Below are 142,644 nucleotides of genomic sequence, written 5' to 3'. Positions count from 1 at the left end.
TTACATTGATCAAATATTTTTCTCTTTAGGTATGTGGGCAGCTCACTTTTAAAAGTTTCTCCCAGCTTTCTATATGCTGCCCACCCAAGACCGATTCTTCTCTTCAGTTCATGGGTGTGATTATCCCTGCCAATCATAGTCTTATGTCCTAAGTATTTATATTTATCTACGAGTTCTAGCCCATCAATACTGATGTTTTGGTTGGGTACCAAATTTTCTATTATTTTTGTTTTCGAAATGTTTATATTTAAGAAATTCATTTTCAGTAACAACGGGTGCCTGTACCATGTCTCTTGACATTAAGTCCTCAGCTATTATGAATATATCATTAGCGAAACAAAAATCAGTCCACAGTTTCAAGTTTCTCAGATGGATCACACTTGAATGTGATCATATTTATAAAAAAAAACAGAAACACAGTACTTCTCCTCTAGTAGGGTACTTATTCTGGCGTATTTCTGTCCTCGAAAATACTGGTCATTCATCGATATCAGTATCTTTTGCATAGAAAAGAGCAATAAGGCAGTAGCTATTAGTAAAAAAAGAGCCAGACTGAATTAACTCTGGAAGAAAGCAGTGACAGAATACAAAAAACATATTGGTATGAGAAATATTAGAAAGGGAAAAGAAAATTCATTGGTCAATTATTTACCTTAAAAGAACACTTAGAAAAAAACTAATTACAAGAAAACTTGTTAGCCTCAACCTTAATAAGATTCTTGCTTATTTATACAATGACAAATTTAAGTACCAAATTTAAATACTCTAGCTGCTTTCCTTCTCCCACAAACTAAATCATGCCACCACCCGTTAATTGTGGAAATGACATAATGCTTTAACTGTCGTTACCTAGTCTTACCAAAATCTTAAGTTCACTGTACTGCTCCCCTAGTAGGGTACTTATCCTGGCGTATTTTTATCCGCGAAAATAGTGGAAATTCTTCCGACACCTATAAATTTTGCATAGAAAAGGACAATAAGGGAGTAGATACTACCAGAAAAAGGGCCCAACTGAATTAACCCTCGAAGAAACCAGTGGCAGAACACATTAAAAATATTCATATGAGAAAGATTAGAAAGGGAAAGCAAAATTCATTAATTAGTTATTTACCTTGGAAGAAAATTTATATAAAAATTTTTTTACAATAGGGTTTGTTTATTGAAAAAGCATTATATTGTTCTGAAGCTATTTTCTTGTAAAATTTTGAAAAACTGAAACGTCAATAAACTTACTTTAACCTTCAATTGTGGCTTATTCCAATTAAAATAGTAATTACTTGAAAAATCATAATAAAATCACAAAAGACGAATATAAAATTCCCCAGTTACCATATCTACAGGAACGAGTACAGACCAAATTTAGGAGGACTAACCATACTAGTTAGAAGAGGAATGTAAACCATCCGGCACTGATTAAAATAAAATACCATCCTGCGTTTCTGAGACACACACACTCACACACAACAAAGTAAGTTTTTTTTCTTTTTTGTGATTTTTTTTGTAGGATGTCTGAAATGAAAGTTTTATTAGTACATATAAAAGATCTTATACTCGGTTCGCTATTCCCAGTCCAAACTGTCTAGTGAATTTAGTAATTATTTTTTTGCGAAGTTAGTTACTTTTTGACAGACTAAAAGTGGCTGGAAATTACTATACAACCAAGCACACGTACTCATAGCCAATATTAATACGAGATGTGTTTTTTAAGTAAGTACCGTTTTGGAATTAAAAAAAGACGTGCAAAGATATGGCAATAATTTTATTTTTACATGAAAGCCTGTACCTTAATCTACTTTTCTACATAATTTCCGTGAATATTGAGGCACTTGTCATAACGTGGCACCAGTTTTTGAATACCCTCCTGATAAAATTCTGCCGCCTGACTTGTTAACCACTGCCTCACAAATGTTTTGACTTCGTTATCGTCTTGAAGACGCTGACCGCCCAGGTGTTTCTTCAAGTGCTGGAACAAATGGTAGTCGCTGGGCGCCAGATCAGGGCTGTATGGAGAATGATCTAGAGTTTCCCATTTAAATGATTTGATGAGATCTTTGGTCTGATTAGCCATATGTGGACGGGCATTGTCATGCAGCAAAACGATACCCTTACTCAACTTGCCACGTCTTTTGTTCTGGATTGCACGACGCAGATTTTTCAATGTCTCACAATAAGACGCTGCATTGATTGTCTCATTACGAGCAGAAACTCCACTAGCAATACTCCTTTTCTGTCCCAAAAAACTGTGCACATGATTTTCCGGGCAGAAATTGTTTGCTTAAACTTCACTCTTTTGGGCGATGATGAATGTCGCCATTCCATGGATTGTTGTTTCGATTCTGGTGTGACGTAGGCCACCCACGTTTCGTCACCAGTAACAATTTGGTCTAAAAAATCTTCACCTTCACTGTGGTACCGCTCAAGGAAAGTCAATGCACTGCCTAAACGTTGGGTTTTGTGCAAATCCGTCAACATTTTTGGAACCCAACGTGAACACAATTTCCGGTAATTCAAGTTTTCGGTAATAAGGCGATACAAAACACTACGAGAATACTGAGGAAAGCAGTCGGACAATGATGAAATTGTAAAGCGTCTGTTTTCTCTCACCTTTTCATCCACTTTCTGCACCAAATTTTCATTAACGACCGAAGGACGCCCACTCCGTTCTTCATCATGCACATTTGTGCGGCCATCTTTAAATGCTCTCACCCATTTCCTTACCATTCCATCACTCATAATGATTTGTCCGTAAACTTCAATGCTGTTCACGATGAATATCGATCGGTTTTACGCCTTTAGCACTAAGAAATCGTATAACAGCCTGTACTTCACGATCAGCGTGACTCACGATTGTTGGAGGCATCTTAAACACTGGAGTAAACAAGTATACAATGAAGAATCAGACTGTAATGGCGTCAGTGCGTAGCCAAGAGATGTAGGTAATCAGCGCTCATACGCGGAACGCCGACCGTAGCGCTGCGGCGGCGGAATCGCAAAACGGTACTTACTTAAAAACATGCCTCGTAGTAAACAAACTAAATAGTAAATAAAATAGAACTTTGCGAATTACCGACAATCAATATTTATTTATCTGCACCATATAATAAATAGTTATTATATGTATTATTTATTATAAAAATGTATTTTTTAAATATATACTACCCAAAATCTGATGGGTTTAGTATACACTTCCACTATTTAGAATAATTCTTTCTTTTTTTAAAGAAAGAAGTCTGCAATAGTAGGATACTTGAGCTATTAATACTGAGAAGTAGGAATTGTTGTGTTGTAGGTTTCCGACAATGAATCTGTTAAAATATGCCCGAACTAAGCTGATGGAGTATAATAGCTGGGGCCTACATACTGCTGCGCTTGTCCACGTCGGTGTTTGCTTACATAGCCAACCGACTATCCGGAGGATCTGGCCACCAAGCCCGTAACACCTTACGATGAAGTTCCCTTCAAGTGGCTTTCTTTAGGGCATAAACATCAATTGATGTATATATTAATGTAAAAAAAGATCCACAATGAAGAGTATTTTATTTAATTTTAATTCTTTAAAACAAAAAATGTTAGTGTCACATGCAAAATTTCTACACTGCGTTCTACAAAAACCCAATTCGATTTTTGTGAGTAAAAACGAAATTACTAAGCAAAATACCAAAAAGAGAACATTTTTCTGTGAAGTTGCCTTTCTGGAGTAAAAACCAATACCTTAAATTAAGCAAAAACACGAAGTTTATTCTATAAATATATATTTTCCAGCAAAATCAAATTATGAAATGTTTATCTTAAAATGACTTTCTTTTGGGAGTAAACATCATTTGATGTATACTTTAATATAAAGAAACAATACATATATTTATTAGACTAATTCTCTTCGCTTAGTCGCCTAATCGCTTAGTCGCTTCCAACGCTTGAATCATTCCACGCGCTTCTAGACTGGTGCGCCGCAGGTGATCGAATTCTCGCATCAGGATAGGTATAATGGCATCATTAATGGTAACACTAACCTTATTTACTATATATTATAAAGACAATTTTACTACCTTTGAATAAAAAAAGAAATACACTTGATATGTTAGATATTTTTTTGGGGTTGAATGGACAAAATTATGACGTGCTTTTATTAAAAACACAAAATGCAGATAGAGAGGAAAAATGTCACAGATGAAACAGCAAGAGGCTCAGCGTTCTTTACAAAATGAAAGTTAACTGTAGTTAAAATTAAATAGCACTATCCTGCGTTCTCTGAGGGGACATCCCGCAAGTGAATGGGTTTTTTCATTTTAAACGTTGCTTTATTCAAGTTCTCGTAGTTGATCGACTATTTTCCTCACAGCTTCTTATTGACTAGAGATTTTCTTTCTGAACAAATCTTAGAAGTCCCATAAATCTTAATAAAATCACGCAAACAGATTACTGTGCAAAAATGTGACAAATTATATAAACTGTGAGTTTTTACGCGATCACTTGGTAAATAAAATAAAATTAATTTAACAACATGCACCGGTTGCGCCCCCAATTATAATAGGAGACCTAAATGCAAGATCGTCAAACTGGAAAGACAGAGCTACAAACAGAAATGGAAGACTACTAAACACATACTTAGAAAACAATGAGGACGTTATGGCAATGGGCCCTACAGACCCAACACACTACCCAGGAAACGGACTTCCTACACACATAGACATTGTAGTAGCAAGAAACCTAGGACTACAAACAGAATTACAAACATTAACCAAGGCACGACGGACCACAACCCCATCCTATTAGAACTAGGAACAAGGGAAGAGGAAAGCAATCAAAAGAGTTAAAAAAAAAACAAAGTGGACGAACTTCAAAAGACGCGTGAGCACTGGAATAAATATAGTTCCAGTGATAGAAAACCCACGAGAAATAGAAGACAGAGTCCTAGAGTTGGAAAACATCATCTAACAAGCACTCAGTAGCACTACAGAAGAGAAAATAAAAATGCACACGGGAAGATTTAAGGATATACCGCAAGAAATAAAAGATTTGATAAGGGAAAAGAACAAAGCAAAGCAGACAGCAAGAAGGACAAGGAGACAGGCGAACAAAAATAGATCAAATAGGTTAAACAGAGAGGTCAAAACAGCACTAGAACAACACCGTAGTGAAAGCTGGGAAAACCACATAAGAGATATGGAGGAATAAGGATCAAATATGCAAAATATTTGGAGGCTTCAGAGAATACTGAGAAATGACAGAAAGCAAATCTCTCCATTACATGGAGAAAACGGAATAGTCTACACTAGAGAGGAAAAAGCAGAGGTAATGAGGAGTACTCTCTCTCGAGAGTGCCCATTAAATTACCACCGAGACGAGGACATTGACTTCATAGAAGAAGTCGAAAGAGAAAGACCCGAAAGTCGAACGAAATCATCCCTCCTACATCACCGGAGGAGTTAAACGAGCTAATTAAAAACAGCTCTCCGAAAAAGGCACCTGGTCCAGATCAAATAACGAACAGGGCTCTAAAATACTTACCAGCGAGAGCCATAGTATGTTTAACAAATATAATCAATGCGATGCTAAGATTCAAGAAATTCCCAAACAGATGGAAAGAGGCCCATGTCATAATGTTACCAAAGCCCGGAAAAAACAGACAGCACATTCCCGCAAAAGTACAGGCCAATAAGCTTGCTACCTGCAATCAGCAAGATTGTAGAGAGAGTAATACTCAGCAGACTCCAAGCTGAAACAGACAGACTAGATAGAGCGGTACTGTCACCTCTACTGTACACGATATGCACAGCAGATATACCTAGAACACCAGGTACATTACTAAGCCTCTATGCCGACGACACAGCGCTAGCGGCCAAACAGAAATGTAGACATAGCGGTAAACAACTTACAAACAGCGCTAGATGACATAGAAGAATGGAGTTTAAAATGGAAAACCACTATAAACTCCGAAAAGACACAGGCTGTACTTTTCAAAAAGAGGCACCAACAACCAGAAGAACAGGTGACTGTGCAAGACAATCCCATCGAGTGTAATAAAAATAAAATAAAAATAAAAACGTTTATTGCCAAATATAATTTACATGTCATTCATTTCATTCATTTTAGCCTTCTTTCTTCTTCGACGTCCCGCTCTTGCACCGTCAGCTTCTTGATGTTTTGACCTCTCGGCATCCTGGACTTCTTTGAGTGGATATGTCCTCGTCTTCTTCTGTAGGTACTAATCTATGGCACCGTACCTACTTCCCTGCATGGCTGTTTTCCGGCAACCATCCGGCTAGACCCTGATCAGATGGTCGATCAGTCGATGGGTAGATCTATGCATCCTCTGGATCCTGTTATTCTCGAGGATGCCCCTGGTCTTATGGAGTCTTCTTGTGGCCTGGTGGAAGAAATACCTGGTCCTTTTCTCAGCCACCTCCCTCAGTGGTGTGTACTGGAGCCTTTCTCTGATGGTTGCGTTCGTGATTCTGTTCTCCCATGATGTTTCGTCGATGATCCGGTAGCATGAGGTTTCCGTGGCTTCTAATCTTCTCCAGTGTGTCTCTGCTATGGAACTCCACACTGGTACAGCATATAGCATCACCCATCTAACATAGGCCTGGTATAACTGAATCTTCTTGGCCTTGGACAGTGGACTGGTCCTAAAAATGAAAGGGAGAATTAGTCTTTTAGCTGCATTAGCTTTTACCTTAGTTTTTTGTGCATGCACCCGGAAGTTGAGTTTTCTGTCGAGGTGGACTCCTAGGTACTTGACTGTTTTTTCATCCTGGATCCTGTTGCCTCCTACTCTGATTTGGTTTCGTGGTGGTCTGGAACTCTGGCTGAAGACTATGAATTGCGTCTTTTGGGCGTTGATTTTTATCTTCCATTTTTCGGTGTATCTCGTGATTTTGTCCAAGTGGTTTTCTATGTCCCTGATTATTCTTCCTTCGTCTTTTCCGGATGCATACACTGCTGTGTCGTCTGCATACAGAGCTGTTGAAGTTCTTGGATCTGTAGGTAGGTCTGAAACAAAAATGTTATATAAAATTGGCGATAAAATGCTGCCCTGAGGCATTCCTTCCTGAATGTCCTGGATTGCTGACATCTTTTGGTCCGCTGATACTTGGAATGTTCTGTTGGACAGGTAAGTGTCACAGATGTTGATGAGGTAGTGTGGTAGCCTAGCTTTGTCCATCTTGAAGATTAGTGCCTTTTTCCAAACCGTGTCATATGCTTTTTCTATGTCCAGTATGGCTAGTCCTGTCCTTTGTTTCCTGTTAAATCTTATTTTGGTGTCGCTGATGATTCTTGCTAGCTGCAGTTCGCAGTTTCTTCCTTTTCTGAATCCGAATTGGTCCTCTTGGATAATTCTTCTTCTTTCTGTGTGCTTCATCAGTCTCTTGTAGATGATCTTTTCCAGAATTTTTCCCATGGTTTCCAGGAGAGAAATAGGCCTGTAGCTTTCTGGTCTTCTTCCATCTTTCTTCGGTTTTAGAAGTGGGATGATCTTCGCCTGTTTCCAGTTGCTCGGAAAATGTCCTTTTTCCAAGCAAAATTTGAAGATATAGTGCAGTTGCACTATGATCTTCTTTGGGAGTTCCTTTAGAGTGATGTTTGAGTTTCCTGATGATCCTTGCAACTTCATATGGGCTGGAGTAGTCTTCTTCTTCTACTTGGACCATCGAGTGGAAAAGCGAAGCAAAATACCTCGGAGTAATCATGGACAAAGGCTTAACGTTTAGTAAACACGTACACGCTACAATACAAAAAGCCAACATGGCAAGAGCATTAATAAGAGGCCTAGCAGGAAGAAAAAGCAAACTCAGAATAAAAACAAAAATAAGATTAATAAATAGTATAATTCTTCCTATACTAACATATGCATCTCTCGCATGGGGACACATATGTAACACAACAAAAAAGAAAATGCAAGCGGCACATAACAGCAGCCTAAGAGAAGCAGTGAACGTACCGAGATACGTTGCAGAAAGATTCCTCTTCAGATAATTACAGCAAATTAGAGTGACTGATATAATGAAGGAAAAAGCAAAGACAAAGTTTGCGGAGATAGAGAACCATCCTAGTCACATATTGCGAGAGATAATGAGGTAAGACGCTTTCCACAGATGGAAGCACAAGAGACCCAAACAACAAATAGTAGAATAAAACCAAACGTACTAGAGAGAAAATCAGTAAATACGCCAGAGAGAAAACAAAACACCAGAGAGAAAACACTACAAAAAACAACAAAAACAATGCACCAAGAAGATAGTTCGTAGCTCAAAAAACTCATGGACAATCGCAACGTACAGCGTGGAGCCAGTTAATTTTAAGTAGATAATGATTATATTAATATGTACTAATTCTGATTTTATGTTTCAGGCATCCTACAAAAAAAAATCCAAAAAACGGCTTTGGCCACCAAAAAAATCAAAAAACTACTAACAAAAACCATTAAAAACCCGGGCACGTAGGGTCCAACCCCTTGAGCACCAAGTCGCCGAACTGAGCCTAGCTCAGAGCGGAGACTTAAGGCCCAAGTAAGCAATTTTAGTTCGCAGATAAGCCACAGTAAGATAACAGGATTATAGCGACAATGCGCTGTCCTGAGTTTTGAATTCGGTTAGGAAACCATGTTGGAGTTCTATTACCCAGGTCTCCCACATGAAGAGCATTTGGCTGATAGTTGTGTCCCTATCGCGCATCAGAGTGCAGTAGGGGAGAAAGGGATAGTCTGGAGCATTGGAGCGCGGTGTAGTGACTGCTGTTTTTACTCGAGTTAATACACCTCGTTCCAATGAATTGTTACACTCGAACGTAATTCTTAGGGGTGAACATGTATCGCAGGCTGGGTTTAATTAAATTGCTTGCTTGCACTGGTTGCGGAATTTGATCGCAAGTGTAGAGGTTGTGTCAGTGTCATAAAGGCTACATATATCCAGACTTTTTGGAAGGGAGAGGTATTCAACTGCTCAAACAATAGAAAAACAAGAGAACCGAGTACATAAAAGACACCGTAAACTTAAGCAGTAGGTGCTGTGCAAATCATTAAGAGTTGCTAAATGGCTAATCCTGTTAGATAAATTGGGATTTTTAGAAAGACAAATTGCCGATTTTAAAATAATTTTAAAGTCAAAGAAAATATTAAACAACGAAGTAGGAACTCAGATAAACAAATAATATACAATCTGATATATCATCATCATATAACGGGGGTCCTACGGCGATTGCCGCTTCCCGCATTTCAGCCTCCATCTTTTCCTATCTCTCCAATCTCCCTCTTCTAAGCCTCTAGATTGCATTGTTTTTGTAATTTCTCTTCTCCAGGAATTTGGTGGTCTTCCCCTTTTCCTTCTTTCTGGCGGAACATACATTAAGGCTTTCTTTGGCCACCGCTCCTCCTCCATTCTCATCACGTGACCATACCATTATAATTGCCTTCCTTGTATTCTATCTGAAAGAGTATCCCTAATTCCTGTACGGTTTCGTATTTCCTCATTCCCGGTTCTTTCCATTCTCGATACTCGACATGACCTTCTAAGATAATCCATTTCCACAACGTCTACTTTATCTCGTTCATTCTTTGTCATCGTCCAACATTCGGCACCATATGTGGTAATTGGTTCTACAATTGCTCTGTATACGCGAAGTTTGGTATGCATCTTTATTTTATTAGACCACAGTAATGAATTCAGTATTCGGATGCATTTTTTCCCTTGGGTTATTCGGTTTTGTACATCTATCTTAACTCTGCCATCTGCTGATATGATGCTTCCTATCTGTGCGTCAGATCTGTGGTATTTCCTCCAATTTTTAAATATTCTGTTTTGCTTATGTTTACAGTAAGCCCCCATTTGGCATATTCCTTAAATAATTTTCGATACATATAATTTATATCTTCCTCATCGGTTGCAACCACCACCTGATCATCTGCAAACAAGAATGTATACAGAGTTTCTTGTCCCACTTCGATGCCCATAAATCTACATTTATTTCTCCAATTCCTCAATGCTTCTTGGACGTATATTTTAAAGAGTGTCGGTGACAAACAGCATCCTTGCTTTAGGCCTTGTTTTAGGTTTTGTTGACACTTAAATTGAAAACTATTGACACTGAAAAATTCCTCTATATGCTTCTATATTCTTTGTATCTACTATTCTTACCTTTAAAACGTTTATAATTTCTCATATATTTTTATTTTACTTTTTTTGTTTTTCAATATGTCTTTAACATTTATTCTAACAAATATCAGTAGTATCTAGGTTCAATATATATAATGAAAAGAATATTATTTAGTTAAATATACTATGTAGTAATTAAACACTAAGTTAACATTTGGCTTCATTTTTGAAACCAATAATTTATTCATTCATTTATATATGAAAAAAAAATCTGTTATGAATCAGTATATTTTAGTAAATGTCATAAATTTATAGATAAAATTTATTTTAATTTTAATTAATGTCATCAGTTTATTTTCAATTAGTATCAATCAATTTAAGACTAAAGTTCATTCGTTTACCAAATTCCCATCAGTAAACATGAGCACGTGTTGATATTCGCCGTCTCATTCGTCAAGAGGCTATTAATTATAATTTATTACCTTAAGCGAGACAGATTCTCATGTTACAGATCCCAACTTGCCAGCATTTTAAATTCAAATTGTATCGTGTATTGTGTTATATTTATGTTATAGTTATTGTTAAGTTATTTACTGGTCGTGTTATTTTTTAGAGTTTAGTTTAATTGTGATATAATGATTAAATTTCAAGAAATTCTTACACTAACAGTTTCAAAAGTAAATATTTTTAAAAATCATATGATACATAGGTCGTACATCAGTACCTCCCTGTTTGGCTTACACGTGGTTCTATTGACGATTGGGAATTTGTAAAGTGAATAAGGTTTAGGTATATTGTAATAATTTCACCAATAGTTATTCATTGTGAAAATTATGTTTTACTAGTAGTTGTTATTTTAAAACAAGACATACAGCGTAAAAACTTTCACATAGACTATTCATTGAAAGTTACTGTTAAATATTTCAAAAATAATTCAGGAATGCTTTTTCTTGTAATTAAAAGATTATGGATGAAATGGAAGGTTGGAAGTTTCGGCGAAATGGAAAATTTCAAAATTTAGTAAAAAGTTTCATTAAATACTTTTTTGAACAGGACAATTGTTCAATGAAATAATTTCAAAAATTGTCTAAAGAGTTTGATGAAAAGTCCTAAGAAAATGAAATTTTTGGTTGAAAAATTTAAATTTTTTTTTAAAATGTTTCGTAAATTTTTGGACAGGAAAACAGTACAATAAAAAGTTATGTGACGGTTTTTCGTAGTGTTGGAACAAACCTATTTTTAATTCAAAGTTATAAAATTTTATATACATCTAATAAAAAAAATAAATACTTTGAATATTGTAAATATCATACCTTTTTAAGTTTTAAAATAAAAAATTTACCAATTTAATATATTAAAAATAAAGATTGATTGTGAAAAAACAAAAAAAGACAGTTTGCAAACCAATGGCATCGAAATTTGATTAAGAGTGATGCATAAGTTAAATAAATAGCTCCGTTCGTACTCCTCTACAGGACAGAAAGAGAAAGAGGGCGCCAACTACTTTTTGAAGAAAAAATAGTAAACAAGAAACTGAAGGTAAAGGAATTAATAAAGAAATTAAAATAAAATAATTATTTACATATAAATTAATAAAGATAGGTATGACGTTTATAATGCTACAACGCGTCTATATTCTTTGCTAAAATTGTTAAATTGTTTAAAAAAGAAAAAATATGGAGGAGATATGTCTTCTGATCAAGAATATAAGTTTAAAGATAATACAAATTTACGCCCCTACATCATCACATACGGATGAAAAAGTGGAGATATTCTACGAATCATTGACACAAACAGTGAATAAATACAAAAGCACCTACACAATAATTATAGACGACTTCAATGCCGAATTAGGGAGAAAACTAGAAGAATCGGAAAATAAAATCGGCAACTTTGGATATGGAACACGAAACGAAAGAGGAGAAACATTGATGAACTATATGGAAACAAACGGTCTATATGCGATGAATACCTTTTTCAATAAAAAAAAAAACACAGAGAAAATGGACGTGGATCGCACCCAATGGTTCAACAAAAAATGAGATTGATTACATCCTATCCAAAGAAAAGAACATAGTACAAGATGTTACAGTCATAAACATGATTTCCGTAGGAAGTGATCACAGAATTGTTAGAGCCAAAATCAAAATTAACGCCACAACAGACAGACAAAAATTTAAACCATCTAAAAAAGAGATAGATACAGAACTTCTTAAAGAACGCAAAGAGCAATACATAAATCAGCTAAAAAGAAGTGACATATCACAGCTAAAGGGTTTGCAACTAGACGAATTAAACGATAAAATAACAACAGAACTACTAGAAGCAGGCCTGAAGATTGCTAATAAACAAAAGCGAAAACAACAAAAAATTTGCACTAAATCACAAGATATGCTAAAAAAACGACGACAACTCCTGAATGATAACAAAAGAAATACAGTGGAGTTTACCGAACTGAACAAAACCATCAGAAAACAGATAAAGGAAGATTTAAAGAAATACCAAGAAGATCGCATTAAGAAAATCATAGAGAAGAACAAAAGTTTAAAAACAATGAAGACAAATATAGGAAAAAGAAAACTAATCATGCTTAAAGCTGAGAACAATGAAGAAAGAGATCTAGGAGAAATAGTAAAAATCACAGAAAGATATTACACAGACCTATACAGTTCTAAAAATGACCCACCACTATCATCTAAACAGAAGCTCTCGAGGAAAATACAAAATGTTGGCTCAGAGATATTACCAGAAATAACTGAAGATGAAATCGAAAAATCCATAAACGACATGAAAAGAAATAAAGCGGCCGGTGAGGACAAAATACTGGCGGAACTGCTAAAAGAAGGAAGAGACACGATAAAAAAAATGTTCAAAATACTGTTCAACAAATGTCTGTTTGAAGGTAAAATACCTAAACAATGGAGAAATGCCAACACAATCTTAATACATAAGAAAGGAGACCGAACAGACCTAAACAACTACCGTCCTATTTCCCTTTTGTCACAACTATATAAAACCTTCACAAGAATAATAAACAACCGACTAACCTATAAACTTGATAACTACCAACCAGTGGAACAGGCCGGATTCAGGAAAGGATACAGCACAATCGACCATCTACATGCGCTTAAAATCTTAATTGAGAAAATCAATGAATACAACCTTCCCCTGTACTTAGCATTCGTAGATTATGAAAAGGCTTTCGGCAGCATTGAACACTGGGCGGTGGAAGAAGCTCTGGTCAATAGTAGCATAGATTCAAGATACCGACAATTGATACATTATATTTACCAAAACGCAACCATGGCCGTAATTCTGGACGACAAATTAATAACGGATAATATAAAAATTAAACGAGGAGTCCGACAAGGCGATATAATTTCACCTAAACTATTTACCTTGACCCTCGAAGATATAATAAAATTAACAGATTGAGAAAACAGAGGAATATGTATTAACGGAAAGTACTTAAATCACCTTAGATATGCGGATGATATACTCCTGATCTTATCGGAACGACAAGAACTAGAATTAATGCTGAATGAACTTCATGAAAAATCACTGCAAAAAGGCCTAAAAATTAACAACTTCAACAAAACAAAAGTAATGACAAACACGGAGAACCAAGAGGCAATAAAAATACAAACAGAAAAAATAGAACAGGTAAATGAGTATATCTATCTAGGACAAGCAATCAGAGCTAACAGAGAAAATCAAACAGCCGAAATATCGAGACGAGTAAGAATGGGATGGGCAGCGTTCGGCAATCTTTCTTACGTCTAAAAAATCAAACAATCCCTCTATACTTACGAAGCAAGGTATATAACTCCTGTATAATACCGGTGCTCATCTACGGAGAACAGACATGGACATTTACACAGGCCAATTTGTATAGGATAAGGAAGGCACAAAGAGCGATGGAGAGACAAATGTTGGGTATATCACTTAAAGATAGAAAACGTAACCAGTGGATCAGAACCAGAACAAAGACAGTAGACGCGATAGAATAAGCAGCAAAACAAATGGAAATGGGCTGGACACAATGAACGTCTCCAAGACGGACGATGGAACAATGCCATCGGAAATTGGCGTCCATACAATGCAAAGAGATCAAGAGGCAGACCACAGATGAGGTGGAAAGATGACATCAGGAAACAAGGAGGTCCCACATGGCAGAGAACAGCTCAAGATAGGGAAAGATGGAGAGAACTGGGGGAGACCTACATCCAACAATGGAAGGATAGAGAATAGGTTCAAAAAAAAAAGTCTTCTGATAGTTGACGTAAAAAAATGACAGGCAAACTTTTATTACAGTGTTGCCATACATAAAGGTTAAAATATTAAATTGAACACCAGGTTCTACTATCTGTAAGAGTGATCAATTCTTCTTGTAATGTCGTCTTTCATCGAAGATTAACAAACTAGCAAATCTATTTTGGTCAAGCGCTGTGTTAAAAACTGTTTATACTTAGAAATAATAAAAGATTGATAGAATATAGACATAAAAAAAATCATATTAGCGTGAAGTTCTTAATTTATAACGCTGATTGGTAGTTTATTACCACAAATTCTCGCGGAATGATGTTAAATATATGACCTGGCATTGTTAATGTAAAATTTGGTTTTAAACACATTTTTTAACAACTTTTTTTTTATAAAATTAGTAGAAATGTTATTTTATACTACAAACGCAAAAATTATAGAAATAAAGGTACGTAGCGAGTGGCCGAATTAATTACTAAATGCAACTTTGTAATTAGTTTTTAACTACAGATATAAATAGCCTATATCGTACATATTCGTAGGTATCATGCTTTTGAAGCGTTTAAGTAATTATGTAACGCAATTTTTGAAGATGTTTGATCCTCCCTTTCCCCCATGTTAGGCACCGTAAGGTTTTTCTGTATCCACCTCCCCTACCTAAACGTTACGTAATACCCAAGTGACCATTTTTCACAAAACTAACAATTATGTTGCGAAAAGTAATGGAAAGTAGGTGTTGTGTTTGATTATGCAGTGTATCCGTAAAGTATGGAATAAATTCGATATTTCCTAAATGAGAAGCCTTTTTAAAAAAATCTAAAACACGTCGATTTTTAAATTTAATGTTCTACATTTTACAATAAAATTTCTTTATACAAGGTGATACATATAACACCCTGTATTTTAGAACATTTTTAGATCGATAAAAATGAGCTGATTTCAAAAAAGTATAATAAACGGGTCTAATTTATATAATTTGAAAGATATGCGTTTAGAAAATAAATTATTTATTATAAACTGCAAAAAAGTAGCCTACTTCTAGTTTTTGGTAAACTGAAATTATTTTTAGTAACGTTCAATAACAATTAAGTAGTACAATAATTGTATTAATTCGTTAATGTTCTGTATTATTGCTTAGAATTAATTTTAAGTAGAAATGAATTTGAGTGTAAAACAAAGAATTGAAATACTCATGATGATTGGGTATGGAGACAAATCGCGAATTCAGATGGAAGGGTGTAATTTATTTAATGATAAATATCCAGAAATATTCATCACGTAGTCATCAGTAAGTCAGATTGAGAAGAAATTTCGCGAAACTGGTACGGTTGAAAATGCACGCAAATCAGGTCGTCCCTCTGTAAATTATGTTACAACATTAGATGTTCTCCTTGCTTTTGAAGCAGATGCACACACTTCTGTTCGTAAGATTAGGAGAGATCTCGATGTTTGCAAAACAAGGGTACACAAAGTATGCAAAAGTAAGTAAAGTAAGTAAAATGCACAGGTGTACAGGAATTAAACGAGGATGATCCAGATAAAAGAATACACTTTTGCAAAATAATGATGGATAACAGCCACCGAAACCCTCTCTTGGTTCAAAATATTGTTTTTTCTGATGAGGCTACATTCAAATTAAATGGCGAGGTTAACCGTCAGAATTGTAGATACTGGGCAAAAGAAAACTCCAACTGGATGCGGGAACATCATACACAATACCCGCAAAAGGTAAACGTATGGGCTGCTATTGTAAGAAATAAAATCATTGGACCCTACTATTTCGAAGGTAATTTAAACGGGCCAGCATACCTTCAGTTTTTAAGTGGGCATCTCGTACCTACTTTAGTTAATTTATTCCCCAGTACAATTAATCTTGGAGGTTTTGATAAAAGTTTATAGTTTCAACAGGATGATGCGCCTCCGCATTATGCTTTAGATGTTCGAAGGTACCTAAACGAAATTTTTCCGAGCAGGTGGATTGGAAGACGTGGACATATTGAATGGCCAGCGAGGTCGCCGGACCTCAATCCTTTGGATTTTTTATGTGGGGTCATTTAAAGAATAATCTTTATAAAACGAAACCTGCAAATATTGGAGACTTAAAAACAAGAATTCGTAAAGAAATAAACAATATTTCCCAAGAAAGCATAAACAAGGTTCTACAAGAATTTGTACAACGTTTGGGTTACTGTCAAATACAACAAGGGCTACAATTCGAACATTTAAGATTAAGTCATGTATTAATTACTGGATTACTTTCAAGTTATTTATTATAATCTATTAATATTATAAATCAATAAAAATTAGTTTTCTAAGCGCATATCTTTCAAATTATATCCCAGTATTATACTTTTTTGGAATCAGCTCGTTTTATCGATCTAAAAATGTCCTAAAATACAGGGTGTTACATTTAAAAAAGAGCCGATGACGTCATCACTGTAATGTGTATCACCTTGAAATTTTATTGTAAAATGTAGAACTTTAAATTTAAAAATCGACATGTTTTAGATTTTTTTTAAAAAGGCTTTTCGTTTAGGAAATATCGAATTTATTTCATACTTTACGGACACACTGTATAGTAGATTGTAGTGTATAATCTACTATATATAGATGTATAGTTAGATTGTATGGTAGAAATTATAGTAAATTGTGAGTTTAAATATTTTTATTCGAGCACAGTTAAAGTTAAGAACACGGTTATTACGAGCTTTCGCTTATAACGAGGTACATTAGATGTCCCGTAAAATTTCTATTGAACTATAACCCTCTATAGCGAGGCAAATTTGGTTATAACGAGAGAAAATAAAATTGAAAAACGTGTTTTTTTACGTTTTTGGCCCGGACGTGGCTATAAATAAATACCTTTTTAAACGACCCCGCAATAAATATAACTGCCGCCCGCAATAAACTTCTTTACAGTAAATACAACTGTTTCACATATTTAGAAAATATGATAGATAGAATAATAGTGAACAATTTAAAGCAGTCAAAAATGAGAGAATTCTTCCAATTGCAGAAGCAATAGTTTATGTTATCCTTGAAAATGGGCTTTATACATTATGTAGTTGGGAAAAATGCAAGTACAGATTTTTTGTTTTAACCTATATCATTGACAATAAAAAAAACTCTTTTTTGTTTTAATGTATTTCATTGACAATAAAAGTAAACAACTTTTTTTCGAAAACGCCTCAAACAATATTTATTAGCAACTTATATTGCTCCGAACGGTTTCACTATCGGAAGTTAATGTTTTAGAAAACTACATATTCATATGTATGCACAGTATTATTGTTGTCTGATATAACGAGATCGGCTTATAACGAGGTAATTAGTCTGCCATTTCAGTTCTCGTTCTAGAGGGAGTCTACTGTAGTATAGTGATAGTAAATTATAATAAATTTTGTAAAAATGTTGAACAGACGTTTTCAGTGTTTTATTGTCAGATAAAATGAATTTCCATTAAGTAACGGTCGAATCCATCACATATTTAACAGAAGTCAGTACAGGACTTTTGACCATCTTGTTTTCAAGATAACTAAATTTAGACTGACTACTTTGCCACGGTTAGTATAAGTTTCATACGTAGTGACATGGGCGGACTAAGGCCTAGGTAACCTAGACACGTAGTTACAATTGTGGATGAGTGTGCATGTGCTTATGCATTCATACCCGCGTGTGTCATGTGTAAATATGATCAAGGCTCGTGCTTATACTACCTATACAGCTGTTTAAAAATACGAACCTAGCTATTTAAAATCAGTTTCTTCTGGACGAACGTATTGCGTCTTATGTGAGTTTTGATTGAAAATTATGCAATTAAGACTTAAGTAGCTAAACTTTATTAGATTGTTTTGGATTCATAGGTAATACTTTCTGGAATTCATAAAATAAAAATGTTAGTTTTTATACAAGTATATCATTATTTTATTCAATAATATACTGTCGGAAAAATGAAATATTACCCATGAACGATCACATCAATCACTTATTTTGTATTTGCTGTTTTTTTCCATAACAAATGTTTGTTATTTATATAAAAGACGGCAAATTATACAAAATACCACAAACTGAGATTTTGTTTGTGATTGTGATATCGAGTAAAAATAAATTTACCTAATTGAATAAACATTTAAGTGGAAATGACAAAACAAAAAGAAAAACAGATCGAGATTATGTGGCAAAACAAATGAAAAGCTCGTTGGACAATTTTTTAACTGGGATCGAGCAACAATCGTCGTCATTATCAATTATCACAAATTTCACCTGCTTAAAATCCAGAAACATCATTTGTGCACGAAACTATTTTGCAAAAAGGCCAGTAGGAAAAACCAAACACTTCCGATTGTGAAGATGGAACAAAAGGAGAAAATATAAATTTAAAATCATCTCATGGTAACGATGAAACTAAGAGTTTGGTAAACGATATTGTATTATGACCAGAATACTTAACAGACGCCATGCGGGATTATTATATACAAAATCCACCAAAATCAATAAATGGATCTTTGGACTCATCTTCTATTCGATGCAATTAAGAGTCAAAACTCAAAAGAGATCATAAGAAGATTAACTATTGTCTAAATATACATAGAAAATTGTCAGATCATGAAAACTCCAGTGACTACGTTAACTCCATTTTAATTTTTATAACAAGATCTAAGACACTGAACGGGAAAAATAAATGATAAATGGGAAAAATATTGGAGGGAAGTACTTTAACCTGTGGTAGCGACAATCAAATTTATTTCTTTATGCTCTTTAGGGTTTCGTGGTAAAAATGAAGTGTTTTTTAGTGAAAATAGTCGTAATTATACAGGTGCTTTGGAATATTTATCTGAGTTCGATCCATTTTTTCGGGAACACATGAAAAAATATGCAATCTACGGCACCGGTACTATGAACTATTTTTCGTCTATAATATGTGATGAATTTATTTCTATTATATCAAAAGATTTAAAATTCAAGACTGTTTGAATGAGGCCGAATTACTAAAAGAATGGAAATTATCTATCATGTCCAGTATCCACAAAAAGGGCAGCAAGGATCAGTGTGAAAATTACAGAGGAATTGCGGCAAACAGCACAATAAGTAGGATGTATGGGAAACTTATTAAGAACAAAATAGAAAATGACTATAGAGATTACGAAGCAGAGGAGCAAGCTGGTTTTAGAGCTGAGCGATCCACAGTAGACCACTTGTACTCTATTATGCAAGCTATTGAGAAAAAAAAAATAGCCGTCAATAAAGAAGTTCACCTGGTCTACGTAAACTTAGAAAAAGCAAGTCTCGTCATTGAGAGGGATTCCCATGCCATTACATTTTGTGTATAATGGAACCACTGCAAAAATTAAAACTGGATCAAGGATATCTGAGGGATTTAAGGTCACGAAAGGACTAAAGCAGGGTTGCTGTATTTCGCCTACCCTTTTCAAAATTTATCTGGAACAAGCACTCAAGCTGTGGACAAGAAAATGTAATGGCATGGGAATCCATCTTAATGACGAGGCTACACTGTACACCTTATGTTTCGCTGATGACCAAATACTGATTGCTCAGGATCATGACGACTTGAGTTACGATGACTCGGAAGCTAATAGAAGAATATACCAAATGAGGTCTCGAAGTCAACATTAAGAAAACTGAAACCATGTGTATTGGAGGGACAAAGCAGTCCATTATATTAGACGATGGGGTAGAAATTAGACACTATGATGAATACAAGTACCTGGGTATGAAGATAAATCAAGATGGAACTAGAGTCACAGACTCACAAACATACAGGGTAGAAAAGCCATATCCATGATGAACGACATTCTGTGGGACCAAACAATATCTAAAGCGAACAAACAACTCATATACAACACCATACTTAAAAGTGTAATCACATATGGCAGTGAAGTTTGGCCAATTAAACAAAGAACAGAGAAACTGTTACTGGCAACAGAAATGGACTTCTGGAGAAGAGCAGCAGGCAAATCAAGAAGAGGTCGGATACCAAATGAGAGAATACGAGAAATGATGGGAGTCAAGCATACAATAGTTGATGACATAAAAACAAAACAGTTAATATGGTACGGCCATGTACAGAGAATGCCATTTAACAGGATTTCGAAACAGATTTTGACGTGGACACCACAAAGAAGAAGAAAAAGAGGAAGGCCGAGAAGAAGCTGGAGAGAGGGAATTGAAAAAGAACTAGGGAAAAGAGAAATCCTCCCAGGCCTATGGTTAAATAGAGAAGAATGGCGGTTAGGAGTCGGAAGGCGTCGGAGAACGCTGTAAACCGATAGTAGTAGTAGTAAATAAATAAAAGAATCCAAATTTTATTGCCTCTCTTATAATTGATTTAACATCTGATATATCTCATGTTGATAATTTCCGTCTGATAGATCTAACCGTCATTCAAGTGGCATAAAAGAAAGATTTTTGGTATTTCTACCTATATGTTCTCATACTAGTGAAAACTTGGAGAAAGTTTTTTAATCATTTAGATTTAGACATCACTAACTGCCTGGGTTATGATAGGCGTTTAATATATCAGGCTAAGGGACTCCAATCCAGAATAAAACAATATTTGTTCTGTCCATGTTATACCATGCTCAAATAATTCAATAAAAATTTAATTGGAAACGCTGCTGCCGCCATTTACATGGAAATGACTACTTTTTCAATGCCGTTCAGGAATTGTACGTATTTTTTTTTTCAAGTTATACATAAAGTTGGAATGCATTACAAAAATTGTTTAAGAGCAAACACTTGAATATTAAACCTATTTATGACACCAGGTGGCTGCTCGTCCCGAGGCTGTGAAATCCTCAAAGAAAAGTTATAAAGAAATTAAACATTCCTCAAACAAAGATGAAAAACCATTAACGAGGCCCGAAGATGTCGGTCTGCATAAAAAACTTGATACATTGGGTTTGATTAACTTGATCAACTTTGTGAATATCTTGTATATATTATATTACTGCCATGAGATATATTGAATCGAAAGCCTTCTCGAAATCTATGAAGGTTAATGCTAGAGGTATTTCATATTCTTTAGCTCGACTAATTAGTTATCGAAGCGTATGGATATGATCCATGATACTGAATTCACTTCTGAAACCAGCTTGTTCTATTGGCTGTGCAGCATCTAATGCATCTGTTAATCTGTTGTTGATGATCTTTGTGAATATCTTGTATATATTATATTACTACCATGGGATATATTGAATCGAAAGCTTTCTCGAAATCTATGAAGATTAATGCTAGAGGTATTTCATATTCTTTAGCTCTACTAATTAGTTATCGAAGCGTATGGATATGATCCATGGTACTGAATTCACTTCTGAAACCAGCTTGCTCTGTTGGCTGTGCAGCATCTAATGCATCTGTTAATCTGTTGTTGATGATCTTTGTGAATATCTTGTATATGATTGGTAGTAGATTGAGAGATTACTGAGAAATCGCTAGAGTATAATAGACCAGCATTTCTGTGTCTGATTGACCTAAAGAAACATCTACCAAAACAACAAAATGGAAGTCAGAATAGATACACAACTTACAGAACCTATAGAAATAGGCAGCAGAATAAGACAAGGGGATTCATTGAGCCCCATGCACTTGAATTTGATTATGGATAAAATCATTAAAAGCATTAACAAAGGAAGAGGACACAGAATGGGAAACAAAGAAATAAAAATACTCTGTTACGCAGACGACGCAATATTGATAGCCCAAGATGAAGATATTCTGCAAAGACTGGTCCACAGATTTAACATAAGAGCAAAAGAATTTAATATGCCAATCTCATCTCAGAAAAATAAATAGTAGTCAGCAAAAAACCAACCAGATGTAAAATAGAAATTGATGGCATCAGTATTGAACAAGTAATGGAAATAAAATACCTGGAAATTACACTGTCTAGCTATAGAGACCTGGACCAAGAAGTAAGAGATCAAGTACAAAAACCAAATAGACTAGCAGGATGCCTTAATAACACTATATGGCGAAACAGACACATTAACACCGAGATGAAGTCAAGAATTTATAAAGTCAGTGTAAGACTAATAATGACATATGCCTCAGAAACAAGACCCGACACAGCCACAACGCAAAGGCTACTGGAAATGGCAGAGATGAGAGTACTGAGAAGAATTACAGGAAATACGCTGAGAGATCGAGAGAGAAGTGAAGACTTTAGAACAAATGTACCTTACAGTGTATAAGTGAATAGACAAAAAATAGGAAAAAGAATGGAATAACCACATAAGCAGAATGAAGGAGACCAGTGTCGTCAAAATGGCAAGAGATAAGTCATCAATCGGCAGAAGTATCGGACGACCGCGCAGAAGATGGAGTGACAACCTTCCATAGAGGTACTAATCCGCCAATGAACAAGCAGAATTGCTTATAAAGAGAAAGAAGAAGAAGACGATATATATATTTATATATAAACATATATATATATATTTATATATATATATATATATATATATATATATATATATATATATATATATATATATATATATATATATATATATATATATTGTAAAAACTACGACCGTCAATTTATATTTCTAAAGTATTCAACTAGTGAATTCAGAGGTTTAATCGGTCATTCAGGTTGGCAAATAAAGAAAGAAGTCAACTACTTCATAAGTTTATCGAAGACGTTTCGCTTTATATTTCTAAAGCTTCATCAGTTCTCTAAAATATAACAAATGACATAGAGTTTATAAGAAATACAGATGTTTAAAGTTCATAACTTACAACTCAATATGTAGTATATTATCGATGTTATCATATATCTACTGTACACTTTACTCAATATTTAAAACTAACTTAACCAAAAAAAGAAAAAACAAAAAACAAAAAACAACACACAAACTTTGCCGAAAATAATGTTCATATTCGTAGATATGAATATTTAAAAATTTTTAAACGAACATTTGGCTTCATTTAGATGGTTTTCCGCTGAAGACCAACAAAGTTCTGATTTATTGTAATCTAGCAAACAACTTGACGCGATACCGAAAATTTTTTTATTTAAGGGCCATGTGTCACCAAATTCCAAGGTTTGAGACAATTATGAACTTCTACAGGGGACATTGCATAATTAGTTGGACGGGTGGAATTTGTATGGCGGAAATATTTTGATATATTATTTTTAATTTATGTTTTAATAAAACTTGGAAATAGGGGATGATTTTGTTATTATTTTGAATGGAACATACGCCAACTTTTAACTGAAGAATAATATTGGTATCATTTATTTCGTAAGATGAGAGAGTGGTAAACCTGGCTCAAATTGTCGATGTCGGTTCTTTTGTTTATTGCCGATGAGTTCTTGAGGATCTCACACATTTCAATAAAGGAGCGTTTCTGATGGTTGTTTTGTTTCGCCAGTATTTTGGTATTTGTGAAATCAATGTGATGTTTAGTGGAAATGGCGTGTTGTGCAAGGGCACAAGAGGGTTTGGAAAGTCTGATGTCACTTTTGTGTGAAGTTATACGCCCTAGAAGAGATCGACTAGTCTGGCCAATGTAGCAGGAGTTACATTCTGAACTCTCTTCTCTACTACAGAGCACACTAATGTTGTCTATCAGATACCCTGTTCAGAATGTAACTCCTGCTACGTTATATCAGACAACAATAATACTGTGCATACATATGAATATGTAGTTTTCTAAAACATTAACTTCCGATAGTGAAACCGTTCGGAGCAATATAAGTTGCTAATAAATATTGTTTGAGGCGTTTTCGAAAAAAAGTTGTTTACTTTTATTGTCAATGAAATACATTAAAACAAAAAAGAGTTTTTTTTATTGTCAATGATATAGGTTAAAACAAAAAATCTGTACTTGCATTTTTCCCAACTACATAATGTATAAAGCCCATTTTCAAGGATAACATAAACTATTGCTTCTGCAATTGGAAGAATTCTCTCATTTTTGACTGCTTTAAATTGTTCACTATTATTCTATCTATCATATTTTCTAAATATGTGAAACAGTTGTATTTACTGTAAAGAAGTTTATTGCGGGCGGCAGTTATATTTATTGCGGGGTCGTTTAAAAAGGTATTTATTTATAGCCACGTCCGGGCCAAAAACGTAAAAAAACACGTTTTTCAATTTTATTTTCTCTCGTTATAACCAAATTTGCCTCGCTATAGAGGGTTATAGTTCAATAGAAATTTTACGGGACATCTAATGTACCTCGTTATAAGCGAAAGCTCGTAATAACCGTGTTCTTAACTTTAACTGTGCTCGAATAAAAATATTTAAACTCACAATTTACTATAATTTCTACCATACAAGGGTATCTGATAGACAACATTAGTGTGCTCTGTAGTAGAGAAGAGAGTTCAGAATGTAACTCCTGCTACATTGGCCAGACTAGTCGATCTCTTCTAGGGCGTATAACTTCACACAAAAGTGACATCAGACTTTCCAAACCCTCTTGTGCCCTTGCACAACACGCCATTTCCACTAAACATCACATTGATTTCACAAATACCAAAATACTGGCGAAACAAAACAACCATCAGAAACGCTCCTTTATTGAAATGTGTGAGATCCTCAAGAACTCATCGGCAATAAACAAAAGAACCGACATCGACAATTTGAGCCAGGTTTACCACTCTCTCATCTTACGAAATAAATGATACCACTGCTCTGTAGTGCTCTGTAGTAGAGAAGAGAGTTCAGAATGTAACTCCTGCTACATTGGCCAGACTAGTCGATCTCTTCTAGGGCGTATAACTTCACACAAAAGTGACATCAGACTTTCCAAACCCTCTTGTGCCCTTGCACAACACGCCATTTCCACTAAACATCACATTGATTTCACAAATACCAAAATACTGGCGAAACAAAACAACCATCAGAAACGCTCCTTTATTGAAATGTGTGAGATCCTCAAGAACTCATCGGCAATAAACAAAAGAACCGACATCGACAATTTGAGCCAGGTTTACCACTCTCTCATCTTACGAAATAAATGATACCAATATTATTCTTCAGTTAAAAGTTGGCGTATGTTCCATTCAAAATAATAACAAAATCATCCCCTATTTCCAAGTTTTATTAAAACATAAATTAAAAATAATATATCAAAATATTTCCGCCATACAAATTCCACCCGTCCAACTAATTATGCAATGTCCCCTGTAGAAGTTCATAATTGTCTCAAACCTTGGAATTTGGTGACACATGGCCCTTAAATAAAAAAAATTTCGGTATCGCGTCAAGTTGTTTGCTAGATTGCAATAAATCAGAACTTTGTTGGTCTTCAGCGGAGAACCATCTAAATGAAGCCAAATGTTCGTTTAAAATTTTTTAAATATTCATATCTACGAATATGAACATTATTTTCGGCAAAGTTTGTGTGTTGTTTTTTGTTTTTTCTTTTTTTGGTTAAGTTAGTTTTAAATATTGAGTAAAGTGTACAGTAGATATATGATAACATCGATAATATACTACATATTGAGTTGTAAGTTATGAACTTTAAACATCTGTATTTCTTATAAACTCTATGTCATTTGTTATATTTTAGAGAACTGATGAAGCTTTAGAAATATAAAGCGAAACGTCTTCGATAAACTTATGAAGTAGTTGACTTCTTTCTTTATTTGCCAACCTGAATGACCGATTAAACCTCTGAATTCACTAGTTGAATACTTTAGATATATATATATATATGTATATGTATATACATATATATATATATATATATATATATATATATATATATATATATATATATGTATATATATATATATATATATATATATATATATATATATATATATATATATATATATATGTATAAACACTTTAAAATTTCTTGTTCAATATTTTTTTGTAGGCTTAATTGTTATGGAATACTATGCGTTTATTTCTTCTCCGGACTAATTCTTTGTTTTGGAATTAAACAGAATATATTGACATGTATAAATTTATTATATTAGAGGATGAAAATTACACTCTGCTTGTTATTTCTTAAAACTATGAATATATAAGTTCTGTTATCTACAATTATTTAACGATGTTTCTGGATGGATTTGAGTACAAGAGATTGGACTCAAATATTAATATTAAAATAGCAAATACGGATAGCTTATCGAACAAAGAAATAAGAGAAATAAATTATTATTATTCCATAGATACGAAGTATTAGGTAAATAAACTAGCGAAACTTATTTATTCTAAATAGGAAAATATTTATGAAGAGTATTGATTCTGATTTCTAACAGCAAATAATTATTAGTGATTATACATGAGAACTTTTCATAATTGTAAATAACATATACCAGGTGACTAAAAACTATATAGAAATACATAGATACTTTAATTATCTTACATGTGAGTAGGTAGGTACATTACACCTCCTTTTGTAAGAATGAAAATAATTGTAAAATGAATTTTCATTTAAATGGTATAAAACATTTGTATACATTATTATTTTATTTTAACACATTTAAATAGTTTCTTTTAGTCTCGATAGTCTTTCACTTCGTCTTATCGGTGTAGTCTCTGTGAAACTAGTCTCTTCACACTTTTTGGATTCACTATAATTATTGTCTTTATTATGTTTACAATCTATACTTAAATCTGTCTCATGTACATGTTTTCGTTTACTTTGACATATATTTAGTGTTAAACAATTTGTAATTTGTTGACAACTATGTGACGGATTTCTACGAAATCGTCGGTAAAAATATTTAATTATCCTGTATAAAATATAAAGTAACATACATTTTATCAAAAATAAGATTGCATAAGTGAAATAAGAACTATTTTTTATTGTGTCTGAAAAATTAATATTTGTTTCTGAGGTCATTTTCTCTAAATTATCTAGTTTATGGCTTGCTAAATTTAATGCATCTCGATCGAGATTATTTAATTGTAAGGGAACAAGGTGTAATTTGGATTCATTATTTATCTTAATATCATCACAACAGACTTCTGGAAGGGATAAATCTGGAATGATAGACTGAAAATTACTTTCTTTTGGATTTGAGACAGATATCAAAATAGTTGATCCGGTGTAAGTTTTGCAATTATTCGAAGTAGAAAAAATACCTGTGTTTGAAAGAACAATAGATATTGGCGTACTAGTCTGACAGCTTAAAGTTAAATCTGTTGGTTTGGGTAAAACATATATCCAAGAATTTGGTTTGTTTAATTTATGCCAAATTTCATATTCTGTTTGAATTATACGAGTATCGCAACTAGATGGTATGTTTGTTATTGAAGTTAACAATTCAGTTTCACAAATTGGATTAGTGTGTGTAAATCGGAAAGTATCAGGATTTTTGCAAATAAGTTTTTCTTCATCTAATGAATAACAGTCTTCTAATGTATCAATAGTAACATAAATGTTTCTATTTTCTGAAAGAACAAGATATTTGACAGATGGAAGAATAAAGGTAAGTCTCTTTAATGTTGGATGAATTATAGGAAGAGATATTAGTTTAAAAAGAGAATAAGGAGTATTACTAACCAAAGGTATACTAACCGTAATTAAAATCTTGTTATCAAAATATATATATTTAAGTAAAATGATATCGAAATATTTATGAGCATAATCGATAGTCAATGGAAATGGATAAGTCGATGTACTAGGTAAATGCGTTACCGTTTTAGATAATTCTTGAATTAGTTGCTCAGGTGTTATAACAGAAGGATGAAGGTTATTATTTCTTGCAAATAGAATAACGTTTATTAAAGTAGAATATTCTTGTTGTAATTCTGTTATAAAGAAAGTTAGTAAGGTAAAATGTTCTTCAATTTTTTGTTTTAAATCTAAATTAAAATATTTATTATTCATTTTATCTGTGTAATTGGTAATTGATTCAAAATTTTTATCAAAAATCACTTTGTTTCGGTCTAGATTTGTAATAGAGTTATTAAAATTTGCAATCGTGGCTTTTACTACATGAATTTGTTGTTTTAGTAAATCAAGAAGATGATTTTCGTTACTTTCAGCTTTGTTAATAGCATTATTGAAATTTTCAGCATCATCACTGTCTAAGGTACCGAATAAGGTCCTGAAAACAGATCCAATTGCATTAAATAGAGCGCGTTTTGGTCTAAAATGTTCATGCAGAATTATGTTTTTTAAAGTTTGTTCATCTTGAAAGAGTCTAGGTATGATTTGTCCTAAGAGTTTTAGTGAAGTATCGCATAATCGTAATTCAATAAGAACTGGTTTGTTTTGACACAGTCTTAATGTTTTTTGATAGGTGAGATCTACAAAATTTAATTTGTCTGTAAAAGGTTGTAAAGGAATATGACTTAATATGTTCCAATGAGTTTCAATAAATTGAACATTTTTTATGTGTTCGTAATAGATTCCAGGTGATTTGTTGATAGGAGTATTGGTATATTTCTTGTGAATTTGTTCACTATTTGTCAGCCATATTATTGCATACCTGAAACAAAAGCATGTTTCAATCTATTCATGTGAACTTTTATTGGTTTTTTATTTACTAAAATTGTGCAATTGACAGGAGAATTTATCTCTAGAATTTTATAAGGTCCATTATAATTTTGTGTAAGTTTTTTGGTTTGACCCTTCTTTGTTTGCTCATTTTGGAGATATACTAATTGTCCTTCTAAGAAAACGGTGTCATTAATCTTTTGGTCATAATATTTTTTACTGACTACTTTAGATTCTAATAGATTCGTTTTTGCTAACTCATGAGATTTTCTAAGCTTAAGTGTTAAATTATCTAAATAATCTTCATATGTATATTTGAGTTCTACTGGTCGTATTATACTGCTAGGTAGATTAGGTGTATATCCAAATATTAGTTCATATGGTGTGAATTTGGTTGAAGTATGATTAGTTGTATTATATGAAAACATAGCAAAATCTAGCCATTCGTCCCAATCGGATTGATCAGCTTTAATATAATGTTTAAGGTAGTCTGCTAAAGTAGCGTGACTCCTTTCTAATGCAGCATTTGATTCTGGATGATAAGCAGTACAATTTATATGTCTGATTTTAAAAAGCTTGGCGATTTGAGAAAATAATTTGGAAGTAAAATCTCGGCCTTGATCAGTAACTATTATATCGGGTTTTCCAAACTTGCAAATAAATCCACGAACCAGATTTTCAGCGATAGTCTTGGTTTCATGATTCGGAATTGCATAAGCTTGAGAAAATTTTGTTAAGTCATCTTGTAATGTTAATATGAACTTATTACCTGACTCGGTTAAAGGTAAAGGACCTACTATATCTAAAAATATTTTTTCTAATGGATTTGAGCTTGTTGTTGTTATCTCCATGGGCTTTACGAATTTTTTTCTAACGAGTTTATTTTTCTGACAAGATTCACAGGTTTTTATAAAGTTTTTAATATCATTTTTCATATTATTCCATTTGAAATGTTTTTTTATACGATTGTATGTCCGATGAAAACCAGAGTGTCCAGCCGTAGGACTAGTGTGATTCTCTTGTAATATTGTAGTTATTTCCTCAGGTTCAGGATTTGTTAGTATATCATGATAAATGATAATAGATATATCAGTTTTTCTAAAAATAAATCTAATCATAGATCTAATTTTTCCCCAACTTAATTTATCGTAGCTAAAAGTTATTCTGGGTAGGCAAATTTTTAATATTTTATCGTTTAATAACCAGTCTCTTAATTTTATTAGGGAATTAAATATATCTTCATAAGAGGTATTGTCCCAATAATTATTTTTTATAAATATGTAATAAAAGTTTTTATTTTGATCAGAAATATATATAATGTCATTTAGTCTTGGATTTTTGGCTTTCAATTTTTCTATATGACTGAATTGTTTATTTATTTGTTTCTGAACGATCTCATTAAAATTTAAATCTACGGAAACAAACAATGCTAAATTTTGTGAAAATGATGTAATCTTTTCATTTGTTTCTTTTATATTATCATTTGTTATTAATATAGTTTCGGATTTAGATAAGAACTGTGAATAAGTGTCATTATTTTCTTTACTCATTTTGTTTATTTGTAAGGTGATTGTTGCCGGGTTTTTGTTTTCTTCGCAAATATTTGTTTCAGATATGGTTAAAGGAGGACGACTTAAACAATCAGCATTTTGATTTAATTTACCTGGTTTATAAATAATTTCATAGCTATATTCTTCTAATGCTAATCTCCACCTAACGAGTCTTGATCCGGGATCTTTTACATTAAATAGCCATGTGAGTGGTTTATGATCCGTATAAATGAAAAATTTATTTCCGTACAAATATGGTCTAAAGTGTTTAACACTCCATACAATTGCAAGTAATTCTTTTTCTGTTGTGCTATAGTTTGATTCCGCTTTGTTCAAGGTACGACTAGCATAAGCAATAGGTAAATCATCTGGTACTTTACCTTGAGAAAGTATGGACCCTATTGCATAATTACTAGCATCCGTTGTTAAGACAAAGGGTTTGGTAAAATCTGGATACTGAAGTATTGGTTCTGAACAAAGTATTGATTTCAGGTTCTCAAATGACTGTTGTTGAATGCTTGTCCAATTAAATTCAACATTTTTCCTCAGCAGTTTTGTTAAAGGTTGTGTTAAAGCACTGAAATTTTTTATAAAGCGTCTATAATAACCAGTGAGACCCAAAAAGCTCTTAATATCTTTTTGTGTTCTGGGTATAGGAAAATCTGTAACAGCACATACCTTTTTTTCGTCCGGTTTGACACCAAATTCAGTTATTAAATGTCCTAAATACATTACTTCGCGACGAAAAAATTCGCACTTATCTGGTTGTATTTTTAAGTTGAATGTAGACAATTTTTCGAATACTTCTTTTAATCTTTTATTATGATTTTCTAATGTATCGGCATGAATGACTATATCGTCGAGATAGACAAAACATCTGTAATTTTGTATTCCTGAGAGGACAGTATTCATTAGCCTTTGAAAAATACTGGGAGCATTTTTTAATCCAAATGGCATTCGTGAATATTGATAATGTCCAGACGGAGTTGAGAAAGCAGTCTTTGGAGAATCCTCAGGATCCATTTTGATCTGGTGAAATCCTGATGTTAAATCTATTGTTGAAAAATATTTTGAATGACCCAATTGGTCTAATATATCGACTATATTCGGAAGTGGAAATGAATCTCCTATAGTAATATCATTTAGTCGTCGATAGTCTATAACAATTCGCCATTTCTTCTTTGCTGAAGCATCGGCCTTTTTTGGCACAACCCAAAGGGGCGAATTCCATGGCGAAGTTGATTCTTCGATAATACCTTGATCTAGCATACCTTTTATTTGAGTTTCGACTTCATGTTTGTGTACTTCAGGATACCTGTATGATTTAGTGCTAATAGGTACATTAGAATTTAAAGGAATTTTGCAAGTTATGGCATTTGTACTGGTAAGTTGATCTCCTTCCAGATAAAAGATATGATTGTACTCCTTGCAAATAGAAATTAAAGATGATTTTTCTTCACTATTTAAATGATCTGTTCTCAAGGCATTTTTTAATTTAGCAATTCTGTTAGAATTCGTATTATCTTTATAAGAAGACATTTTTCGTATATTTGCATTGTTTTGTAAATTTGGAATTTTTTCTATTGCTACTTGAATATCGTTTAATTCAACATCCGTTTCAGTAGTGTTTACGATTGAGGTTAAAAAGAAATCATTTTTTACTTTAACAACACTAGGACATAAAAATACACCTTTAAAGATTTCGCGTTCGGGACATAATCCTTCGCTTAATTCATTATTTATTACTTTAATTTGAACAATTGTTTCAGTTCTTGCGGATAGAATAGTTTTATTACTTCTTGAGTTAGAATTAGAGTTTTGATTTAGTATAAGATCGTCTGAACAGGATTTTTCTTCTGAACAGGATTTTGATTTATGATTTCGTGAAGAGTTACAAGTTTTATTTGTGCATATCTCAGTGGATTTTACACATTTTGGACTTGAATTTTCTTTGGATTTAGAGTTAGATTTAGATTGAATTGGATTGGATAGTAGTTCTTCACTACTTAAGGTTATTTGGATATCATTGGTTTCTAAATAAGAATGATCCTCTATGGATTTAGCATCATAAGGAAATATTTCATCGATATTAGAACTTGTCTCGATATTTTGATCTCTCAGAAATTCGTCATTGTCATTGTTTAATGGAGATTTTATATATTCGATTGAAATAGAACAATTTTTAAAGTTTAATTTATTTTCTTTATAATCAATTTGGCATTTATTTATTTCAAAAAAATCGCTACCTAATATACCGTCGAAATGAAGAGGAAAATCGTCTTCTACGACATAGAAAACATGAGTTTGGACAAAATCTTTTATCTTGAAATTTACGTTACAACTACATATAGTTTTATTTGGATTTAAGACATTTTTATCAATGCCTCGTAGAGTAATAGACTTAGAATAAATTTTTGGAATGTTTAGTATTTTTGAATATTTAATTAAAGAAATATCTGCGCCTGTATCGATTAGAAACTTGCAAGAGGATGGATTAGAATTATTTACTAAGGGTAAATCTACATAGGAAGTGACTGAGAAGTTGATGGTTGTGATACGGCCTGAACTGAACGAACTCCTCGAGAATCGACCGTTGGTTGTCGAGGATTCTGGAAGTTTAAAGAATTTGTTGGATTTTTGTTTTTATTGTTAAATTCGCGTTTTCTACATTCTTCTATAACGTGACCTGGTTTTTTGCAGTATCTGCAAAAACGTTGGGAAGTGTTGGTATTTTCTTTTCTTAAGTTTGGAGGAAAATCAGAATTGGAATTTGAATTTGAAGGTTTATAATTTTGATTTTGAGAATTTGACCTTTGAAGATTTGAATTAGGATATTTTGGGTTTTGAAAACTAGAATTTTGAAGATGTCTAACATTTCTATCTGAATTGTTTTTATATCGACAGTTATTTGAGGAATGGTTATTTCGTTTGCAAATATTACAGAATGGTCTGAAAATTTCTTGTCTTGATAACTGTTCTTGTTCTTCGGCAATTGCTATAGCAACAGCTCTTTCTAAGGAATCTGGATTTCGGGCTTTGATTAAAATAGAGAGGTCTTTGTTTAATCCTCTAATAAAGACATTTAGTGCTTGAGTTTTTAAGAGTTTAGTACATGCATTTCTTGCATCTGGAGATAAGTCTGGATCAAGTGTATTTATTAATTTTATATAGCAATTTTCAACTTTATTTGCAAATGACATTACATTTTCACTGGGCATCTGACGTAAGGAATGTAATTCCAATTGCCACTGACCTTCAGTTCGGCGTTCAGAATAAGCATCTAATAAGAAGTCTTTTAAATCTTTCCATTCGTCAAATGTTCTGTTTCTAGTTATGGCCCTAGCTTTATCGGTTAATTTAGTTTCTATAATGGCTAATAAGATGGGTTTGGATTGCGGATTTACTAAATTGTATGCTTTATCACAATTGTCTATGAATTCGTATAATTTTGATTTTGTACCATCAAATCGAATGAGAAGTTTTTCAGCTATTTCAATTGATACTGACATTTTATTTGAATTAGAAGTAGAAGAATTTGAAAGAGAATTTGAGTCGGGAGAAGGTATTTGTTCGTCAAATAAGTTACTTATATCAGGATATAAAGTAGACATACGTTTACAAGATTTTTAAAATATGAGACAGAATTTAAGATAGAATGTACTTACAAGTAGAATATTGTTGTTGGTCGCATAGTCTATTATTCCACGGGTTCACCTCTACTTCCGATGGAACTACAATTGGGTTATGACTGGAACTGGATTTCGAACTGGATGTACTGGACCCCAATGTAATTAGTTGTAGTGGCGATTTTTCCACACTGACAGTTTTTTTTTGAATGATTCCTCGAAGGAAACAAGTCAATTCAAAAATTCCTCAGCTCTCCTTCTATCAGCAATCAGAGGAACTCTGCTACTAATATCCCACGTTCTGACACCAAATTTTGTTATGGAATACTATGCGTTTATTTCTTCTCCGGACTAACTCTTTGTTTTGGAATTAAACAGAATATATTGACATGTATAAATTTATTATATTAGAGGATGAAAATTACACTCTGCTTGTTATTTCTTAAAACTATGAATATATAAGTTCTGTTATCTACAATTATTTAACGATGTTTCTGGATGGATTTGAGTACAAGAGATTGGACTCAAATATTAATATTAAAATAGCAAATACGGATAGCTTATCGAACAAAGAAATAAGAGAAATAAATTATTATTATTCCATAGATACGAAGTATTAGGTAAATAAACTAGCGAAACTTATTTATTCTAAATAGGAAAATATTTATGAAGAGTATTGATTCTGATTTCTAACAGCAAATAATTATTAGTGATTATACATGAGAACTTTTCATAATTGTAAATAACATATACCAGGTGACTAAAAACTATATAGAAATACATAGATACTTTAATTATCTTACATGTGAGTAGGTAGGTACATTACATAATCAAACGAGACATAAATTACGCCACCTTATCTGCCATGCCCATTAATTTTAGGTTTAATTGCACTCTGATACAAAAAACTAACAATTCATTTCGGGAAATATTGATGTTATTTTTATATTTATTTTTGTTGTATATAGTAGTACGTGTATTACTATGACGTATTCAAATTAAGATAGTAACTTTACCTTCAATTATAGGTTTAGTTTTACCTTTATTACTGATATAATGTAGATAGGCTATAGGTATCCATTATAGTTATCAGCTTAAAACACTATTCGAAAGTGGGAAGTGTTTAAGTCAAGTTCTTGACTGAAATTTAAATATTGGCAGCTTACGCTTCTCACACTTTTTACGAAAATGAGAGCTGCCTGGTTACTGCTTCTGGTTGTGTGCTTGGTTGTCTTCGTTGAAGACATCAGCTGCGGCACAACTATTGTTAATCAACCACGAAATGCACAGCTTAATTATGCAAAACATCCAAGTCACTTAATCCAAGGTAAGGAATGTTCAATATATAGGTAATATATTTAATCTTTGTCACATTCCATATGCAACATTTGCTTCCCAAGAATAATTTTTATTTTAGCTAAAGGTATCAAAAGCATGTTTTTCTTCTTTTTTAATTGATCCTTATATTTGCATTACATTTCGAGATGATAAATCTTTTGTTAAATGTCCTCTACGTTATCAAATACCGATCTACAAACCGCAATGTCAAACGAAAAATTTATTTTACAGTATTGGGTTTGTATGTAATAAAAGTGATATATGTAATAAAAGTGAAATTCTACAAGAAAACAATTTCAGAACAGTGTTGTATTGTTGCGCAAGCTATTTTTCGTCAGTCCATTTTGCAAAGCTGATTTTTAAAGCCACGTCACTTACTTCGCATTTGCCAGTTTCAATGCTGGCATCATCAACAACACAAGTCTACCGAGTTTTGTTGTTATTTTCCTTCTCTTTACTTATCTTCTTCTTCTTCTTAGTCGTTGACCTGATGCAGGTATCGTGATATCATGAAGCTATTAGCTAAATTTCCCAATGTTCCTCCACGTTTTTCTATCTTCTGACAATGGAGCGCCAACAATATGGTTCGTGTATCGTGTGGGAGATCTACCTCTATTTCTTTTGCCTTCTACTTTTCCCTGGATGGTAAGTTTTTCAAGACCATTTCTTCGAAGCACATGTCCAAAATAGCTCATTATTTGTTCTGATATTTGTGTTCTTAGTCTTTTCTTTATGTTTAGCTGGTCCAGTATGGATTCATTTGTTCTTCGGGCCACCCATGGTATTCTCAGCATTCGTCTCCAGCAGTACATCTCAAATACATCTATGTTCTTTTTGTCTTTCTCAGTAAGGGTCCAGCATTCCGATGCATAAGTAAAAACTGGAAAAACTAGACTTTTTACTAGTCTTATTTTTGTATCGGTAGTTATTTCATGGCTTTTCCAAATTTTTGTTAATTTTGCAATAGCGCTTTTTGCGATTGCTGACCGCCGCTTTATTTCTTCAGTACAGCCTCCTTTGTTGGTTATTAATGAGCCCAGATACACAAATTTATCTACAACAGCGATATTGTTTATCATGACCAGATGATTTTGATTGTTGTTAGCTCTGTCAATTATCATGATTCCCGTTTTATCTCTGTTTATTTTAAGGCCCATCGTTAAGCTTACGTCTTCTATCCGTTGTAGCAAATGAATCAATTCAGCTTCAGAACTAGCGAGGATAGTAGTATCATCTGCATATCGCAAGTTGCAAATCTTCTTCCCGCCAATGGTGATGCCACCGTTCCAGTCCTCAGTAGCTTTCCGCATTATCCATTCACCATAGATGTTAAATAGAATTGGGCTTAGTATGCAGCCTTGTCTTACGCCCTTTGTGACCCTGAAACTATTGGTTAGTTCCCCATTTATTCTAACTCTGGCATAATTGTTATTGTACAGGCTTTTAATTAGCAGTATCAGATGATTGGGGACTCCCATTTTAGACAAAACTTGCCACATTTTACTCCAGTTGACCAAATCGAAAGCTTTACTATAATCTATGAAGCACAAATATGTTGTGATGTTGAATTCTCTGGATTTTTCTACAATCTGCCGTACGTTTAAAATTTGTTCTCTAGTATCACGTCCGGGGACGAAACCTACTTGTTCCTCCGCAATGTTAGGTAGTAAAAAGGGCTTTATCCTCTCGAGAATTATGTATAAGAGTATCTTACTGCAATGTGCAATTAGAGCAATTGTGCGATAGTTGCTACATAAATCTTTCGCTCCCTTTTTATGTATGGGAATATATAGTGATTGTGTCCAGTCCTCAGGCCATTTACCTGTCTCCCACACTCTTTGACAAATTTGATGTAATATATCCACTCCAACGTCATCTAGGGCCCAAATCATTTCAAAAGGTATGTTATCTGGACCTCTTTACTTATATCTAAGATGAATTCCGTGAGTAAGAGTGTGATCCTAAAAGAAAATTATTTTATAAATGTCATGAATGGTTCTGCAAGCTAGGGGTCTTCAGCAAACCTTTCTGCTCGAACAATTTCTTAAAAACCATTATTTTAACCACGGCACTTCTTTCGCTTCTATAAAGCTATACTCTATTACTGTTATTTTTTGTATATGTCTAAACTATTTTAATATTTTATGTTAATATTCCTTTTCTCGTTATGTTGTCCATCTTTTTTTCTTATTTTTTATTTCGGTCATTCCTGTTACTCGACATCTTCTTCGAGGGCATTCCACGTCTGTTGCAGCTTACTGCTGTTTCTCAGATTTCATTTCATTTAATTCAGATTTTGGAGTACTTGCACAATCACTACCTAATACTGTAAGAGCTTTTGTTATATTGACATTCCTATGATTTAGCTAAAGGTATCAAAGCGTCGTTTCTTCTTCTTTTTTAATTCATCCTCATATTTACGGTAAATTCCGAGATAATAAATCTCTTGTTTATATGTTCTCTAAGTTATCAAATATAATACCGATCTATAAGCTGAAATATTAAATGAAGAATGCATTTTATAGTGTTTGGTTTATAACAACAGTCTTCAATTGATATAGTCCAGGATATGATGGTAAAAATAGTAGAGAACCTTTGAATTTTTGTTATATGCATCGATTTGCTTGAAATTTTGACAGTTGATAAAAAATAGCTCAAGGATCAAAATCTACCTTATGGCAATATATACTTTTCCTCTAGGGATGGTTATCACTCCAACTCGGAGGTTTAAAAAAGTTTATCAAAAGAAAACGTTGTAGTCACTAGAATAGTGAATTTTAGGACAACAATGTTCTTTAGAGTTTTTTCAATATTTTTGGAGTTATTCGTGACTAACAGTTCACAAATTAAAAGTCAAAAAAGCATGTTTTCAACCGGTTTTTCGTGAATAACTTCAAAAATTTAGATTCTATCCGGAAGACTGTTTGGGGGATATAAAACAAAAAAAAAAAATATTTTTTTGTTTTATAAGCTTGGTAAAACAGGATCTAACTTATAAATACAATACATTTTGGAGACGGCTATCTCCGTATTCCCGTTATCCTTCGACAATCCTTCCGGTCCAAGGCATACTCCTCCTCCAAACCTCTCGATTCCATCGCTCTGTTAATTCCTTCATTCCAATGAGCGTCGAGGTCTACCTCTTTTTCTTCTTCCATGGGGCTTCCTTTTGTGAAGTTTTTGGGGCCAACGTTCGTCAGGCATTCTCAATAGGTGTCCAAACCATTTTAAACCTCTTCTTTCTATTCTGCCAATGACCGTTTCTGTAGCATTCATGTTATTTCTTATAGATTCGTTGGTCTTCCTTTCCATCCTTGATGTTCTAGCGCTTCTCAAATAATCCATTTCAACTTCCAACAATTTTCTCTTCAGGTCTGCATTAATTGTCCATACTTCAGAGCCATAACAAAGAATTGATTCAACCATGGTTTGCCCTATTCTTTTTTTGTTTCTTTTGGAAATGTTGCGATCCCACCATAAGGAGTTCAGACATCCTACAATTTTACGTCCCTGATTAATTCGTTGTTTAATTTCGGTGTCTCTCAAGCCGTTCTTATCAATGAGTGCACCTAAATAGTTAAATGTTTCCACTTGTTTTAATTTCCACGAACTCATCTATCAACACTTCAAACTTTGCATCTGAATTGATAACTAAATATTCTTCCACTTTGGTCTTCGCTAATTAGATGTCCTACATCATCTTGTATTTTTCCATTTATTATCTTTCCAAACAATCTCCCGAAAGTAGATAGGACCCTTAATCCTCTGTAGCAGTTAGGATCTTTTCGATTACCCTGTCTAAAGATGGACACTTGGTGAGCGGTTTTCCATTCAGATGGTACTTTAATTTGTTGGCAGCATTGATTCATAAGAAAAGTTATTTATTCTATTAGGAGTGAACCTCCTGCTTTAAGTAACTCCTAAGTAACAGCTATATTGCCAGGTCCTGGAGATCGCCTGTTTTTCATTTTAATTAACACAGTACGGACCTCGTTACTAGTTACTAGTATTAATGTTACTATTTGTTTGTCTCTCCATACTGTATTCCTTTCTTATATATTCCAATCTGGACTCTTGGAGTATATTTTTATAGTGATTTTCCCATTTTTCTATAGACACTAAAGTTGCTTAAGGAATTATGGGTGTTTTTCTTTAGATTAGTGATAGTTCTCCAAGCTTCCGTAGTCTGAGAACCAAAAATTAAATTTTTAATTTGGACACATTTTTGTGTCCAAATTGTTTGTTTGTGTCCAAATTGTGTCCAGAAATTGTTTTTTCTTCTTTTATTTGATTGCGTACATCTCCATTTTCCCTTTGATATGTTACTCTATTGCTAGATGTTTTATTTGTTAGCCATTTCTTATATTTTGTTTTTTTTCTTGTATCATTTCTTATACGTTTTCTGTCATCCATGGTGGTTCGTGGTGTTTTTTGTCGTTGTTCTCTGTTCCTAATACTTCATAAACAATTTTTTTAGTATCGTTTTGAGGTTGTTGTATTCTTGTTCTACATCCAAATTTCTTTCCATCTCATTTAGTTCCTTTTCTAATCTAGATTGAAAAAGATGTTTAATACTTGGTTGGAATAAAAGGTGCAATTTATATCTCTCCGTTTTGTACTGCGTAGTTTTGTTTCTCTTACTTTCGGTGTTCCGTTTGTAGTGTTGTTTATAGGGACACAAAAGATTAGCTTAAAGAAAGTAGTGATCTGTCCCCCAGTTAGATCTTCTTTTTACTCTGCAGTATTGGCACTTAAATTTTGATTTCTGTCTCATTATTATATAGTCTATGATCGAATTTTGTTGAAGTGAAGGTCGTTCCCAAGTATATTTATGTTGGAATTGGGTATTTATTATTTTTAAACCAAAAAGTTGACAGGACTCAATTAAGCTGTCTCCTGAACCATTTTTAACTATTTCTCCGTGCCGAACCACCTCGTCATTGTCTATTTGAGAACCTACTCTGACATTTAGGTTTCTTAACAGTATTATTTCTTGATGACTTTTTTTATCACATATTCCGAGGCTCGGCGTTAGAATTTTTAGTAAAAAGAGTTTCTTCCACATAATCGCCCAGGAACTGGCCCATCGCTCCAACACCCAAGCTTGGAGGACCAGGATTTTCTGTTGGGTTTCTTCCTTTAGTCGACATGTTCCAGTTTTAAGGCGCCAGACACTCACATTTCACCCTCTCACCGCTGCTATATAACGCACATCCATTGTACGCCATGTACCCGTTGGTTATGCGACATATATGTCTTCGAGGACGTGAGAGTAGGATTTACTGGCAGAGCCGAGTTCTGTTAGCAGAACCCCCAACCCTTTCGTTGGGAAACGGGTGGACATTTCTCTGAGTTTTATTGTAACATAAGAGTCGACATCTCATAATATTACCTCCGAGGTCCATAACCAGTCTTTAACCACCAGTCATTACCGTAAACTTAATATTAACAAAGGTATGGCTGTCCGAAAATAGACTTTTATTAATCAAATACAAAAATCCAAACATATGATGTTGAATAAGCGGAAAAAGTTTTTCATGGAAAACTTATCAAAAGTTTTTAAAGATTTTAAATTCTTTTAAAGTGCTTAAAGACTACTGGTAAAAGTCTTTTGCATTTGCATTCAAAGGTAAGTTATAACTAAAATCAAGTCGGGTTATATTTTTTGAAGAAAGCAGAAAGTAACAAACTCACCTCCGTACCCTCGCCAAAACTAACCTGGTTATATATATATATATATATATATATATATATATATATATATATATATATATATATATATATATATATATATATATATATATATATATATATATATATATATATCATCGAGTTAGAATCTATGGAAAGGCTATGAGCATATTAACGTGTGTATTAAAAACGGCGTAGGTAGGCGTGGCTAACGATGATACCAATATGGCGGTGGGGTCATGGCCGGACTCAATAATATTAAAACTACTATATAAATATGACTAGTTATTCAGAAGATTTAATCATAATCTAAAAAAGTGCAATACATTTTTAATAAACTATGATTTATTTATCCCGTGGTAAACACTTAAAACACGATATATTATACATAAAGATAAGTTTATACATTCAAATACTATTAATTTATTCTCTGAAGTACGGGCCATTACTTTGTTTACATATTTGTATACTAACCTGTAGAACGTTATTCCTGAAGTTTTTTTATTAACATTGCTTTTGCTACTGCAACTACATTGAGAACAAGAAACCATTATTATGCACTATCACAATATATTATTACAGTTTCTATAAAAGTATTATAAAACTAAAAATATTCGAAAAACAACAAACGTTAACCAACATATACGATATGTCAAAAGTGTCAAAACAATCTTAACAATATGGCCGAAGTGAGCTCGTTTTTAGTTACGTGATACCCTCTTCATAGATTCTAACTCGATGATTGGCGAAAATTAAAACAACGGAGCCCGATTTGCGACTTAGTGGATTTTGCTAGACTGTGACACACCTGAGCCTTCAGAAACAATTATATATATATATATATATATATATATATATATATATATATATATATATATATATATATATATATATATATATATATATATGTCAGGTGTGTCACAGTCTAGCAAAATCCACTAAGTCGCAAATCGGGCTCCGTTGTTTTAATTTTCGCCAACACTTATTTGTGAAATTGAATTTATGAAAATGTTAATAATCATAACAACTGAGTAAACAGTTATCTGTTGACTTAGTAGGTTTTACTACATGATCTGGCATGTTAGTTAATGCTGTTGGTATAAATAAGTCATTTTTACAAAAAAATGACTTGGCGTGTTTTGCTTGTAAACCGACGAAATAATTAGGAGTAATTATTCCACATAATAATATTGAGAAAAATTATCGATTTGTATTGTTGTTAAAAATGAAACATATTTCAAAAAATTCATATTTAGAAATCAAATTATTAACAAAATAATTTCAAATTTTGTTTGCTTCTGTAGTAGAATATATTTAGAATTATTTTATTTCACTACGTTACACATATCTTCACTTTTTTAACTCTGTCGCAAACTTGTCACATTGATTACAGGTTGTGTTGCTGGAACCATGTAATTTATCTCTTTCACTGCACCGTGCCACACTTCTAGCCACTTTTTTTACATAATTTAGTGGATGAATATTAGTGAAACTTGTCGAAAGTTTGAATGATAAAAATAGATAAATTATTTTGTTCTTTTTGAGCTTATTTAGCTGCACAGTTAAAATCATTACTTCTCCATCTACCATCATCTTATAATATATGAGAGCATTATTGAAATATGAAAATAAAATAAATTGTTTAATCATTCACTTTTTCCTCTATAACGTTATCCTTACAAAATAACGTTACAGTAGTTCAATGCCTGAAATATCTGAGTCGGAACTCGAATCTGGGCCTGCTAGATCATCTTCGCTATTACTATCAGCGTCATTATCGTCGTCGTCATCATCATACAAGTTAATTATTAGTTTATCCGTAAATAAGTCCACTACCGGTGCACTTTTCACAAAAAACTGTTCTGCTTGTTTGGCATTTTCAGACCGTGATTTCCACTCATCCTTTGAAAATTTTTTTTTTTTTTTAAAGGTTAAAATACGTTTATTGACATAAATTTATTACATAATACCTTCACGTCTTTAACGTTAAATGGTACATTCCGTTGTGCAACATAGTTTTTTATGAATGCCCAAACTAACTCAATGGGGTTTAACTCGGGATGGTAAGGTGGTAGCCAATACTGAATGTCCATTTTCCTCTAGAAGTTTATCTATTCCATATGATTTATGGTGAAATTGATAGAATTTTACTAAAATCTATATCTCGGCTCTTAACATATCATCTGTAAATGGTATATTTCTCTTTCTTAGGCACTCTTTTATTTCATCTTTTTTTGATGCAGTCGTTATATTTTTTTCACTTTGAACATTGTGATAAATATGGGACATTATCAATCACTAATACACTTTGTGGTGGTAAGTTTGGAATCCACATTTCCACTAGCCACTTTTTATAATTTTGATAGTTCATCTAACTATGATAATCACCAGTTTTTAAAATTTGATTTAAAAATCGGTGAAATCATTACATATGTAAGATAATAAGTAAGAGAGAGACAGAAGATATATTTTCTCTCTCTTCATCTCTCGAGAATAAAAATGTTCATTTTGTATATATATTTAATATTATATATATAATATTATATATATTAATATATAATTAATATAATATTTATTAATATTATTATTTATGTGATATGTTTTGTATTATTTATTAAATGTTCATAATTATTTTAGTCTTTTGTATTTCAAAATAATAATCTCAATAAATCACTGTATGACAGAGAACTGTTAATTCTAAAATACGTTTGTGTCATGTCTAATTGGCAAATATTTTACGTGTTTGGTTCATACGCTGGTGTATGTGAGTTCGAATCCCATTATGAATTTCCTTTTTTATTTTTGAAACATTTAAAAACCCCACGTTATTTTTATTTAATATATGTAATATACGCAAAAATGCTAAATTTTAAAATAAAATGAAAATTTACAACATAATCCGAGTTGTTGCCATTTGTATTGTATTATAAAATTGAATTATATGGCAGTGTATTGTATTGTATTTTTATATTAATAACAAAATTAACAATGAATTTTACTGCAGAGAATGTGTGAAAAAATTTTTTTGCATTCAACTCCTTTTATACATATATGAAAATAAAAATATATATTTTCATTAAAATATTGATTCAATCTTTCATTTACTTACTATACTCCTATTACAGGTCAAATGTTTATATACAGCAAACGATGCACCATATACCTGTATACCTAATTATTTTTCTCTTTCTGCTCTCTCTTATCTATAGCATTACATATGTAATGATTGTGCAGATTGACTCCCATATAAATTTGTAACGACGAACGCATGTATAGAAGTATAACTTCTATCGGCAGTCCCACTGGACTGCCACACCCGTTTTTTTATGAATACCATTTCTCCTCATGCATGAACTATTATTAACCTCTGTCCTGTAGAGATAGGCTTACGCAAACCATCGTGAGAATTCATTCCAACTTTTATTGAATGTGTGACAAAAATGAATGTATGTTTCGTCCACATACACTACAGGACGATTTTCATTTCTGTATCTCTTAATACTTCGCAAAAAAGCTATTATTTTTTGTTGGATGTCAGGCTTTTCCATAAGCAATTGTTTCTTTGAGTTTTTAGCCAACGGAAACCAATTTTATGTAATACTTTTCGTAAACTTTCATACGACCCTGTGTAATTATTTTCATTGACAAATTTCCTGTGTATGCCTCTTAACGTAGGAATTTTTTTTTCATGGACGTAAAAATTAATTACAAATCGCCGAAGAATTTTTTTATCCATATTATCCAACTTTTTTGGTCCCACTTTTTTGTCTTTTAATATTAGAAGTAGGTATGTAACAAATCACTTTCACTATCTTCAATTGGTCTCATTTCCTTTGAAATTTGCTTTACAGAACCAATACTAACACCAGCTGCGCGCGAAACACGTTCTTGAATTTTCGTTAGTTCTCTTATCGGATGTTTAGCATAAGCTTGTCGTTTCGTAAAATATATCACATTTGCTATAATTTCATGAGATTGCCCACTCAAAACTTTACGATGAACTTTTGATTCAAATTCCATTGTAACGGTACCGGATTAATAAGTCCTACATCAGTGTAATTGATATGTGTCTGATATGGTAGCTCCTGCGAACAAAACGGTACAGAGTACAATCGGACTATTGATGGATCCTCGCTGTCAAATCTATATTCGTGTCAAAACTCAGAGACATTCCTATTCTTGATGAACTGTACTGGCTGCTTGGTAAAAATTCAAGTTTTTAGTATTTAATAAATTACTTTTGTATAAATAAGTTATTAAATCAGCAGGTATTCAGCTCTGGGGTTGTACCAATATTATTAAAATATTAAAAGCAATATGATACAAAGATTTCAAAAGAAAGTGCTGAGGAATATTGTAAATCCTTCCTGGCACATCGGAAACAGCGATATCTACAGAGATCTAGGGATGGAGACTGTGGACCAAACTATAACCAAATTGTGCATTGTGCAGCTTAGTGTATTTATAAGCTGCTTAGTACCTAAGGAACACTACTGAGTGAGTTCTAAGTTTATTTGTCCCTGCAGTAATGTAAGTTAGAACAGAACTATTAATTGATCAGATGTTGTGATCAGATTATAGTAATAATAACTGCCTCATGCTGATGTGTTCATTTAAACAAAATAAAAAACCATTACTGCTTAGGATTACGTAATATAATAAATCTTCCATACAAAAAAAATATCAACTTCACTGTACGTGCAAAACATGTATTTACCCATAATTATACTATTTTTAAACTTATAACGACTTCATTTTAAAAAAATATGATAATTACCAGTATACTTTTGATGTATTTTTTAAATATAAAAACAAGCTTATTGCAACTGTCGCTATTTATCCTATCTTCCAACGCTCGCGATCTTTTCAGTCATCTGCTTGTAGACCTTTATCTTCCCTCACACTGTATACTTCTTGTCTCCACGGTCTTATTTGTCTTCCCCTTGTTCTGTGGTTGATGGGGATTCCCTGTAGCATTCGCTTTGGCCAGCGTTGATCGTTCACCATTCCGACATGATCATATCATTTCAGCCTTTTGTATTCTATAGTTTCCAGGATGTCGACGTTTTCTTCTTCTTCTTCTTTTGTCTTGTATGTAGGCTTTAAAGCCTGTTTCCTCTTCAATATTAGCCTCCTAAATTATTTAAATTATCGCACCATCTTTTTCTTGGTCTGTCAATACTTCTTCGTCTATTTGGTGACTTATCTCGTGCTATTCGCACTATACTATCCTCTGCCATTCTACTAATGTTTTCGCTTCTCTCCCTATCCAACAGACACTTTTTCCTGATATTCGTCGAATTATTTTTATCTCTATTGTTTCTAGTAGTCGTCTCGTTTTAGATGTGTCACATCTTGTCTCCGCCGTGTATGTTAATATAGGTCTAATTGCTGCTTTATAGATTCTTGTTTTTGTGTCTTGTCTTAGGTGTGTGTTCTTCCAGATTGTGTCATTAAGAGATCCCGCCAATTTACTTGCTTTTAAGCTTTGTTGTCGTACTTCTTTTTCAACATCTCCGTAACTAGTTATATCTATTCCCAGATATCTAAACCTTGATCCTTGCTTCAGTATTTTCCCATCAATTTTGATTTGATATCGTAGTGGATTTAGATGTTTTCATACATTTCTTTTTTCCTGCTGATATAATCATATTGTATTTCTTGGCTGTTATATTGAAGATGTGTGTTAATCTTTGGAGCTCGTCTTCTGTCTCGGCGAAAAATGCGGCGTCGTCTGCATAACATAATATTTGGATTTCTTTGTTTCCCATTCTGTAACCATGGCCTTTACGTATTGATTGTATTATTTCATCCAATATTATATTAAAGAGAAGTGGGCTTAACGAGTCACCTTGTCTGACTCCGCTTTGTACTGGTATACACTGTGTTAGTTTTCCATTTATCTTTGCCTGTATTCGATTATGGAAGTAGATGTTTTCGATGGTTTATATATTATTGATTGATATGTTTCTTTTATACAGTAGGTGTAAGATGTCTTCGACTTGGATGCGATCGAAAGCCTTTGTCAGGTCTATAAAACATACATGCTGGTTTATTCTACTCGATGGCCTTTTCTGTGATTTGTCTTAGTACAAATACACGCCGTATCTTTAGGGTTATACTTTCTCATCCGTGTTTTAGAAGCTCGTTTTTTATTTTTAAGTGAATTTATGAGTATCTCTACTTCCTGAAAACTGATTTCTATTTCGTGTCTTAATTTAGGTACGTTATTGTGTTGATTATTGTGAGAGATAAAAATGAGCAAATGATTACAGCTGAAAATAAAATAATCAAAAGATGGGCTGAATACTTTGAAAGTCTTCTAAATGTCCAGGTAGACGCGGATGGAAATAAAGCAAATTGTGAGTACCAAACGGCCGAGATAGAAGTACCCCCGCCAAGCCTGGAAGAAATTATCACGGCGATAGAAACCCTAAAAAATGACAAATCACCGGGACTAGACAATATTGATGCAGAACTGATTAAAAAAGGAGGGCATGAACTTAGAACTAAAATACACCAATTAATGAAAGAAGCCTGGGAACAAGAAATAATGCCAAAAGAATGGAGTGGCTGTATTATCGTGTCAATACATAAAAAAGGCAGAAAGGATACATGTGGCAACTACAGGGGAATCTCACTAATCGGTACTACATATAAGATATTAGCTTCAGTTGTACTAAAACGATTACTGCCATATACAGAGGAAATTATTGGCGATTACTAATGCGGCTTTAGGCCTGGAAGATCAACAATCGACCAAATATTTACTATCAGACAAATGCTAGAAAAGTATTGGGAATATAATAAAGAAGTACACCAGATCTTCATAGATTTCAAACAAGCATATGATTCCATAGATCGCTTAAAACTGTGGAGTGCAATGATGGAGTTAGGCGTACCAAAGAAGCTGACCAAGATTGCTCGAATGTGTGTCAACAATTCCTTTGCACAAATTAGAATAGGAGGCAAAACTTCAAAGGCTTTCGGCATAAGCACCGGACTCAGACAGGGAGACCCGCTGTCCCCATTACTATTTAACCTAGCATTGGAATATGCAATGCGAAAAATCTATACCAGAGTCAAACCAGACATAACTGCCAGAGGAGCAAAGATTATTCTCGCATTTGCAGATGATGTAGATGCAGTAGCACAGACAACACTGGAAGTTAAGGATATAGTATCGAATTTTGAAGAAGCAACACTAAGCGTAGGCCTGAAAATAAACGAAGAAAAAACTAAATATATGGTCGTATCAAAAAAGGAACGACAGCGAATAAGACAAAACATTACCATAAACGATCATAATTTTAAGGTGGTCAAAGAATTCAAATACCTAGGAGCAACAATTACCAGTGAAAACACAGGAGAACGGGAGGTTGAAATACGAATACTGGTTGGGAATAAATCATTCTTTGCCATTCAACATCTAATGAGGTCAAAGCTTCTCTCAAGGCGTGCCAAAATCCAAATGTACAAAACCATAATACGACCAGCAGTGACATATGGAAGTGAAACATGGACATTGAGAAAGAAAGAAATCAATAAGCTATTAGTATGGGAACGCAAAATCCTGCGAATTATATATGGTCCTTGCAGGGACAGTGTGACAAATGAATGGAGGAGCAGATACAACAATGAAATAGAGACTCTCTTCGGGAAAAGAAACATCGTAAGATACATAAAAGCCAATAGATTAAGATGGGCAGGCCACGTGGTACGGAGTGATGACGGACAGACTGATTAGCAATGTGTTGTGGGAAAGACCAGATGGTAGAAGATCGACAGGAAGGCCTAGAAAAAGGTGGAAAGACGCAGTCAGGGAAGACCTGGAGAAGATGGAAGTAAGGCCATGGGAAATAATAGCACAGGATCGGAATCAATGGAAGGCGATAGTAAACGCGGCAAAAACTCACGAAGAGTTGTAAAAGCCAATGATGATGATGATGATATTGTGTTGATTATGGATGTCGACGTCTATGCCCATATTCTCTCTGATTTCAGTATTCATTACTCATTATTTATTTATTGCTTAAAACTTTAAACCATATGTATCAATACTTTTTAGGATACTTCTGTATATCCTTAATGCTTATATCGAGATATTTATAACTAATAGTATTTTTAAATTCCTAGTCTAAGTACCTTCATTCACCTTGCACCACTACATACTCTATTTTTTATAGATTAATTGATAAACTTCACTTAGTATATTCTTGATTAATTTTTCTTAGCATGTAGTGAATACCATTTTGAGTATCTGCAAATATTACCTGGTTATCTGCAAAATGCAAACTGTTGAGTTTATGATCTTTAATATATTCACATTTTCTTTTCCAGGCATTTAAAACCTCCTTCAACTAAATCTTAAAAGAACCTAGTCTCTATTTAAGATTTATTTTGAAGGGGAGATCTAATATGTTCTATTTTGACGTATGTAAAGGAACACAATTTTGAAACAAACAAATAAAAATAAATATTAACCAAACTATTTCGAACGGGAATGTTTCTTGGTACGAACTAATTCATTGTCGAGCAAAAACTCATACCATGGACGCTAGAACATCTGATTACATGGCGCCACTGTATTGTTACATAAAAGTAATACTTAAAGTTAATGACTTAACAATTTTAAATAAAAAAAAAATTACAATGAAGTAAAAACTTCCTTTTGTAAAATGGTATAAAATTGTATTATTCAAATGTATTAAAAATGATCCAAAATTTATTTATAAATTTTTAAAAAGTTTTCGATCCTATCAGATTATCATCAGTGAAAAACGTTTATATATTAGTTGGAGCTAGCCATATGATGAGGTCATAATGAGCAGTAAATTACATAGTTTGAGTAATTTTGAGTAACTCAAATTATTTATAAAACACCAAAGTAGAAATGCAAAGATTTCTTTGTTGACGAAACCAAATTTCAGATTTTTGCTTTAATCTGCGCCTTCTATAAATTGCAACACAAAACAGACAATGAAAAAAGATGTGAAAAAGATATGGAAAATCTAAAAGTTGCATTCCATAACATACCTCAGTTGTTATTCAACAGAAGTTGCCTCCTCATCTAAGCAAAAATCTTTGCCGAACTGGTTTCTTGTACTCATAAAGAGTAAACCTAAATTAAAGATTAGGTAATTTAAGGGTTATCTGACCTCATCATGTGCCATGTGGTTAGTATCAACTACTACAAGCACTACCACAGTACCAAAATTGTAGAAAGAGACTAATATTTTCAATGCAGACCTTTGCGGGTTTGAGGGGAAAGGAAATTGACGAGTCAAAGAAAAGCCCTTTATCCGTTTAAATTAATTAACTTATGACTGCTTCAATGATTAAATTTAATTCCTATTGTCAAATGAGATTTAATGACATGGGATTAGAAAAGTGGTCGTCTAGTAACTTTTAGCACAGGCAAAACTGAAGCTTAAGTACTTAAACAATTCTTGGTACGAAACAGTACTAGTAATAAATGGGTCACCTTAACTGAATATTTATTCCCATAAAATAAAAAAAATTTGTTCAAATAAAAACTAACATTATACAGAATCTAATCTGAGCCATTTATGTGTTCTTTAAATTCATCAGTAGTCTCTTCGCCTATATCCACAACTACTGGTTCCATGGTAATTTCAATGAAGTTATCATGGTTCCACATATTCTGCTCTTCTTTCACTAGATGCTCGATACATTTTATTCACGACTGTAAGATCACATTGCTGAATACACTATTAAGCAGATTTTTTACATAATTGAATTTGAAAGTTACATTGTTTCTTTCTACTTTATTATTAATTGAGCCCACATACCTTCTATCGGGTTTAACTAAGAATGGTATGGGGGCAATCGAACTAAAATTACGTCTCGTTCTCGCGCCATTTCATCTACTACATATTTAATATATTTATCTTAATGACATCGTGCTAAATTTACTATCTCGATTTTCAAAATTGGTTCATCGAATTTAATATGTTTTTTAGTAAGCTAATCCGCAATCTCAGATTTTTCCAGTTAGTGGTTGATAACTGTTCTACACGCTGGCAGTGATATGGAGCGTTATCCATAATAATAACAGATCATGGTTCGATTTTTAACAGAATATCTGAAACCCATTTTTCATAAAGATCTGTATCAATTTCCTCATGGTAATCTTAATTCTTTTTAGAAACAAATGAATTTAAACCTCCTTCAACAAATCCTAAGTCGCTACCAATATGGCTAATAATAAGGCGTTTTCCCTTTCCGGGTGGGGCTTTTAAACCTGTCGACAAACCAGTTAGGACAGCTTGCCGTTTGCTTCTCACATTTAAATCCTGCCATATTTTTGTCATAGTATATCCGGTATGTAACCATATTTCATCTGTACATGTTTTTTTCATCTCTTCGAAATTCTGTTATTTGTTTCAGACACTTTCTATGCCATAAAATATTTTTTTTATTTTTCAAAAGGGGTACTATTTCTCTTCCTCTTTCTCTTGAAATACCTTTAAAGTTTATTTCACGTAAAGTGTGTAACAAAACCATCGAGCAAAAAGACAGAAGAAGGAATGTAAAGGTACTGGGGGCAAAAATATTGTTAGACGGGAAGTGCTATTTTGAGAGGCCACATTAAACAATGAAAGGGAGTCATTTTCCTTGTTTAAGAAATCAAATTTAGTTGGGTTATGTTATTGTTTGTCCCAACTGCCAAATGAAAGCTTATTTATATTGTAGTTTTTTAACAATTGTGTCGCATTTTAGACTATTATCGTTATTATTTAATTAAAACTTTCTCGTCTAAGACTCACTCTGAAAAATATTTTATAGCTACTTTAAATTTGGCGCCTTTGCATTCCCGGATATGTCCTCCATATTAAGAGGCCACTTTTATGAATTTTGGTTTCCTTTTCATAACGATTAGATTCCCTATTTTGTCTTTTTGCTCGATGAACAAAACACGTCTTGATATTTTTGGAATATTTTTATTAGATTGAAGAGAAGAAGAATTTTTTTATGGTTGGTAATTCCTTTTTTAATTAAAATTCATATACTAGGTACACTGTTTCCTTCCTCGTGTCTCAACCTTCAAAGTATTATTATGGTTTTTTTCATCGTCTGTTTTAATTACTCTGTACACACTAGCTTCGGAAACTTTTGTCAAAATACTACATAGTGTAACTATATCGCTTATATTTATGTTTTGTTCTTTGGCTCTAACTCGTTTAAATACATTTCCAATCATAGTTTTTTCTTCGCGTGTTAAATTGCGACGTTTCTTTTTGATACACGGTTCACTATACTAGTGTCAGTCATATTTATTATTTGTCACCAAATTTAATTAAACTAAATTACTCACAATTCACAAAAAATAAACGTAAAAGCTCATTCACTAGTAATAATACTACACAAACAATAATGTTCTTTGCTTTTTATAACCCCTGTCAGTACGCTTATGAAACCGACGTACAGATAAAAGACAATAAAATTGCTACCCGAATAATGGCGTACATCGCCGTAATTTGCAATGATTTTGTTGATCGTAGACATTATCTACCGTTAGAGAAAGATATTAGCTTAACATGAACATTGCAGATAACTTCAAGTTCATTCATATTCGCTGACAACGTTATATTTTTCTTATAACCCAAATCTTTGCCAAAACGTTTGAACTATCGTTTATATCAACGCATATTCTTTGAACAGTCAGAAGAAGAAGGTTTTTGTCAATTTTTAAGATATTAAACAGATTCTGCAATAATCCTCAAATTTATTTATTAAATAATAATTAAATCTACTTATTTTATCGGAACAAAAATATTTTCTATAGGGTAAACATCCAATTTTACTGGCCTACAAAAAAAAATTAAAACATGAGTCACTCTCTACAATTGTGATATTTGATTGTATATAGTCGTTTTTCACAGATTATAATCTGATAGAATCGAAAACGTTCTGAAAATTTATAAATCCATTTTGGATAATTTTTAAAAATTTTATTAATAAAATTTTATACCATTTTTATACAAAAGGAAGTTTTTAATTCATTTTAAATTTTTATGGTATACAGCAACCACTAGAAATTTCCCTATTAAATTTTAATTTTAAATATGTGGTTATTACGCAATCGTATGTTTGCATAAAATCCAACCTTAAAATAAAAACCAACCAATGCTAGTTGTCACAATAAGAAAACAGCTTTTAAATTCTTCAATATGTCCTGCTCATCGAGCGACTTAAATAATAAAGTATTTTCCACCTAAGAAGACCACTTTGCAATTACATATTGGTAATTATATTACTAGCGGACCAAATAAGCGGCGATATATTTTACACTACCTTTATGAATAACATTTTACTGCTCTGTTGTTTCAATTAGCACTGCTCAACAAGTTGGTTTTAATATTTTATTGCAATAGTACGAGTATGGAATATTTATTTAAACAGTGAATTTATTATATGTTAATTTTTTTTTAATTTCTTCTGACGTATTGTATAATGTAGGTTTATCCAATAATCAAAGTTATGCCTTTACAAGAACATATTATTTGAAAAATAAGGAGTACCAGTTGTCATAATAATTGTAATCTCCTTTATACACACTTTAAAAATTTGTTTAGTAATGTATTTCTTAAATCCACACAATCATTGCTATTTAAAAATATCTATCTGTTAACGACACTGTTATCGACAAAGTAGATCAAATTCAAACTTGTCATCATCTTACACTTCTGTTTATTGTTAAAAATTAATTAATCGTCGTGGGTTGTATTGGTGTTATTTAATAATTTAGCAAAATACATAATCAGCAAAAATATTTAAATCCTGCAAACGGTTTTTGCAATCACAATCAATGCAGTCTTCATGTTTGTTTATCATTGGCTGTTAAATAATTTGTGTTCGACTGTTTCGTCTGTTGTATAACCCTCGTTCTTTTTAGGGTTTAGTAGTTGTATATAAGTACCTATTTTTTATAGTTGTGTAGTAAAGCGGTACTTTAAAGTAAAATGAGTTATTTGGAAGAAAATAAAATACTTTGGAAACGTAGAGTGTTATCTTCAGAAGAACGGCGTTTAGTTCTGAAAGTCGAAAGTTATTTCAAATTGCAAAAAAAAATAATATGGGTCCATTGACGTCTGTTATGGCAGTTCAGAAACGCACATGCGATGCTTGCGGTATCTCAGAGAGGACATTCCGAAGAATTAATAACATGAGTGAGGATGAAATAAATAAAGTAAGCAAGAGAAATCGTCGACATCTAAAAACTTTAGATTTGCACCAGTCAATTATAGTTGCAATTAAAATATATATAATATGTATAAAGCCAAAGAACATGTAACAATTAGTGCTGTGTTACAAACAATAAAAGACAAGGAACTGTGTAATATTAGTTTAATAAGTTTGTGGAGAGTGCTGAAATATTTAGGTTTTCGATATAAAAAGACAAATAATAGACAATTATTGTGTGAAGCTATTTTCTTGTGGCATGGTAAAGTGATTACAATTTAGATGGGAATAAGCCACAATTAAAGCTTAAAATAAGTTTATTGACGTTTCAATTTCCACTTCGGAAATCGAAACAAATCAAAGAAGAAGATGTTCGGATATTGATGTATATTTAATTAACAGAAAATACTTGTCGTTGTTAGATATGATATAATCGAGAAGCTTAAGAAAGGTTTCGCTTGATTGGTGTTGCTTGAAAATACGCCTATGAGTCATTTTTCTTTTCGCGAATAAAGCACTTCTTTACAATGTCATATCTTTTACAATAAATCAACGTAGAAATATCTTCTTTGAATTTCTGAGCCAGAAATTTTAATAAAACTAAGGAAAATTAATTGATGAAAACCAGTCATTCTTACGTCATGCTAGATAATATTGATCTCTGACACTTCTCATAGTGAGACCTCTTATACCAAACTCTTTCCTTTCAATAAAATTCGCCAAGAAGTCTGTGCTCCGACGTTCCCACGCGGAAGTAGAAACGTTCATCAAAAAATAATTTAACCGCATGGAAGATATTAACACATTCATTATAATCATCATCTAGCCGCCAACGTCCACTGCTATAGATAAGCCTCTCGCATGCTTTCCACTTAGTCCGATTTTGCGCCCTGAATCTAATTTGTAGTCATTCCTTTTATGCCATCAATCTATCTCATCGGGGGTTGTTATTTCTGCTATTCTGTTAGCTTGTATTTAGGGTCTCCATTCCAAAATTGTTTTTGTCTACCAATTTTCAACTGCTCTTGCTACATGACCTGCCCAGTTCCACTTTAGTGTTGTTATTCTTTCAAGAACATCTGCTACTCCTGATCTTTTGCGTATAGTAGCATTAGGCACTCCATTGCTCTTTACGCAACTCATAGTTTACTCACTGTTGTTCTTGTGTTCGCACCGTAGGTCATCACTGTCAGAAAGCACTGAATAAATACTTTTCTTTTTAGATACATTGGAATCTTGACCAAAAAATATCCTTCATCTTTCCAAATGCAGTCCAATCTAGGTTTATTCTTCTCTTACTCTCTATTTTTTGGTTGTCTCGATTTATTCTGATCTCATGGCCCAAACATTTATAAGAGTCAACGGGCTCGATATTCTTGTTTTCAACTGAAATATTTTTGCTGTGGACTAAATTGGTCCTAAATTGAGTTTTTGAAAAAATTATTTTAAGACCAACTCTTTTTGTGGCAGAATGGAGCTCTTGGAACATTATCCGCACCTGTTTAAAGCTGTTCGCAATGAGAACAATGTTACCTGCAAACTCAGGATTATTTAAAATAATTTTATCTACATTGATGCCCTTTTCGTTACAATCTATTGTTTTACAGGCATATTCTCGCAAAGTTTTAAACAGTTTAGGAGACATTGCCGAACGCCTCTTTAAATACGAAAAGTTCCAGCATACAAGCTATAGCATGCTCATAGATGTATTTGATGAGGGATATTTATCGGTGGTCTATTCTACATTGCGTTAGAGCATTTCACTTTGGCTGACCGAGGCAAATTCTTTTTCAAAGTCGATAAAGACAAGTATCAGAAGTTTATTATATTCAATGGCTTTTTCAATTAACGACTTGATGGTTTGCAAATGATCATTTGTTCTGTATCCAACTCTAAATCGCGTTTGCTATAGAAATCTAGTGTATAAACAACTTATAAATGTGAGATAACAAGCTAATATGTCTATTGTTCTTTAGCTCTGACATATCTTCCTTTTTGTGCATAACTGCTATATCAGCTTTATTTCACTGAGATGGTGTAACTTCTTTTGAAAGACATGAGTAATATAATTGTGCTTCGACCATATATGTGCTTTTAATGCTTTTAATAAAGAGATATCGCAAAGTCAATCGTTAACACCGTATGAAGACGTAAATAGCGGATAACGATCTATTTAAACACAGACATCAAGAGAGCTATCGCAAATGTTCTGGGGTGGGATACGATAGGACTTAACGTTATAACGCAAACAACCGACGTTTGGCATTAAATGTAACCTAGAAATTAATGTTGAGGAATAGGAATACTGTAACTGTTTTTTTATTGAAAAATAAATTTGGAAATTGATGCAGCAATGATAGCTGGTACCGATGACAATAAAATTGAAGATTTTTTTCTTGTTAATTTGCTAGAAGGAGAAGATATTGAGCAGGTTGACGTGCATTTTAATTTTATTGATTTAACCAACAATCAATGTAAAAATTTCTTTCGGTTTAGCTGTCATGACATTTGATTATTATTCAATTTGTCATTAAATGTTTTAAATGGCCTCTTAACGTTCTGACAGAATTCTTTTATTGTAACCAAGGTCATATTTTCTCTCAGTGCCTACCATTGTTCTGGTTGTTACAAAACATTCTGACTTAGGGCTTGCCTCAATAAAACTAGATCATCGTCGGCGTTGAACCTGATTCTTTTGTTGATCTTTTATAAAACCGTAAATATTTTACTATTTAACATCCAAATAGGTAATAAATTAACCCATATTAAACAGTGCACAGTTTTTAGTTTCTAAAATGTGTATTATATGAATTATTTTAATGTTTCATCCAAAATGTCAAATTATCGTTTAACGTTATTACCATCCCTTATTTCGTCCCAAATAGCGGGAGCCCTTATCTGGTTTTAACGTAACATTCACTATGTTGATATCTCTCTAATACTGTCTTTTCTCCTATTTTAACAGCTCCAATAAAGATTTGGTCACCAGCTGCTTTGTTTTTTATTTAATTTAATGACTTTGAGACTTCTTTAATTGTTATTTTTGGGATGTCTTCTAAACCTACATTCTGGACTTTTCTCAATTTGTTGCCGCCTTTCTTATCTTTTTCTCTACAAAGTTCTGTGTAAAATTCTTCAATTACCTTAATGATATTGTCTTTATCTGTTATTATTTGTCTATTTAGATCTGCTACCTTAACAATGAGGGGCGAGAAGTACGTATTACTTAGGTTAATTATGCAAGGGAAGAGAAACCCAGGACGACATAAAATATCCTGGCCACAGTATATTGCTTAAAAAGAATTCTTTTTAAGCAATATACTGTGTCCTGGCTAAGAAATTTGAGAGAGTGGTTCGGTTGCAGCTCATTAGAATTATTCAGAAGCGCGGCCAATAAAATTAAAATAGCGATGATGATTTCCAACCTCCGATAGGAGAAGGAACCTGAAGAAGAAGCTTAACAATATTCTCATATATTAACACATTAGAGGAGATCAAAAAGATTGATAATTTAAAAGAAAAAACAAATATACCTACCTAATATATAGGTACGTGGGTGCCACATCACAAACATTTTTCTATATAGTTTGTGAAAGGGACATCTATACGCTTTTTTTTGTAATTTATGAGAAAAATTAAAGAAATTAGGATAGTTATTAGATGATTAAAATTTAACGAAAACTTTATCATCAGAGACATTTTCAAGGCCTAAAAGGGAAGTTATTAAGGCTTTCCTGAAGCTAGAGCAAGATTTATTCTTTTTTGTGTTCCTTTTTTATATAGAACAAAGAAATTCCAAACGCTAGATATAATAACTTACCATTTGATTGCTCCTGTCACTTCCGGACATATGATGAGTGTATGCATGGATTTCGAAGTTTTTGTTTCTCTAGGCGGTATCTATTTCTAACTGTAATTATTTCTGCTTGATAAGCGGTTGTTATGGCACGAACCTTGGGTTTTTTTTTTCCACTTACTCATATACACACTTGCGTTTGGTTTTTTTCTCCACACGTGCTCACCTATTACAGAGTTGTTTCTTGATAACAACTGCAGGATTGCCTTTTCTGTTCAGCTCTTAAAGTTCCAGTGGTGAGTTTTACATGATAATAATTTTTAAAGGTAAAGACACGCTATTATCATAATTATCCATAAACATATGATGCCCCTTGTTATCTTAATAATATTAAAAAAGGTTGTTTCGTCTTGGATCTTTCACCTAATATTTACGATCAAGACCCTGATCAATTTCTCAATTCAAAATTAAACTGAAACCTTAGTCTGCAGTAATCCCATTCTTTTATTTTTATTGTTAATATATTTATTTTTGAACAAGACAGCCATTATTCAGCCGTATTCCTAATTTTATTTTTGATATATATATATATATATATATATATATATATATATATATATATATATATATATATATATATATATATATATATATATATATATATATATATATATATATATATATATATATATATACATTTAGAAAAGGAGTACGACCGTCAATCCAATATAAATTAAGGAACACTCGAAGAGTGGTGGGTTTTTCGGTCAAAGTGGAGAAATAAAAGACAAAGAAGGTGGCTACTTCATCTATTTATTGAAGACGTTTCGCTTCCTAATCAGAAAGCATCATCAGTTCATCTAAAAAGAACAATATGAAAAACCAAAAATCAATGGAAAAGTTATTATGAGTGTGCTTAAAAATTATATATATATATATATATATATATATATATATATACACATATATATATATATATACATATATATATATATATATATATATATATACACATATATATATATATATACATATATATATATATATATATATATATATATATATATATATATATATATATATATATATATATATATATATATTGAAAATAATGCGGCCACTAACGGATTGTAGGTAATTGTATATCAGGTATTTTATCATTGCTTGCAAAAGATATAGTCTAAGATATTTATTCATTTTGAATTCAGTGATAGATTCGAATTTTTGAGTTCGATTATTTCTAGTTTTATAACAATTTATGCCCACTAGCATTTGCAGCGTGAATATCACCATGAATGGTGATATGAATGCTAAAATAGGCAAGGAGCCGCAGTTGCTTCCCATATAAGGACATACACAAAACGACATGGATGTCACCAGATGGAACCATAACCAAACAAAAGGGCAGCTAGTAGTACCTCAGAAGTAGTTTGCTCTGTTTTGAGTACTAGAATCTAAATTCATTAAGAATTTTTATCGTGATGAACGGCATGTTTGGATAAATTTTACGACGAATTGACGGACCTGGTAGAGAGTATTGGAACTAGGAAGGAAGTAATTCTACTAGGTGACTTAAATGCTAGAACCGGAAGAAGAGTAAATAGCAAAGTGGTCGGTCCATTTGGAGAAGAAAAAATAAATAAAAACGGTGAGAGATTAATAAGTTTCTGCGATCATATGAATTTAAAGATAATGAATGGATATTATTAGCACAAGGATATTCATAAATTCACGTGGATTCAGCCAACGAGGAATTTGAAATCAATAATCGATTACTGTATACGCAAAGAAAACTCCACAATAAAGGTTAATAACGTTAGAGTCCATCGAGGAGCAGAATGTGGATCTGATCACCATTTGCTTAAAGCGTCACTATTATTTACATTTAAAGGAAGCCAACGACAAAATGAAAACGAAAGTTCAATGATACTGCAAGACATTTCAAGAAACATATATAATCTACAAGGTTTTGAAAATGAGTCTACCCAGTTTCTGTATCGAATGAGGTTGAATCTGAATTTTCACGCTGTTTGTTACTCCTCACCAATTAATACGTACAACGAAATTATGAAAGCTCTTGACGAAGCTGCAATGGAAGCTATTGGAGAAGTGGATAGCATAAAAAATAGAAATAAATGGTGGAATAAAGAAATAGAAGATCTTGTGGGGAAGAAGAAGAATATGTATAACAAATGGCTAGCAACAAAGGACCCTTACTATCGACAACAGTACAACAGCTTAAACAAAGAAGTAAAAAAAGAGGTAAATAAAGCCAAAAATGAGATGTGGAATAAAGCCTGCGATAACGTAGAAAATTTTATGGGTACAGCAAGAAGTAAAGAAGCCTGGAAAACAATTAGAGGTAGAACAGATAGAAAAGAATGCAGTAGGTTAACTCTAATAGCCCCAGAATTATGGGTCGAATATTATGAACAAATGCTGACAGAAGATCGAACAGAATTCCAAGATATTGGCTACCAAAAATATGATATTTCCTACCGCGAAGAAACTGAAATAACACCAGAAGAAATTAAAAAACACGCCAACGCTATGAAAAATGGAAAGGCTCCAAGACCGGGGGGAGTACCCATTGAACTGATTAAATATGGTCCTGACAAACTATTTCAGCTATTGTCTTATACTTTTAATTTATTCTTGAGAGGAAAAGAGCTACCCCCAGAATCGAAAACTGCATATATCAGCAATCTATACAAAAATAAAGGCGACAGAAAAGTTTGTAAGAACTACCGAGGGCTTAGTGTAACTAACTCAAGATTGCTGGGAAGACGCTGAAGATCAGAGTGGCTTTCGTACTGGTCGTTCTTGTATAGACAATGTGTTCTGCCTAAAAGAAACAATAGAAAAGCGTTTGGAACATAATATAGAGACACACATGATATTTATTGATCTTCAAAAAGCGTATGACAGTGTCCCATTAGCCAAGCTATGGCAGGTGCGAGAAGACAAGAATATTCCACCGATTTACATTAATGCTGTAAGGGAGTTGTACGATGATATGACGAGTGTAATAAAGATTGGACAAAAAGTGACAAAAAAGATTGCTGCATTGCGCCTACACTCTTTAAGATTTATTTGGAGGGGGTTTTGGATATTTGGAAAAGAAAATGTGAACCTATGGATGTTAAAATTGGAGACCATACACTGTACAGCTTACATTTTGCTGATGACCAAGTAATACTTGCAGAAGATCTAGATGATATCCACTACATGTTACGAAAAATAGATGAAGAATATACTAAGTGGGGCTTATCAATTAATCCATCAAAAACAGAGTACGTAGTAGTGGGAGGTGAAGGAAAGTACTTAGAACTAGGAAGCAAACAAATTCAAAATACTGATAGCTATAAATATCTCGGTGTAAACATTACAAACAATGGTCGGAATACAAAAGACATAGCTACTAGAATTGGTCAAGGAAATTCAGCAATACGTCAACTGAATAGTATACTTTGGAATAACCACATCACCCGAAACACAAAAATTAGGATATACAAAAGTATCATAGAAAGCATTGCTACATATGGTTCAGAGCTTTGGGTAATAAATAAAAATGACGCATCCAAAATAAAAGCAATGGAAATGAATTATTGGAGAAGATGTTGCCAACTCACTAGAAGAGATAGAGTAAGGAATACTGAAATCAGAGAGCGTATGGGCATAAACATTGACGTCCTGGAAACTATAGAATGCAAAAGGCTGAAATGGTATGGCCATGTAGAAAGGATGAATGATCAACGATGGCCAAAGAGAATATTACAGTGGATCCCCACCAACCGCAGGAAAAAGGGAAGACCAAGAAGATCGTGGAGACAAGAAGTAAAAGGTGCAATGGAAAATAGGGGTCTACAAGTAGATGACTGGAACGATCGCAAGCGTTGGAAGCTAGGTTGCGAGAAACGGCGGCAGCTGTAATAAACTCGTTATATATATATATATATATATATATATATATATATATATATATATATATATATATATTTATATATATATACATATATATATATATATATATATATATATATATATATATATATATATATATATATATATATATATACGGCATGTAGAATGCAAATTATAGATTCCCTTGCCGACTAATTCATCAATCTGTCTGCTTTGCAAGTTTTAAAAAGCACAGTGGTAAAGATTTAAATTAGTTTCGCCATGTAGGAAATCTTAGAATTCCTAGTGTTGTTATTAGATGGCGTTGTAACGTCTGTTAATAATTATTTTTATAATTATTGTCCTATGATGGGAGAGATTTTGTTTCGATTCATATATGTCGTTCTGATGAGACCTAAAGAGATTGAAATACGTATAAGCGGCTTGCAGATGCCCTACAATCAAACTTAAATCTTATACCGTCTTTCTGTTTTAACTTTTGTAGTTTGATCTACCCTGTAATTTTGTTCAGGGTAGCAATAAAATATTAAGGAAGAAAAGACAGTTAAGATTTGATTTCATGTACAGGGCGCCTGCGCATCCGCTTATACGTATTTCGGAATAATAGGCCTCATCAGAACGGCCTTCGCAGTCGCTCTGAACGTGAAAATAAATCTTTTCTGTCTTAGGAAGCAACTATAACATGCTTTGTATAGACGCAAATAGCGACATCTGATAATAAAATCCGTAAACTAATTTTCGAAACCAAATTCAGAATTTCGCTTTAATCTGTGCCTTCTAAGGCTTTTACATATCCGTTAATCTCAAATGGTAATTCCCCATGTCTCTAATAATATCTTTATCAACGTCTGTTTTGCTTACAATTCTTAGAAGGCACAGATTAAAGCGAAATTCTGAATTTGGTTTCGAAAATTAATTTACGGATTTCAATAAAATATTGTTGAATAATGAACTAGCATTGCCTAACTCCTCTTTGGATATATCCAAACATTCTGGTGGTGGAGAATTTTGGATGTTATTTCGAATAAAAGTAAATGGTAATAATTAATGTATATTGGTTACTTTACAATTGTATATTTTTTAGAACGATCGACGTGGGACCAAATGTACGCTCTGGCTCGTCTACCTGGAGAAGTTATGAGAAAAGATATTATATCTTTTCTCATGGATGTAATAATTCTTTCACGTTTCCTGCCACTTAATTGGTTTATAGCAAAAGTTCTAGAATATATATACATAGCTTTGAAATATTTCCAACCAATTTTCTGGAAAACTTTTCCATCAACTGCTCCAGCGAATAGGGGATAATATATATCAATAGTAAAAGCAGACTAATAGATGAAGACGTTGTTATTTAGATTGCTAATATTTTTTTTAATATTAGTTATATCTGAATATACAAAAATTATAATTATTTAAACTGTAAATAAACTCTAACAAACCTATTCGTTTTATTAAGATTTATTTAATTAATTAATTTTGTAAATTTTTAAGTAAAATTGATAAATTAGCTCAAGACAAGATCATCCTAAGCGCACAAGGGTAGCACTACATAAAAATGAAATTAAAAAAGAGAAAATCACTAGGAGAGGACAAAACACCAAACTCTTAAAGTTCAGAGGACCAGATCTGACCAAACTACTATTAAAACTAATTCAAAAATAATGGAACAAAACCGAATACCACAAGAATGGAGATCAAGCAAAAAAGTAAAGTTCGTGTAACCTTCTGGCTAAGGTCTAGTGTTAGGGTTTTCAAGTTGCGCAAGCGCCCCTAACATGACTTAACGACTACTTTAGTAGCCAGGACCGACGGCTTTACGTGCCCTCCGAAGCACGGTGACAGCTCAGTTAAATTAGAAATTGAAAATTTTGTTGGTGCCGGGATATCAAGCAGCCTAATACGTCTCTTCAAAAAGAAGGAGAGTAATAGGATACAGAGAACTACAGAGGAATTAATTTATTAAACGCAACACTACTAACAACTAATGTGATAACAAATAAACTGAATGAAATTATAACACTAGCAGAAGAACACCGACGTTATATTTATAATGGAACAAGTGCAAGAGAAATCATAAGAATACAACAAACCGGCATTTCTATGTTTCGTGGACCTTAAGAAGGCATTTGACAGGGTCAAATTAAAGGATATATTCACTTATTGTACGCAAGAGAGATACCTTTAGGAATAATCAAAACGATCGAACATATTTACCAGAACACAATAAAAGTAAAAGTAGAAGAAAAACTAACTGAACTTAATTGAAGCTGGCAATGAGATCAGACAGGGCGATTTGCTGAGCCCTCTATTGTTCAACCTGATCATGGATGAAATAGTAAAAATGGTAAAAACGAGAAAACGATACCAAATGGGAGAAAAGTAACTTAAAATAATCTGCTATACAGATGACGCAATACTAATTTCTCAAAGTGAAGATGATTTGCAACGTATGCTGCACCAATTTAATATAACCTCACACAATTTAACATGTTAATTTCACCAAAAAAGACAAAATGCATAGTTATCACAGAAAATCTACTAAGATGTACATTGGAGATGGGGGTCAGATATAATAAAACAACTGATGGAGTTTACTTATCTAGGTATCACTCTATCTAGCTACGGAAAGCTCGAAACAGAAGTGAAAGGTCAAATGAATAGAGAAAACAGAGCCGCAGTATGCTTGCGACAGAAACACGACCTAATAGAGAGAGAACAATAAGAACGATGGAAACAACAGAGATGAAAACCCTTGGAAAAACTGATGGTAAGACACTATGGGACAGAGCTAAAAGTACATACCTATATACGACAAAAATACAAAGTGTAGAAAATCAAGAATTGGGTAAGAAACATAAGAAAAAGTTGTTAATAAAACATGTAGGTACTTTTCTTAACTGTTTTTAATGAACATACGTTTTTAATAGAACATCCTATACGTTTTTACAAGAATTAGAGAGCACTTTTCCAAAACTTTTAATTTTATATGTCATTCTCTATAACTAAATGTTAAATATTTATTATAAATGGGTATATAAATTAAAATAATTTCCACTACTAGTCCACAGACAATCATCTTATTAAGGTATAGGGGTTATTGTGCAAAATTATGTAGGTGTACCTCATATTTTTGAAAAAATAGTTAACGGTGAAGCTACATTTGATAATTTAACTTGAAAAAATTTCTTTGTGAATACGTCAGAAAATGCGGTATATACATTCAGCTCATCTTAATTTACCCAATTGATAGAAACAAATGAACTAGTTCGATAGACAAGCCATATGGTCCGATCTAACCAAGCTTCATTTTGTTCTTTTGGAGTATGTAAACAATGAACTGTATAAAACACCTATATCTACAAAGGAGAATATTCGACAAAGATATAGGTATGTTTTAGAAAGCATATTCAAATGCTTATAAATCTAAGTGAGTCATTTGAAAACCGGTTACAACAACTTGATAGGAGATCCGGTTGAGCAGTTTTTATAATTTTTGGCAAATCGGTATCAGCAGGTATCCAGAAAGCTCAGGAGGTATCTAAGGGTTTCACTATCAGCAAAGGACTCAAACAAGGATGCTGCGTATCTCCTACTTTGTTTAAGATCTACTCGGAGCAAACCATAAAGACGGGGAAAAGAAAATGCAGAAACATGGGAATTCCTCTAAACGACGCAGTATTGTACACATTGAGTTTTGCAAACGACCAGATAGTGATGGCCTAAGACTATGAAGACCTCGAATATATGACCTATAAACTTATCGTAGAATACTAACCATGGGGGCTAGAAGTAAACATCCACTGAATACTGAATACATATATATTGGGGGAATCCAACAAAATCTAATGATGGAAAAAATACAGCGAAAAATAAATCACTGTCAAAAATACAAATATTTAGGCATGCAAATAACCAGCGATGGCAAATTAGACGAAGAAATTAAACATAGAAATAATCAGGGAAGTCCAACCATTAGGCAGTTAAACAGTGTACTGTGGGACAAAACAATTCCAAAGAAAACAAAACAAAATCTATAACAGCATTATAAAAAGCATTTTTACATATGGAAGTGAGGTATGGCCACTGAAAGGAAAAAACTTAAAATCATTAAAAGAAACAGAAATGGACTTCTGGAGAAGAGCAGCTGAAAAATCAAGATTAGACAGAGTTAGAAACGAAAGAATACGAGAAATTATGAGTGTTTAGCACAATATAACAGAGGCCATCAGAATAAATCAACTAAGATGGAATGGACAGTCCAAAGAATGGATGAACACAGAGTACCAAAGAAAGTATTGAATTGGACACCGCATGGAAGAAGAAAGCAAGGTAGATCGAGATTAAGTTGGAGTGAAGGAATCGATTAAGACTTAAGGGAGAGGGGAGTTGAAGATAATCTTTGGAACGACCGAGATAAATGGAGACTGGAAATCAGAAGACGGCGTAGAACGTTATAAACTGATTGATTGATTAATTGAAAAATCGGTTTCATTTGGCTCTTCCACACTTTAGATATTAATACTCATTAAATATTATATTAGTCTACTTTGAAAAGGATTAAGTCACAAAATTTAAAATTGTTAACAGAGCATAAACAAATATAAATCAATTTACCTACCTATCATATTAGATAGGTAGGTAAATAGCGCAAGTTTTACGTCAGGTTTATGGAATTTGAAAAAGCGTTCGATAGAGTAGACCGTGAAAGTATGTGGAAAATATTAAAAGTGGAATACCAAAAAATACATTAATCTTATTAAAATGTAAGACGACTACCAATTAAAATGAAACATATTGGGAAAACGTAAAAAAACAGGCGTTAAACAGAGATGCGTATTATCACCGATTTTACTTGCTATCCTCTGCGATGAATTCGTCATCCTCTGTATTTTTAAAAAATCTTATTCCGTCAGATCTTATGCCTTCTTTAGTTCTGCAAACGTTTTCTTAATCCCGACCTAAGTTTTTACTTATTTAACCTTTGGAGTTTGATCTACCCTGTAATTTTGTTCAGAGCAGCAATAAAATGTTTTTGGACTATGTACTAGCAGTGCCTAACTCCTCTTTCGATTTATATACTCTGGTAGTGGAGAGTTTTGGTTTTTACTTTGGATAAAAATTAATGTTAATATTTAATCTATATTAGTTACCTACTTTACAAATGTATATTTTTTAGAACGATCGATGTGGGACCAAATGTACGCTCTGGCTCGTCTACCAGGAGAAATTGTAAGAAAGGATATTATATCTTTTTGCATGGATCTAATTATTCTTTCACGTTTCCTGCCACTTAATTGGTTTATATCAAAAACTCTAGAACTTATATACATAGCTTTGAAATATTTCCAACCAATTTTCTGGAAAGCTTTTCCATCAACTGCTCCAGCAAATAGGGGATAATATATCAAAAGTACAAGGAGACTACAAGATGAAGATTTTGTTATTGAGATTGCTAATATTTTTTTAATATTAGTCATATCAGAGTATCCAGAAACTATAATTAAATCTGATTTAAACTGTAAATAAACTCCAATAAATAAATCTATTAGTTTTATTAATATTTATTTAATTCATTAATTTTGTAAATTTTAAATTAAAACTGACAAATTAGCTTGAAGAGATAAGATCATCCTTGAAATCATAAGCGTTTATAAGTAGCACTATAACTAAATTTTAATAAGCGATGCAGGGCGTGTAAACAACGATAAAATTGTATCTTAATTGTTAAGGATGTTTCAAATTTATCGATTAGTTCCAATAGTAACAGTATATTATTAAGATAACTTTATTAATTTTTCTCTTTTCTCGATTATTAGTTTTTATTGCATAGTATATGAATTATTGTGATCACTGAATACATAGTTAGTGAAAAAATAATCACAATTAAATTATTGAATAATTTAAACGATTATGCAAGTAAGAATTGTCCAAGAATATTCAAAAACTAAATAATTTCTACCTTGCTGGAAAAATTGCTAGTCGTCGTCGTCGGCAAATAATACAGGCTCGGACTAGATTTATTATTTTGGTATTAAAGTGTTGTATTTTTAATCGATATGTTAAAAAATATTTTTGTCGTTTTGATGGTTAAAGGACAATTTATGATTGTGCTGTTAATATTGAACTAATATTAATTATTTGTTGTGCCTTTTAAAACTGCTTAAGTATTTATTTTTATCTGTATAATGACTTTAAACTGTATACGTGCTTACTGTTTTTGAAAACAAAAATGTCGTCCACTTATTCAGCTGATGAATTGGTTGAAAATACATTAAGGCTATGGCTCCACGAGCGATAGATTGTCGCTAGCAGTAGCAGTAAAATTACGGCGGCAGTAAAGCAGTAAAATCATGGCTCCACAAGCGACAGTTTACAGCGCGCATGTCGCCGCGTTTTGGTCTTGTAGTGGCTCCATGAACGTTAATATGACGCAGCTACAATCAGTGGTATCTTGTCCGTTTATATATTGTCCTTGTATATAGCAGATAAAATAAATAAATAAATAAGTAAAAAAAATCAGACCGATAATACAATAATATAGTATGGATAATCTATCATTTCAACAAAAAGTTGCTTTAATATTGGCATTGCGCCGTCGATGTAGGTTTAAAACACAACGGAAATTTTGGATTCACCCTGTTCTAGTGCCTAGACAGACACAGGGAAAAATTTTTTCTTTTACACAACAAATTAAAAGAATATCCTGACAAGTTTTTTGAATATGTCAGGATGTCAGTGTCTTCTTTTAATTTTTTATTATGTGAAATAGAAGATATCATACGAAAACAGGATACATCAATGCGTGATATTCTAAGCCCAGAAGAAAAATTAGCAATTACCTTAAAGTAAGATTTCAAATTACATATTTTATAATCCTATACATGTATCTACCTAAAAATAAAAAAAAATCAAATATTTAACTAATTAACTTTCATTAGAATAAAAAGGGACCGCCACCACTTCTTACCTCTGCGTATTCTGTAATTCGCTACTGAATTATCAAGTAGATCGATGTCTCCCATATGTCAATTATATTCATTTATCATATTGGGTTGATGTAAAGAATCTTCCTTTTCCAATATCTAACTTGCTTTTTTATGTTACAATAATTTAAAAAATTCTGATGCGACATAAAATCTGCTTTGTTGCATTCCTTTATTTATGAATCACGCCAAAAAATAGATTTTCGGGAAATCGATAAAAACTGTTTATTCTCTCTATTCAACTTTTTCTTGTTTAATAATGGCATTTATTATAAAGTACAGTTTGATACGGTTAATTGGGATTGAAAAAAAAACTATCCATTGATTTTTGTTATCTAGAATACCGATAAAGAAAATATTGGATTTATTTCTTTCTTAGAACTTATAATTTTTTGTTATGATTTGAGACAAAAAATTGTATTAAAAAACTTTAAAGTAATTTATAAAAACACAGAAATAACTTAACAAACACAGAGAAATAAAAAAACAAGAACAAAAATATCCGATTAAATGGCAATTACCGCTACAAGCGACAAATTACTGCTAGGGAGCCACAAACGCGCTGAAAATTACTGCTAAAAAATAGGTCCGGATCTATTCGAACACGACACGACATTGACGACGCGTCTCGGTCTCGAAACGAAGCGACAATCTACAGAGTGTGGAGCCACTCAGTATCACTGCTGTTGTTTTCATTTATCAAGCTATATTTTACTGCTACTGCTAGCGACAATCTGTCGCTCGTGGAGCCATAGCCTAAGTCCTTCTCGAAAACGAACAACAAGAAATCCTCTTAGCGCTGTAGTGTAATAAATAATGTTAAATATATTTAAATATGAAACAATAGAAAATCCCAGGTTCGTGGTTGAAGATATTATAGAAAAAGTGGCGAGTAAAGTTGAACTTTGTGATCGAAGTGTATTTACGGTGATTAAGGAATATAAAACTAATCATCAGTTCGCTGGACCAAAAGTATGTCGACTCAGAAAAAAAAATTGATAAAATAGATGAATTAGACAAAAATAGATAATTAGCAAAACTAGATGAATTAGCAAGATCTGGTTTCATGAGTACGCGTAAAATGCTCTGTAACCCCAAGCTCTCAGTCTTAATAAGATTGAGAACACTAAAGTGTTATGTGTGGTCTCTATTACTATATGGCTGTGAGACCTGGACATTAAAACAGTATGACGTCAACAAATTAAATTCATTTGAAATGTGGATGTACCGCCGAATGCTAAGAATAAGCTGAACCAGCAGAACTACGAATCAAGCAGTACTAAGAGCAATGAACACACGCCCTCATCTGGTCAATACTATCAAAATTAGAAAGACGTCATATCTAGGACACATAATGCGCCATAGGGAATTTGAGCAACTCCAGGTAATATTAGAAGGCAAGATTGAAGGTAAAAGGGGCATAGGACGAAAGAAAAAATCTTGGCTACGAAACATCAGAGATTATACCCACACAAGAGGAAATGAATAATTTCATCAAGCCCAGAACAGAGAGAAATTTGCCATATTGATCGCCAACCTCAACAGAGAAGGCACTTAGGAGGAGGAGGAGACAAAAATGCAATTAGAAGACAGGTTCATGATTTTTTTATGAGAAACGAGATACCCACCGTGGGTTTTAAAGAAGGTAAATGATGACTCTGATTTGCCAAATTTTACAAAAACCACATTTTATAGAATATTAAAAAAACTGAATTTTCATTATCAACGCAGAGGAAGAAACGCACTTTTATTATACAGAGACGGCATTGTGGTGTGGCGTAGAGAAACTCTTCAACAGATAAGAACTTATAGAAAAGAGAAGAGCAAAATTTATTATCTGGATGAGATAAACACTTACACAATCTAAAATATAGATAGACACTACAGTCAAATCGTTTAAACCAGATTTTTAGATGGATTAACACATTATTTGTCACATTAACAGCGAGAATGGTTTTTTTCCAAATGTCCACTGTGCATTTGAGTCGAATAAGTCTGGTGATTACCATGGAGATATGGTCAGATCCAGAAACAGATAAATCTTCTGGAAATTGGTGAAAATTTCCAATGTCTTACCAATATTAGAAGATAAATCTATTATTGTCCTTAAAAACGCACCGTAAGATTCTCGTAACATTGAGAAAATACCAAGAAGTGCATCTAAATAAAAGGAATATTCAGAATTGGCTCCGTTCCAAAAATATAAAATTTGATGAATATATGCTTAAAGTACAGCTTATTTTAATCGTAAAAAACGAAAAGAGATAAGAAAAATATTTAGGTTCTTAGACCAGATCCAAGGAAAGATATTAACAGTTATTTATTATTAAATAAATTTGGTCAACACACTACATAAACAAATAATAAATATATTAGGTGGACTCCGTTCACCTACTTACCTACGAAACTTAATCAGCCTGATCTTTCTTCTGGTCGAAGGTATAATAATAATTTAATGAAATAAGCAAATATTCAGAGGTATTATTTCATCAGGAAACTTATCAGGAGTCGAGAAATAAAATTCATTTATAAAACAAAACACTATATTACATAGGCGGCTTAGACAACACAATTATATAGACGGCTGTATGTAAACAAGTAAAAAAATCAATTAATGAATGGTTGTATACATATAGAAATAAACAGTATTATGATTAAGAAATACCTCTACAGATACAGTATAATAAAATCATGTACAAATTAAATTATCAGCGAAGAGAGCCTGATAATATTTTCAAAAAATTCAACTAAAGCTGATTAAAGAATTCTCTCTTCGCTGTTTATGGGCTTATCTTGAGATAACGGGTACAATAAATAAGAAAAACGGGTGTGGCAGTCCAGTGGGACTGCCGGTAGAAGTTATACTTCTATACACGCGTTCGCCGTTAAAAATTTATATAGGAGTCAATCTGCACAATCATTACATATGTAATGCTATAGGTAAGAGAGAGCAGAAAAAGAAAAAGAATTAGTTATATAGGTATATGGTGCATCGTTTACTGTATATAAACATTTGACCTGTAATAGGAGTATAGTAAAAGAAGGATTGTATCAATATTTTAATGAAAATATATATTTTTATTTTTATATATGTATAAGAGGAAAAAAAAATTTACACATACTCTGCAGTAAAATTCATTGTTTATTTCGTTATTAATATAAAAATTACAATACAATAAATACACTGCAACATAATTCAATATAATAATACAATATAAATTAAAATGTAATATTCATAAGTAATTAAAACTGCCAACATACATAACTTACTTTACGAAGATAAAAATAAAAAACCAACAACTCGGATTATGTTGTAAATTTTCATTTTATTTTAAAATTTATGTTTTTTGCGTATATTACATATATTTAATAAGATTAACGTGAGGTTTTTAAATATTTCAAAAATAAAAAAGGAAATTCATAATTGGGATTCGAACTCACAACCACCAGCGTATGAACCAAACACGTAAAGGATTTGCCAATTAGACATGACACTAACGGATTTCAAAATTGACAGTTCTCGGTAAAACAGTGTTTATTTTGAAATACAAAAGCCTAAAATAATTATAAACGTTTAATTTTAAATAATACAAAACATATCACATAAATAATAATATTAATACATATTATATTATATATAATATTATATATAATATTATATATATATATATATATATATATATATATATATATATATATATATATATATATATATATATTTATATATTATAATATGTATAATATTAAATACAAAAGGAACATTTTTATTCTCGAGAGAGGAAGAGAGAGAAAATATATCTTCTGTCTCTCTCTTACTCATTATCTTACATATGTAATGGTTTCACAGATTTACTCTCATGCAAATTTCCAACGCCGACCGTGCGTATAGAAGTATAACTTCAAAAACATAAAAAGTTTTATGATAAATACGTAATTGATGAAAAGGCAAAAACCCAGAATAAACTGGTATTGAGACTTCCTCCGTATCAATGTGAGTTAAACCCCATAGAACTCATATGGGCAAATTTTAAAAATGATAGTGCAGGAAAAAAACACCACTTTCAAATTTTTAGATGTCATAAATCTATTTTATAATTCAATTTCATCAATTACACCAGAAATATGAAAGAACAGATGTCCAAGAAAAAGTAGAAAAGGAAATGTGATTGCTGGACAATATAATTGAAACACATTCTGAACCACCTGTTATAACCGTTGATAATAGTGACCTTATTATCCAGTTCATCAGAATAATGTTTAAAAGTAGCCGAGATCTCGATCTCTGCCATATATTTACGCCGAACTCAAACGAATTAGGAATCACTTTGCATTTTTATTCCAAAAAACTTACCGTTTTACAATATTTATACTTTTTGAAATCGTACAAACAACTGCAACAAAAATTATAAATAAAACTTATATTTTTTGGAAACATCCTGTATATAAAGTTAAAATTTATTGGCCGATTTTGAGATAAAAAAAATAATTTCTTGCTTTTTTCGTCCTGTATAAATGATTCCTATTGTAGAATATGAACTAAAAATAAACAGATTGTTTGTCTCGCATTTTTGCAAAATTTAAATATAAATTTCGTATTTTACAAGATAATATCTCTGGCAAATCGAAAAGATAATCCTAAATGGGGCCCTGTTAGAGGCCTATGCCTGCTAATGTTTACGTCTCCTGCATAGGTTATTGAATTTTAGTATAACTAAAAATTCGGATCCACAGGTTTAACATCTCGCTATCACAAGTCGTCAGCAGCTATGATATTAACCCTTAATCAGGTTGTGAAAATTCTAATCCCACTAACAGTTTACACTGTTTTAAACGGTCTTTGGTAATATACTTACTTTCCCACAATATTTCATAATCGAATCATAGAATAAAATGATGTAAAGGTTGCCAATATGAGTCCATAATACTGATGTATAGGAGGTAATCAATTCTCACAATCTTAGGTAGTTTTTATTGTAGTTAAATTTTAGGCTACCGGTTTCGAGGCTTACAATAATATGCCACATAAACATGCCACAGTACAAAGTTTTTTTTTTAAAAAAAAATAAAAGCTAAAAACAACATAAAACAAACAATGAACACACAATACAAAACAAGAGTTAAAATAAAAATTTAATCACATTATGCCAACAAATATAAGCTTAATTAAGTAATAGTATCAACTTTCTTACTTAATTAAGATTAAAGTTGCTGGCATTATTTAAGTTAATTTTAATTTTGATTTTAATTCTTGTTTTGTATGGGCGTTCAATGTTTGTTTCATGTTGTTTTTTAACTTTAAGATTTTATTAAAACAAAGACCTTTGTACTCTGGCATGATGAAGGGGCAGATAGTGTAACCCTCGAAACCGGTAACCTAAAATTTAAATACAATAAAAACTACCTGAGCTTGTAAGAATTGACTATCTCCTATACATCGAATCATAGAACATTGTGGTTAAATGCCAATTTGTCCAAATAGAGATTGGAACACTTTATTTCAGGTGACAGCTGCCCACTGTTGAATGTCTGTGTTTTTGGTAACTAAACAGAGTGGTTTAAGTCCGTGCCGACTATAGGCTTCTCCTAATTCTCGCCATCCATCTCTGTTGTTTATAAGACCTTTCCACATTGGTCCTGCAGTTCTTTTAATATCATCGCTCCAGCGCATTTTCGGTCTTCCTCGTGGTCTTTTGGCTTCATATGGCCGCCCATTCCCGATTTCTTCATTCCATCGGCCATCCTTAAGACGTTCGTTATGTCTAGCCCATTTCCATTTCAGTTTAGCTGTCTGTTCGACAGCATCTTTTACTTTTGTTCTATTAAGAATGTCTTCATTGGTTTTATGGTCTTTGAGTGAGATACCCAGCATCTGTCGTTCCATAGCTCTCTGAGCTTTTCTGATCTTCTCTATGTTTATTTTAGTGAATGTCCAGATTTGAGCTCCATATGTAAGTACAGGTAGGATACAGGAATTAAACACTTTGGCTCGCAGTCTTTGAGGTATATTTTTATTTTTAAGTACGAATCAGAGTCTTCCGAATGCTGCCCATCCCATTTTTACACGTCTGCTTATTTCGGTAGTCTAATTTTCTTTGCTTACCTTGACATTTTGACCCAGATATGTATATTCATCTAGGTGTTCTATCTCTGTCCCTTGGATGTTTATCATAGGTTTGTCATCTTTATTTGATATTCGTTTAGTTTTGCTGAAATTCATTTTCAGTCCATTTTTAGGGATTATGTGTGTAGCTCAAACCTTAATCATCGTATTCAGTGCATTCCACGTGTCAGCTATTAGTACTACATCATCTGCGTATCTAAGATTGTTTAAGTATCTTCCGTAAATAGGGATTCCCTTATTTTCCCAGTCTATTGACTTATAGATATCTTCTAGGGCAGCTGTAAATAATTTTGGAGATATTGTGTCTCCTTGTCTTACGCCTCAGTTGATTTTTACTGGTCTTGTTTCGATTTTATTACCCAACGTCACTATCATTTCAACTTGTTCGTAAATATTATGTATTAATATTCTGTATCTGGAGTCGATCTGGTTGTTGACTAATGCTTCTTCTATTGTCCACAGTTCTATGCTATCAAAAGCTTTTCCATAATCTATAAAAGCCAGACATAATGGGAGATTGTATTCGTTAGTCTTTTCTATTAGGATTTTCAAAATATATAGATGGCCACTGGTGCTGTACCCTTTTCTAAATCTGGCTTGTTCTACTGATTGGTATCTGTCAAATTTAATTGTTAACCTGTTTATAATAATCTTTGTAAAGTTTTTGTATAGTTGTGAAAGAAGTGAAATTGGTCGATAATTAGTTGTCCTTGTTCATTTTTAATCGTTATTATGTTTTTCTTTCCTAGTTTCGGTTTGGTGCATTTGAGACTTCGGTTTTTCTCTATGACTTGTTCTATACGGTCTTCTTAATGTTTTTAATGTCCTCCTTTATCTGTTTTCTTATTACTCGATTAAGTTTCTTAAATTCTGCAGTGTCTCTTTTGTTTTGTCTCAGAAGATCTTTTCTTTGTTTCAGCATGTTTGTGATTCTACACTTATTTTGGATTTTCGTTTTCTGTTAGCGGTTGCCACTTTTGAGCTTGCATTTGGTGAGGTATTAATATATCCCTATGATATACTTATTAATAGGTAGGTATAGTTTTAGACATTAGGTAAGTAGTTTCATAAAAGTTATATTAAATAATTTTTGCTTTATTTTCATCTCAAATGATGTAATTCAATATCAACCTATATATTGGTAAAAACCACTCTTTTTGAGCGCTTTTGTTTTCAGAATATACAATTTTTTAAATTTTCCACCCCGTGATAACCCCCGGAAAACTTTAATCCCATCCACTTAGATAATCATCAAGTCTTAAATAAATATTCATAAATACCTAATTTAAAACAATGGAATTGTTCCGGACTTTTTTGGGAATAGGTACCTATGTGGAAGAAAAACATGTCTATTAACTCTCGACAATTAAAAGGCAAAACCAAATTAAAAGGTAAAATTGAACGAAAGATAAAACAGCCATAGAATAATTAGCATGTTATTACTATAATGAGAATGAATAATGAAATAATATAAAAAAAGCAATGAAAATATTACTTCAACTTACTCAAATAATTACCTACTCACTCCTATCTGCTACAAAAGTTAATCATAAAGATGGTCAAAAACGTTTTTGGCCAAGCGTTTTAAAGAAAAAAGGAACAGTTATTTCTGTTTTCAATACACCAATCTCTACTTCGTTATCATCATATTTACTTAATTTATGATACAAGAATTTATACACATTTGATTTGGATTGTATTAACCGGTTTACAAAGTCCATTTTCATTTTATTTTTGCCTGTAGTCTGTATTGGATTCAACAATACTACAAAAAAATGAGTGCCGCCACTTTGAGTCGTATTGTTGCTTCTAAGGTTTTTGGGAATAATTCTTTCAAATATGGACAAGCAGCAAAAAATGTTAGGTTATATAGTGTAGCAGCAGCAAAAGGTAAGAATTTTATAATATATTTTTTTATCATAATCAAGTTATATAATATTAATGAGTTTAATAGGACAATTAAATATAATATACCTGACTAAAAACAAAACATGTTTTTTAAAGTAGATCTACAATATTAAAAAACTAAAAATACTTAATTATGTATATAGATATAGGTACATATATTAATTAATAAAACTTAATTAAGAAAATTGCTTAAATTATGTTAACACTAGCATTATTTTTAAAATTTTTCTTATTTACTAAATTATTTTGTTCCATGAAATGTCAGACCATCTTTTGATATCATCCTGTACCTCTATTGTATTTGATTCAGTATTCAAATGTGTAAATTCATTTATATTCCAGAAAATGTTTTTCATATTCTCTTTTTAAACCTTGAATCCATGTCAAATGCTAAATATTCTCATTTTTTACAAGTCATTTCGTTTTATTTTTTGTTTCAATCTTATTTGGAGGTAATTTATGGTATACAATATGTCTTCTTTAATTTTGACTATGTAATACAGTGTTGTTGATATATTAATACCTACCTAAATTCACTCCAATCTTAATTGACCAATATATCTTAACATGATAGGATAAGTTAATACCATCCGTTTACTAATTACATTGCATTTACAATTCAAATCATCTAACAGTTTCAGTAGTAATCTTCACCACTTAGGTGCATACTGGAGACATAACATAAGATTGTTGTAATAGAAATTGGTCCACATGTTACTCAATGCAGAATTTCGAACATAAAATTTTACGTTTCATTATTTTCAGTACTTTCACTCTAAGAAACTTACCATAATAATGTGAATATATGTCATTACCCACTAGTCCTTGTAGAGACTATATACTGTACATAAGGTAGTAAGTATGAGTATCTACAACTGCCATTCTATCTTAATCCAACACAAAGAATTGGCAACAAGATGGATTATAACCAATAATGATCTGTGTTATATAACCATTCTACAGACAAAACTTTGGTAACCTCTCTAGAAAAAAAACTAGTAGTTTAACATTTCACTCACTGTGTCGTCAATTGACGACACAAGAATTTTAACTTCGTTTAAGTAAATATTACAGTTAATCACAATTTTGTCAATTGAAAACATCAAAAACGGGCCCTATTTTATTAAAAAAAAAATGCTAATATTCCTACCAAAAGACATTACCTTACAAAAGAGTACCATAACTGGGAATAATTTGGAATTATTAACAAAATATATTCCATTACACTAAAAAAAAGCGTGACCGAAAGGGTTAAGAAGCCTCTAAGAACAAGCTTAGATTATATTAAAATAGAGAGCAAGATCTGACATGGTTTTCCAATAAATAAAGGTTGAAGCTAGGTTAAAAATTCTCCCCATCCTTTTCCAAAATAGCTCTTGAACCAATCTTCATGCCCTCAGAGAAGAACTGTAGAAACATGGAATTAACACTTGCTTTTACCTACAATCACCATATATTTTTAGTATAGAACTGCTATACCAACAAATGTGCATTACGAATAATACAAGATATGGGACATAGAAGCCGACACAAAATAACAAAATATAAATATATGTTTGGGTAGGAGAGCAATAAGACTTACTGCTAGTGCAAAACCAATGTAAGGCATTGCAATATCAGGAACTGAATATATCACATGATGGAACACCCAATAAAGCAATTCAGGGAGATGTACAGAGGATAAAAAAGCAATATCATTATTAAATAGTATATCAGAAAAATCGGAAAGAAATTCAAAATCAAGATGTTTAGGAAGCACAAGATGAAAGTTGGTAAAAACTAAAAGGATTTTAGTCTAGACTTGTCTAAACTAAAAAAGATAAAAGGAAAAAGAAACAGAGAAACAACTCTAATGATATGACTATGTAGAGAGAATGATAGGGAAGAAAATATGTAAACAAATCATCCTGTAGAATCCTAGATTTTGCTGAATATAAAGCCATAGCATGGCTTTAATAAAATATATACTTATTTAGACTTAAAATTGTTGAAACTTACAATCTTTAATATGTTTACAACATGTACAAGGTGTATGACATACATCCATGTTTTAGTGTAAAAGATCTAGACATCTAAGAAAGTCTGATATCAGTTTCAGAGCATGTTTGTTAATGGAATAGGTTCTAAAAAGACCTGCTTTACATATTTATGGCAGTGGCAAACATCTATCCTACAGTTGCAAGCAATATATTTGCATGTTCCTTTACATTTTCGGATAATCTGTGTTGCTTGGCCCACTTTACTGATTTTACAGAGATGATATCTATCTGAGTGTCCAGTGAGAATACCTGTGATTATATTTAGATCCTTTTTTTGAAGCTCTAAGAGTTTTTTTTTTGTACAGCGAGCAGCAAACTGCAATAACATTTTTTGTTTGCCCATCACCTGGAATATTATCCTAGACTAAGTTCCTTTTACCATTTTTAGACATCTTTCATGATGTGACTTGTTGAGATAGTAAAGACTGGTTCTGATCTGATAAAAGTAGTGCTAGCTGCTTCTTTAACAAAGTAAATTTACATAATAAAGTTATTTATTGTGATTTGCCAATTACTTAAGGACTGGTTCAGGCAACTTTCAACACAAAAATCTTCCTATTCAGCTTTTTCCTATAACGAGCTTGCTGTTTTTGTCCTCCACAGCACATGTTTGTACATGCCCATACTACTACAGGTCTCTGTTTTCTAACTTTTTTGTAATTAAGCATTCTACTTCCATTCTGTTCCATATTTCCTCTGTTCTTATGTTGTATCTGCTCTGATGATTTGTAGACATTTTCTCATAAAGTCCAGTTTAACTGTTCTTATTTTGATTTTGTATTAATGTTGTCATTGGCCATACTTTTGCTCCATATAGGGTAATAATTATCACTGTGCTCTGAAAGATCCTTTTTTTGTTTTTTTTTGGTTAGAGTATTGTTCCATATCACTCCATAAAGTGTTTTATTACATTATTAACTAAAACTGACAGTAATTGTGTTTCGAAAAGTTTGCAAGATAAATTGTTTCTCTAAAATGGCTTGTAACAAAAAAGAACAAATTACTATTCTAATGATGAGAGGGTCCAGTGACAGACAAAGATCTTATTGTGAAGTAGCCAACTTGTTCAATGATACTTTTCCAAACCGTTCTCCTATTCATAAGGCGATGGTACAAAAAACTGTAAAGCGATTTGAGGAATCTGGAGAAGTAAAAGATAGATACCGATCAGGTAGACCGAAAAGGCTTATGAATGACAACAAAACTTTAGATATAATGCAGTTTTGTTGAAGATCCACATTCATTGCCACGCAGGGTTGCACAAGTACATGATGTAGATCGTTCTTCAGTCTTACGTGTATTACATAAGAATAAATTTAAACCATAAAAAATTAACTTATTGCAAGAATTAAGTGAAGATGACTTCGATCGTAGATTAGAGTTTACTGAGGTAATGATGGATAAAATTGAAAATGATGAAAACTTCGTTAACAGAATATGTTTTTCATATGAAGCAACCTTTACATTGTGTTGAAGTGTAAATCGACACAATTTAAGGTACTGGAGTGACGTAAATTCACAGTGGATGCGTGAAAACCATACTCAAAGACCACAAAAATTAAATGTATGGTCAGGTATAGTAGGTACTCAGTTAATTGGGCCATTTTTTATTGAAAGAAATTTAACGTCAGATAGTTACGAAATGTTACTTAGAAATGAAATTGTACCTACACTGAGAAACTTGTTTGGGGCCAATTTTAATCAGATATGGTTTCAGCAAGATGGAGCTCCAGCTCATTTTGGTGTAAATGTTCGGCGTTATTTAGATTTCCAGGGCGACGGATTGGTAGACGAGGTAGAATTGAATGGACTCCACGTTCACCTGATTTCAATCCTAAAGATTATTTTTATTGTAGATACTTGAAAAATTCAGTTTACAAAACTAAACCAGCAAGTCTTGCAGAGCTAAGGCAACGAATTATCGATGAATTTCGAATAATTTCTAGACAATCATGGAGAAATGTGGTAGACACATTCTACCATCGATTAGGGTACTGTAAACTCACAAATGGAGCACATTTTAATACATGATAAAGTAACCATTATGTTAAAAAATGTTGTAATCTATCAATTGTTACGTTTTAATGTAGTTGAAAATAATTAGTATTAAAAAATTTATTGAGACAATTAGGTGTTGTCAGACTTCTGTTTGATGTATTTAAGACCTTCCAGACTACATAAAATCATAAGTGTTACATATGGTTGAACTCGTATTGAATAGGAGATTTCAATAATGACTGAATATACAGGGTGATGAATTTGAAAAACCAAAGTTATTAATAATATAAGAGAAACGACAAATCTGGCAACGTTTCAAATATCAAATATGGAATTTCCGTATCCCAAAATAGGTGTAACTCAAATTTTGTACAATTATGACTAACAATTTACGAGATAATTGGCCGTTTCCAGACTTTTGGGCCACTGTATATATGTTAAAAAGTGTAAGTGATACATCACATCTCAGTTTGAGTCCTTTTGTTACGGTGATTGTTTTTGTTATTTCATTGCCTAACTTTATTTGCACCTCGTTTCATTATACAGTTTTTATGTTACATTCACCCATTTCTCTCTAATGCGCATTCTTCTCATAGCTTCCAATAGTTGTTTCCTGGGCACGCTATCATATGCTTTCTCCAAGTTGATAAAGATGATATGTGTTTCAATATTTGTCTCTTTGTTCTTTTCCATCCATTTTTTCTTTTATTACTTTGGAAAAGATTCTTACTATTGAAGGCATTACAGGGATTCCTATATAGTTATTTGATGACCTTTTGTTACCTTTTTTTTTAAATGGAGGGCACATATGATGTATTCCACTCCTCTCCTGCTTTGATTTTATTGAACAACACTCATATAAAAGATACGATCCTTTCACCTCCATATTTCAGCACTTCCATTTTTATGTTCTTTGGTCCTGGTGCTTTGTTGTTTTTGGCTTACTTTAGTGCTTTATTTATATCTTCCTCTGGATTTCGGCTTCCTCTATTATTGTTGTCACAGGGTTTACATCTGTCACACCTTAGCAAAATTGATATAGGTCAATTAGTTTTCCTTCATCCATGAAGAAAACTATAGAAAAAATCTTGAATGAATACATCCAGAAAAACAACCACTGCACCAGCAGCAATGCGCGTATCAAGCAGGAAATCAGGTAAAGCTGCACTGCACAATCTGGTGTCGGAACTCGATAAGAAAGAGTTTATTCCAGAAAGAACTCGCCCTTGCTGCATTCTTAGACATTGAAGGTGCATTTAATAATACCTCTATTGAGTCAATACATAGCGCACTGATGAGGAAGAAAATCAACAACACAAGATGCAAGTGGATTATTCAGATGCTTCAGAGCCACAGATATGTATAAAGATGCCATAAATCGGAGTGCAAACTAAATGGTGCCCTCATGGATGTGTATTGTCACCAACAACATGGAATATAGTTATTTATGACCTGACTCATGGTCTTAGCGGCCAAGGAATTTGAGTCCACGGTTTCGCAGTCGGTATTTTAATAGTGGCTAGGTGAATAAACGAGCGGATCTGTTCGGAAAACAAGGCTCAAGAGAAACCTTTGTAGGCCAGAACCGCTGTGTGGTACCACCAAACATACTTCAAGAAATGAGGTTTAGAAGTGGCTAATAAGGAATCATCAAAAGAAATGGAAAACAACTCAAAGGTAAATCCAGACTAAGAAAATAATCAAGAATATTGATATAAAACTCTGGGACAATTTGATGAACAACAAAAACGAGATATTAAAATGGTCACTGAAATGGTGACTGGACATTGTCGTTTAAGAAAACACCTATACAAAATAGTGAAGGTGAATCATCCACGGTGCAGAAAATGCAGAATGGAAGAAGAGACTTCCATATACATCCTATGCCATTGCAATGTGCTAAGTGATACAGGAACTAACTGGTCAAATGAGGATTCAACCAGAAGAGATTCGAAAATTAGGAAATTAGGAAATTGTTGGCCTTCGTTGAGGCTTCAGGCCTTATTGGAGTTTAATGCAAAAAAAAACAGGGTACAGTACAAAGGACTTATGACCAAGTGCCAGATATAAATACATGTCTTGCCGGAATTAAGAAAAATAAGAAGAAGAAGGAGAAGAAGAAACCAAACATTATAAAAGAAGTTTTATTTTACGTTGAAAAGGGCTTCTGGTCTTAAAAGCGAAACGTCAAATAAAGAATTTATATTTTAATTTGAGGTCTATTACCAAAGGTATACCTATTTGATAAAAGATGAGACGTCACAAGGTCATTGTTTCATAAAATTATAACCGTAGTATCTTATTAGTCAACATTAAAAACATTGTAACATTAAAAACCGGTACCATGGGAATTTAACAACAATTTTGTAATTAGGTTATATTTAGTTCATATCTTTTGTTTTTGTTTTTTACTGTGATAAATATGAATTCGAAGGTCAAGGTATCTCGTTAGTAACAAGGGAGTGTTATTTTTGTAGAAATATGATGGTTGGCGAAGTACTTATTGAAATAGAAATATAAATTAGTGTCGTAATCAGTAATCTATGTAGAAGATTTTTTGTAAAAACTGTCAAAGTACACTGCTCCACGAAAAAAAGTGTAATGAGTTAATTAAAAAATTATTTTTAATTATTAGTATCCGTAGATTTTTATCTAATGGAAGAATTTATTTATAGTTTATTAAAAAAATGTTCTTTTATGAGTATTTCTTCTAAAGTTACGAGCAAAAAACGACATAATTTTCATTCAGTGGGGGACAAACTTACAGTTATAATAAAAATAAATAAAATGTATTCGAAGTTAAATGTATAAAGTTCAGTATGCTTTTTTGAGGAATATAATCTACTTTGCTGTAAACAGTAAATATTTCTAATATAGGGCCATCGAACAAATCGTTATCAGTCGTACAGCAGCCATTAGCTTATGGTATAATCCAGGGTTTTTTTAGAGTAGAGTAAATTTTTATTTGCATAATTTTTTTAACATAATTGAGGAAATAACGTCACATTATCAATCACAGATTAAAATATATCAACATTACAAATTAAATATGCTACTCAGGGAGAAGGATAGACTAGGCACTCCGCCACAGTATAGGGCTCGATGTTAACTAGGTGTTGAAAAACTTTTCTTTTAAAAGCTCTAGATACTCCAGTAAATGATCGTTTAATTTTCCTCGTCACGACGGATTTGCTTGAAAATTTGGATTTAGGTTCCTCTTACCCTCGACTTTACTTTTGGACTTGAACCCAGGGCTGCTTTTACTTGGGTGGTGTAAGCCACCCCTCCTCGGGGATAAAAAACATACGTTAAAAATAAGTCCGGAAATATATAAATTTACTAATTCTAAGCAACTTTTATTCCAAAGAGTTTTTTCACTAAGTTTATGCTTTTCAGAACCACGTTTTAAGACGGTTTTTCACAAATAACTCAAAAAGTAATTATTTAAGTAGAAAGGGTCTCACTTCACCCCACTTTGATCTCTGACGTCACATCAGACGTATATACGTCTGATATGCGTCTGATATACGTCTGATATGCGTCTGATATACGTCTGCTACACGTCTGATATGCGTCTGATATACGTCTGCTACACGTCTGATATGCCTCTTATTGTTTTTGATATATGTCTGATGTACGTCTGCTGTGACGTCAGATATAAAAGTGGGGTGAACTGTTTAAGTTTAACGAGTTTTTACCGAAAAGTGCTTCATTTTTTGGTTATTTCACGTTGAAATATTCGATTTGGAATTTGACAAATAAAAACCTACTTTTCATGTACTACAACTCTACTTGGGGTGGGTCTACAGACTTCATTGTACACCATTTTTTTGTTTTATTATAAGAAGCTATATTTTTGTTAAGACATTTTCTTCTATAAATAAGTAGAAAGGACCTCACTTCACTCCACTTTGACCTTTGATCCCATTTTTTGGTGGAGACGTGTATTATGTAACGTTAGGAGTACGTCAGATTACGTCAGGTGTGCATCAGATGACGTTGAATGTACGTCAGGTCTAAGTCGGGTCACATTTTATGTCGAATTACGTCACATTTAACATCGTACGTGACCTAATATACATCTGACGTAACCTAACTTACACCTAACGTCACCTCACGCACACCTAACGTAATCTCACATATACCTAACGTGACATAATACAAGCCTCCACACAAAAATGGATCCAATGTCAAAGTGGCGTGAAGTGAGGCCCTTTTTACTTATTTATAGAAAAAAATGCCTTACAAAAATATAGCTTCTTATAATAAAACAAAAAAATGGTGTACAATGAAGTCTGTAGACCCACCCCAAGTAGAGTTGTAGTACATGAAAAGTAGGTTCTTATTTGTCAAATTCCAAATCGAATATTTCAACGTGAAATAACCAAAAAATGAAGCACTTTTCGGTAAAAACTCGTTAAAAATTTTTGACAGTGTTTAAAAAAAGCTTTATTGTTGCTTCTTTTTTAAAAGTGCCTAGCATCAAAACTAAGCGAGTTATGCTCAAAATAAAGTTGGTCCCTTTTTTGGTAAAAACAGCGTGAAAATCACCCCTAATTAGCACCCCAAATAAAATTAATCGTTACCGCTTTATAATTTACATTGTTTATGTATTTTTATATGATATCTAAGTTTGACCGGTTCAAAGTTAAGTTCAAATTTTTGAAAACAAATGGTTTTAAAGTAAAAGAAAAATTTTTGAAATTTTGACAAAAATGCCTCAAAAATAAAAAAATAACTTAAAAGAATTAGTGATACGAAAAATCTTAAGAATAAACAAAAATAGGTTTTGCTTTTCTAAACATTTCGTATTTTTTTTTGTTTTCTGTAACACAAAAATTGGTTAAGATATTGCTGTTCAAAGTTTGCATTGCAATCTCAAAAGAAGCTGAAATCTGTTTCTGGCCATTACAGAAGAAATAAACGTAAGATTATACAATGATGACTTACTCCAATAATCAGCAATTTTGGGAAGATTGACAATTCCCATATAGATACATAACACAACCCAAAAATTTTAAAATTTCTTTTTTTTTTGGTAGGTTTGGTAGAGATCGTACAAGCACTCCTGACCACGGCGCAGTGGACGAAATTTGGTTTAGTCCCCACTTCCATGCGAAACGCATTGTACTATGCACTGTATAATTCCACATACAATAGAACCTTCCTGCCTTTACGTGAATTTGACTCCGCCTTCGCGCAGCTCCATGGTCAGGAGTGTTTGAACTATCTTTAACTATCATCATAGACATATGGTTCATTACCAATAAACTGTATATAGAGACCTAAATGAGTACAGTCAACTTCGTACCATTCATCATTATCTTGCTGGTCGTTAGATTCTACCGATTGTTGTGCATTTTCATCTACTAAGCTTGAATCACTGTTACATTCATCTTTCTTATCAGATTCTTCTTCGTCACTCGGGCTGTATTCTGAACCGGATAACTAAAATTCATCAGAATCCTCCTCATTTAACAATTGGAGCAACTCCGCCTCTGTCAAATTTTTATTTTTATTTGGCATACGCTACGTTTTACTTGTACTTGTACATGATCTGAAAGACAAATTCTAATTAAAAAAAGTAGCACCATTTTGCAATTATTAAATATGTAATCAAAAAAATTTGAGGTTATGTAAAATAAATACTGTAATATTTTGTTTATCCTTACGAATAATCCAGTCACAAGATTTTAAAACAAATAAACTACATATGCTTACTTCATACAATTTCAAATTCATCAAAAAAACTGCTAATTCCGTAGAAAAACTTGATAATGAAAGCCACTAAGAGTTTCTACAACGCCTTACTCTCAACTGTAAGTATAACCTAAATCCAGATTTCCATGCAAATCAGCAGAGACAAGATATTCAATAACATTATTAGTCTTCTTCCAGTGGTTTTTAAAGTTCTTGAAAGGCTGACACTCACCAGGCTAATGTCTATACTAGAAAACAAAAAACTAATACCATCACACCAATTTGGGTTCATAAAACAACATTCAACAATCCAGCAGGTACATAGAGTTGTAGAGAGAATCAATGAAAACTTTGAAAATAATAAAAAGGTACTGCTTAGTGGTATTTCTGGACATAAGCCAGTATTTGATAAAGTCTGACATAAAGGTCTTCTATATAAACTAAAACAGAATTTACCAACAAATTACTATATAATCTTAAGTCCTATATCACCAACAGAAACTTCCGTTTCCGAAAACTAAAGTATGAGAAATAATACACAAGCATACTACAAATTCTCGCTGAGGTGCCAGGTAGAAGCGTCGTAGAACCCATAATATACCTTATATTCACTGCTGACCTACCGAAAGACACAAATATCACGGTAATACTGTCATCTAACAAAAATCCCAAAATAGCCTCAGAAAGATTAAACTGGAGGAAGCATATATTTACTAAGCGAAATCAACTGGTTCAACTTGTTTAGGAACATGTATTGATTGTTCTGACATGCTTAAACCAGTTTGGACTTATGGTCTAATATTATGGAGAACCGCCGCACATTCCAATATTAAAATAATACAAAGATTTCAATCCAAAATATTAAGAACTGTACTAACTGTTTCATAGTTCCTAACCATGAAGCATTCCATCAAGACACCGGGCATACGTTACAAAAAGTAAGCGAAAAAACGTACAGAGGAACTTCAAACTATATCTGAATGTGTTCGCAAAAAGTTTAGTGAATAAACGGCATATAGTTCGAAGGTTACAACGAAAAGTTCCGTTAGAGTTAATTGATTAATACTAAATGTGTATAAATATATGTCAGATATAGTCAATATTAAAGATATTGAAGATTGAAAAAGGGGTACATCACTGAATGCCTCCCTGCATGTTATTATAATATAATATAATACTTGAATTGTCAGTTCTATTACTTATTGTGTATTATCTACTAAACATTTATGTTGAGATTGTAATAAAATTGTGGTTAATAAAAAAACCTCGGCTATTATTATGAAGTTCGCTTCCTTTTTGTCTCCTTTAATACTTTTGCTTAAAATGCTCTGTTCATCTTCTTATTATATCATGCTGTTCTGTCGAGATATTTCCTATTTTGTTTCTACTCATTGTTGTTCTCGGTTTAAATTATTTTTTGATTTTGTTTATTTTATAATTGATTTCGTTTATTTTCTAGTAGAATTTCTTTGTCACTGGTGTTTTACTTAGTTCCTGTAGTTCTTGAAGTTCTCTGTTCATTTTGCATATAACATGTTTAATTATATTTAATATAATTTCAGAAAACTACGAGTTTATTAAAGTCTCCAAGACTGGAGAAAAGCAAAATGTTGGACTGATTCAACTCAATCGCCCCAAAGCACTCAACGCCCTCTGCAATGGGTTGATATCCGAAGTATCTGAAGCTTTGAACTCGTTCGACACCGACAAATCAGTGGGGGCTGTTGTCATAACTGGAAACGAAAAAGCTTTTGCTGCCGGAGCCGATATTAAGGAGATGGTAACCAATACCTTTGCAAAATGTGTCACTGATGATTTTATTGGTGCTTGGCAGCTTATCGCTAACATGAAGAAGCCTCTTCTTGCTGCAGTAAATGGATACGCTGTAAGTATTACTCAAATAGATTTTTAAGATATATATTTGGAACTGATCGATGCAGGTTTGTTCTTTCGTGTTCAAATTTTACTTTTAATTTGATGGTTGCTTTAGCTTATTTGATTTTAATAAAAATGTGTAAAATTTAAAAGTTTTGTAAATGACAATCATAGTAGAAATTCATAGATTTCTTACTTGGCGAAGTCCGTTCAAATCAATGGATATACATTTCGTGACGAAATCTGAAGTAAGCTAATGTTAACAAAAGTAATCAGTGGATATTATAGAGAAAACATCTATCATACGAACATATAAATTCAATAAGGAAAATAGAATAGTTAAAATTTCTCGAGACCAATCTCTAGATGGGAGACATAACCTCAGACATCTAGTCTGCACGCGAAATGGGACAAACGCCTAAAAAGTGAACAGGCAGAAGTCTCTTTAATTATATAAATGGCGACTGACTGACAGTGTTTAATGCCAAAATGCGTGGCTGATTTTAGTGAAGAATATCTTGATTGCAGATTTGACTATGACAATTTTTACAATATGTTGAAAAATTCCGCGAGGTCAGTTACACAGGCCAATATTTTGAGGTTATAAACTCTTTTACTACGAAATGTCAAGAGATACATGCCATGTATACGGAAGTGACTAAGTACTTACCAAAAACATTTATATTTCATAGCCTACTCAAATTAGGATTCTCTCGATCGACCGGTGTAACTTCCTAAAAGGTATAATCGAGGCTGCATGAAAATATTTATCAATGGAGAATACATACAAACGAACATAAGAGTGCAAATAGAATGAAAAGTAACAGCAAATATAAACATATCGGAGAGGGTCGGGAAAAGGTGTGTCATCCCATACTAACCCTTATGTAACCGGTACCTCTAATAATGAGAAAAATTATTTAATTTTATGAAGTTTTTTTGTTAACTACTACCAATTACATAAACATTTTGGAAGTCAGACAAGTTTAAAACAATATTTCAATATTTAATTATAATTGATTTTTCTACTGGTGCGGAAATGCACCACTGGCAAAATACATAATTTTAAATAATTACAGTTCATGAAATTGTTTAAAGCAAGATATATGTATGCAGATGAATATTACATTTAACCCACATGTGAATTATATGCTTGTGACAAACTCTTCATCATCTTCCGCTTGATAGATGATTCGCAGGTACATGAGCGAAAGTATCGAATGAACTTCTTCCAGCACTCCCGGAATATTTCACGCCACTGGTCTGTTTTTAGTTTTGTTGGTAGGCAATATATGATTAAAATTCTAATTGTTACATTCGAGATTTGTTGCCTTCGTGATAAATTTTCCAGGAATTAACAATAATACTGTCCAAAGAATTCACAAATATTGCCGACCACTTGAAAAGTCATATAATATAGAACTACATTAAAAATATCATGAACATAGGTATATGACAAATAATGATATATAGAAAAAAATATATTTACCGTTCACATAGTTTTGAATTTCGTCGACAGCTTCTTCCAAAGAATCTTCCAATTCTTGCTGGTTTGGGAATCTTTTAAAATCATATTCACTAACTGAAACTTGTTGACACAACACTTCAAACTAACCTGCTTGTCTAAGTGCACGATAGACAAATACCGGTATGCTATTGCGCACGCTAGCTCTATCTCTCTCGCACTTTGTGACGTCATCTGCGAAGCAACGTTTTTATTAGAACACTAACGCTTGCCCTGTTAGTCGGTTAATATCAAATATATAGGCAATCAAATATATATAAGCATGTATATTTGGCACTTTATATTATAAGATGTGTAGTTTACAATGTTTTTATTTTTTCTTGGGTATAGGTTTTCTGATTATTGAAAAATAAAAAACTTTTTTCGACGTTTCGCTACATAAAGTGTGTATATTCATATTAACGTAGGAATATTGTTTTAAATGAATATGCTACCTGAACATTTAAAATTAGAGAAAATTGTTTTAAATTAATGTGTTACAAAATATCTTCGAACTTTGACTTGCATTTTCCAACATTAGCTTAGTTTACAATGTTTCAGTAATGAATCCGGCCGACAACTCATAATAAAGATTTATTGAATATTTTATACTACATTATTAAAATTTATTTCTTAAAGTTAACAAACTTTGACATATTTTTGTCGAGTTTTCTTTAATAGTTACTGAAGCTAATATGTCTGTTCATTTATTTCTCTTAATCTTATATATGTGCGTGTCATACTGAGACATAGGAGAACCTCAAATGGTATCGTGGTATTCTCAAGCTGAGCTAAAGTTTTCTGTGCCAGCTGTTGAAGGATTTTAGGTTTTTTTGATAAAGAGCTTTCATGGATTGTACAAAACAATGATTCCATTTTTAGCGTAGCTTCCCACAATTCTTCGTTTGGGTACAAAAGAGAAACTCTAGAGACTGTCTGTATCTGGTTCCATATATGTCTGCGACTTTCAAAACGTCATCGTCAATTATATGATCCTTCTCCAAGTAGTGAGCTTCTATAAATGTATTTTGAAGTATTTTGTTCTCTTCAGACTGAAATTCTTTCGAACCTTCAGTTTTTCCTACCAAATTAGACAGCATTTTTTGTCATGCAGATATCTTCTGACGCCGAAATATCGCTTGGCAATTGACTATTGAGCTGTCACGCAGGATTTACTAGTTTCAATAGTATAGCGACATTCTGTGAAGATCGTCGCCGGATGTTTTCCTAAAATATACCACCTTAATCTATATTTAAAATCTATTGGCGAAGGATGATCATTCGCACCACCCATTTCTCGAATATAAGAAAAAAAGTTCTCTAGCACTTCTTGATTCAACCTCGAAGTTAAAATATAGTCAACGTTGTATTTTGCTTGTAGGTAAGGAACAATTACAGCAGCTTCTTTCCAGTAACTATCTTTTCCATAAGTCCATTTTATCCAGCATATAACTAATAGCTTGGGGATCTTTTTGGTTGGTCAACTACAACAATCGCGGAAATTGTCAAATGTCACTCCCATGCGCAAACCGTAAAAAGATGGGAAGAAGGGAAAGGAGAAGTACTTGGGAATGACCAGGAAAAACGTACGTTTGGCAGTTGGTTTTTTAACTGGTAATTGTCAACTAAGCAAACACCTCCATACACTGGGGCTAGTAGACACACCTCTATGTAGGAAGTGTGAACGAGAAGACGAAACTGTAGAGCATGTCCTATGTGAATGCCCAGAGTTATCGTTAATACGAGAGTACGCGTTCGGCGAGTCCTGGCCAACACCTGCCCACATAAGAGAGATGTCTCCTGGTGACTTGTCTACCTTCCTAGAATTGGCAGGATGAACAATGAGCTAAGGGTGACAGCTCCCTGGGAGGATGCACAATGGGTCAATTGTGGCCTAAGTGCTGTGAAACTTAACTCGCCCTCCCTACTCTACAGATACAGAGAACTAATAGCTTTTGCCACATAATTTGACAATAATTGAACTGCAGGTATCACTCTTTGCCTCATAGTGCATTTTAAACAGAGATGATGTAGTGTCAATTTATGCGCAAATGTCAATTCTGAAGTCGATATATTTAGTAGCGCTTCAAAGTAATCATTGTTGATTATTTTAATGTCAATAATAAAACCATGATCATGGTTTCGGTCAAGATTAATTAAATGTGTAGGATCTGCAAAAACAAAAATATTTAAAGACTTATTACAGGGGTTTATTAATTTGTTAAAACAATTCATCTACCGCACGATGAACAAATACATCTACCGGAATAGGGAATCCTACATCTCGAACACCGTAGTACCCCATGGTACAATGAATACATGTACCATGCATGGTACAATGAACACAGTAGTATTATACCCTGTACTGTTGCTTCGAAGGTGACGTCATGCGCGTCGGAGTACACATTTCTATTCCGTGAGTAGCATACCGGTATTTGTGTATCGTGGTCTAAGTGCAAATTCACAACTGTGTCGGAATATTTATCTAATTATCTCGGGAAGGAGGTTGAGTACATTCGGAAAAATTTAGTAATGGAATTCCGGGACAAACTTGACAGGACTCCAAGAACTCCAACTAACTTAAATTTCAATTTTAATAATTTTAACATAAATTTATTTTCAGTAGCCTAAAAATAAAAATTTAAATTAAATATGGTCATTGTATTGGTATAATTGCGATTTATGCCATTTCCAAGAATAAATTGCTTTAACCTTTTTTCTCTGAAATGCTTCATAATAAAGCGCAGATTGTATGTTATCAATATCATCTTCGTCCCCAGATTTTATCGCATTTTGTTCTGACTCAGAATACTCTTTACATTCCTGGATAGCCTTTACTTTATCGATGTCACTCTCATCTATAAAATTGTCTTTATCACTCGAATCACTACCTATAATCATATTTCTAAGTGCTTTGACATCTTCTGGATGATCGAATTTAAAATAATTTTTTCTGGTGCCCTATTGTCAAAAAAGTACATTTTTGTAATCATTGCATTAAACAGGTGAAAACAAGTTAAATTTACGCTATACTCGTAATAATATCGTTTGAAATCATAATAGTATAAAAATTTACATAAAAGGTCGCACATATGTTCTACATACGATAGAGTTTACAACTACTTGAATACACTGACCTTAAGCGACAAAATTTGATAACGGATTGGCATTATTAAAACAGACAAATAGACAAAAGCACGAGCCCCGACTCCTTCAAATTTACAAATACAGTAGACTCCCTCTATAACGAGAACTGAAATGACAGACTAATTACCTCGTTATAAGCCGATCTCGTTATATCAGACAATCACAATACTGTGCATACATATGAATCTGTAGTTTTCTAAACCATTAACTTCCTATAGTGAAGCCATTCGGAGTAATATAAGATGCTAATAAATATTGTTTGAATGGCGTTTTTGAAAAAAAGTTATTTACTTTTATTGTCAATGAAATATATTAAAACATAAAAGAGTTGTTTACTTTTATTATCAATGATATACGTTAAAACAAAAAAGCTGTACAGTAAAACCTCCCTTAACCGAAACCTTTTTAACCGAAACATCGTTTAACCGAAACGGCTGACAGTTTCAATAATTTCGTCAATAAAAAGTAAATGTTTGTCGCAAAACGTAAACGATTCCGTTAATTTCACTCACCAATTGATGTCTATGTGTGTTGGGAAATCACAAAAACCAAGAGCTCTAAAAGATATTTCCGAAAAGGCATTTTAAGGTATAGAAGCCAAAAAAGTTCATGGATGTCGACCACTTTATTTTTAGAATGGTTTGAAAATGAATTCGTCTCAAGTGTAAAATCCTTTTTAAAATCAAAAAACCTTCTTATCAAAGCATTGTTGCTTGTTGACAATGCGCCCTTACCCTCAAAATCTACAAAATGGTGACAATTGTCAGATTTTTGCCACTGAATGCCACAAGCTTAATCCAGCTGTTAGACCAGGGAGTCATAGAGACATTCAAGAGACATTATATAGAAGCATTCTTAAGACATCTGTTATTACAGGAGACGAATTAATCCAAAAGTGTTCCCGAAATTCTCAAATCTTTAACAATAAAACATTTTTATTGGTGAGCTGAGTCGTGGGCCAAGATCAAATCTTCAACTTTGGAAAAATGCTGGAACAAACTTTTTGATAAGATTTTGATTGACGATCCTGAAGAAGAAAATGGTAAGAAAACGACAAAAGAAATTAAACCTTTCATTAAAAATTTCCCGGGACATGACGAAATTAACTAAGAAGAGATACGAGACTGGTTAGCAGCTGATGACTCAGAACGTGAATTCATCGACCAGGACATCATTGATATGGTTCTTTATCAAGACAACCTGAGCATATAAGATGACGAAGCCAAGAGGCAACAGGCAGCACATGACCGTCGACGAGATTTTCAATGCTTTAGAGGAAAGAATTTTATACAGTAGGTCTAATTAGTTAGGGACACGACTAGATTCTTAATTTTTGTTGTCATTACATAAAGTTTTATCCTTTTCAGATTGCTTTGCGTTTCGTCGAACAATCGAATGAGGCAAACTCACGACGTTCTGCAAAGTAACGATGGAGGGAGAAAAAAACATCGTTGTCAAACGAAAACGCAAAAAAATAGCAGATTTCTTTAAAAAAACCATGTTAAACTTGTTCGTTTTTCTTAATTTTATTACTTTATTTTGGATTTACTTATTAGAAAACAATACGAAATCTACTCATAGTATTTTTTAATACCAATACTTTGATCAAGAATATTATAAAAAACAATGTTATTTTTAACCGAAATTCTTGTTATCCGAAACGGCCTCCCCCCCAATTATTTCGGTTAACGGATGTTTTACTGTACTTATATTTTTTTCCAACTACATAATGTATAAATCGTATTTTCAAGGATAACATAAACTATTGCTTCTGCAATTTTAAGAACTCTGTTATTTTTAACTGCTTTAAATGGTCCAGCCTCATTCTATCATATATTTTCTAAAGATGTGAAACAGTCGTATTTATTCATTGTAAAGAAGTTTATTGCGGGCTGCAGTTAAGTTTATTGAGGGGCTGTTTGAAAAGGTATTTATTTATACCCACGACCGGACTAAAAACGTAAAAAACACGTTTTTGGATCTTATTTTCTCTCGTTATAACCAAATTTGCCTCGCTATAGACGGTTATAGATCAATAGAAATTTCACGGGACATCTAATGAATCTCGTTATAAGCGAAACCTCGTAATAACCGTGTTCGTTATAGAGGGAGTATACTGTATAAGGATGGAACTGTAGGTGTCTGTGTTGGGAATGCGTGATGTTCATCGATGATTAAAAAACATCGAGTTTGAACGCTCTATGATCGATTTTTTGCTATCGATATTTAGGTATTCGTTAACATCGATGGTAACAACGATGTTACATGAAACCATCGAACACCATTATAGAACACAAGTATAGATTACTACTTTGTATAGTATTACCGGCTGGTAATAATTTTTTATATGACACGCGCTGTTTGCAGTTACCCGGTAAATAGCACATCCCACTGTTTAGTCTATTCTATTTTTAGTTATCAATATTGCCATTATGATGGTTATATACTTCGACTTCAATTGTGTTAACTTGAAAGGTGAAACCGGTGCGATTAGCTACGTGCCATTTTAAACTTTATAATAAGTGATTTGTGGAAATACTTTGACAAATGAAAGTATTTCTTCACTTTTAGAAATACAAACATCATTATCTTCTTTTACTCAACAGCCTATTAAAGGTGGCTATTATTCTCCCACTCCTTACAAATCACAAATTCCATTCTGTATATGATTTGTCGGGATTACCAGCCAATATCCATTGTCGATTTAGGGGGTTTTCAAATCCCAGTTAAGCAGCTCTCTGATGGCCTCTACAAAGTACCTTCCAGAAAACTATTAATACTCTTTTAGATCAAAAATACATCGCTGTGACAAATTTGTTTCGTCATAAAATACAATCTTTAACATGTTATACTATTACTACAGATATATGAACTGAAATGATGCAGTCTAAAAGTTTTATTGGGTAACATTACATTTTGTTGATGATCTTCAAATAGATTCTGTAGCATTGGGAGTCACTGAGTTATGTCAGTCACATACAGGAAAATATTTGCGGGAAGTATTGACTACCATTATGGAAGATTGGAATATTAAGACGCAACATGTTTAAACGAAACACAAACCTACGTACCCGAATTTGGCAATTATACCACATAAATATTTAGCAGTTGTAGCCACATCGGTACCGTCTGAACGATTTTTTTCTAAAGCTGGCCAAACAGTAACTCAGCAACGAAACAGGATCAAAGGAAAGCTGCTATCTAAACTATTATGTTTACACGATATTGATAAGTATTATAGGGACTTATAATTTAATTATATTATTTATTTGTTTTTTTTTCTAATAATTTGGTTGTGTTTAATAAGATATCTATTAAGAGATAATTTTTAATTGTTACACCACGTTTTTCAGCAATTAAAACATGTTTATGTAATACTTATTTAATTTATTCTTTTCACATTACTCAACATTTGTAAAAACATCGATGTTTCTATAACATCGATGTTTTCTTTTCGATATATCGTTACTATCGATTTTCAGGTTCGATGTTACCATCCATGCTCAACATCGATGTTTTTTACCGATGTCGCATCCCTAGTCTGTGTGTACCACATACGAGCGCCTTTCGGAAGGCTAAATAAATCATCCCACTTATGTTATTTACAGTTATTTACACTATGTGCAAATATTTTATTAAATCCTATAAAATACTGCTTAGACTAAACTTCACGTAACCGAAACCAGTCTTTTATACCTATGTAATAAAATTCAAGATAATTCGGGTAAATAGTAGCAATCTATTCGAAGCAGGTGACTTCGCCGGACGGTTTCGAGGTCTCTGGAAGCCATTACTGGACCGGTTTTGGCTACAATATTGTTTATAATTTTTTTTTACTATTTTTTCTGTTTTTAGCTTGGTGGTGGTTGTGAGTTGGCTATGATGTGCGACATTATTTACGCTGGGGATAAAGCTAAGTTTGGACAGCCCGAAATTCTTCTTGGTGTAATTCCTGGAGCTGGAGGCACCCAAAGGCTTACTCGAACCGTTGGCAAATCTAAGGCAATGGAGATAGTTTTATCTGGTAAGCACATAATTTTTAGGAGTATGAACAAAACCTAGTTGTTAGTAATAGGTAACATAAAAATGATTTCTTCTTCTTTACTGTAGGGATTAGGTTTTGCCTGTTCTGTCTTCACAGGAGTACTAAGAGCATCTTTTTCGAAGTTTTCTATATTTCTCTTGTCCTTTGGATTCTAATTGAATTCTAATTCTAAGAAAACAAACTGAAAACAGCAAATTGAAAGAATCCGTGTGAATGGTCAACCAATAGAAAGAGTAAAAACATACACCTACATTGGCACGAACGTCAATGAAAATTGAGACCATTCCCTAGAAATAAAATGTAGGATATACTAAGCAAGATCTGCATTTCAAAAAATGGCTAAGATATTCAAATGCTATGATTTCAGTACTTATCAGACTACTACGATGTTATATCTTTCCTATACTGTTGTACTGTGCTACGTATTCTCCGTTCTTTTTTATGGCGTGGAGACATGGACCTTAACTGAAGCATCACTGAAGAGACTCGAAGCATTTGAGATGTGGTGCTAGAGACGCATGTTGAGGATTTCTTGGATAGACAGAGTTACCAACGAAGAAGTACTACATAGAATGGGTAAAGAGCGCGAACTAGTCATAACCATAAAACGTCGCAAACTAGAATACCTGGGCCATATAATGCGCAATGAACAACGATATAACCTACTTCGAACCATAGTTCAAGGTAAAGTGCATGGGTAAAGAGGTCCAGGACGAAGAAGAATATCCTGGCTGCATAACCTGCGAAAATGGTTTAACTTAACCAGTACAGAACTTTTCAGGGCAGCAGTCAACAAAGTCAGAATAGCCATGTTAGTGTCCAACATCCGTAACGGATTGTCACCATAAGAAGAAGAAGATACTGTTGTAAGGAGTTGAGTCGTGGACTCTCACAGACGCTACCTGCAAGAAAATTGAGGCTTTCGAAATGTGGACCACTTTATCAACCACGTTACTAACCAGGACGTTTTATTAAGAATGCAAAAAGGAAAAGAGTTGTTAGCCACAATAAAATAGCCAAAATCGAATACCTCGGTCATATCTTGAGGAACAGCGAATGATATGCGTTGCTGCAATTAATTCTACAAAGAAAAGTAGAAGGAAAACGAGGACCAGGAAGGCGAAGGAATTCCTGGCTGAAAAATCTACGTACGTGGTTCAACACAACAACCACAAATCTTTTCGGAGCAGCAGTTTGCAACATACAGATTGCCATGATGGTCGCCAACATCCGAAACGGACAGGCACTACAAGAAGACGATCGTTATCGTATTCTTAACTTGTATCGCATTTCAAGTACTAAGAATGTGATACCTGTTCTATGGGTCTATTGTCGATGATTGCTTTCAATCGCAAGATTATTTATCCTTTATGAATATTATCTATTACTTTCTTTTAAATGCGATAACTTTCGGGTTCTTAAATAGTAGGGCGCTTAATACGTCGATCGAGTTGTATGGGCGCTTAATACGTCGATCGAGTTGTATACCGTGAAATTTTACTAATTGAGGATGTGTTCAGGGTGGAGGAAGGGCTGCAACCTGTCTCATTCCTTGGTTGGTCACAATTTCTTCAAATATTATCTCACCAGGGGATACTACTATTTTTGTTTGGCAATACAAACTTTTTATTGCCTTTGAAAGATGTGGAAGGTAGCCGTTATCATTCATTCTTTCCCAAATCTTATTTCGGTCAACTCAGTCAAAAGTTTTTTTGAAGTCAATAAAACCTATGTGTTTTCAGGTTAAATTCCCCCTCGACGAGTTGCTAATTATTTATTGCTAGTATTTTTTTAGTAGTATAAAATCCAAATCGGATCTGTATCTCTGAATGGAGCCAGCTGGTGGAGGAGTAGTACGTTGATACAGGGTTTCAAGGCTCGGTGTTTATGCTATGAGATGACATTGTATTTATATTATATTATATTACGTCCAGTGGATTTATTCACGTATATTTGACATCTTGTTGTTATTGATTTCTTAGTTGGATAACTGCTGTTATTCACCTCTCCCACAGTAGTACTATATGATATTTTTTTGTGGCCAAGACTCTACTTTGTTGTCTTTGTTTTGAGCATTCCTTTATTACCATAAATCTAAATGTTCTTACCTAGAAATTTATTATTAGAAAGGAATGAACAGACTTACCTAGGGCAGACTTTTCTCCAATTTAATTTTGGGACCATTGAAAGTTTACATGAAAGTATTGTATAATGATGTTCCTTTTTTTCTCTACCAATATATCCATTCAAATCACCTCTAATTTCCGTCTACAGAAATCTCGAGCATCTCGCAATCGAGTGCACTCCAAAATTTTTCTTTTCCTTTTCCTTTTTTTCACACCCTACATGTGGGGCGTAGGCATGATGTTCACGTTGGTATCGCCTGTGTTCAGTTGGACACTCATTCTATCACTTCTTCTGGTTACTCTTACTAGATGTTCCGTTCAAAATATTGCCCATTCCATTTCAGGCATGACTATTCACACCACTGTAAATTAATTTGCATCCATCTCCTAGATCTCTCGACATATTACCTTTCAAATGAGTTTCTTGCACAAAGAGTACACCAATCCTTCTCCGTTGCATGAAATCAGGCAGTTCTCTTCCTTTAGCTGTCAACTTCTGTTATTGCGAGCGTTGCAATCTTCAGGACTAGCTTCTTTGAATCGTCCGTCCTCTAAGTAGTAGGCGAAGCCGCAACTGCGCGTCACTTACAGGGAACGCCCTAGCTCCTAAACTGTTTAGGAAGGTTTATAAAAAAATCAAATATTGCACAGTTTTTAGATACGTCAATTATGAAGCTAGAAATTTAATTTGATCAATGCTAGATGTAATTAAAAAACAAACTATAATTAATATAAAGATCATTTTACCATTCTTTATCAACTTTTTAGCCATATATTTTAAATAAAATGAAACCTTGTTCTTCAATATATAAATTTAAAGATTAGAATCTATTTAGACCTTTCACGATATTTTCAAGAATAATAAATTAATTTAATTCTAAAAGTTTGATCTTATGTCATACATTATACAAATCATTTTTAACAAAGTGACCTGTAAAATAATTTTTTAGGCAACCAGGTAACAGCCCAAGATGCTGAAAAGATGGGTCTCGTTAGCAAGGTTATACCAGCCGACCAACTTTTGACTGAAACTGTAAAACTTGCCGAAAAAATAGCAGGAAACTCACAGATCGCCAATACTATCGCCAAAGAATGTGTGAATACAGCTCTGGAGACAACGTTGAAGGAAGGTTTGCACTTTGAAAAGAGAATGTTCCACGCTCTGTTCGCTACTAAAGACCAAAAAGAAGGAATGGCTGCATTTATTGAAAAGAGAAAGGCCAACTTTACTAATGAATAAATTATATAATTTTCTACTTGTTAAACATTTTTAAAGAAATGTATTATATATATTTTTATTAAATTTTTATAAGATGCTATTTTCATGATTTAAAAGAAATCATCATCATTCCAGCTTTACAACTTTGCGTGGGCCCTAGCCTCCTCAAAAATTTCTCTTCAGTCGTCCCTATCCATCACCTTCCTCCGCCAAGCACGTATTCCCATATTTCTCATGTCTTCATCGATGTTATCAAGGAACCTTGTTCTGGATCTTCCTCTTCTTCTCTGACCAATGGGTTTATCAAGGAGCGTTTTTCTTGCTGAGTCATTTTGTTCCATACTCATTACATGCCCTATCCACCTCAGACGTCCTATTTTAATATGTTTTACGATATCTGGTTCCTGGTATATTCTATAAAGTTCGAAGTCGTATCGTCTTCTGCTCACTCCATTGTCATTTACTACTCCATAGATTCGCCATAGTACTTTTCTTTCGAAAAATTTCAACATATTTTCATTACTTTTGTTTTGTTAGATTTTGTTTGTATCAAACGAAACCAGCAAATATTCAAGAATTACAACAGAGAATTCGGACAGCAATAAACAATATTTCTCAAGACACAATAAACAAGGTTCAACAAGAATTTGTACAACGTTTGGGTTGCTGTCAAATAAAGCAAGGGCTGCAGTTCGAACATTTATAAAGTCATGTATTTCATCATATTCTGTCCCCTAGACAATAAGTATTTTTGATAATATTGTTAATTTAACTAACGATAATGTGACGTCATTAGTGATTTGTGTAGGATTTCTCCTAAAGCAATAATACAATTACAAATCATCATTTTCTTCTTGCAGTAAAACTTGCAGCATTTCGTAATCCATATTTTTTATGTCATACCCAACCTCAACTGAATTAATACGATAGCAACTGCTGCCTGGCGGCAAGTGAACTTCCATCTGCAGTTGCTGTCTGCCGTCTGAATTAATTGTCGGAATCGTACCTTTACATAGAAAATAATTTTCTTTTAATGCATGATAATGCACGACTACATGTTGCTGTGTGGTTTTGAGAAAACAGGAAGCTATCTCGCACTACTAATACGATGAAGCGTTTATTTTTTAATAAATTCCACAGAGTGTTGCAAAATAAGATAAAAAACATAACTTTATTTTTACACATTGTATAGGGGTAAAACGACATTTCTCAAAAAACATCGATACAGTAACCTTAGAAATGGACTTATACTTATGACGGCGTTATGCATCACTAGACCAAGCGCCAAAAATTGATTTTTGACTTCAAAGTTTTCACTCTATTAAAATTCAGTATATGTTACAATAGTCGTAATTTTTTGTTTTCGAAGACAGTTTTTTATGTTTTCTCTAAGTGCGAAATAGTAACTTGTTAATGTTAAAGAAAAGCGAAAAAAAAAGGCTTTTGGTCGACTTACGATTTTTGCCACATTGTGTGTTATACATCAATAGACCAAGCGACATGGAGGTTGTTTGTTCTAGTGATGCGTAACTAAAATATCACTTTTAGTGAATGATTAGTAGGCCACAAGCTATTTTTTCTATTTTGGTATGACAATAAAAGTCGTTGTTTTGAATGTTTTATTTTACTTAAAAAATCAATTAAAAATATAAGAAAAACTTGAACTCAGTGTTAACAATAGGTACAATTTTCTGAATATTGTGAAAATAGTAAATAATCATTACTCATCTCGTATGTCCAAGTCTAAGTCTCCATCAAATCCGTCAATGTCATCTTCTACTGTATTGTTACTGAAAAGGGAGGGATACAGAGGTTTTGCATCATTTGGTATTAGGTGTATTAAACCGAATATGTAACACCATTGAGGATGCTGTACAAATTGAACAAGCTGGATTTAGAAGAGGACGAAGTTGCTGTGACTAAGTGCTATCCTTAACTACATTTATTGAAGCTGGCTTTGAAAGACGCGAAAAATCTGCCATAACATTTATAGATCTCACGGCTGCCTATGACACTTTGTGGAGATAGGGCCTTATTTATAAGCTGATGAAAATCATACCTTGCCTCAAAACTTGTCAGCTGATAAACAATCTACTGACTAACAGACTGTTTCAGGTATATATGAATGATGCACAGAGTAACGTTAGAAAACTTAACAACGGCTTACCTCAAGGCTCAGTGCTAGCTCCTTTATTATTTAACCTTTATACAGCAGATATACCTGAAACAAAATCGAGAAAATTTGCTTATGCTGACGACCTGGCCATTGGCTTCCAAGATAATAGTAAAGAAGCAGGAGAACGAGCTCTAAACGAGGACTTAACTACACTAAGTAACTAGTTTAAGAACTGGCGCTTACGTCCTAACACAAGCAAAACTAAACCTGTCTCTTTCACCTGTCGAATCAACTTGCGGGCGATACTCTCAATGTAACTCTAAATGATACAGCTACCAAACATAACATCATACCCAAATATCTAGGCGTCACACTTGATAGAACACTCACCTTCAAAAGTCATCTTACAAACGCAGCCGGTAAACTAAGAACAAGAAATAACTTAATATCAAATCTTGCTGGAACAACTTGGGGTGCTTCTGCAGATACTCTTCGGACCTCTGCTCTAGCTTTGGTTTTTTTAGTGGCAGAATATTGTACACCAGTATGGCTAAATAGTGCACATACAAGCAAAATCGATGTCCAACTTAACCAAACCATGAGAATAATCACTGGAACAATAAAACCAACGCCAGTGAGATGGCTGCCTACTTTGAGCAATATTGCTCCACCATATCTACGCCGTACAGCAGCATTAGTGAGAGAGTACCAGAAAATTGTAGCCAACGTACAATTACCAATACATCAAGATATCCCAGACATCTCAAAAGAGCACCAGCGACTGAGATCTAGAAATCCTCCAATACGATCTGCCCGAAAAATTGGTAATTCCTATGATATACATAGGCAATGGACAACAAGATGGATGCCAACAGTAGAATCGGACTATATTAAGATATCCACCCCAACTCAGGGTTTCATCGGATCAAATCTGCCCCGGTCCACTTGGGCAAGGCTTAATCGTATACGTACCGGATATGGTAAATGTGCTGATTCGCTGTCCAGGTGGGGTCGTGCAGAAAGTCCACAGTGCGATTGCGGACAATCTAGACAGACCATAACATTGTGTTTCAGACTGCTTGAATCGTGCCTACCGAGGAAACCTCCAGGACTTTGCGGAATGTTCCCCAGAAGCAATTGAATGGCTATGTAAATTGGACATTAATATTTAGTGTCATTCATTCTATCTTTAGTGTTTAAATAATATATTTAATATATATGTATATAAATAAATATAAGGTTGAATGCTCGAATAAATGAACTTTGATCAAATAAAAGGCATATATCGAGCACAGTTTAATTTAATCTTGCCCAAGTACTTTCGATCCCTAGATCATCTTCAGGGGCATTTCGTCAATTGCGGCCTATCCGACAAGAACAAAATGTCATAAACATATAATTGTACATCACACTACACTACAAAAGGACAAACAAACACTTTAAAATTATTGAAGAAAAGCTACATTGCGTGCAGAAGCCGGAGACAGAATGAATATATATGTATGAAGATATATGTATATATTATTGTATTTGTATATTTATCGTACTATGAAAGTCCATACGCTAAATAAAATAAATAAGGTGTATTAAAGATCTTAAGTCGTTAAGCTTAGGCACAGAAAGCGGCTTGCCTGTGGGCCAAAGAGGAATCAAGTGGTTACTTAGGTTATCTACTTACTTATCTACTTCAACTTCACTAGTGTTAAAATCAGTTTTCATAAAAATTCTCAGTGGTTTATCCTTTCTTATTCCAATTTCTCTTGTTTTAAGCCAGCTTACCCAACTGTTTTCTATGTCTGATTTACGGTTTGTAATCATAGTTTCCAACTTCTTTGTTCCAACGAATTCTTCTTTCGTCATTCTGTGAACTACTAGTGGGTTTTTTTTACGGGATTGCTTCATTACGTTTAGATAATCATCAACGGTATATAAACGTTGTTGAAATTATAGGGCATTTTTAATATCTCCAAAATCACTATCATTGGGTAAAAAACTATGACCAGGAAAGAGATAGCTTAATGTAATTTTTTCAATGGTAGGATGAGTTTCCAAAATCGTTTTCAGAATTAAAACTATTTTGATATTGTGGTTTTGGCAGCCACAAGAGTATCACCACAAAATTACATGTTTTGCAGAAGTAACATTTTCTTCAATGTGTTTCTTAAGACAACTGCCTACTTCCTGGGCTCCACGACCAGCTTCACCTTCTATCCAAACACAACAATGACCTTTGTTATCCTTGCCGCTATAGATACCAAGGTTGTAAATACATAATTGGCGCTTATAATATACGATATTTGTTAGAATTTTCGGAAGGGGAAGAGTTTTTCTAAATCAAAACAAAAGGTTTCCACTTCTGGTTGATCGTTGCTCATCTTCACTAGCTTTCTTCTAGATTGTGCATTTTCAGCTTCTTCTAAGTGCACATTTTTTTCTTCCTTTAACTTGCTTACTTTTTCGTTATCTGCGCAATTTTTAATTTCTAATTCGAAACAATCACATCTACTACAAGTATCTTTTTTCAACTTTTTTCTTTGAAGATTAAATCGTGTTAAAAATAGTTTTTTGTACAACGAAAATTTAACAGGATCATTCTCTGCTTCTTCAATATATAATTCATACATTTTACTTAATGTTGTTTCTTTTGTTAGGTATTCTCTTTCTGTGTTAGCTCTTCTGTAATGTGACTTGTACTTAGGGAATTTCATTATGTGCTCAATTACTTTTTGTTTACGATTATCGTTAATTTTATTATGACCTCCACACTTTGACCACGACAATCTCGAACACCCATTGGACATTTCACAGCTTTCAATGCTGCATTGACTTTGCAACTTGATATTCTGAAGGTCTGTAAAAAGAAAGGTTTACACACTGTCACAGCGAATATTGTGTATGTCCTTGTAGTATTTCTTTTGTTACTGGTTTTTTTCTTTTACGCTTTATTGGGACTTGAACATATTTGATATTAGGTACACATTTATTACACACTTGATATTTGAACAAATTAAAGCTCAATTTTATAGAAAAATTTAAGTAATAACTGACACTACTTCTTAACCTAAACGCCTCAACAAGTTATTGTCAACAACGTTTATGTACGTATGTTACCAAATATTCGATTTACAATCAGTAAAACGCTCTCAAGAGGCGCTTGGTCTACTGATGCAAAACTAATACAGAAAATTATTCGCTTGGTCTAGTTATGCAAAATTCAAAATCCAGAATAAGAAGAAAGGCACTTGGTCTTTTTAAATATATCTGGTTAAACGTTACTAACAGACTAATGGGATTTATTCTGTAGATAGTTTATGCTGTTTCCCACCAGAAAGCGCCATAATCCGCAATTTGAGAAAATGGCGCTTGGTGATGCATAACGCCGTCCACTTATGGTACATTTAAGGTAGTGCGTTCATTTTGGAGAATAGTAATATATATATATATATATATATATATATATATATATATATATATATATATATATATATATATATATATATATATATATATATATATATATATATATATAGTACGTATTTAAGTTTTAAATTAGACATACACCCTATAAATGGGGCAACACTGCACGACGTCGACTTTCCACAAACCTCCGTTGACTCGTCGTTAATAATTTGTCAGTATACCGTGGTTGTTTAAAGCAATAACAGCGTAGATTTTAAATTTATTTTTGTAAACAATATGTCTGTTTATACACCCATAGAAAAGGTTCAAATAAAAATTGAAAATTTTGAGGGTTGTTATTGCCTCAAAAATTGCAGAAAATGTCACGCTCAAGAAGTGTCATCACCAGAAAAATTTGAGGAAAGAGTATACCGGGATACACAAATTTGTACAACAATCGAGGTAGATTAGAAGCGTTGCTAGAGTGTTAGATGGAGTTAGATGTTAGTTGCACAGAAGTGTTGTTTACCGAACTCAACGTCCTCAAAAAATTAACGTCTGGACTTGTCATTTTAGGAGACCACATCATAGGTCCATTTTTTTCAGGGCAACTTGAATAGTAGAGTATACCTCAATTTGTTACAGAATCATGTTCTTCCCGCTATTCTCAATCTTGCTAATATAAATCTGGAAAATGTTTGGTTTCATCAAGACGGTTTCAGTTCACAACGCTCAAATAATTAGGGAGTACTCAAACAATACTTTCCCGAATCGAGATATTAGTAGAACAGGCGATATAAGTGGCCTGAGCGATCTCCAGATCTTACACATATGAATTTTTTTGGGGACATTTAAAAAGCATCATCTACGATCATCCTGGGGCTAGAGCCCAAAATTTGGATGAATTAAAAAACCAAATAAGATAAGTCTCCAATTCTGTTACAGCAGAAACTCTTTCATCTGTCCGCAGAAGTTTTTATGACAAAATGGGATACTGTTCAGCCGTAGTAGGTTAAATATTTGAATCATTTTTCTAGGGCATAAAGAATTATTTCTTATTTTATTAGGAATTATTTTTTATTTTTCATAAGAGTATATTTTTTGTTTTATCTTTTTAAAGAACCGATACAAATGCACCGCCTTATAAGGGTCTGTCTATTTCTATAGAATTTATGCTATAAGAAATGAACCGGGCGTACGTAATGAAAACTAAAATCGACGGACGGATGTATATATCCGATGCATTGCTATATGTTACTAAATACTTTGGCGCACCCTGTAAAACAGTTTCTCACTAATTTTGTATTTTAAATCGGTAAATTTTTAAACGAAAACGTAAAAAAATACTTAGTACCCAGTGGACATATTTCTACTCAAAAATGTTACCTGAAGGGCAAATTTCTGCTGAACTAATAATAAATGTTTTGTCTTATCTAGTGCTTTTTGTAGTATATACCGCTGTTGCGATAAAATCTGCTCTCTATCTGACCGATTTATTAACATAGCATTCAATTTCATTTTAAATCTTTGACTTTTCCCGCTGTAAATATCTGCGAATCAATCACGTTGCAATAATGAGGACAGACATCTTGATGTTTGAACTGTAACTTAAAAAATAATATTAGGTATTTATTATTTAATTGCTTCCTCAGCGGTACTGCGACTTTTTAATTACTATAAAGATAAAGAATAAAAAACAATTAATCCATAAACAAAAATACGTAGTTAAAAACAAAAGGCTTAATTAACATTCTATAATGGTCTTATTGAAACAAAAAAATGTACTACAATATCCTGAACGATAACAAATTCTAATGGTAAATATTATACAGGGATGAGTGCCTAAGAACCGGCAAAATAACGCAAAAGATAGAAAACATAATACGTTGTGAAATAAAAAGAGATGAAAGTAGTAGAGGTGAGAAATTATCGATATTAACCTATAATTTACTTTACATTACATTAGAATTATCGAAAATTTCCCACCTTTGGACGTTAGCTTATGAGCTGGTTGACTTCAGTCATAGTAATACGTATCACGTAATATAAGTAAAAACAGTTTAAGTAGGAGTATTTTTTTATCCAAAATTAAAGTATTGATCAATAATAAACTATGATTTGAGACGTGGCATACACTCTTCTCAATACAGAATTATTATAGCTTGTTATTCTGTATTCGTCAAAACAGAATTAATTATCAAATTACTACTAATTAAACTGTTTACTTACATTTGCTTTATTGCCTTCAATCAGTTTTTACTTTATGCGAAATTTAAAAAATGTAAATATTCGACGTCATACTTGTAATATTATGACTGAAGTCAACTATTATAGCTCATAGGCTAACGTCGAAAGGTGGGAAACTATGGATAGTCCTAATGTAATTTAATGTAAATTAGAGGTTTCTATCGATAATTTCCCACCTCTACTACTTTCATCTCTTTTTATTTCACAACGTGTTATGTTTTCTATCTTTTGCGTTATTTTGCCGGTTCTTAAGGCACTCATCACTGTATAAAATTCATTACAATATTAAAGACAATACATGTGTAGTATATAATAAGCAACAAATATGGAATAATACTGCTGGGAAATAACAATTATATCTTGTTAAATTTTTTCAGAATAAAGTAGTTGCGATGTACTTCTGGCTCAACATCTACGACTAAACTGATTAAATCCAGAATGACCTAAAAAAGAAATATCAATAAACAAACTATATATTTATATGTAATTTGATATTAAAATATAATCAAAATACGAACAAAAAGTGTTAGTGCCCATTTTTTGTTATAATTTTAACAAAATGAATCATTTTAGCAAAATATAGTCACGTTACAACCTAATGGATTTGCAGAGAATTTCAATAAAGTTAATAATTGGCTTTATTGGAATTAACTCATCATTTCTTCTTCGCTAAGTATTGGCTATTATCATGGTAATTTTAAGAAATTGAGACTATAGTTAAAACACAATAGTCACAATGTACATAGGAAAGTTACAGAACTCACCAGTGGACTAAGATAAAGGCAGAATGAAATTGAATGAATGAAATGAAAATAATTCTGGCGGAAACATTATCTTTGTTTGAAGGCCAAAGACATAACTTCTTTGAGCTAGAAGAGGAGGTAAATGATGAACCAAGAATATTGTATCAGGAAGGTTATTATGCAATAACACTATAATATACACGCAGAACTACTCAAACTAATGGACAACGAATCAATAGCAATAATCACAAAGGTACTTGACAACATATACAACTCTGGAGAAATACCAACTGATGCCAAGAATACCTTAAGATAAGCCTCATAACTCATCTACTAAAATTGTTCCTAAAGATAATTCTTAAGAGACTTTACAAGCTGTGTGAAAGTCAAATATACGTCAACCAGTTCGGATTTATAAATGCTATTGGTACGAAAGAGGCTTTATTCTCAGTACAAGTTTTATTTCAGAGATGCAAAGATGTCAATTGCGACGTATACACATGTTTGGTTGATTACGAGAAGGCATTTGATCAAGTACAGCATACCAATATGATGAAAATACTAAAAGAAGCAAGAATTAGCAACAAAGATCTGAGCATAATTAGAAACCTTTACTAGAATCATACTGCAAATCTCAGAATTAAACATGAGCACACCGAATACATGAAAATCAATGAATATGTGAAAAAGGCTGTATTTTGCCTCCTCCTATTTTCAATTTCTACTCTGAAAAAATATTTAGCGAAGCTTTACTCGAACTTGAAAAAGGCTTCTACTAAACGGGTACCGGTTAACAATATCAGATATGCAGATGACACCATAGCATTTACGGGCAATTTAGAAGACCTTATGAACAAAATCACGTGTTATAATCAACCATATGGAAATATAAACATAAAGAAGACAGAAATCATGATAATAAGCAAGAAAAGATAATGTAATATCAACTTTACTTCAACCAAACCCCAGCCGAAAGAATAACGTTAACAACTAGGAGATAATAGCACGCATTGGAAAAGCTAGATTCATCTTTAACCAGACGGGGGCCTTTTTCAAGAGCCACAACCTCTCTCTTGGTATAAAAGTAAAAATGCTGCGATGCTACGTCTTCTCTGTTCTTTTTATAGTGTTAATTGTAGAACATGAATGAAAATATGTGCAGAAGAATGGAAGTATTTGAGATGTGGCTATATCAGAGAATCCTTAAGATCCCGTGGACTGACCGAATCACAAATGAGGAGATCCTCAGAAAAACGAAGGAGAACCGAGAGGTCCTGAGCACCCTCAAACCTCGAAAGCTACAATACTTCGGACACATTATGCTAAACGAATTTAGATATACCCTCCTACAAGCTAAGATGTAAGGAAAAATATTTGAAAAGCAAGGTCCAGGAACAAGGAGAACATCCTGGGTAAAGAACCTCAGAACCAGATTCAACACTACATCTGTGCAGCTTTTTAGAGCTGCTGCAGCCAAGATAAAGATTGCCGTGTATTTCTCAGCGTGCCAAAAGCCGTTCATGTTAATTTTACCCGTCTTTTAATTTCAAAGGTTTGGTTATTTGGTATCTGATAGGATATTAGACCTATGCTAATATCATGACCTAAATATTTTTTGTTTTTTGGGTTTTATAAGGTAAATTCGTAAACCTACTTCCTTTGATACATAATTTAATGTATAGGTTAGAGCTGGCTTTCCCTCAGGGCAAGTAGTAGAGGACTAACTTCGTTCACGAGTTAGGAGGCTACGCGAGGAGCTCGAGTAGCCAGGTTTGCTAAATCTCTGAAGTAGATCTGTCCTATATCGGGATCATAAGGGGGTAACTACGCGCTACCTAGCCTTCTTAATACATCTTTTAAGAATCCCTTAAGAATATTTTTACGTAGTGAGAAAAAGGTTGTAATAATGTTTCTAGATGCCTTTGGTCTGGAATATTTTTTAGCAGCGTACTACAAATTATAGTATACACAAATAAACGAAGAAAAGTTCAAAAAAGAAGACATTGACCTTAACAGATTATACAAAAAATAAGATGAGAACAAAAAATAAGATTCTCTAGATTAAAAATGACTTACCGCTTCTTTAGTGTGTACAACACTCTCATCCAACTGAGTCATGTGGTGTTCAGTGTCTTTCTCAATTTTTGCAGCTGCGTCTTCTTTAGACCCCATGTATTTTGCTTCATATTCGCGAAACTGTCTGTCACGTTCTTTTCTATATACTTCGATATCTGCCGCCGCTTCATCTCTAGCTTGTTTTATTCTTCTAGTTTTGCCTACAAAAAAAACATTAAAATATAAGAGATAAAGATAAATTTAATTAAAGAATAATAAATCCGCTAATCGAGAGAACAAAAACTCATGAAGGGACCGGCCCTGGCAAGGTATGGTTAATTTGTACTGCTATTGTACTCCTAGTTTTTAATAAAAACAAGTGGTTTTATTAAATAGTTTTTTAAAATTAAAGTGTTTATCTACTAGATACTACCACATAAGTCATCTATACGTAATTATTATTTTATTATTGTGAAACGAAAACGTCAAATAATAAATATACACTACCGTACAATCATTTTGTGAGGTTAGCTGCTATAAGTAGCTTATAGTAGCATGCGGTTGGTTTGTCACTTACCAGAGTCGAAGTAAGGCCTTCGCCGCCGCAGCTTAAAATGACTTCACACAATGTAAACATACCTTCCGATCTAACCAGCCCAGTAAATCAACGTTCGAATATCACAAACAGTTATGCATCAGCCGCTTCACAAGCGTCATCACTTTGGGCACAATCATCAACCCAAAAAATATTATTTTTTCATCTAGATTATCTCATTATAGAATCTACATGTATTTGGCAAACCAAATCGTAGTAGATAACTTCATGACACGACATGGCTCTATAAAAGTACTCAGCGAAGCTGTAACAACACGAAGACTTGTCTCTCCAGCAGAAAGACTAGTCTTGTCTGGAGTCCGCCCGTCAATTCCTCATCAAGAATTAGTTGAAGAATTACAGAATATCGGTTTAAAGCTTATTTCCCCAATAACATTTCTGAAAATTAGCTCGACTCTTCTCGAATATAGTCACATATTGAGCTTTCGGAGGCAAGTTTATATAAACCTTATAACATCACCAATTCCAGATTCTATTCTAATAAATTTCGACCAAACACCTTACCGCATATTTTTGTCACAAGGTACACTCACCTGCTTTATTTGCAAAAATACAGGACACATATCATCCCAATGCAATAACAATTCAGTAACGGAATCAACTCATATTGAGTCAAACAATGAAGTACCAAATCAAACAGCTTCAACAAGTATACTACACAAGGTACCAAACACCCAGCAGTCATCAAGTTATCCATTATCAAATCAGAGCATATCACCTACACCTACAAATCTTCATGACAAAGAAATTACTAATACTCCTACTCATAGCACCACTTTCAATCAACCTCATTCAGCGGCAATACCGTTTTCACAAACTTCGGAAGCAATATCCTCCAATCTATCAGCTCCTTTTCCATTAGATACAACTGCAGAAAATTTTAATAAAACTGATACATCACCACAATTTTCTGAAACAACCATTTCAACCAATCTTACAAATAAAACTTCAAGCTCGACTTCTGTCACTATCAATGAGTTTGCTCCAGTACTTCCAAATGTAATAAAGCCACAGCATCTAAGTGAAAACTCTAACAGCAATTGCGAAAACGCAAGTTCTTCCATAAAACGCAGTATTGGTGAGATCGACACGCCTCGTTCAGACTCAGCAATTTTATCAAAAAAATCTGTTTGCAAAACCCAAACCCCTTTAAACCAAAAAAACCGCGCTCAGCTAAAATCCCATCTACACGGGAAACTCTTGAAAATTTTATTGATAATCATACATCACCATTCGTTTTAAATTACCACCAATTGTCCTTACTGATTGATAATGTCCAAGGCTCGTCGGCACACGTCGGAATAACAGGAAATGAAGAAGCTGACAGGACTGCACGAGAGGCAATTTTAAGTGATTTGTCGGAGCCGATAGACAAGTGTGTTTCCAGTGACTTAAAAGCTTATTTTAAAAATGAAGTGTTGTGTTTGTGGCGAAATGAGTGGTCTCAAACTAATTCCAATCTAAATAAAATCAAAAATAATGTGTCTCAGTGGTTCCCATCGTCGCGCAATAGACGAGAACAAATTGCGGTTGCGCGTTTACGTCTAGGACATACCAGATTAACGCACTCCTACCTTTTTACAAAGAAAAATCCACCTATATGTAATCAGTGTAGCGTCCGGTTAACAGTCGAACACTTTTTAACAATTCGTAGTAAATATGACCTAGAAAGACAGCGCTACAAGATCCCAAACGCTCTACCACAGGCTCTAGGTCGAAACTGTTCCTGTGACAATATAGTGAATTATCTTAGATCCATAAACATTTTGTACAATCTGTAGGTGTTTTTGTTATTTATAGTTTGTTCCGTCGCTAATAACCTTTTGGTGGATGCGACATCTTTTTCTAATAAAAAAAAACTCATGAAAGAATCTTCTTCCAAAGGTGCCTATCTTCTAGAGATGTTGGCGACCATAATGTCACATCATTCTATTCACAGTAGCTCGACATAGATGATTTAATCAAATAAAAGGCAGATATCGAGCACAGGTTTTTATTAAATGTTGCTCAAGTACTTTCGTTCTCAGAGCTTTCCATCTCAGAGAATGGCATTCCATTCTCTCCTGCTGTCACCCACTATATAGCTTGTTCAAATTAAACATTTTTTTTTAAACTTTTTGTCCTTTGTCTAGTGTTGTACAAATGTATTACTTAATGTTTATGACATTCATAACATTGTTGGATAGCCTATAATTTTAACGAAATGTCCCTGAAGATGCTCTGAGAGCGAAAGTACTTGGACAATATTTAATAAAAAAACTGTGCTTGATATCTGCCTTTTATTTGATTAAAGTTCATTTATTTAAACATTCAACCATATATCACCAAATAGATCAGTTGATTAATATCTTTTATTTTGTAGCTATGATCCCAGGTATGATATATTTTTTTTAATTTACTAATGTTTTTATTTAACAATGTCTTGTCTTCTCTATACCACTTTTACCACCATATTAGCGGCCCTAATAATACTTTGTAATAAATTTTTAATATTGATATAATCTATTTGCTACTTATTACAACAATCACAGGCAAAGTGGCCACTCAGTACACCAATAGATATGTAACTTAATATGTAAGATATACGCGTAATCTTGTTTCAAAAAATTATTTTTAAATAAATAAAAAAAAACTCCCCTAGAGTGGTCACTTTTTCCGGGTTTTCCCTACATGAAGGAAATTGAAATAAGAATAAAGAAAGCGAGAAGTACCTTTAGGAATATAAAAAGAATACCAATCAGTCGAGACTTGAGCTTATAACTAAAAATACTTCTAGTTAAATATTATATTCATTCTATCCTTTTATATGGGGTGGAGACGTGGACAACGCAAAGAGGGTGGTTTGATTATAACTTCAATCAACTACTCCGTGCAGCTGTACCCAAGATCCAAATAGGAATGATGAAAGCCAAACTTCGAAACCGAGACGGCACGTGAGGAGTAAGTCTTAGCCCCGTATTTATAGTCGGTACTCAAGCCCGTGCTTGAGCATGTGCTCCGCCAAGTCGAACTTACGTCAAAGTCATGCTCAAGTATTTGTTGTGTTCTATAAACGATACTTCGGGTATTCTCGTACAAGGTTGATCTCAAGCACGAAAAATTAGTACAGTAAAAGTAAGTTTCGAATAAATATCGAATAAAAAGAAGATTCTGTCAATTTTATCATAATTGTGACTAAACTTTTAGCGCCAAATTTAGTTTATGCTTTAGCCCGCGCAAAGTTGGTTTATAGTATAGTATACTTACTGAAATTTTGTGTTTGGTATTAATATTTTGCGTTTGAAATTAATATTGGATTAACTATTTTAAGGTATGTAATATATTATAAAAAATATTTATTCTAGAGAATTAATTTCCATTTTGTTACTGTGTCTGAGGCATAATTTTAGATGTTCAATATATGCTTACATGTATATTTGTTTTTGGATATATTTATATGTGTGTAATGCGTTACAATCATTATAATTATATTGTCTGTATAAGCCGTACGCTAAATAAATTGGTTATCTAAATTTTAGATGAGTGGAAATGGCATGAAATATGCACCTTACTCAACAAAGGAAAAAGTTCTCCTAATCCAGCTGGTAACTGAAAACGGTGTGGTAGAGAATAAAAGGACAGACGGTGCTTCGACAATGGAGAAAAAGATGGCTTGGGAGTTAATAACAAGAAATTATAACTGCCAGCCTGAGGTCAACAACATCAGGACCAGCGACCAGCTTCGAAAATTGTGGAACAACCTAAAACAAAGGTAGAATACTTTTATTAGTTTAAGCAAATGCTTAAGTATTGACCAATAATTTTTTTATCATAGGAAACGCAAAGAAACAACAGCACTGCGTCACAGCATGTTAGCTACAGGTGGTGGTCCCCCGATGAAGCCAGAGTGTGATGCAGTGCTGGAGTTAGTTGAAGAGGCTGGTCCCAATATAGACGTCAGCATCGACTGTTCTTTTGATAGCACAGCAGTCTTTGAAAAAGGTAAATGTACTAAATTTGTAACTGTGCTTTACTCATAGTATAATTGTAGGCCAAAAACAGTTCAACCAGCTAGGAAGCTCAATAGCAGGACCATCAGTAGCCTCTGACCCCCCTCACTTCTTTCCCACTACAGAGTTCAAAGAAATGGACTTGTTATGTAAGTATGATGTAATAATTTTGAGCAGTCTTCCTGTACACTTAATAATAGTTTCAGGTAATACTTGTAGTGTGACACCTGCTGTTCATACAGAAGAGGATGATGATGATGTGCTTCAAAGTGGTAAGTGTTTTAAATGTAGTTAAAGCCATATGTACTTAACAATAATATCAATTTTAGCAAACACTCCTACTTCTAGTAGGGCACTGGGTGCTATACCACAAATATTGTCTGAAAATAAACAACGGTCCAAGAAAATGAGGGATACCATCAGACAGCAAGACGAGATTCACAGGATGAAAATGAAGATTTTGGAAGAAGATATGCTGAGGGCAAAAGCCTTAAGAGAAGCAGCTGAGAAGGAGAGGCAGAGAGCTACTGATGAAGCTGAATTAGCTTCATTGAAGTTAATAGACTATAAAAAAGGGTAATTATAGATTTTATCATGTTTGACTTGTTACTAGAATTTGGCTATAATGAATTGTATATTTTCAGGCGCTAGAAGATCTTTTTCCTTTGTTGGGTACTCTGCATTTTTAGAGAGAATGTTAGGAATAAGCCACAATATATTTATTTACATATTTTATTTACTGATTTTTTTCAATCTATATGACCAGAGGGCTGTTATCATAGATACAAAATTGTGATTTATTTTCAGAAAATAAATCACAATTTTGTATTTTTGGTAACAATATCTGGTCATAGACATCAAAACATCAGTAACTATAACATATAAATAAACATTGTGGCTTATTCCCAACTGAAGATAGTGTTAACTCAGTCTTACAGTGGCCTTTTCACTTTCGGAGCACTGAATGTCAGAGGAGGGTCTGTTTTAGCAGGTAGGCATTTGACGTAGAATCAGCGACGAGAGGGCGTTTTAAAGTACCTCGGGAACTATCGCCGGGACTACGAAGAATGAATCCTGCACTAAGGTCAGTCAGGCGGCGCACTGGACTGAGATGTCTTTTGAAGATTTCAGACCCCCCCTCTATAAAGACGAAAAAAAATTTAAAAAAAAATATACTTTGTGTTGTAAAATCATGGTTATTTTCTTTCTATTCTCCTTCCTGTTTATTTTATTTCTAGATAGTATTTAATGTAGATTTAAGGTTCTTAATATTTTAATTTCAGCTGGTAAGATATGGTTTTACCTTTTTATTTGTTGTATAGTCTTTTGTTTTTAGATTATGTATGTTTCTCTTTCAGTTTTTTTAAGTATTGATTGCTACATAGATCATATTTTTATGTTGTTTACTGAAAATTATTAAAATACTGAGTTTGCATAATTTTTAGTAAATTGCTGCCACTGCAATATATACATGTATATATACATATATATATATATATATATATATATATATATATATATATATATATATATATATATATATATATATTTGTAATGTTCTAATTGTTTACAGTTTACTCCTGATGAAGCTATAAAATAAAATAATCTATTTTATATTGTATTTAATTATTATAACTGTATAATTTTTTAAATAAAGAATATTAATATTCTAAATTTGTATAATTTTTATTTGGTAAGGAAAGGTTTTATGAAAGGAATAAACACTTAATTAAAAGGAGGGAAACTCCTTGTACTCAGTAAAGACATACTTTGCTTAAGTTGTCTGAGCATAGTGAGTGAAAAACCCTCATTTATTTTAAATTAAAACATAAAAAAATACATTTTTATAAATAACACAAAAACATACTATATTTAACATAATATAAGTATTCAATAATGTATTCTCAAAATAAACAACTTTGAATTGAACTGAACAAAGATTAGATATAAGAAATAAAATAAAATATTGAAATTTTAAAAATAAAAAATTGGAAAAATAAATCATGAACAAAACGTGTAATCAAGCTAATGATAATCATTCTGACATTTTCAGAAATAAGATAAAACATACTACATCTAACATAATACAAATATTCAATAATGTATTATCAAACTAAACAAATGCCAATTGAAAAAAGCTTGTGTATAAGGAAGCAATGAAATAAACTATTGAAATTTTAAAAATAAAAAATTGGAAGAACAAATCATGAACAAAAAGTGTAATCAAGCTAATTATAATGATGCTGATATTTTGAGAAATAAGATAAAACATACTACAGCTAACATAATGCAAGTATTCAATAATGTATTCTCAAACTAAACAAACAAATGCCAATTGAACAAAGGTTAGATATAAGGAATACAATTAAATATTGAAATTTTAAAAATTAAAAGAACAAATCATGAATAAAAAGTGTTATCAAGCTAATGATGATGCTAACATATATCTACCTATAATAAGATAAGTATTCAATAATGTATTTTAATTCTTATGCAAAATATTGGTGAATAAAATGTCTCCTAAAATTTAAACCTCGTTCCACATCATTAACATTTCTATTTACTGGCACATCAATATTTTCTACAAAATCATCATCATCATTATTATTTTCTTGTAAACCTATATTATAAAGTACTGCTGTAGCACATATTATTGCAAGAGATGTATTTAATTTAGTTTGTAGACCTCGTTGAAGACAAGGAAACCGTCTTTTCCAGGTTCCAAATAGCCTTTCAACAACATTTCTTGTTCTTATATGTGCACTATTATACCTATTTTCTTGATCATTACCTAAAAAGAGATATCCATCAAATAACCTATTTTTTAGCCAATTATCAATAAATACCTGGCTGTAATACTGGAGTAAGTAGATAGTGTCTGCATGCATATCCACTGTCACCTATTAATAATCCTGGAATTTCACCTCTTTCCATTCTAACTCGTAATGCACTTCGATCAAATATCAAGCTGTCATGACTTGATCCGGGATGTCGAACAACAATATCCATAATCTCTCTTCTAGGACCTGAAACAACCTGCAATTTATTTATATAATGAGGGCCTGGATAAGAAAGATCAATCTATACCTGCACATTTAATGAAAAAAAGCCTTTTCTATTACGAAATACTTCCCCATTATTACCACCTGGATTAGATATCTTGATGTGGGTGCAATCAATACACCCAGAAACATTTGGAAAATAGGCAACCTCATAAAAACTTGTTATATTCCTCCTAAATCCTTGTCCAGTATGGGGAAACCCTACAAAATCATTTAAACGTTGAGCTATTAATATTGATACCTTTTTAATGGTGTTGCTTATTGTCGATTGACTAATACCCCGCAAATCACCAGATACAACCTGAAAATTAGATGTAGCATAAAATCTTAAACAAATTAACAATTGTAATATTGGAGGTATTGGTAAACCACGATTGTCTGCTTTTCGTAGACCTTCAAATACCAGAGGCAGAATGGTATCTGCAACGGTATCTTTGTTGAAACGATACCGTTGACGAAATTCAACATCGCGGTAAAACTCCATGGGAGTTTCCATATCACGAATATATCGTTTTGGTATACGTTCCGGCTGATTTCCTTCTTCAATATGATCAATAAACTCTAAAAATTCTTCAACTTCGTCATACATTTTTTATTGTAATGAGAAAAACAAAAAAAATATATTGGAAGCGAATCGGAAAACAAATTTAACAAATATAAACAACAAAAGTTAGGTTAGGATCCCGTGCTCAAGGCAGGTCGATCCGATGCTTGAGTACGAGCTGTCATTTCTGCGTACTCAAGCTCGATTTCGTACTTGAGAACGGTTTATAGAACACAAATTTCATTCAAGGTCGACCTCAAGCATCGACCGATACTTGAGCATCGACTATAAATATGGGCCTTAGCCATACCTACACTAGCTTTTATTTTTCCACCACAGTACCACTTGCTTGGAAGAATGAATGTAAGATATTTAAAATAAAAATAAAAAAGAATAGCTAAGGGGAAAAAGTATGAAAGCTTTGAACTAAGTCGCAAAATATTTTTTTAAAAAGGTGTATTTATTGTGTTACCAACATCTATTTTTATTTTGTCGCAACATATATCAGGTACTATTACAAAAATAACCAAATCCAAAAACCAAAAATTTCTATATAGAAAAAATATTTTGATGATGAAAAATATTTAAATATTATTATTTAGAAAAATTAATTACATATAAAATACAACCTTTTTTTAACCAATTTTTTATAAACGTTGCCTTCGTGATTCGTCAGAGTTGGCAAACTCATACCATCAGCAATGCGAAATTCTAGGAAAGTACATGAAAGGTTTCTATTAACAAAGAAGTCCTACTCAAGAAATGAAAATATAAATAAAATGAAACATACACTCGAGAAAGAGCCGAATGAATAATCACTAGACTAAAATTCCCCGAGGAAAGAAGTCCACTACCACACTAAGAAGTACCTTAAGAAATACGTTTCGCAAAGAATTGGGGATGTAGAATAAGAATTAGCAACTAGTTAAGATGTTTGTTAACTGAGAGGAAGCCATGGTGAAAATTTTTTATTTCTTTACTTCGTAAAAGAGATAGTTAACTCATATGATTTTGCCCAATGCTAAAAGACCAAATACATGAAATCCTAAAAGAACCAAAAACAAATATAGATTCATTCTCATTCGAACCTCCGAGCAGTAAACATATCAGCAATTAGCGATAATTGATATTTAATATTAGCTTGTTAGTTTGGACAAAATAAGGAATTTTTTTGTTTCAAATGTTGAATTTCGTTTATATCTAAAATTTAAACAAAGGTGCAGTGTAAAAGTGTTACTTCTTCTGGACTAAAATCTGTAACTTTGATTTTTCTGTTTCATCTATAACAAATCAAGGGTAAACGACCATTTCACCGATTTGGCGTGAGGTTAATCACCAGTCCTTCCGGTAATGATCCATTATAAGCACCAGGGCCTTATTCAGGTTACTTAGACCAAACATAGAAATGGATTCAACAGCGGGATCTTCCACCATGGAAAGTTCTGGCAATCTACTTGTAAACCAACCATCAAAATTATATTCTACAGCTCTTAATCAACCTACAAATAAATTCCCAAACAAAACACAAGCAATTCTACTTCACTTACTCCCAAATACTAATATTGCAATTTACCTTAATGCAGTAACTTGTAAAGTGGATCCCAGAAAAATACATTCTATTTGTAAAATCATAAACGATGGTATTTGTATCTTATTTACCAGTGAACATACAGTCGATGAATTTCTAGCCCGAAGAACGTATTCAAGCCCGAAGACTAATAACAAATGGACGATTGATTATTTCCAACAAATGTCCAAGTATTCCGCACAGCATTATAGAAGATCAACTGAAAAACTTGGTATAAAACTCCAATTGACTTTCTCAGGATAGGGACTTCAAATCCAGCATTCAAGCATATCTTGAGTTTTCGACGACACACTTTTATAGCGCCAACTAATTTAGACAAAATAACCCGATTCTATGTTAATTAACCATGAGGATAACAACTATCAAATTTTCTTTTCCATCGAAAAGCAATCTTGCTATTTATGAAAGCAGCAAGGACATTTTGCATCTCAGTGTCCCAATAAAAATAATCAGACTCCTTCAAACAACATCCAAAATACTGTTCGTCTAAACTCTCTACAGGAAGTACACCAATCAGCTCCCCTTTCGACAATATCTTCTACACAATCCTCTCCTACTGTGATTGAAACTACAGTACAACAATCAGCTCCTTTGTCGATAAATTCCTCTACACAATCCTCTCTTATTAAGGCTGAAACGTCTAGAAAACTCATTACCTCTCAATCAAATATGCATACTCCGATAAACTGCGACCTAGCCAATGAGACTCAAATGGATACTTAGATCAGCATACATCCTCATCCCAATACCATAAACCCAATGTATCTGAAATGATATCCCCCCCAATAAGGGATAACGAGAATTTTTTTTTTTTTTGTCTTTATAGAGGGGGGGTCTGGAATCTTCAAAAGACATCTCAGTCCAGGGCGCCGCCTGACTAACTTTAGTGCAGGATTCGTTCTTCGTACTCCCAGCGATAGTTCCTCTCGTCGCCGAGTCTACGCCGAACTCCTACCTGCTAAACCAGACCCTCCTCTGTCATCCAGCGATCCGGAAGCGGAATGGCCGCTGTAAGGCCGGCATCACTTCCGAATCACTACCTTTATTCATTCATTCTCCATTCATACACATCCACACTCTATTCATCAGCAAGGAGGTTCCCTGTCTCGTTCCAGGTAGCGCGTAGAAGACACTCATCGCTCCTAGTTCGGCATTATTTCCAGATGGGCATTTCCTCCTTCCCCACAGTCTGACTCACGCATTCCAACTCACACAGTGTGACCCACTTTTCTAGCTTCACCTTTCAACATCATTCACTCTTACCTTTAGCGTTGGTTTAGCAGTCTTTCTTCCTCTTCCTTTTTCTTGATCACTGCACGGATATAGCTGTGTATGTTAGTCCAAACTAATTTATTTTCAATCATTCTCTCAATCATTTCTCTCACTGTAACAAAATTCACACCTGTCTCTCTCTCCATTCTGTTCCTTTCCACTATCCATCTGCTGCAATCTAACATCGTATGTGTCACAGTGTCCGAGTATCCACAGTATAGGCATTCATCTGTATCAGCCTTTCCGATCCTATAGAGGTAGGCTTGTCCGTGTTGTTCCATTCTTCTTGCCATCTTTCAACTGACCTTTCCCTTTCCTGTCTTTTCTCGGCCACAGTAAGGTTTGGACCTCTTCTCTCATAAAGCTCTTTTCTTTCCACCGCCAAAACATGCAACGGAACACATCCAGTGATGATCCATAAGGCTGCCGCAGACACAGCCCTGTAGGCGCATGCCACTCGCAACAGACTTGTTCTGTCTACTCGTGTCATGAGACTCCTACAGGCAGTTATCTCTACGGCGTCGCTCCAGACTGGTGCCGCGTAGAGGACGATCGATTGTACAACACCGTGTAAGACCCTCCTCCTTTCGGATTTGGGTCCTCCAATGTTCGGCATCACCCTCCCCAACGCAGCCGTACTATTCGCAGCCTTCCGGACCACCTCCCGCACGTGCTCTCCCCATTTTCCATTCTGGTGCAATGTCACTCCTAGATACTTTACATGTTTCTTAGGCGTTAGACATGCTCCCGCACATTTTAATTCAATATTTTGCCTATTCCTTGTCCCCTTCAGAATGATGGCTTCGGTTTTCTCTGTCGCAAGTTTCAGTCCGTGCTGCGTCATCCATTTCTTTACGACGCCGCCTGCGTTTCTAACCCGGTATTTGAGATCTGGCTCATCCCGAGCCACTACCAGTACAGCGAGGTCATCCGCGAATGCGAAAGGGGTTGTACCCTCTCCGTATTCACAGTGCATAACCCCGTCATATGCCAGATTCCATAGCGTCGGGCCCAAGACAGATCCCTGGGGTACCCCGGCCGTCACGTCCACGATCGTGCCCTTTTCCACTATAATCCTTCTCTCGGATAGATACTCCGCCACCACATTCATCAGGTAACCAGGACATTCTCTCTCCTCCATTGCCTTCATTACCTCGTTCCACTGCAACGTATTGAATGCATTCTTAACATCAAACAACAGCAGAGCCGCCCAGCGATGTTCATCCCCTCTGTTGCGCAATGCTTCGAGTACACTCATGATTGCATCAATCGTGCTTTTCCCTTTACAAAAACCAAATTGCCTCCTTGATAAACCACCTAAGTATAAATAACCACCCATATAACAATAAGGGATAACGAGAATGCCTTCGTTGAACCGAAGCCATGAAGCCAAAAACCAAAAACTTAACAAAAATACAACAGAAACCAATTAGAAGATCTTACCAAATGTACCAGTCAATTTTCAAAGAAATCTCCAACGATGGATACTTAACAGACGAAGAATTTATTGACTTCTTTGAAAATGCGCATGGTTCTTCAGATCTTCTCAGAGTCGCCAGAACTTACTCGGAGGATATCGAGGGATTGATAGACTTTCTAAAGAAAATACATCCCATGTTAGGTCCAAGATATCTTAAATCCCGTTGTTTTAGAATTAAAAACAAAATTACAAAACAAATTTTAAGTAATATTTGTACCGATGATCCTAGCGATTTCTCTCCGGAGACTTTTTAATTAAACTATTTTCAATTCTATTATTCAATGGAACCTAAATGGGACCCATACCCATTTCTTCTTCTTTAAGTTCCATCTTCTATCGAAGGTTGGAAATCATCATGGCTATGCGGACTCTGTTGACTGCCGCTCTATAAAGTTCTGCACTACTGCATTCAAACCATTCCCTTAAGTTCTTAAGCCAGGATATTCTTCGTCTTTCCACATTTCGCTTTCCTCGGATTTTGCCTTGCATAATAAGTTGTAATAATGCGTATTTTTACCATCTCATCACACGTCCTTAGTACTCAAGTTTTCGTCTTTTGATAGTTAATATTATTTCCGCCTCATTTCCTATCTTTCTAGTTACTTCCACGTTTGACATTCTTTGAATCCATGATTTTCGTAGGATTCTTCTGTAACACCAAAATTCAAAGGCGGCCAATTTATTCAGATGGACTTGTTTTAGTGTCCACGCTTCAAAACTCTCAATTGCAGTATCTTCAATAGTCAATTGGATATTTGCATGTGCAGATTTAGTCATGATCATGCATTTAGTTTTCTTTAAATTTATCTTCAGTCCGTTCTCATGACAGCGTTCATTAAGGCGTTACATTACGTTCTGTAAATCATTGTTGTTATCCGTCATTATTACTGTATCGTCTGCAAAACGTAAGTTATTAGAAGATCTTAAAATTCTTATAAATAAATTTCATCTATCCATCCTATGTTTGCAAGAACAAATGGCAGGAAACATGGGATGTCTCAAATTCTAACCTTATATCCATAAAACAAACTGTCCTACCATGGAGGCTACCTATGAAAAGAAGAGATCAAGTTATCATCTCCATACTACGATCAGGACACACCAAGATCACACATGATTTCCTACTACAGAAGCAACCCAAACCTTTGTGTGATAGTGATCTAACAGTACATCACTTATTAGTGGACTGTCCGCTGTACGCACTTGAAAGACAACATGAACAGTTACCTACAACAATAGAAGACGTTATAAGTAAGTAAACATAGTGACCACAATCGTACCATACTTCTTTTGGTTTCCTCAGGACTAATCAACAAAATTTAATTGTATTCTTTGTTTTTTTTTTATATTTATATTATAATGTAAAATCGACCATTGCTAATAATCCTTATGGTTGGAGCAGTTTCAAATAAACACAATATAGATTCCGAAATAATTCTCAAACTGAACAAAAAAAAATGTTAAAGCGTAGGTAGTGTTAAAGAGTTCATTTAAATTATTAGATCAAAAGTGTCTACAACTAAAACGGGATATTTTTATTTTTCAGTGTCTATTGACGTGCATTCGAACGGCAAGCCGTATATTATACTCATACAGGTTGAGACAGATCGGTAGATGGAAGAAACGAATAAATAATCTTAAACTAGAGTGAAATCAGATGACAGATACAAATTAATAATGATCTACCGACGGAACAAGAACAAAGAAGAAAAAAATCATTATTTTCTTTGTCTACCGTAGTTTTTATCTACGACTTATCCAAATCGGATCTAGTTTAACATGTAATATATCCGCTCTTATATAATAAGTATATAACGGATTATATTATCTGAGATCAGAACTAATTAAGACGACAGTCGTATATAACGTTGTTACGAAAAATTACTTTATCCTTCACAGTGTTCAAAATTGGTGCATACTCATAAATAAGTTAAATGGTCAAATTTGCAATAGTATATAGTCTTGGTAAACAATACAGGGTTATGCTAAAGGTTATTTTAAAACTATTTTTCTTGTGATATTTTAATGTAATTTAGTATCCTTTATGGGAATTAACCAAAATTTCAATTGAAAATTCGACGTCCATTTTGGAAATCGTAAAATGAGAAAAATTTTTAAAGTGGAAATTGGAAGTGGTATTGGAAAATATTAGTTTCTATTATAATCCTTATAAACTTAAAAAATAGTTAACAACAAAATTTATTTAAAACATCTAGTGAACAAATAATATTTCTTCTTTTTCCTTCTTTATTCTAGGCAAATTGCCTATTTAAACTTCATTCACCGCATCAATGTTCAGATTGTTACCTAACCTTTTTCGAGGTCGACCTATACTTAACTCAGCTCCGTATCGTTACAGATGGATCTCCACCAATTCTTACCATTCATGTTTATTGCACTCTGCTAATATGTTCATTCTATTCTTTTTCCTGTTTATCCCCAACCGTTCACGTCATCGTGAAAGAAAGAGTAGAGGGAAGAAAAGGCTTGGAAAGAAAGAATAAATCTTTACTGAGGATTATCAGAGATTGGACTAATCTCAGTGTTAAGAAGCCCCAACCGTTAATATTGTCTACATCACATGCATTCCTTATGTTTTCACTTGATTCCTTGTCTAGAATAATATTTCCAACTATGCCCCGAAGTATCTTTATTTCTATTGCTTCAAGCAATTTTTTTTTGTTTTTGTCGTTTCTGGTCGAGTCTGGTCGAGTTTTGTGGTCTTCCTACTGACCGTCTTCCTATTGGGGAATCGTCTCTTGCCGTCTTTACTACTCTATTTGTTGTAATTTGTTCTTGACACAGTTCTTGCTGTTCTTCACCTTGTATATACGTCATATATCTGCACTTCTAGAAATGTCCCGTAGTGTCTTATCATAAATTTTTCTAAGTGTTTTCTTCCATAATTCATCCGTAATCATTCATTTTCTAAGTGTTAATTTCAATAACACGACCTGACACATAGAGGATAAAAAGGATGCTAGAAACAGTAAAGATGAAAACACTTAGCAAACTTGATGGTAAAACATTATGGGACAAAACTAGAAATACAGATATACGACGTAGATGCAAGGTGGAGAACATTAAGGACTGGGTAAGAAGTAGAAGAGTAGAGTGGTTTCCCAATAGGAATACGATCAGTAGGAAGACCACGAAAACGATAGAACTACAACTTACTGGAGGCACATTGAAAAACAGACAGAGTCGTGTCTACATAAAAAGAAGACAAATATATTTATCTCCCATATTATATCCTCTCATTTTGGACACTTCCTTTATTATCTCACCCATAATAACGTTGAAAAGCAACGGGCTCAGATAATCATCCTGAAGAATGCCATTACCAGTTGATATTATATAACAATATATAACAAGCGAGTCTTCTACAGCTGGCGCCGCATCTCGCATCCTAATTTCCAACGTTTTCTGTCGAAGCAATCTTCAGTTGTTAGATCTCTGGCGGTCATTGCATCGTCGACATCGTCTCTCCAGGATCGTCTTGGTCTACCTCGTTTTCTTCTAGTTGGCGGAGTCCATTCTTCTATTTTTTTTGGCCATCTATTTTTAGGCATTCTCTGAAGGTGTCCATACCAGTTAAGTCTTTTGGCTTCGATTGTGTCTATTATGTCTAGATCGATTTCCATTTCTCTCCGAATATCTTCGTTTCTCACCCTATCAAGTCTAGTGAGCTGGCAACATCGTCTCCAGTAGTTCATTTCCATGGCCTTAATTTTTGATTTGTTTCTTTGGTTTATTTCCCAAAGTTCGGCGCCGTACAGCCCAATACTTTCTATTATTGTTTTATAGATTCTTCTTTCATTTTCTTTTGTTATTTTTTTATTCCATAATAGTCCGTGTAGCTGTCTGGTGGCTGATCTTGCTTGGCCAATCCTGGAGTGTATTTCTTCGCTACTTCCTGCTTTTGATGTTATTTGGACTCCCAAGTATTTAAAATTTTCTGTTGGTTTTATAGTTCCCATTTCGATTTGTAGGCTTTCTGGTTTTTCTCCTACAACTAAGTACTCAGTTTTTTGTATATTAATTGTGATTAATTGTTTTCTAAGCATGTAGCCTACATCACTCTCGTCTTCAGCTAGAATGGCTTGGTCGTCAGCGAAGTGTATCGTGTACAATCTATCATCTTCGATTGGGATGCCCATATTGCAGCACTTTCTTCTCCACACTGAGAGTGCCTCATTTAGATATATTTTGAAGAGTGTAGGTGCTATGCAGCAGCCTTGCTTTAGGCCCTTACTAATAGGAATTTCTCTAGTTAATCTATTTCCAGTTTTAATGTTTGCCGTCATATTTTTGTAGAGCTTGTATATTTTTTTTGCTTATTTCTTGTTTTTCCATTGCTACCTAAAGCATTGAAAGTGGTACACTATCGTATGCCTTTGTCAGATCTATAAAGACTATATGAGTTGAAAGGTTGTGGGCTAATCTTTTCTCGGCAACTTGTCTTAGAGAGAATATACTGTCATTACAGGATCTGCCTGCACGAAAGCCATTCTGTTCTTCAACATCTGTCATCTCTTTTTCAATTTTGTTTTTTATTATTTTTCCATACAGTCTTGAGAGTGAGTTTATGACACTTAGCCCCCTGTAGTTTAAACAATTCTTTCTATCTTCTTTTTTGTAGATGTTGTTAATATGTGCTTTTGTCCACTCCGGTGGTAAGTCGTGTCCATTATAGATTAAGGTGAAGACATACGCCAGTAATTCCCGTAATACTTGTGGGCTATGTTTTAATAATTCATTCGGTATACCTTGTGGTCCGCATGACTTCCGATTTTTTAGAGTTTGTATTGCATTCTCGACTTCCTGTACTGTTATTTCATCGTCTTCACTAAATTCCAGTTCATATGTTGTTGTACTGATGTTCGTGAATTGAGGTCTTGTTTCAGTCAAAAGTTGTGAGTAGTGTTCGATCCAAGATTTTTCTTTTATTAAATCTATTCTACTCGTTTCTTCTCTGTTTGTTCTCAGATTTTTTACCGTTTTCCATGCTTCTATTGATCTTGTTGACCCTATATATTTGTTGAGTTCTTCGCATTTACTTTCATATATCTTGCATATGTTCGTCTATCATCTGGATCATTTGTTTGTAGCCACTTTTGATATGCTTGTTTCTTGTTGTGTACTGCATTGGCGATGTCATTTGTCCACCATAATGGAGTATTCTTTTTGTTCTTTTGGATTGTGCCGAGCGCTTCGTAAGCTGCTTCATTGATTTTATTGATTATCTCTTTATAGGTATTCTGGGCTGAGGAGTAGATCAGGTTTGCCAATTTTTGGCTGAGTCGCAGCTTATATAAGAATGATGTCGAGTCGTTTTGCAGTACATCAATATTGTATTTAGGTAGATTCGATTCCAGGGGTTTTGATTGAGCTAGTTGGTTGTCATTTTGATGTAGTAGCCGAGGTCGATACTGTAGGTAACATTTTGATCTTACCATATAGTGGTCAGTTCCGCACTCCGGTCCTCTTAATACTCTTATGTCTTCAACTTGTATGTGTGTTTCTTATTTTGTGATGACATAATCTATAATTGACTTTGTGTTTCTCGTTGGTTGAACCCAGGTGTACTTATGTATGTTTTTATGTTGGTAGAATCCGTTTAGGATTTTGAGAAAGTGCTGTTTACAGAATTCGATTAAGTGTTCCCCATTTTCATTTGTTTTAGCGTCACCATATTTTCCTACGACTTTGTCATTTGTTTTTGTTCCTGTCCAAGCGTTAAAATCTCCCAACAACACAATTTCTTTGCGGCTATTTATATTTTCAATGAGTTCCGATAAAGTTTCGTAGAATATTTGTTTAGCTGCTTTTGATGCATTTTCTGACGGAGCTTATATTCCAATAATCTCGAGGTCGTGCCCCTTTCCACGTAATAGATACTCTAATAATTCTCTCATTGATCAGCTCCGAGCTTTTCAGGTTTCCTTTTAAGTCTTTTTTTATCAATATTGATACCCCTGCTTGTGCTCTTTTGTCTTTCTCTACTCCACTATAAATATGTATAAAACCTCCTATGTCTTCACTACCTTGGCCTTTTTTCTTTGTTTCGGTAAGAACCGTAATATCTGATTTTATTTTCTTTACTTCTGCCATGACTTGGTCTGACTTGGTTCTCCACCCTTGCATATTCCACCAGTTGATATTAGATTGATAATTTCTCTGTGTTTTTAAACTTGAATTTAAATTTTTTTATATGTCTATATATATATATATATATATATATATATATATATATATATATATATATATATATATATATATATATATATATGTTTTCTACACTTTTGATTAGAATATAAGGATGTCTTTTAGTTGGACCCTATCGAATGTCTTCACTAAATCAATACATAAATAGGCAGGTTTGTCGAATTCCACTGATTTTTCTGTTATTTTTTATATTGGGACAAAGACTGCATTTCTGCAAGATCTACCTGATAGGCATCCTTGTTGTTGGTCCTCTAGGGATATATGGCAATAATCTTGTTTGTTATAATCTTTGTCGTAAGTTTTGATGTTATACTTAGTGAGTTTATTCCTCTATAATTCGAGGGAAGTTGCTTACCTATCTTTTTAAATATGAGTATGGTGATGCTAGTTCGTCATTGATTTGGGATTATATGCTGGTAGACGATTTTTGAATTAATTGTGTCAGTTGTTGTATTAGATCCTCTCTTCTATATTTTAGCAGTTCATTTGCGATTCCGTTCTGTCTAGGTTTTTTCTATTCTTTAATTTCTGGAGGGCTGATTTTTTATCTTGAAGTTTAATTTCGATGTTCTCATTTATTATTATTTCTGGTGTATTCAAATAGTCTTCCGTGTTTTCTACCGTACATAGTTCAGTGGGATAATCAACCCATTTTTACTTAGGTATTTGATTCCTTAGTTCCTTTGATTAGGTACTTGATTTTCATTAGGTGACAACTAGTTCATTAACTTCTTTTCTTTGTGATCTAATTCACCTCCACATTTGTTTTCATAGACCATGGAAGTCGTTTTCCATCCGTTTTGGAAAAGGTTTCTTAGTATTGGTTTTTCACTTGTCTCATCAAGGTCAACGTTTTGTTTTTAATTTTTTTTTGGTATTCAGCGTACGATGTTGGTATCTTCACAGCTGGTATTTAAAGTAAGCACGTTTCTTTTCCTTTTAAAAATTTTTTTGTTAAAATCCTTTATAAAAGGTATATAAAATTAAAAAACCCAAACGGGCTATGTCATGAAGACAAAACGTTTTCGGAATCCATATTCCATCATCAGTGTCTAGGTGTACATGTTTTGAGCCACTAAATATCTGGATAGACACTGATGATGGAATATGGATTCCGAAAACGTTTTGTCTTCATGACATAGCCCGTTTGGGTTGTTTAATTTTATATACCTTTTATAAAGGATTTTAATAAAAAATTTTTGTGATACTTGGTATACAGCCAGCTACAGGAACTTAGTTTCCTTGTGGATCTTTTCCTTTTATTTTTATTTAACTTCTGGACAGAACCGTCCTTCCTTATTGTTCTATTGATGTTGCTATGAACTGTTCTTGTGTCATAAGCTTCACACACCGTATTCCGTCTTCTTCCATTATTGGCATTGCTTTAATTTTTTCTTAAAATCTCTTTTCATAAAGCTCTTTTATTGTAGTGACCTATAATTTCCTTACATTTTTTTGCTTCAACCAGTGGTTTTTATCTTTAAATGGCCACTACCGACATAAGCTGAGTTTAGTGTTCTGAGATCTACAACTTGAAGTGGAAAAATGATAAATTTATATTAAGTTTATACTTTTTATTAACGAATTGATGAGCTTTCTGCTCCATCGTATCTCATTTTTAACTGCTTCTACTCCAAATCCTCGTGGAGGTGCTTGTTATTCCTTTATTTTCCATTTGATTATATTCCATGCACGCTGAATTTGATTGAGATTGTGAAAGTTAAGCCAGAGCCAATTGAATCATCATTAACAATATAAGGTATGCCGATGTCACCGTAGTATTAGCAGAAACAGAAGACCAACTAAATATATTGATGAACATATTATCAGAAGAACGTCACAGGCTGGGCTTGGACATTAACTTTTCCAAAACCAAAATTCTGGTATTCCACAAAAACCCCCATGAACAAGTTACACCTAACATACAAATAAATGGTATCACCCTTCAGAGTTCCCAAAGCTTCATATACCTGGGCAGAGAACTAAATAGTCAACTAGACCACTCAAAAGAAATTAGAAGACGCATTGTAATAGCAAGATCTGGTTTCATGAATATGCGTAAAATGCTCTGTAACCCCAAGCTATCAGTCTCAATAAGATTGAGAACACTAAAGTGTTATGTGTGGTCTCTATTACTATATGGCTGTGAGACCTGGACATTAAAACAGTATGACGTCAACAAATTAAATTCATTTGAAATGTGGATGTACCGCCGAATGCTAAGAATAAGCTGGACCAGCAGAACTACGAATGAAGAAGTACTGAGAGCAATGAACACACGCCCTCATCTGGTCAATACTATCAAAATTAGAAAGACGTCATATCTACGATACATAATGCGCCATAATGAATTTGAGAAGCTCCAAGTAATATTAGAAGGCAAGATTGAAGGTAAAAGGGGCATTGGACGAAAGAAAAAATCTTGGCTACGAAACATCAGAGATTGAACCCACACAAAAGGAAATGAATTAATTCATCAAGCCCAGAATAGAGAGAAATTTGCCATATTGATCGCCAACCTCAACAGAGAAGGCACTTGGGAGGAGGAGGTCAAAGTTAAGAAGCTATTTTAGTGTTTGGATTTTTTCGGGTTCTAAAAAATCTGCCACTTGTCTCAGTGTTTAGGGTTATTGTAACAAAACAATAAATTTTGTGCTCACAATATTATGCCCCAGTTCTATTATAACTAAAAAGAGTATCAAGACAAATTTGAAATTATTTGTGTTAAACTCGATATTCCTTCCCGATTGATGAGCTTCTACTAAAACGTGTTAAAATGCGCACAATCTTGTATTAATCTGAGAGCAAATATATCAGCTGTTGAATTTCTCAAAATGGTAAATAGATGAAAAATAAGCAATATTCAAATTTTAATTTTCTAGTCTGTAAGAAAGTAACGATTAACATTTATGAAAAGAAAAGTTTCACGAACTACTTCTGTTGAAAAATACAAAGATCGTCAAAGTATTGGTATTAACATTGGCAATCAGGTCATGAAGATCTGGAAGGCTCTTTAAATACGAAACAGAAATTTATTTACCATTTATCCATAAATTGTAGCACATATGTTTAAATATTTTTGAAATTTACTTGTCAAAAGTGTATTGACACGCATTATTCAATTAGTGAAGTTGATAGTGTAATAAAAAAAACTAGTATAAGTATTTTTAAAAATTGTATAAAACTTTTATAAATATCCTTCATGAATAATAAAAATAATAAAAACTATAATTTAAGAAATGATGACTAATAACTATTCCTTTTGGAATCATACTGTACAAATTTTAATTATTATTAAACTAAATGTCGCTAACAATTAGTGAGATGAGTTAACATTAGGTTAAGTTTGCTAAATAAAAAAGTAATTTGCTAGTTTATTTCATAGTTGTTTAAAAATAATGCATTATTTACAGTTAGCCTATATTTTCCATGTCGTCATAACATATTAACAATTAAAAGTCGAGTGACACTCGACACTGAGGAGTAAGCAGATTAAGACCTCAGTGCCGTTTGACGGTTCTTGTATTTCTACAGAACGCGATACTGGTACTTCACGAGTGAGGGGAGTAGGCAGACTGAGTCCCCGAATTTGAACGGAACCTTGAAAATCGCTCCAAAATGGGTGCCGAAACGTCGAGTATTAAATTGTCAACGCGGTTCTTCTCTATTCCCAACAACTTACTAATTTTCATTTACCTGACCCCGGAAATTTATCCGAATATATATATATATATATATATATATATATATATATATATATATATATATATATATATATATATATATATATATATATATATATATATATATATATATATATATATATATATATTTATCCGAATATATATATCATCATCATCATCATCATCCAGCCCCGTTTTCACATCCATTGTTGGATATAGGCCTCCTCCAAACGTCTCCAGTTCTCTCTATCTCTAGCTGCTGCAATCCAGTTTGTTTCTATTCTCCTTAGGTCGTCGGTCCATCGGGTGGGTGGTCTGCCTCGACTTCGCTTGTCGGCATTATTCGAAGTCGAAGTCGAATATATATATATATTTATATATATATATATATATATATATATATATATATATTATTGTGATATTTAGAGTCTTGGTGCGTCAAGCAATAATTAGCTAATTAATTTTTTTGATTAATTAAAATTATTTAAATGATATGATTATGACTCTATCACAATTTTTAATTCTTTTATCTCAGGGTTAAATTCGTGCTTCAATATCTATGCTATTACATGTGAAAGGTAAGGTCCAGAGAATACCAGAATAATAAAAAACACATATGATCTAACACTATATATATTGAAAAAAAATAATGAAATAATTCACACTCAAAAGTTTTCAATAAACAAATCTCATATAAGGATTCTCAAAATTTTGTTCTCCGTACGTGAACAATCAAAATTAATGGTACAAACAATATTAATTGAAAACTCAAAATCCCAAACTATTCTAACTCTCCTAATCAAAATACACTCGCGATCATAAAATCCGGGTCATCTTGAAAATTTCAAGTTTCTTCAATATTTTTGCCTCTGGTACAGTAATAACCTTTTTTTGGCTAATGTATTTTTTATTTGTTATCAATGTTTGTTTTGAAAAAAAAAAATGGGTTTTTATTGTTTTTATTGGAAAAAACAGAAAACAAATCAAATTGTTGATAAAACAGACATACGAAAAAATATGGAAAATACATAACGTGGTAAAAAAATCAGTGAAATTTCAATGACCAATATCGTGTATTGCCTCCCCTTGCTCTAATAACCTCTTGCAGACGACGGGGCATACTCTCAATTTTTCTCCGGATTACATGTTGTGGTATGTTATTCCACTCACTCTCTAGCAGATCCTTAAGCTCCTGTGCGTTGTTAGGAGGAGGTGTATGGGATTGAATACGTTTTTTCAAATCATCCCAGAGATGTTCGATGGGATTCAGATCCGGAGACCTAGCTGGCCAGGCTACCCTCGTAATTCCAACTTCGTCCAAGCATTACATACTGATCCTGGCAACGTGCGATCGCATATTGTCCTGCATAAAAACGGCGTTTTCTCCAAGCCCTGCCATATTGGGCATAACATGTTCTTCCGGAATCTCCGTAATGTACCTTCGTGCAGTTAGGGACCCATTTTCGATGAAGGGTAATTCTGTGTGAAAGTCGGAAGATATACCTCCCCAAGCCATGACCCGAGCCTCCACCAAATGGCATTCTTGGAGCAATGCAAGCTTGTGAAAATCGTTCACCGGTTCTCCTCCAAACTCTTACACGTCCATCGGATCCAGTTAGGCAGAAACGGGATTCATCTGAGAATAACACTTTGCTACAATCGTTAATTCCCCAACACGCGTATTGTCGAGCAAAAGCTAGTCTTGCAACTCGAGGCACCCGGTGAAGTGGCGGTCCTCTAGCCATTACCCGAGAAGATAGTCAAGAAGAACGAAGTCTTCTTCTGACTGTTGCAACAATAAAATTGCGATTTCGTACTTCCTCTAGACGATTTTGATGCATAACCGCTGTTGAGGTCCGGTTTCGTAAAGATTGAAACACACGGAAACGGTCATCTAGTGCCGTGGTCGTTGTTCTTCGTCCAGAGCCAGGTCGCCTGGTTGGCAAACTTGCCTCCTGAAAGCGTTGAAGCACTCGTTGAACCGTAGAAAGGCTTACGCCAACAGTTCTTGCGACTTGCCGTTGAGTGTGACCGTCTTCCACAAGTGCAACAATTTGTTGCCGTTTCAACAGTCAAAGGCATTTTTGTCACAAAATAAACACTAATAATGGCACTAATAAACACTAATGGTGGCAATAATAAACGTTTGTCCGTTGCATTTGAACAGAAAGTCGAAGCACAAACGAGACATTTAAAACAAGCGGAGTTACAGGTAGCGTTCATTTTGGGAAGTGTGCACTTTACCGCGAAATTGGCTTTATTGGAATTCTTTGTTACAAAGGAAACCGCAACAATTCTCAGAAACATGCATTAGTTTGTATTTGTAATATTATTATTTACGATAAAACTCGTTAAAAATGAAATATCGGTGATTTTCAAGGTGACCCGGATTTTATGATCGCGAGTGTATTTATATCCTTTCTAAATTACGTATAAAAATTGTGTTATCAATAAAAGAAAAAAAACTGCAGAAAACAAAAATATCTCTCTCTGATGATGAGTGGTCCAAATCCTTGTTCCTTGTAGACTGTATTATCTCCTCTCAACCGCTCCCTATGTAATCAGCAATCTTACAACAGATTGTTGCAAGTATATCGTCCTTAATGATCTCCTTCAAAAGCAACAATCATTCAAATTATGATAGCCTTTCTCCTCTCGATAAACTGAATCTCTTGTTGGCCCGAGTGAAAAATGACTCTTGGAATATCTTCTCTTTACGATAAACTGAATCTCTCGTTGGCCTGAACAGTGACTCTTGGAATATAAGTAGGAAAATATGACTTACAATATTTTGCTGCTTCAGCTTCTGTCAGATACACTAACTCCACAAAAACTCACTAACATTCAACACTACTGCTTGCTACTTCTTGGGAACCACCAGAGAACAATCACTGTTCGTCTTACAGACTTGGAAAACCAACTGATTATCTTTTCTCTCTCCTCAATCTCGCTAAACTTTTTCCTACATACTTATCCCACCTTTTTCAATCTCCACCAATCAAAACTCGTCACAATTCCCCCATTTTTTCATTTCGATAACAAACAAATTTTTACCTATAATTATAAAATTTCCTAAAACTTATTTACAAATAATATTTTCTATAATTCTTAAAACTAACAAAAACCTCTTTCTAAAATCTCTTCTATTTGTCTCTAATCACTGCATTAATGTATTTTGGAAAACCCCGTTCAATTGTCTTTGGATTTCACTTAAAATTATGCGGGTCACTCAAGTATAACAAAGAAATAATTTATGCAAAGCTTACATTTTGTTTAGTACAGGTAATCCAAGAATTTAATAACTTTCCTTCTTCGAAATGTTTGTTGGATATTATCCTACTTATCTGAATTATTTTAATGTTTTTGAACTTTGAAATATTTTTAAACAAACCAATATTTTTCTCGATTTTACATATCATAACAATATATATATATATATATATTAACAGTTATTATTTCGACCAAAAAATAATTTATAAATAAGTAGGAATCATCAGGTAAATCAGGAACAGAAATCAAATGTCAACAGTTTTTGCTGTCAGAAAAATAAATAGGTACTTTATTTATGTTATCATTGTATTATAAGTATGATAAAGTAGGAGTATTAAATCTATTAAAGTATTGAGAGTATTAATTTGAAATTATGAATAACAAATTAACAAAAAAAAATAAATAAATCGATTTAAAACATACATTGTATGCATAACATTGCTCATGTTCAGAGCAATCTCGACAAATTGCAAACTTAGTTCAATATTACACTACTTGGTTCTATATTACAATATGGTCTGTCTGGGGTAGCCGCCATAAGCAGGATCGAGAGCTATATATTCATATGTAGAAGGAGATGGGCGGTGACTTTCGTCGTCGATATAATAAATGCGTTTAATAGTACTAGCTAGAAAATTATCGTCAGACTACTGGTCGACTTGGGGATATTCCATTACCTGCAGAACTTGGCCAGGGACTGCTTCACAGATAGATATACTTATTAACATTGCGAGAGGTTACTTTATAAAGAACACGAAGGAGGACCCAGAGCTTCATTCTGGGGCCATTGCTTTGGAATGTTCTGTACGAAGAGATTTTGGAGACCGACCTGGGTATTGGTGTACAGGGAGTGAGATATGCAGCTGGCCTGTGGTGCTGGTGAAGCACAATAAAAACTGGTCAATCATGCATAAAGGCAACCGAGCCCTTAACAAAGTAAAGACGTGGATAGGAAGCAGGGATCTCATACTAGCGTCCGAGAAAACTGAATCTATGATCCTCAAGGATCTGAGTGTCAGAGACCATATAGTTGTTGTCTTAAAAGGAGAAAGGGTGTTACTTGCCAAAAAAGTGAAGTAATTAAGAGTATTTCTATATACGAGGTGAACTTTTGGTAAGCACGTTAAATATGTGTCGTTCGTGAGAGAACCGCGGTGCTGACAATGATTATGCCCAACGTCGGAGGACCGAAAGAAGAATTTCAATGGAAGTGGTCTACTCAAATGTATATGCGTCAGGGGTATGGCTACAAGTGCTTAACATCATGAAATATATGAGAATGCTAGATAAAGCCCCAAGAAAAGTAATATTAACGGTAGCACGTGCATACAGAACAACATTAACGATGGCCACACAAGTGATCGGGAGTGTTACCTATCCACCTGATGGTGAAAGTAAGACGGAAGCCTATAGATCAACAGGTGAAAATATTAGCTAGGAATAACAGCATAACGGAGTGGCAGAAAGAATGGAAAAATGAGCATAGGACTGCTTGGACGAGGATATAATTCCAAATACCGCAAGATGAAATGTGGTGATGGAGACACTAGATTATTTTTTCACACAATTCCTAATAGGGCACGGCTTTTTCATGGCCTATCTGGAAAGGATAGGGAAGGTTGTAACTGGAAACTGCACAAACTATGGAGTAGCTGACACCGCCGAGTACTGTGTATTCGAGTGCAGAATGTTCAATGAGAACAGAAACTAATTACACACGAAGGTAGTTAGAGTAAGTGCAAATACTAGATATAATGCAGGTAGCAACGAGGGAAAAAACTGATAATACTAAGAGTCACCATCTAAAATAAGTTTTTCAAATGTTGTTGAACTGTTGAGAGCTTTTGGCTTACAATCTGCACTTCTATTATTTTCATTCGAAGAAGTCATTTCGACTCACGAATCTCAAACCAACTAACGCATATGGTGCCCAACTTCATACTTCACACAATATTAATCATAAAGAGTAATCTAATTTAACGATTTACAGGAGATTTGAATAAGGGAATAGAGAAGACGAATACTTGGGTGGGAAGGATGGAAAAATGTATTGAGGCAGACCAGGGCTCAGGAAAGGCTGTAGCGCCAATTGATGATGATGAGTTATCAAATTAAATCTATTTTATAAACAAGACAAAATGTAAAACCAGACAAATTTGTCTTTAATTTAGGATTATAAATTGAGTCTACATCATTATTCGCCTGGAACCATATGCAGACGTTCGCATTCGACGCATAGTATCAGTTTATTATCTTATTAAATTGATAAAACTTGAAAACAAAATATTAACTTACTTTGAAAATTATTTTAAACGTACCACTAGGCAAGCAATTGAATGATGATAAAATTAAGTTGGCGCTACATGGTGCCACGCGGCTATTTAAAAATTACAGTAATAAAATCAGATCAAGCGAATAGAGCTATCAGAATCGCAGGTTGTCTGAAAGAAACAATATGGAGAAATAAAAATATTGAAAAATGAAAGGCAGAATTTACAAAGCAGTCATCAGATCAATAATGAAATGACATATGCCGCAGAAACACGACCTAACACAGAGAGGACAAAAAGTATGTTAGAAACAGCAGAGATGAAAACACTTGAAAAATTGATAGTAAAATCCGTAGATGCAAGGTGGAGAACATCAAGGACTTGATAAGAAATAGAAGATTAGAATGGAATGATCATATATGCCGAATAACAAAAAATAGGGTAGTAAAGACCACAAAAGACGGTTCTCCAATAGGAAGACGATCGGTAGGAAAACCGCGAAAACGATGGAACGACAAATTACTGGAGGTACATTGAAAAACAGACGGAGCCATGTCTACATAAAAAGAAAAAGAAAAAGAAGTAATAAAATTAAGACCGTTACTTCTAATAATAATTCTGGGTAAATTGAAGATTGAAGATCAACGAGCTCTTATGAAGATTTGTAATAAATCCAAACGTCCGCGTCCGAACATAAATTACTGAATCCAATAGTTCCCATTCTCATGGATTAAATATTATTTTGCTATAAATTTCTTTTGTGAGCTACCTGAACGTTTTCGAAAATTTTAAATTATCTTCATATATCTGGATCAAGTTTCCAAAATATAATAAATTGAATTAAAAAAAAAATCAAAACAGGGTTATTTATCTAAAAACTATTAGATAAATAATAAATTAATAAAATATGGATTACTCAACTATTAAAAAAAAAACAATATTTTTTACAATATGTAGCTACAAATTTACAAATAAAAATTTGTACAGGAAAGACTAATTTTGGTCATATTAATTCAAAGTTTTAAAGACTTCTTACACTTTATTATCTACAATTGGTAGGATCTTATATACAATTGGTAATTGTTAATAAGATATTTATCTAATGTAATTTTTTTAGGCCAGTAATGCGTGGTGACTCTAATCACTTTATAATGGACCATCCTGTAGAAGCAATTTTCGCATTAAAGCGAATATTTATCTATAGGTACCTATATTATTTGTAAGCAAAAAGGAAGAGCAAAATAATATAAATAGCGTAAACATGCGCTAGCAATCGAAAATATTTCTATTAATAAATTTTTTTGGCAAATATTCAGTAAAATATCATTAATGAAATCCAAGAAATACTTTAGATAATTTTTATATTTATCTTTTAACATACTTTCGAAAATTGTTTTCAATTAAAGTCTAATTTTTTAAGTCCCATTTCCATAAATATCCCCTAATAGTCTAAAATTATCGTAAAGCCACTAAATCCCGAAAAAAATCATTTACTCACGTTTTCTGGCTTCTGCCACTTTTTCCGCAGCCCTTTTCTCAGCCACGAGCAGCTGTTGTATCCCTTGACTTTGGCTGGCCATATTTTATCTAAGGACGACTGGTTCTTAGGTGCAACTTCTTAACACTAAATTAACGAAAAATGCCTTCAATTGCTCTAAATTGTTGTGAAAAAGCGCGGCCAGAACGCTAGGACGGAAATTTAATTTTAAAATAGACCAATTTAAGAATGTAATGTTGGTTGCATACCATCAACGAACCGAATTTTATTTCTTTGTAAATAATTATTTTTTATACATCTACACTAAATGTGCACAAAAGTAAAAAATTAATATTTTAAAATTATGTATAAGTCATAGAACTTATAAAAATAAGAAAAATTAATCTAATAACAGTAAAAACAAAAGTAGAATATTTGTAGATGTACCTAACTACTTAATCATTTTTAGTAAAACATTTTTAATTAAACTTTTGGAGAGATTTTTCTTATTTTTTTTACTTTTCAACCTAATGCAATTATTACTTATACTATCATCATACACCGAAATTACGATGCGGATACAAAGGTTTAAGGACTGTCGTCGAAGAAAGTAGATATTAAATTTAGTTAAAGCATTCCCAGCTATTGCTACTCGTATCTTCACTTTTGCTTTTCATACGCAGTCCATTTACTATTTGAGGTAGTCCCGAGATATAAATTTCTCAATTGTAGGAACATAAATGTGGAAAGTGTATGTTGATTATATTATCATCTTTACTTTTAACTTAATTTTTGCAATGTTATTATTAAGAGCTCGTTTATTACTCCTCGCCGACTCTATGATTAGTAGAAGAGATGTACTACCATATGAGAGGTATAGTTTCAAAGTGTACAATCTCCATATTTCAGAAAAAATGAGTTAGATGTCGCATTACGTTAAGTTTCTAGTCCTGAATCGAAACAATAGAAAATCTCTTTTCAAAATAGTCATTCTCCAATAAATTTTGAGGGCAGAAAATTAGACTTCAATTCAAAACGTACAATCTCCAGTGATATTTAATTTTCAAACTGTACAATCTCCTATCCAATATTTAAAATCAAAGAGTACAATCTCCAATGGGCTTTTCTTGTTTATAGTGGCGAATATTTCAAAGCGTGCAATATCCTGTTCGGACTTGTCAACAAATCTTGCGCTAAAAACGTTCTGTTTTTACGTTATACATAATGTTAGTGTTAGTTGCATGTGATTTGTGAAGCAGCACAGTTTGTTTATTAAAGTAGTATCATATTTTTTGAATTCTTAAAGTAATAAATCGTGTAATGGAGGTAAATGTTACTCCTGTAGCTAGTAATAAAGTACGAAAAAGGCAACGTATTACCACATCATGAAAAAGAAGTCAGCAAAAAAAAAATTGAGGTAAGTTTCATCAAAGGATTTTGTATATCTTTGTATAAACATGGATTTTATTTTAGGTATAGTCCACATTCGCTCCCAATTTATCCGAAATGTGGACACAAAAGTGGTGCTTTTCAATGTACGTTACTACAAATAAACGAAATAATACGTTTCCACTCTAAATTTTATGGGACGAAGGAGAAAACATTTCAAGATAATTTTTTGCTGAAACATTGCAAAACAGTTCCAATACAGCGTAAACGCCCCAAAAATTCGCAACATGTTGCAAAAACATTTCAAACACGATTTTATATTCTGACTAACGAAAACAGAATGTTGGCTGTGTGTAAGAAAGCTTTCATGGAAGTTTTGGGTATAACAAGGAGACGACTTGATACAGTTATAAAAAATTTCTATAGAACTTCCCTTCCTGCAATGGAAAATCGAGGTGGCGATAGAAAGCTGGAAAAGTACATGTTGAGAAAAAATGCTGTTATGGATTTTATTAACAAATTCCGCGTAACTGAATCTCATTATTGCCGAGGACAAAGCCAATGGTTATATCTGGATTCTTCTTTGAATATAAAGTCGATGTGGAAAATGTACTTAAAAGAAAATGAAAA

The 142,644-nt window shown here is 33.2% G+C and overlaps 3 protein-coding genes and 1 long non-coding RNA gene across 5 annotated transcripts; 3 read left to right on the top strand and 1 right to left on the bottom strand.

Moving 5' to 3' along the window:
* The first annotated feature begins 34,943 nt into the window (after positions 1 to 34,943).
* On the top strand, positions 34,944 to 67,462 carry LOC140436784 (uncharacterized). The gene is made up of 2 exons (XR_011950305.1): positions 34,944 to 35,290; positions 67,098 to 67,462. It is a non-coding gene; the product is annotated as an uncharacterized lncRNA (long non-coding RNA).
* A 9,234-nt stretch (positions 67,463 to 76,696) lies between these two features.
* Positions 76,697 to 100,686, top strand: Echs1 (Enoyl-CoA hydratase, short chain 1). The gene is made up of 4 exons (XM_072525869.1): positions 76,697 to 76,915; positions 88,233 to 88,555; positions 97,052 to 97,220; positions 100,318 to 100,686. The coding sequence occupies exons 1-4, from the start codon at positions 76,801 to 76,803 to the stop codon at positions 100,605 to 100,607; spliced, it is 897 nt and encodes a 298-aa protein (XP_072381970.1). The 5' UTR covers positions 76,697 to 76,800; the 3' UTR covers positions 100,608 to 100,686.
* A 7,154-nt stretch (positions 100,687 to 107,840) lies between these two features.
* On the bottom strand, positions 107,841 to 140,851 carry LOC140436781 (V-type proton ATPase subunit G-like). The gene is made up of 3 exons (XM_072525868.1): positions 140,647 to 140,851; positions 111,168 to 111,367; positions 107,841 to 108,791 (listed from the first exon to the last, which is right to left on the bottom strand). Exons 1-3 carry the CDS (start codon positions 140,726 to 140,728, stop codon positions 108,702 to 108,704), a joined length of 372 nt encoding a protein of 123 aa, XP_072381969.1. The 5' UTR covers positions 140,729 to 140,851; the 3' UTR covers positions 107,841 to 108,701.
* Positions 114,733 to 116,869, top strand: LOC140436780 (uncharacterized). 2 transcript variants are annotated; one of them, XM_072525866.1, is made up of 6 exons: positions 114,733 to 115,072; positions 115,281 to 115,513; positions 115,577 to 115,743; positions 115,793 to 116,023; positions 116,081 to 116,327; positions 116,396 to 116,869. In XM_072525866.1, the coding sequence occupies exons 2-6, from the start codon at positions 115,281 to 115,283 to the stop codon at positions 116,400 to 116,402; spliced, it is 885 nt and encodes a 294-aa protein (XP_072381967.1). In that variant the 5' UTR covers positions 114,733 to 115,072; the 3' UTR covers positions 116,403 to 116,869. The 2 variants fall into 2 exon arrangements, with proteins under 2 accessions (XP_072381967.1, XP_072381968.1); XM_072525867.1 differs by lacking the exon at positions 114,733 to 115,072 and having other exon boundaries at positions 115,083 to 115,513; positions 115,793 to 115,900; positions 115,952 to 116,023.
* Positions 140,852 to 142,644: the final 1,793 nt, after the last annotated feature.

Source organism: Diabrotica undecimpunctata, chromosome 3 (assembly GCF_040954645.1).
Source record: "Diabrotica undecimpunctata isolate CICGRU chromosome 3, icDiaUnde3, whole genome shotgun sequence".
In the NCBI taxonomy this organism is placed as follows: Eukaryota; Metazoa; Arthropoda; class Insecta; order Coleoptera; family Chrysomelidae; genus Diabrotica; species Diabrotica undecimpunctata.
Note: the sequence above shows the minus strand (reverse complement) of the source record. Positions and strands in the feature narration are given on the sequence as shown.

Bases quoted from the DNA above. Each gene is read 5' to 3' on its own strand.
- Echs1 (XM_072525869.1), top strand. From the start codon at position 76,801: ATGAGTGCCGCCACTTTGAGTCGTATTGTTGCTTCTAAGGTTTTTGGG. The intron at 76,916-88,232 runs GTAAGAATTTTA...ATATAATTTCAG, and splicing joins TAGTGTAGCAGCAGCAAAAG to AAAACTACGAGTTTATTAAA. The intron at 97,221-100,317 runs GTAAGCACATAA...ATAATTTTTTAG, and splicing joins AATGGAGATAGTTTTATCTG to GCAACCAGGTAACAGCCCAA.
- LOC140436781 (XM_072525868.1), bottom strand. From the start codon at position 140,728: ATGGCCAGCCAAAGTCAAGGGATACAACAGCTGCTCGTGGCTGAGAAA. The intron at 111,368-140,646 runs GTGAGTAAATGA...TTTTTTTTGTAG, and splicing joins AGTGGCAGAAGCCAGAAAAC to GCAAAACTAGAAGAATAAAA. The intron at 108,792-111,167 runs GTAAGTCATTTT...TTTCTTTTTTAG, and splicing joins TTGTACACACTAAAGAAGCG to GTCATTCTGGATTTAATCAG.
- LOC140436780 (XM_072525866.1), top strand. From the start codon at position 115,281: ATGAGTGGAAATGGCATGAAATATGCACCTTACTCAACAAAGGAAAAA. The intron at 115,514-115,576 runs GTAGAATACTTT...TTTTTATCATAG, and splicing joins TGGAACAACCTAAAACAAAG to GAAACGCAAAGAAACAACAG. The intron at 115,744-115,792 runs GTAAATGTACTA...GTATAATTGTAG, and splicing joins CACAGCAGTCTTTGAAAAAG to GCCAAAAACAGTTCAACCAG.